General features: G+C 37.2%; 2 protein-coding genes across 2 annotated transcripts; both read left to right on the top strand.

Moving 5' to 3' along the window:
- Positions 1-55,957: 55,957 nt before the first annotated feature.
- Positions 55,958-84,407, top strand: RGS18 (regulator of G protein signaling 18). Its single transcript, XM_081218827.1, has 5 exons — positions 55,958-56,159; positions 56,641-56,742; positions 57,793-57,854; positions 81,841-82,007; positions 83,969-84,407. Exons 1-5 carry the CDS (start codon positions 56,041-56,043, stop codon positions 84,224-84,226), a joined length of 708 nt encoding a protein of 235 aa, XP_081074953.1. The 5' UTR covers positions 55,958-56,040; the 3' UTR covers positions 84,227-84,407.
- Positions 84,408-125,086: 40,679 nt separating this feature from the next.
- Positions 125,087-125,516, top strand: LOC308611997 (ATP synthase subunit g, mitochondrial-like). Its single transcript, XM_081224199.1, has one exon. The coding sequence runs from the start codon at positions 125,155-125,157 to the stop codon at positions 125,464-125,466; it is 312 nt and encodes a 103-aa protein (XP_081080325.1). The 5' UTR covers positions 125,087-125,154; the 3' UTR covers positions 125,467-125,516.
- The last annotated feature ends 18,663 nt before the right edge of the window (positions 125,517-144,179 follow it).

Below are 144,179 nucleotides of genomic sequence, written 5' to 3'. Positions count from 1 at the left end.
CTATGGAAATGGGCAGGAAGACATGGCATAGGGAAAACTAGATGGACTAGGAAATTCTAGTGGTGAACTTGGTGGGGAAATACTCCCTGAATTGAGGCATAGAAAATGAGAATGGAAAGAAGTGAATGGAGAAGATTTTAGGGAGAGCTTGGAACTGATTAGAGAGGGTTTGGTAATGGACTTGATGCTCCAAGTATGGGAGAAGTCTCAGGATATTTCCAATTCTTGCTTGTTTTATAAGGCAAGTGGTTCTATCAAAGATCAATTTCAAAATCGTAGGTTGGATCTTGAAAGAAAGAAGCTCTGTTTGGTTTAGATCTTGTTGCAACTTGAAATGCTTATGAGTTTCTCAAGTGAAGACACCAAATGGGCACTTGGATAAATGCAACTGGAATATGGAAGATGGGTTGGGGCTGGATGTACATCTTTGGGGGTCGTGGCATTATGGATGTTAGTGGCAGAAGGGACATTGGAAATCATTTATTCGAATCACATTATTTTTCAGGGAAACCTCTTCAAATTGAGAGTTAAGTGACTTCTTCAGTTGATAATCTCAAGCAAACTGGGACTGAAGTGTGGATATAATGTATTTATATCCAGAAATGTTAATACTGTGCTGCCCTATACTCTATCTATGTGGAGTAATACTGTTCTAGAAACTAAAAAGCACACATTCAGATGCCAGATATGTGAGTGACAATGTTGATTTTATTTTGTGACGTTTCAAAAGAGTAGCTTCCATTCTTGCTCACAATTTATGTTTAAATTTCCAATGATAAAGGTAATGGACAGAACAGAAAACAGGAAAACTAGTAGAAATGATGAAGGGATAGAATTTGAGTTTGACTAAACCTAATTTGAAAAATAAGTACCTGAACTAGCTAACAATCTTTAAAGGAAGTGATATGTATAAAAAGTGCCTACCAGAGAAACTCGCACAGTAATAAGCTCCCACTCAAGCAATTGTAGTTTTATTAGTTTAAAAAGATAGCCACTGAGGTTATTCCTACAGTGTCCATTAGAATGTGAAAGACTGTTTTGAAACTAATGGCCTAGAAGTGCTAAAGCACTGAGCATTCCAAGGGAGACAAGAGTTACCCAGGTGTGCAGTTATCACCTGAGGATAACTTTCTTGTTCAACAAGTTTCTTCTTGCAAATGAAACAAAATAATATTACCATTGATGAATTCACTATTTCCTCCAAAAGCATGTGTGTAATGTTTGAAATAGCAAGAATTTCCCTGTGTAAGGGAACAAAATTTCCCGCCCCAAAACGTGTCTCTTTAGCAGGAGGATTAATTTAGGCTGATAAGTTTTAAGAAACAAAAGACAGGAAGACGCCCCCTTAACTGCCTAAAAGAATTTAGAAGGAGGCCCTGTTCCTAGAATAGAGCTATCACCAGAGATATCTGCAAGAATGGGGTAGGAATGGTGGGGGGCAGGGCCTAAAGATCAGAGTCCACTCTGTGTCCCCTTGTCTCTGCATGGTCCAGCAAACACTTGTTTACCAAGCGTTTGCTTTTCCATCTCCACGTGAATTGTCTTCCTCCCCTTTCAAATCCCAAACCACTATCTCCAATATCCTCTTTTGTCTTTAGCTGAAGATGGCATTTAACATAAAGGTTTTGGCCATTTTGGTGAGTTACTCAGTTCTCCTGGGTCTCTCCCATGTACATATGTTATTAAACTTTTCTTTGATTTTCTCCTGTTAATCTGTCTCATGTCAATTTAATTTTTAGACCAACCAGAAGAATTTAGAAAGGCAGAGGAAAATTTCTTCCTCCCTGACACCCGCAACTGCTAGAAAACCAGTTCACGGATCAAAACCAGACATATTTTCACTATAACAGCCCAAAGGTAATGTAGAAATTTTGAAGATTAAGAGAAAAGATACATTCTCACTTGCCGATACAACTGAATCTGTCTTCATCTCTAACCTTTAACAAATATAGATGCTGTGACTATTCAAGAAAATCTTGATCCAGTTTATTATGTCAACTGTGAGATGAACAGGAGTGGTTAGTTGAACTTCCTTTTATCGTGATTTCAATAAATATACATTACACTTACAGTGATCAAAACCACAGATATGTGAAAACAACCATGAAGCATGAAAGTGCAGTTAAGCTACTGAAGTCACTCTGTTACACACTCAGATGTCTGTCCAGTGAAGCACTGCCCTGCTGCCAGCTGGGCTAGCCTGGAAGATTTCTATAGTTGTGATATATGGAGGCAAGTCTGTGCTGATAAAAAAAACAAAGAGTAATAGGCCTTAACTCTAGTAATTACCAGTCTGCAACAATTTGAGCATGAAAATATTTTCTTAAGTTCCATGAATCAGGAAGAAATTTGGATTAGATGGCCTCTTAGGGATCACTTCTACTCTAAGAATCCATCACTGAAATTTTTTCAGTCATGTGTAGAAACTCCTCTCTGGCCCTTCAGAAAATCCTCATCTGCAAAATCCTGTTAAAATCTCTTGATCTATTAAGCAGACATATTTTTTCTCTCCAAACCTTATAAATGTGTACTCAACAAATTACAGATTTTCTTTATATTGACTAAGAATAAGGGAACTCTGACTAACGAACTCTCCTTGAGGGAAGTCTTTGGATATTAACTTGCTATGATCATGACTCTTTGATTTCTTCAGCAGCTAACACATTTCACACATATCATCAGTAGTATCACATATTAATCATAGTGCTAAATTACAAACAACAAAGACAAGCCCTGCCTAATTTAAGCCAGAATGAAAAATACTGATTGAATTTTAAGTTGTTTATAGAATTTCTGGGAGAGTTGGGAGGTTAGGGCACAAGAAAGGGATGCTGTGCAGCCAGACCAGAGCCAAAATCATGCCCCAAAAAATCAGTCCTGGGTTGGCATGGCTGCCTGCTGCCATCACCGTGCACAACTGGCACCTGAAGTTGGTGTCACTGACACTGTTGGCACCAACCTCAGGATGCTTCCCCTGTTACTGCTGGCCCTGCCACCCATGGAGATGGACATCGCTGCCTCTCCAGTCATTTCTGGAAGCAATTCTTCGCTCTGTTCATTTGAATCCACTTCAGATTCAAAGTCCCAGGAGATACATCTAATCAGCCACCCTTAGATTATGCGCATGTGCCTCAGGTTCCAAGGTACAGAAAGGCAAATGGGTGGCTTTCCTCCTAGACACAGAAGTTAGAGACTTTCTCAGGAGTACACAGCCAAGAGAATTACAAATAATAAAAGGGTCCAATGAATAGCTTCAGAAATGAATAGAGGAATGAATAAATGAATGAAATGGTCCACTTGCACCAAAAAAATGCACTTCAAATAGACAAAGATTCATACTATAATGCAGAGATGCGAAAAGTCTATCATGAATAGTAAACTTTTTGTTTTTAGTAAGAAGATATCCACAATGAGCAGCACCTTACTATACAATTTAAATAAACCAAGAGCAGCAAGTAGCATGCTGAAGAGAAGGAAAGAGAAAAGAGACAAGGGTTGGAGCATTAAGAAAATTCCATTGGATCCACACCTTGCTCTATTCCATATGCTTTAGAAATTTAGATCAAGTTGAGACCTAAAACTGCAATCAACAGCTAGTTTACTGACAGAGCTAGGTTAGGTGAGGCCACTTAGAGCAGGAGTCAAATGGATCTAATGACAGCCTACAGTCTCTATGTCCAGCCAGAAGAGAAAGAGAAAGAGAAGCAAATGCCCAATGTCAAGAACACTCACCTGATTAAAACACAACTCACTTTACTTCTATAGAAAGGAGTAGGGCAAGAAGTTAAGATTACTTAAGGAAATATAGGATCAAGATAAATTCATAAATAGGATCAATATTAATCTTAAACTTTCACTATCAATCCTAAGGATTAACCATGGTGTAACCATTCCACATATGGGTTGAACTGTGTCCCCACCAAAATTTAAAGTCCTAATCCCCCAATACCTCAGAATGTCGCTAATATTTGAAAACAGGGTCACTGCAGATGTAAACAGGTAAGATGAAGTCATACTGAAATAGGTTAGGCCCCTACTTTAATATGACAAGTGTCCTTATAAAAAGGGTAAACTGGGACACAGAAGCACACAGAGACAGAATGCCATATGGAGAAGAAGGCAGAAATCTAGGTGATTCTTCTACACACCAAGGAAAGCAAAGATTGCCAGCAAACCACCAGGAGCTAGATTCTTTCTCACAGCCCTCAAAAGGAACTGACCCTACCAACACCTTGATCTCAGGCTTGTAGCTTCCAGAACCATGAGATAAATTTCTGCTGTTTAAGCCACTTAGTTTGTGGTACTCTTGTTATGGCAGACCTAGCAAATTCATACAGAGCTCTAGAGAGATCAGCAAAAGTCAGGAGAGTCTGTTTCCTATTCACCAAACACACTGCCAATTATAACCACTGCTGCCTTGAAGCTTCTCTTTAGTCTAAGAGGTCCTTCTTTCTACTGTTCTATTTCTCCCACTTTTCAGGATGAACCTACTTCAACGAAGTATGTATTGTACTTATTGTCTCTACTCTTGTTTCATGACAACCTCAAAATAGAGCAATCTAACTTGTCACTCACCACTTCACTAATATTGCCTCCTTGAAGGTCATGAGTGACTCCTACTTTTATTTAAATTCATTACATGAACTCTTTTTGATTGTTTCCTCTTCCAGGTTTATTGATTTTTAAAAATGACTGGCTATTATGATATATTTTATCATAATTTATCATAATCAATATTTTAAATTGTTAGCTACTATGATATATTCTCCAGCAATTTCATTTATGGATTTGAAGACCCACAGTTATTCTTTTCTTCTCCTTCTGGGAACCTATGTGGAAATGATCTTACAGATACTACCTCTATATTGACTACATCAGAATCTACATCTTCAACTTCGACATCTCTCATGAGTTGCAGATACGTATTTCCAAAGTTTTGGTGAACACCTCCACCTGACTCTTCATACGCATCTCATTTAAGACTAAACTGATCATCTTTACTGCTGTTGACACCTGTTCCTCACAGACTCCTCCTCAGATAATTTTACCAAAACCCACCCCCAAGCCTAGGAGTCTTCCTTCTCATTCCACATCCAGCAAGCCATCAGGACTGACAGACAATTTTTCTTTACAAATAAAATTTCAAATATAACACACTTAAAACTCTTTCATTATCAAACACACAATACTCTTCAGCATATACAGCAATATTTGACACTTTCCTAAATACTCCAAGCTATAGCAAACATATTTTTCAATAGACTGACTTTGAGCAAGCTTTCTTTGTCTACCTCAAGATCAAGTGTGTGTACTTCCGGTATGTTCTCTTAATATCTATACCACTACTGACAATACTGGAATTTTAAACTCTCTGTTCAGCTTTCTATATATTTCCTCAGTTGTGAGCTCCTCAAGAATAAAAAGTCTTAATTCCATGGCTCAACAAACAGGACAGTGATTGTAAGGATGATTGACTACATTTGTTGAATAACTGGAGGCCACTAGAGTGTTTGGAAGCACTTGTTACTTCCAATGATATCAGATCTCTAAAGATAGAGGGGGAGAGAGAGAGAGAGAGAACTTTTACATCAAATGACTGAACTTGAATTACTTCCTCAAAATGTCAGAATTCCCCAAAGAGTAAAATATCACTGACACAGGTAAAAAGTGTACTGCTTTATCCTTGGGGTTTCTTTTAAGATATGAAGCAGCAATAATCTGAACTGCAGCATACCTCCTTTTTAGAAGGAAGCATATCCTAGGTTTCTCTTTCTCTATCTGTGTACGGAAAGAAGGCAAGTTAAGTCCCCAAAAGGAAACCTAGATGTTGCTTATGGTAGAGATATGATGTTGGAAAAAAAGACGAATGGAAATTCACAACTTTCTTTTCCCACCACATTTATTTAACAAATTTGGCTTTTACAAATGATTCTCTTTCAACAAAGGTTTCTACAGCTTAAAAAAAAAAAAAAATTACCAGTATAGACAAATGTACCTTGTTGTCGAAACCAAGTCTCTGGTCAGATGCACAGTGAGGCCAAACAAACCAAAATGACAGAGTTTGGAGCAGAGAAAGAGTTATTGCAAGGGCCAAGCAAGGATAATGGGTGGCTCATGCTCAAAAGACCTGAACTCCCTGATGGTTTTCGGGGAAGAGTTTTCATGGGCAAAATTTGGAGTGAAGGTAGTAGGGTGTGTGATTTTCTTCTGATTGGTTGGTGGAGAGGTAACAGGGTGGTGTTCCAGGAATCTTGTGTTCAGCCTGAAGTTACCATCCTCCACCAGGGTGGGGGCCTTAGTTCTTGTAGAATTCAAAAATATTTTGTAACGTGTATCCCTTGAGGGAGAACCAGGACCCTGTCCCATTGCTACACTACTGTTTCTTGACTGCCTTTCCTTTGTTTCTGCATACCCTCACTCCTCTAACTAGTAACTGTTTGAATCTACCCTTTGGAACTCAAGGAAGGTCTAGCAGGTTGAAACCTTTTTCCTACAAACAAGAAATTGCGGACACAGAAGGGTTTTTGTACCCAGGAGGGTCCCATAGGGTCCTGCTCGATTTCAAAATGATGAATGTAATAAATAGATGATGAAATCCAGAATGCTGGTGAGATGTGTATGACTTTGGAGAGGAAGCTGATACAGCCAGTGTAAAAAATTTAATTCCTCAAAATCTAATATAAAGAAATATTATGTTTTCCTATGAAATGATAAATTGTTATATGAAGTAACAACAAAAGTCACAAAGGGCAAAACATTAGATTATTGATGGTTCTAGTTCTGATTCTGGTTCCTTCTTGAACATATTTAGAAAACACAGGTGTACAAGTGAAACCGAGCAAGACCCTGTGGGCCCCTCCTGGGTACAAATCCTTTCCTGTTCCATTTCTTGCTCCTAGGAAAAAGGCTTCAGCCTCCTAGACCTTCCTGAATACCTTAGGGCAGATTCAAACAATTGCTAATCAGGGAAGTGAATAAATGCAGAAACAAGGGAGGAGCAATCAAGAAACAATACCGTAGCTATGGGTCAGGGATCTGGTTCCTCCTCAAAGGATATACATAACAATATTTTTGAGTTCTTCTGTAGGAACTAAGGCCCCCACCCTGGTGAAGGATGGTAACTTCAGGCTGAACACAAGATTCCTGGAACACCACCCTGTTACCTCACCAACCAATCAGAAGAAAGTCATACACCCTGCAGCCCTCACCCCAAATTTTGCCCATGAAAACTCGTCCCTGAAAACCATCAGGAAGTTTGGGTCTTTTGAGCATGAGCCACCTGTTCTCCTTGCTTGGCCCTGCAATAAACCATTCTCTGCTGCAAACTCTGGCATTTTGGTTTGTTTGTCCTCACTGTGTGTTAGCACTCGAACTTGCATTCAGTGACATAATGCCCACTCTACTTTTAAAAACCCACCTTCCTAAAAACCTCATTGCTCTAGCTGTTCTAAAATAGTAGACCCTTAGACATCCCTGTCTTTTGTATCAAAAATATCAAATGAAATATTAGAGTCTGGAGACACATTTTGTATGCAGGCACTGTTGTGGAGGAAAAAATTTTCCTCTGCCCTTGTAAGTTCTTCTGGCTGGTCTAAGAAGTAAATTGGTATGAGACAGATTAACATGAGAAAATCACACTAAAGTTTAATAACATGTATACATGGGAGAGAACGAGCAAAACTGAGTAACTTACCAAAATGGCTTAAACCCTCACTTTCAAAACCACCTTCAGCTAAAGACAAAAGTGGATGTCCGGGCTAGTGGTTTGGGACTTCAAAGGAGAGAAAGGCAATTCACATGGAGCAAATGTTTAGTAAACAAATGTTTGCTGGGCCTTGTAGAGAGAGACAACCAGTCAAAGTGGACTCTGATCCCTAGGCCCTGCTGAGTTTCCCCCATCATTCTTAGCCCGTATTTCTTGCAGATATCTCTGGTGTTAGCTCTATTCCAGGAACAGACCCTTTATCTAGATTCTTTTAGGCAGCGAAGGGGGAGGTTAAAAAAAAGACTTACTAAGTCTTCTGTTTCATAAAAAATAATCAGCCTAAAATAAACCTCAGACCAAAGAGATATATTTTGAGGTGGCAAATTTTGCTCCCCTACAGCATCAGAGCAATAAAATCAGATGCTGTCAAGGAAAGTTATCAAAAATTAATAAAAATATGAAAGCATCAGTACCTCTAGAAGTGACAGCCACTGGTCATTTCTAAAAAAAAATAAAAGCCGATCCAAAGATGCCAGATTTTATGAAATTATTTTCCAAGAGAAACAATAAAAATATTTTTAGTAGAAAATCTTCAATATTTAAATACCGATCCATTCTTTTATAACACAGTGCAGGCAAAAACAAAACAAGTCTGCAGCTCTACCTGCAGGCAGCCACTTTGCCACCTCTGGTTTACAAAAGTCCTTGCTACTCTCCTTGACAACAAGAGAAACAATTTGTGTTGGGTTTTTTTACATAGGGATTTTAATTCATTAAATGGCTTAGTTTTTCATACTATACTGTTTTGTAATGCTTTGTGGTCCCTCATGCATAGGTCACTTCTCTCCAATTGCTGCTTCCTTGAAGGCAGAGGTAAGCTTATATTTCTTTGTTTTCTTTCTCAGAAATAAATGCACAGTGGGTATTCAGTACCTCCTTGTTGGTGGGATAATACAGTAAGTGTCCTGAGAAGCCCAGTTCAGCTTGGCTCTTCTAAGCCCTTTGAACACATAACACAACTAGCAAAGATGTTTCAGAAAATATCCTTCTGGATACATGACTTAGCCTATCATTTGGCTCTTAAATCAAAAGGAAAAATGGTAAACAAATACTTCTGTAGCTCTACTTCTGTGTTTCATATTAAGAAGTCTGAACTGTGTTAAATGCAGGCTTAATTCAATTTCGTTGATTTACTGAATTGACTGAATTCCTACTAAGTGTCACAGTCTTCTAGGTGCTACAGATGAAGCAGTTAACAAAGCAAAGTTCCTGTCTTTACGTCCAGTACATTTTTACAAGGGGTTTTGCAAATAATATGCTTACCACAAAGTCTGTTTTTACTGGTCTTTATTCTAACCTTGGAAAATATTCAGTGTTAAAGATAAAATCTTTTGATTTATGGTCTCTTCTTAGGTGAACACAAGAAATCCTCTTACAAACTTTTAAGTAATTGTACTCAATAATTAAACGATCAAGAAAGATCCATTCTATTTTGTTTAAATGATTCAAAGGGAATTGAAAGTAATGGTCTATCCAGCAGAGTTGTGTGTAATTATTTTCCATTAATATTTGCAATAGACCAGAACTTAAGCTTGGAAATATACAGTGCTATGGGGGATATTACAGAAGAGTCTAGAAACTAAGTAGCCTTGTATAGTGTTGTACTAAGTAGCACTATATTGCTGTTGTATAAAATAACATATTGCTATTGCCATTAGTGCAGCTGGCCTGCAGATTCAGACCTTCAGGAATAAACCCTGATGGGGTGATCACGGACTGATGTTAACATTTTGCTCTCAGCAACACATACTTGCAAACAAAACAGCATATATTTGCTGTGACCTTGGGGAAACATCAGTTTCCTAAAGATAAACTGACCAACAAATATAAAAGGCACGTAATCCCAAACTAATCAAACATAAAACAACTTAAATAACTGGCATTCAGGAAATGAGCGTAATAAAAAGGAGTGCAGAATCATGTCCTTATCTTGAATTCCTTTTACAAAAGTTGCAAAAGTCAGAAGGATGGCCATTGCTTACACAAGTACTTCAGTATTTTATTCATTTATTTATTTATTTTCCTCAAGCTGTTCCAAGGCTCCAGGCCTCCCAGGAAGCAGAAAGTTCTACTGCCATTCCTTCTGATGCGGCCCTTCCATGTTTATCTCTGGGTGAATGTGGGAGAGAAGGCCTACGTGAGAGCCAGGGCTTCTTGGCAAGCTTGATAAATGAACAGCAATTAGTAGCGTTTCCTGCAAGGCAAGACTCAAGCAGCGGTGGGTGACTTTTTGATCTCTGGTTCAGTCCTTCTTCTTCCCCCTGCAGCTCATCCACTGGCACCATCCTCTTGCCCCTTTAAGTGCCTTCATGCTTTCCAGATCACCAGACAACACCTTTGCAAACATGGCAGCAGTTAGTCAAACTTAATGAAACAACTTATTTTTTCTTAATATTGATAAATTACGTAATGAAGTAGATGTTCTTTAGTTCATATAGAGCAAGACAGTTCTTGAAAAAGAAAGTGCACGGTATAGGAAATAAATTTGTTTAGGATGACTTTGTGCTCTTTAATCTCCAAAATTACAATGAAGAATAATGCATATGCTGAGAAATTTGGTGATTAGTTCTTGTCTCTGGCATTTTGTGTTTAACAAGGTTTAATGGGGGAGACTGCATAACAGAAACCAATAGAATTAGGTCGTTTCTCATTTTGTATTCAGAACAGTCAAAAGACTCTAAAGAAATATTTGGAAAAGCCCTGGAAGGCAGCTATGTCAACTTCCTTAAATTTCCGAGAGAGAGGATCTTTTAGTCTTTCAGTGAAAACTAACTGTGAGAGGCTCATTACTGTAGTACTGCATATTGCAGTCAGCTTTACTCATCAGTTCTAGGCAAAACCTGCCTTTTGCAAATCTGCCCATTGGTTAGAGTTCTGCCTTTTAGAGACACAAGGAGAAGCAGGTTATGTCTACAGATAAACTAAATTAACATATATTCCACATAGGGATTATTTAGTGAAATATGGAGTAAAAAGTGAATGGGAAATTAATACCTGGGGGCCTTAAGTGTGGAAGTACTGTGGGAGACACTTCAGTCATGCATTAAATATTTATTAAGTTACGCACGACGCTGGGCACTGGAAAAGTTCATTAAAATAAACTGTGTGAACAATACAACTTCCAAATGTATATATTTGGCTGAAGTAAATACAATTCTTTCAAAATTCACCCAGTTTTATAAATGGTATATGCCAATTTATATTTCTTTGTATTTTATAATTGTATGTTTGAGGTCAGTAACCCTCAACCTTCTCAAAGCCACACTTCCAGACCTACCTCCAGCGTGCACCATTTGCTCCATGTGACCTGAGCTACTCATCCTTTTTCTAAATATCATTTTGGTTTTATTCAACTATGACTCTGATTCCTTCCTTCTAATAGTTTCTTTTATCCCTTGGAAAGATCTGTTGCAATCCTGCATATGTAACTCCCTGTGAAGCTTTTCTCTGACTGTAGTCAGAGAAGAAATTTCATAGCAAATTTATAAACAAGTGATTTTCTATATTGCATCTTAAGTGTATCCCCAACAAATTCCATTTCTAATTAATGCTATCTTCTTATGGGGAAATATATAAACTGGTTGTGTCTGGGCTATGCCTGGAGAAATGGGAACTTCTCAATCTAAATGTCCTCCTAAAGGAAGCTCTGAGTTCAGTAGACCTACCGCTTGATAAAGGAGATTCATGAAGAAAAGGGTCAGAATATATTTCACAAAAGAGGAGGCTGGAGTGAGAACTGTGAAGGAGAAAGTTCAGAATGATAGTATGTATAAGTCTTATCTCTGGTTATGGTAATAACATAGAAATATATCAAGAAATTTTAGGTCAGGACTCAAGACTGGAAATAGTTATAAAAACACTGGAAACTTTGTAACTTTCACATGTATATCTTTTTTTTTTAACTTTTAAATTTTTTTTTAAAAGAAGCAACTTTTTAGTTAAGCAAGGTATATTTGTCAACAAGTCTGACGTCCTGACATTCAGTTCTCACTCTCCTGCCATCTTTCCATTTCATTCCTACTAATGCCCGTCAAAAATGTTCTATTAATGAAGGACTGATTTAATTTGATCAATGGAAAATTCCACTCTGGTCTTAGCCCTGATGACTGTCTCAGAACCTCCTTCAACTGGTTACTGAGGACACCTTGCTGAATATGAAAGTCTCAGTCAGACAAGCCCACATGGAGAAGTGCAGTGGTGGCCACTGGCCTGGACTGCATCTGAGAAATCCACAACCGGCCACATATGGAGAGGAGAAGACTAGAGGCCCGGAAACATGGATAGCCTATTTAGTAGAAGATTGTTGAAGACCATCTAACTTGATGCCAAAGATCACAGCTTCCCGGTATCATAAGCTGCACCTATCCAATACTGCTGTACAACTACAACAAATGCCTTGTTAGAAAAGGTAAAATAGAAAAAAAAAAAAAAAACTCATCTATTTTGTTTTTAAACACTTAACTAAGATGACAAAAAAAAATAGTGAAAAGGAATAGCTGCAGGGGTTTTGAGGGATTTAGGGGCATATCAAGGAAAGAAAAATATGAGCATGAGAGGCAGTTACCACACACAGTGGTGACTGGGTGGCACTTGGACAGCATTGAATGAGAGGCAAAGTTTCTCACAGCATGAGATGGTCCAGAGGCTTACAGTGAGGGTGCCACCATCCAGAAGGGTATGAAGGCAAGAGAACTCCCAGGAGAGAGGGGGATCAGAGAGGAGGCTTGCAAGTCTAGGTGATGTCACTTAGCAGCATGGCTGGGAGTTTCTGGGTCAGACAGCTCCAAAAGGGCAGCTGCAGTGGCCTGGGGTCTCTATGGCCTGGGGCTATCTTATCTATTGCCAGCAGATGGGGAGTAAGATTCTGCAGGGGGGTCTACAAAGCACACAGGCCCTAACTGGCTAAAAATCTGCTTGTTGGGGCTATTTTTAAATAACTGGATGTATAAACACTTGAGTTTGGCACTAGCAGGCTTCCGAGCTAACGGGTCTCAGCTTGAAGTAAAGAAATAAGCAACATAGGGGCCAATACACAGATGCCATCTTTGGCTTATTTATATAACAATAGGAAAAAGGGAAGATCGCACCTCTTTTCTGGAGACCATTTTAATAGGACACAGACACAGCATGAGACTCAGGACTGTATATTCTAAGACAAGAAGGAAGAACAAAAGGAGTTCAGGGGGATCTGAGAAGCTAGCTGAAGGCTTAGTGGTGGAAAGGCCTTAAAAGTTCCAGTAAAGGTCTGCAGTCTGTAGCTCCCACAAGGAGCCAATGATTCTTCAGTGAAGAGCAAATTCCCTTATGCTTCAAAAGCCCTTCCCCATTTCTTCTTACTTCAATATCACAGGTACAGTTCTTTGACAACAAATATAAATCAATTTCTTATCAGTTGAAAGCTCTGTAATTTCTTTTGTCTTCTTTAAGCATTTCTGCAGATGTTAACCTTTATAACCAGTGCACACTTGATGTGCAAAATTATGTTTAAGCGCTACATTCTACCTAAAACAAGGACTATAATTTTTGTCCCAAATTTAGGTTATAACCTTTAAAAGTATTTATTTAAAGTGTACTGTGTGTCAGTCTGTATCCAGACCTTGGGAGGAAGGCTTGAAATGAAAAGAGCCAGCTCCTGGCCTCACAGAGCTGTGTTAATGGGTCAGCTAGGACTCCAGTATGTAACCAGACTGTTTTTCTACACAGCTTGAGTGGAAGGAATAGCGCAGCTCCAATCCATTCTGGGGCTGTGTTAGTTAAGCCTACAATAAGTTAGTTATTGTAGGAAATCCAGTCATCCAGCAGCAATAATTCCTTCCATTATGCATTTTGGGTGTCTTCTAGGGTTTCATGTCTGTGGAGGGAACACAATCTGGTCCAGGTCACTTCTATATAGGTGAGCTGACTACAAGAAAGAGGAAACTTGAGTGATATTCTGCAAGGAGAGAATCTGGCAAAGTTCCCGGTTCCTATGAAGTCCATATGTGCTAAAGCAGATTCACTCCTTACTTCGTAGGGGAAAGTTATTCACTCCCCAGTGTAACCTTTCTGGGAGGATTCACATTTAATTAGGATCTCTGAATTAAAGATCTTTCATGTTTCTGTTGTTTCATGGGTATAAGGTTGAAGAGATTCAGGTTGTACAATAGGTTATCAGGGCCACTGATGCCAAAGAACTATGTCTTAAGCGTGAGGTGCCTCAGTAAGTGGGAGAGTGCTGTGCCATCTTCCTAGGCACGCAATTGCTGCCTACACCAATGAAGTCTTAGCAAAGTGTTAGGTCTGTGGCACAGGAGTGTATTGGTTTGCTAGGGCTGCCATATAAAAGTACCTCAGACTGGGTGACATAGACAACAGAAATTTATTATTTCACTGTTCTGGAGGATAGAAGTCTAAGATCACGATGTTAGTAGGGTTGGTTTCTTCTGGGGCCTCTCTCCTTGGTTTGTGGATGATCTTTCTTCTCTCTTCTGTCTTTACTTGGTCTTCTCTGTGCATGTCTGTGTCCTAAAATCTTTTTATAAAGAGTCCAGTCACGTTGGATTAGGGCCCACCCATATAACCTCATTTAACCTTATTTTCAGGTGCTGGGGATTAGGAGTTTAGCATATGACTTTAGGGGGGGACACAATTCAGTCCATAACAAGAGTGGTGACTGAACACGTCAAGCTACTGATGCCACATTTGCTTAATGAGAACACTGTGGATAATTTGCCTGAATCAGGCTCAATAAAGACATCTCTTCATCTTGAACACGATCACCTATTTCAGTTTATTATTTATATACAAGCACTATATGAGAGACAAGAAAGCTTCAATAGCACTAAGTCATGGTTAGTAAGGGTGTCTGCTCTTTACAAAACCAATAACCCTATTTTGAGTCAGAATGATCCATTCTTCTAAAATAACTGGCACTCCTTCCCCTGTAGTCAGCGATTCTATCTTCTCTAATGCCAAAGGATACAATTCTCCAAAAAATGATCTCCCATAATCGTAAGGTGATTTTCTGTGGCTGCTTATTCTGTGATAGAGTTACCGACTCTCATTAAAGGAAAGAAAATCACATACTTAATCTCTGCTGGGGCCAACCCCCTGTATGCACACAATTCATATACAGCTGAAGACAGGGGCAGGTACATTCTATGCAAAGAAAGGGAGCTACAAGAGTACCAGCATAGAGAGGAGATGGCTGACAAAGAACAACAGTATTTGGTATGAAAGCAGTTTAGGGAAGGTACGTCTGGTGGCAGGAGGGGAAAGAAGGGGAAGTAAGTTACAAAGGACCTGGAACGTGAAGCTAAAGAATTTCAAGTTTATTCTGAAAGTGTTTCCTCTGTTGCTGTTTTCTTTTTAAAGGAAAATGTGTTTTTCTTCTTTCATAAATGATCCATTACTCAAGAGTATCTGCCTCCTGGGAGTTATGGAACAACAGAAGTCACAGGTACTCACTGTCATCATAACATTCTTAAAGCTTTAAGTTTATGAAAATATTTTATGTAGGTGCTCTCAATATGTGATGGATTACAATGCATATAAAATTATTCAGCAATGTAACATGTACACTAGAGGGATCTGAGTTAAATGATTACATTTTCATAAATAAGAAGACACTGAAAACAGATATGTTACTTAAAATATGACATATAATTCTTAGTTTTAAAGGTCAAGTGAAGACATAATTAATTGAGGAAAATTCTTAAATGCTTTATTAAATTTCTTTTAAATGAAAATGGTCTCAATTCATTTGGAAGATACTATCGTATCACACCACCCGATAAACAATAAACTCAAATTCAGACACTGAATCAAACTATGGAGGTTGATATCTAGGCTTTTAAAATATTTATGACACTACTTTATTCCTCATAAGTGAAATGCTGCTAGTTGAGTCTTTACTTCTGGATTTAACTAGGAGTTCTGTAGAGAAAGCATTCCACAACAGGCCTGAAATGTCCTGGTGCTGCTTTTTTACATCCTCATCCATGGGGTCATCCTCACTTCATTTATTTCAACAGAAAGTTGACATTTGTCTAATATTATTTCTAGGTTATCCCTCCCAGGCTTTTGACCTTTATCCTCCAACCAGAAGTGTCCTTTTCATAGGTCGTCCTGCATAATAAAGAAAATCTCTGTTCAGTAAAACACTCCATTCCTCATAGTTTCTTCATATGGGCAGTGAAACTTGAAAGTTTCCTATTCTGTCAACTTATCAACTTACTTCATCATCTGTCTTCTTTAATTTAATGAAAAAGTATTATACAATAAAAGAGTTGTATATGATATTAAAGAAATTTTTTTTCTGATGCTTGTTAAAATAGTAAGGAAGATTTTATTCACAACTATTGCAATGGGTGTCAGTACTATTAAAATAGAGGAGAGAGATGGGGCTCAATTCCAAATACAAGGATAAGTGGGGATGTATAACCAGTGAACAGGATAAAGAGGATAATGAAAATGGAAAACTATTAAGAGAAGATGTCAAGTGTAGGGGAATTCTTGCTAAACCAACTTAGCAGGATTCTTGCTGAAGGCCAGCCAGAGTGATCAAGGGTGGGAGATGAAAAATCTTATCAGGTATCAAGGGTGATCAGATATCAAAGGTGAAGATGATTCTTACTAAACTGACATAGGATTTTTGCTGAAACTGGGGTAGGCGGGCTGAAGAGAAGGCCCAAAGACAAGGCCTAGTTGAAAAGAGGGCTCAGAGGAGGCTGACTGAAGTTCGGTCAAGGAGAGAGTCTTTGTCAGTAACCTATAGTCAGTCTTCCTTTTTATAGGAAATATAAGTTATCTCACATTAAGCTTTTTTTTTTTTTCCCCTAGTCCATAGGCTAATCAAAGGGATTTGTTAGTTAAATAATCAATGCTTTCTCTGGAAACTACTCTTCAACTGTTGCAAAATAAAGTTAGGAAAAGTAAATGTACGATATCTTATCCAGGATTCTGGTGAAAACTTCCCAACTCAATCTCTGCATATCACCTTGGAGTGTTTGTTTCCCACTTTAAAAAATACATTATTCTTTGCCAAAATGTGTGTAAAAGTTTTTATGACTCAAAATACTATGCTTACGCCCTCCATGTTTTTGAATTTTAATTTTTCTCCCATTTAAACGTTCTTTTTTTAACTCTTTCCAGATTCTCTGACACATACATATATATCTGAACTACTCAGATGTGTCTGAAATTCACTGCTGAACCATTTTTATCTTCAACTAATACTGTATACACAGTGTTAGATCTTTGTGAGGAGAGGCTTTTGGCACTAGGCACTGTAAAGAATTATGTTGACATCCCATCTTTATCTATCTCACTATTTTAAGTTCTTTCCTCATTCCCCTTTCTAAACCTGTGAATAGTACTTTAAGCATAATATATTGCCTTTTTCCCAGCAGTTTATTTTTGGAAATGCCTACTTTTGCATAATTTTAAGAAAAACAATCTTGACTTACATGACCAACAATACATTCTTTCTTCAAAAATCAGAAAAATTATTCTAAACTTCCTTCATATTTTTACTTATTTCCCCAAAGTTCAACAAATCATCTGCCATTTTCTGGCTCTTTGTGATATACCACTGTGCTTAGTGCATCTTGACCTCTGACATTCTTGTCAACCTGCGTAGCGGTACTTTTGTAAGAATTTCCTAAATCAATGTTGAATAATGTCAGAGGCTGCAGTCTGCATGGCCTCCCTCTCATCCTGTAAATGCCACCGTTAACACACTTTGTATCACTGTGCTGGTCATTTCATCTTCTCATACATCACTAAAATCAGCAGGGAAATTTTTTTCCCAAAAGCCCTAAACGTCTTTATTCATAAACAAGACCGTCAGATGAAGATGCATTTTTACTCATTTAAGAGCTTGAGTTAAGCTTCAGTTCTTCTCTACTAATAAATGTGTTTCGTTATTCCTTGTTGCCTGACATTCACCTGCATAATTCCCCCTTCAGCTATTATGACATGACCCTCCTTCACAGACATCATGAAAAGGTTGTCTTCTCTTTCATTTCCATTATTATAGTGACTATGTACTGGACCGATCATCCCAATGAAAACAACAAAAAATATTAAATAAAATTTTAAATTCTTCATATCATATGTGAGATCTAGAAGACCTAAACAGTTACTGGGGCCAAAAACTATATGAAGACAGGAACACATTAAGCAAAGTGCTAATGTCAGCTTTTCACCTGAAGGAAATTCAGTATGTAGGAATCTACCTGCTTGCTAAGTAAGTTCTACAGAGTATCTGCTTAGTTGCTCTTGATCAGGGCTGTCTATTTTGTTGTAATCCTGACACTGTCTGAGGAAAATCACAAGCCTTTCCACTGTCCCTGCTGCTGAAACCTCACATCTGCAGCTTTCTTGTCCCAACACCAGGTTTTTCCATTCCATTAATTGCCTTGGTATCTATGAACAATTCCCAGCTGGCTTCTCCATACCGTCTAACAGAGGTACAGGAATCTGTAAAGTTGGGCCCAGTCACCTTTCTCAACAACTGCTACTCTACTAATCCCATGTCATTTGAACTTGGTACCAGGTCAAACATGAGAATTTTCTGAGAAGCTTGCAGGAAGAAAGAAGGAACAGAGGGAGGGAGGGAGGAAGGAAAGAAGGAAGGAAAAGGGTTAAAAATTGCTCACAATTTTTATACTTCCCCAAATCTATCTGGATCCTTCCAGTCACCCTGTACCTCAGGTTTAGATTTCAAGATGGGAATGAGAGAACTGTGGCTCAAAATTTCTCTTTCTGGTTCTCTCTCTTCTGATGTTGCCCACCTTGTTCCTATCTTCATGCTCTCTCTTAAACATCCCTCAGCCCAACCCTGAGTTTCTTTCTGTCATGAGCTTCTGTGAAACATTCCTTGTTCTCTGATTGGATGTAGCCAACCCTACAAGTCATCATTCCACTCATTTATCAAAAATATATTAAGCATCTACCATCAGCCAGGACTATTTTAGACCCTAAGGACTGAAGGACTGTGAGATAAATGAGATAGACAAAATCCTTGCTCTGATATAGCTTACTTGCTAGAGGGTGAAGACAGATAACATACAATTTTAATATAATATAAATTAAGAAAATATCACAGATTACTAAGTGCTCTGCACATATTTAAACCAGGGTAAAAACATATAGAGTAACGGAGTGTTAAATACATACACAGTAATTATACTGAGGAATCAGGGAAGATTTCTTATAATGGTGACATTAACCGGAGATTTTAATCCTAAGGAGCTAACCATGTAAAGCTAATGAAGAGGAACAATCCAGGCAGAAAACAAGACCAAGATGGCTGAAGTGCAATCAGTAAAGAGGAAAGTTTATTGAAATTTTGCAGCAGTCAGAACATATAAGACTGCTAAGGAAAAGTGCCTGACTTCATTCTAAGTGCAATGGGAAATCACTGGTGGGACTGACATCTTAAAATACCCATCTGGCTAGTGCCTAGAGGAGTGATTCTTTTTTTTTTTTTTTTTTTTTTTGCAGTACGTGGGCCTCTCACTGTTGTGGCCTCTCCTTTGCAGAGCACAGGCTCTGGACACGCAGGCTCAGCAGCCAGGACTCACAGGCCTAGCCGCTCCGCGGCATGTGGGATCTTCCCGGACCGGGGCACGAACCCGTGTCCCCTGCATTGGCAGGCGGACTCTCAACCACTGCGCCACCAGGGAAGCCCTAGAGGAGTGATTCTTTAACATTTTGGTCTCAGTATTCTTTTAAATTGCTGAAAGTTTTAAGGACCTCAAAGAGCTTTTGTTTATGTAGTGTGTATCCATTGATATTTATGGTATTAGAAATTAAAGCTAAGAAATATAATGTTTTTAATTAATTCACTTAAAAACAATAAACTCATTACATGTCAACAAAAATAACAGATTTTTGTTGAAAGTAACTATTTTTCAAAACATAAAAAGAATGAGAATATTGGCATTGCTTTATATTCTTGCAAATCACTTTAATGTCTGTCTGAATAAAAGAGAGCTATATTCTTATATCTGGTTCTGCATTAAATCTATTGCAATATGCTCTTGGGTTGAAGTATCTGAAAAAATTTGGCCTCCCACAAATATATAGATGGAAAAAGGAGGAGAATTGTTAATAATCTTTTAGATAACTCTGGATATTCTTCTATGATACTACACCAAAACTTTACAAGTGATAGTTTCTTAAAAATTAGTTGCAATGTGTAATTTGAAACTATTGGTGATTTTCTTACACTATGTTATTGTAAAATCTCTTGTTGAATCTCACATTTAGGAGGAAGTACTTTACCCCTACGTGATTTGGTAAAACAAACATTATTCATTAGAAAAATATTACTTGCATGAGTTATGCATCTCTTCCTCATGTTAACAAATTTCATTAAACAATTTTTTTAAATCACATTTCTTATTATCACCAGTGACCTCACCAGACAAGTGTTTAAGTTTTGGAAACTTGTCAATCTTACAATAGTGAATCCAGTTTTCCAAACTTCTGAATTTTCTCTCGGTAGCTCAAATTTTATCGTTGGCATTAAACACTGTCAGTTGTTCTCCTTGATGTGACAATGTCGCTTCACTCATTTTAGACAATGTCCGAATATCTTCCTATGTCTGAACAACTTCAGTTTTTCTGTCTGTAAACCTTTCAAGTAAAAAATGGTGTTCCATGAATAAGAAACTGCTAATTCACCCCACAACACAAACAACTGAACAGTGTTTTGCCTTACACAAACATCATACCTTTGTATGCAGCAGAAGTGCTTTGTGTGTACTTCCCATTTGGTCACACAAAATACCGAAAAGACATATGCTTATTAGTTGGAGGTCAATAAATTTAATATTTTTTTCAGTTTATCAAGGACATTCATAAATTAAACTTACTTCTTTTCAACTGTGTGTGGGGGTGACAAATATAATGACTAGTAGTGGTTTTGTGTCACTGCTTCATTTGTACTAAGGCTATTTACCCACCATAACTTTTGCATCATCTATGCAAATGTTCACACAGTCAAAAGGCAACTAACATATTAGTATTACTATAAAAATACTTTTGACCTTAAGGACTCTCTGAGTCTAACAGTCCCGGGGATCCCCTGAAGTCTGTGGACCTGACTTTAAGAACCACTGGTCTAGAGAACAACTGGGGAGGAGGGTGAAAACGGAAGTAGCTGGGAAGTTTTTTGTAGTTTTGGAAGAAAAAAATATGGAGTTTACATTCAACATGCAAGTATTGAAACTATAAAGAAGTAAACAAATTCAGGATATGTTTTGGTGACAGAATCAACAGAACTTACTGTTGGATCTGTTATGAGAATGAAGGAAAGAGAAGAATCAATGATAACTCCAAGATTTTGCCCTCAGCAAACAGAGAACCTCCATTATTAAGATGAAGAAGATGGGCAGGGGCAGATTTGGGGAGAGAAGATGAAAAGCTTAACTATGGGAGTTCCACGGACCCCCTTTCCATATCCTTGAAAACTTGGCTTTTCTTCTCTAGATCTAAAAAGTCTAGTGTCTAATTTAAAACCAGAAACGGAACAAAATTTTTGTCCTAGGCATTTTCTCCTACCTCCTTCATCTTTCCTGTTTACTTAGTTTGTCATGGGGAAATAACCAGATAAATAAAACACCTCCTAACTTCATGATCCCCCCGAAAAAACCTTAATGAAGAAGGGTAACATTAGAGAACAGTCCTCGTATCACCCTGACTTCTGGTATCAATTGCAAGTTTGGGGTTTCCCAAGACCACCCTCACTTCCGAGACCAATTGCAAATTCAGTAGGTCCCAAGACCATGTTTACTTTTGACACCAATTACAAGTTTGGGGGTCCTTAAGACCCCTTACCCCCTCTGATAACCCATTAGACTCACAGAGCTCACTGAAAGCTGTTATGTGTATACTCATAGTTACAGTTTACTACAGTGAAGACATACAGATTAAAATCAACCAAGGGAAGAAACACATGGGACAGAGTCCAGGAAAGTCCAAGCATGGAGTTTCCAGTTGTCCTCTCCCAGGGGAGTCACAGACAGTGCTAACTTTTCCAGCAGTGATGTGTGATGATACACATTGCCAACCAGGGAAGTTCACCCAAGCCATGGTGTTCAGAGTCTCTACTAGGGTTTGGTCATATAGAATTGTCAACTGCTCACATAGCTGACCTCACTTCCTAGGCAACTCTGGAGTTTGAGCTGACAACAGATAACGCAAAGTTCCCACCATAAATCACATCTTTGTACTACGTGGCAAGACTCAAGATCCCCCCCCCCCAAACACTTTTATCAGATAAGACCTCCCCAGGGCTTTGACATAATCTTCCCCAATCCAAGGGCAAAGGCCAGACCTCTCACCGAGCAATGGTAAATTCTTTACTGCACTGACCAAGGATTTTTTTTTTTTTTTTTTTTTTTTTTTTGCAGTATGCGGGCCTCTCACTGCTGTGGCCTCTCCAGTTGCAGAGCACAGGCTCCGGACGTGCAGGCTCAGCGGCCATGGCTCACGGGACCAGCCGCTCCACGGCATGTGGGATCTTCCCGCACCGGGGCACGAACCCGCGTCCCCTGCATCGGCAGGCGGACTCTCAACCACTGCGCCACCAGGGAAGCCCAGACCAGGGCTTTTGTTCTAGGTAGTTTCTTCTATCTCTTTCATCTTTCCGTTTGGCTTAGCCTTAATGCTTAAATGGCCAAATAACTAAAATACTCCTCACCTCTCTAACCTAACCCCCCACACCAAAAAAAAAAAAAAAAAAATTAATGAGAAAGGAAAACACAGTGGGTGGGTATTTCAAAAAAAAATTTTAGATCTATGTAAAGATTTTGCTATAGTAATTGACTAACATATTTTGAGAATTTTCTATGTGCTAGGTACTGCAATTTTAAGTTTCACGATCTTATAAGTAGTATTCACGTCCTAATTTTATAGGTGAGGAAGCTGAGGCTCAAAGATGTTAAACAATTTGACAAGTCATACTGAGAGAGTATGTGGCACAGCCAAGGTACAAATCCAAGTGTGACTCTGGACAGTCTTCCCCTGACTGCTAAGCTGTACACCTCAATAAAAGGGAGGTATGTATCTGTCTTACAAGTATTACTATTATCATCATTTTCAGTCCCTTCTCCTACACACCTGAACTTATTGGGAATGAAATTCATTCATCTAGGTAAAACTTACTTTTTAAAGATTTTTATTTTATCTAATTCTGGGCACTGGACTTTCTTAGCAGTGCCTTCCATATTTTATGGCAAAGTCTTCTACAATTTGCATGGCTATGAGAGCTTCCTTCTCACAAAAATACAGTTATACACCATTACTCCTCCTTTAAGTACAAAACCTAAGGTACTCTTAATTTTTATTCTCCCTGCTTAGTATACTCTACCCACTGCACACTATACTCATTACTATATAATATATCCTCCATAATATACCTCTGGCTATTTCCTACATCACCAACAGTTTCTCTTTCTATGTGTAAAGCATCTTTTAGGTGGTTTTCCCCATTTTCCCTTGTCACAGTTTATATCACTGTATTTCCTTATCCAAATATATCTTTCACTGAAAGACTTTCACTGAAAGCATAAAAATAATCACAGGAGTCTTTGAAGCAATTCTATCACCTTTCCCCTCCTCCACAGTTATTTTCAATGATAATCAACTTTCAGAGACAAAACACCATGAAATACTTTTAATAGTCATGTTCTCCTTCTCCTTTTTATTTATATAATCTCCAAAACAAATCCATCCTTTCAGTAGATCTTAAGTACTAACAGATCTCCTTATTTCCAGTGATTTCAAACACAATACATTGCCACTGGCTCTACACTAAAGGAAATAAAAAGTTGAAAGAACTGTCTGGCAGCATGAGTACTCACAATAAATCTCCCCTCAGAAGGGCTCCAAAATTATGTCTAGGCACCTTCTCTACCTCCTGTTCAACTGCATTCTCTTCCTTGCCCTTTCCCTGCTTTATTTTTTCCTTTATCGTTTCCATTCTGTTATGCCCACCCACATTCTTTTAACCCTCTCTATTATCTCTCCACTTAGAGGTTTCCAAATGTATCTGAGAAGACACGTTCTTGGTGTTTTTATCTGCAGCTGTAGGTATGGTTAGAGTTCAGAATGTGAGTCTCCCCATTTTGGCAGATTTGCTTCTGTTGCTCTCTGTCACTTTACATTTATTTCTTCAACCTGGTTCTGCATCACTTATAAAAGCAGCCATTATTACTCTTTACTGTAAATCCACTTCTTTGAACTAATGTAACATCTAGTTTAACTGGTTCTTATTCCTTTTTTCTTTAAGGAAATTCTACTCACATACCTAGTTAAAAATTTTAATTTTTAACTCAGTAAGTTATTATCCCATTTACAAAGGTTTAAAGAAGAAAAAGAGGGGCTTCCCTGGTGGCGCAGTGGTTGAGAGTCCGCCTGCCGATACAGGGGACACGGGTTCATGCCCCGCTCTGGGAAGATCCCACATGCTGCGGAGCGGCTGGGCCAGTGAGCCATGGCCGCTGAGCCTGCGCGTCCGGAGCCTGTGCTCCGCAATGGGAGAGGCCACAACAGTGAGAGGCCCGCATAACGCAAAAAAAAAAAAAAAAAAAAAAAAGAAGAAAAAGAGGTTAACTTCTCAAGGTCACTAAGCCAGAAAATGACAGACAGTTCTTGCAAATAAAGTCCCTTATTTAGGGAGCCTCACTATTTGTAAGTTGCAATATAATAAATGTTATATTATATTAACTTAATATTATATCAATATTAGTATAAAACTTATTATAATATTATAACAAAGCCAACATACTGTATTAATATATAGTACATTATATTAATATAGTATATACTAACACACTATATTAATATATAATAAATGTTATATGTAGTTTTAAAATATACACTTATTTAAAAATCAAATCACCAAAATACGATTTTTATAAGGATTTAACTGAGGAAAATGCTATCTTTTGCAAGATGCTTTATTTCAACTCAATTATCATGATCTTTCCTTTATATAAAGATTCTAAAAATTATTTTTGCCTTGGAATTTCTTGATGAGACAAACATAGGTTTTCTCTGGTGACAAATAAAATGATGCTATGTTGGTTCTTCATCACAATTATATCATCATAAAAGTGTTGGCACAATTAAGGTTTTTAGTAGAAGTAAACTTACAATGAATATTCATGTGATTTTTGATGAATTACTGAAACATTTCCTAAGAGTAGTAGACTTAATTCACAGGTAAATTCATTCAAAACATGTAATTTTAACTTTCAGCACTTCAACTTACATTGCAGGTAAAGTGGAATATTTAAGCTAATCTTTCTTAACATTATAAATAGAATCACTTACATCAACAAGCAGATTCCATGTTAATTCCAGCACTACCAACTTCCCTTTCATTTAAATGTAATAATATTTAAGAGGTATTTCACTGTAGAACTTTTAACAGGATGATAATTTCTTGTGAAAACAAATTTAAAATTAAATATCAAAATTCCATTCTGAATTTTGAAGGATTCTAAGGGCCAGATCCCCTGACATCCTTCCCTATAAGATGTATTTGAATAAGTAATTGGGGCTTCCTTTTTGTGTCATTCAGGATAGGTAAGGTTAAGCTGTGGTAATAAGTTAACTCCCAAAACTCAGTGACTGAAGCCAAAAATGACACATTTTTTAGCTTCCATTACATGTTTATCGAGCGGCACAATATGGGACTCAGCTCATCATAGTCACTCTAGGTCCCATACCAACAGAGCCACCCTCATCACAACTGGTCTTAGTATCTGGAAATACTGCCTGACCACTGCCCACCTGTCCTCCCCCACCACGTGAATTCAATATTTTTTTCACAATTTTCTGTTTTATTTTCTTTGTTCTTTCTCATTCCCAATCTCTCTCCCTATCTCTAAATTCATAGTCCATCATCTCCAATTAGAATTTGTTGGTTTATTTGTGATCTCTCTTTTTAGAAGTTTCCAATTGCTATTGAGAACAGAAGTACACCATAATTATGTCTAAATCTGGGAGGATACAGAGAGTTCTGAAGTTGCTGCACCATCAATTAAACGCTCAGTCCTAGCTCACTGGCCCATAGCTCACTGGCCATAACTAGTCATTTGACTGCATCCAACAACAGTGACTTAGTAAATATACTACTACTATAAGCCTGGAATGCAGAGAGTCAGAAATATTTAGTGAATGTAATTAATATTAGACAGTCCACTCTCTGATCAGCTACTTTCACTTCCAAGTCCATAGACATCTTCCCCACTCCCAAAAGGAAATAACTCCAAAGTCCCATAAAGTCAAGACCCAAACTTCAAAGTCCATGATCTCTAAGTGATGATCAGTAGGCACTACAGCAGGTCTAGACAGGACCCTTTCTTGATGCATAGATATATCAGAAAATTGTGTGCTCGACCTCCAAAAAATCTGCAGTGGTTGAAAAACAGGACAATCAAAATAAGCATTCGCATTCACAAATGGGAAGAAAGGAAAGTACACATTTGTCATTGGTCCTCAGCAATTCTGAAATCCCATGGGCATTTCAGCTACAAGAAGACCTCATACTGGCTGTGGTAAATGTTATCTCAATTAGGCCCTGATTCCATGCTCAGGAAGTGTTGGTCTTTGACCTCTTTGATCCTTAGCTCTGCCTCCAAAGATATCTTCTCTCTTCTGTTATCCTGTTATCCTATAACCTTAACTCATCAAGAGGTTTTAACAATGGCCAAACCCCTGACTGCATTCTTGCTGCATGGCTGAATTTTAATCAACCCTTATTCAAGAAATTTCCCAAAATTATCTCCTACTGGTCAGGACTGAGAAGAAATTGCTTTTTCCAATTGTACAATTTCTCACATTTCTGGAGTCTCTCTAGGCTCTTCCATTTCTGCTTCTAAGCTGGCCAATTATTTCTGGATCCATCTCTTCATCTATTCATCTTTTCATTTTCCAAACTCAGCCAACAGTAACCAACACACATTACTAACATTCTATTTCCCAAACACTTTCCTTAAAGCTACAAGGTCAGGGGCTTCCCTGGTGGCGCAGTGGTTGAGAGTCCGCCTGCCGATGCAGGGGACACGGGTTCGTGCCCCAGTCCAGGAAGATCCCACATGCCGCGGAGCGGCTGGGCCCATGAGCCATGGCCGCTGAGCCTGCGCGTCCGGAGCCTGTGCTCCGCAACGGGAGAGGCCACAACAGTGAGAGGCCCGCGTACCGCAAAAAAAAAAAAAGCTACAAGGTCAGAAGATAAATTATCCACATTGCAAATGATGACATTTGACAGTTTTATCATGCGTTTCTCCACTACCTAACAAGGATGACTCTCCTTCTAGTCTCTAATAATAGTTTACTCCTAAGAAAACTTCTTAAAGCAATGTAAAATACATTGTTTGGTTATTAATCCATTTGGCTTCTGGTGCCAAATTTGTATCAGTGAAGATAGGCTAGTTTAGGCTATGGAAGAAAAGGGAAGGGAACGGAGGGGAAGGGAAGGGAACTCATAAACCTCAATACTTAAAAAAAAAAAAAAGTTTTAGTTTTTGCTCTCCTTATACATACGTAGTAATTTGGCAACAGACCTCTACACATAATCTTTGTGCCAGGAACTAATTTGCCAGGGAAACCTCTTAAATATTGATGCTTATGTATCATGCCTTATGTATTGGTTTTCTATTCCTTTGTAAAAAAACCACCACAGGGCTTCCCTGGTGGCGCAGTGGTTGAGAGCCCGCCTGCCGATTCAGGGGACACGGGTTCGTGCCCCAGTCCGGGAAGATCCCACATGCCGTGGAATGGCTGGGCCTGTGAGCCGTGGTCGCTGAGCCTGCGCGTCTGGAGCTTGTGCTCCACAACGGAAGAGGCCACAGCAGTGAGAGGCCCGCGTACCGCCAAAAAAAAAAAAAAAAAACCCACCACAAACTCAATGGTGTAAAGCATCACTTACAACAATACACATTTATTATCACTTAGTTATTGTGGGTCAGGGTCTGGGTACAATTTAGCTTGGTCTTTTGCTTGGGGTATCACAAGATGGAAATCTTGGTGTTAGCTGGCCTACATTGCTTACAGAACTCAAGGCACTCTTCCAAAATCACATGGTTGTCTGCAGAATTCAGCTCTTTGTGGATGTATGACAGAGGTCTCCTTTTGCCTGGTGACTGCTAGCCAGGGTCTGATCTCAGGTCCTAGGCACCACTCATAGTCCTTTGCCACATGCCCCTCTTACAGACAACTTGGCAGCTCACTTCAGTAGGTCAGCAGGAGAATTCCTCTTTTAAGGAATCAAATGATTATCAAACCCATGCAGAATAATTTGAGTAATTCAAAACCAACTGATTAGGGACCTTAATTACAGCTGCAAAATCCTTTCAACTTTGACATATAATGTAACCTAATGACAGGAATGATACCTTGTTCACAGATTTTGTCCACTTCAAGGGAGAGAGGGTTATATATGGAAGGTACACTAAGGAGGAATTTTGAGGGCCATCTGAGATTTCTGTCACATATTATAAGAAGAAAAAAAAATTCTCAGTAGAGAATTTTTGAGGGTCTTACCCTGCCACTCAATACCCAGCCCATAGCTGACTTCTGATAACCCACTGACTAGAACTAGACTCATGGCTCTGCTGGACCACAGAAGGCAATGAACTGCAATCCTGCCATATTTCTGAGAATATTAAGTCATCCAATTGTTGGCCCCCACATAGCCTACAGCTAGAAAAATGTGTAGAAATCACTATCCACTACCTTGAAGGAAACAAATTTTTGAGATATCTATAACACAGCTTCAAAACCAGTGATGGGAGAAGGCAACATTTTAGGTTTTTTATTGATCTTACATATTAGTTTGGGTGTAAAGCACAGATCTGGAAAATGGAAGGAAAGGAAACTCAACCTCTCTGAGGTTGAAGAACATCCCTTTGGTCATACAGGGGGTTAGTAACAGAGCTAGCATTTAACCTAGTTTGTCTATGCTCTGTCCACTGCACCAAGCTATCTTTTGTGTATGTGGACTGTGTAGAAACACTGTAATATGAATTGCCAGAGTACTGGAAGTTTGAAGTAAAGATTTTTTTATGCTTCACAGCCTAAATGTCCATCAACAGAGGAATGGATAAAGATGTGGTACATATACACAGTGGAATATTACTCAGCCATAAAAAGGAATGAAACTGTGTCATTTGCAGAGACATGGATGGACCTAGAGACTGTCATACAAAGTAAAGTAAGTCAGAAAGAGAAAAACAAATATCGTACATTAACACATATATGTGGAATCTAGAAAAATGGTATAGGTGGTCTTATTTGCAAAGCAGAAATAGAAACACAGACATAGAGAACAAACATATGGATACCAAGGGGGAAAGGGGGTGGTGCTTGACACAGCAGTGTAAAGCAACTATACTCCAATAAAATTTTTTTTAAAAAAGAAAGAAAGAAAGAAAAAGAAAGTGAAGCCTTGTACACTTTTAGTATGGAATGTAAACTGTTACAACCACTATAGAAAACAGTATGCAGGTTCCCCAAATTTTTTTAAATAGAACTATCATATAATCCAGCACTCCCACTTCTAGATATTTGGGTTTCCCAAGGACATAAAACCATTATCTTGAAAAAACAAACAAACAAAAAAAAAAGATTTTTTATGCTTGATAAGTAATAATCATCTATTTTTCATTGATTCATTTATTTATCAAACAGGTATTGTGCCATTTACTACATTTCAGTCATTAGCTCTGAAGTAGAAAGAAAACTATATTAAGACACAAACCAGTACTTTTTTTTCCTTAGGCCTAAAGATAAATGTGTAGAAGACTCTTCTGAAGGTTCATACTTAACAGTAAAGACAATGAGAAAAGGACTTATCATAACCTCCCAAACACTGTGCTCTCCTTCCTTCTTAGTACAAGAATTCCGTTGTTCTGTACTGCAGCAACACAACTATGTTCTGCCTGTGAGATGTAAGTGGAAGCCCTGGGATCTCTAGTTTAACAGTCAGATATAATTCTGATACATCTCTCTACCACCAATGCCCTTGTCACCATTCTTACAGAATACAGTATCCATGAAGGTGATGTGCCCAATATCCTGGTTTCGCAATTTCTTAGCCTTATCAACCCCAAAGATCTGTGTTTTCTACTTGACCCCACCCTGTCACCCACATCTCTATCTTGATTCATAGCATGAGTTTATTTCTTAAGCTTTTTTTCACTTAGTGTTAAAATGTCACGTTACTTCCTCCCTGTACCTTACTCTCAGCTAATGACCTGCCATGCTCACTGGGCCTTTACACTTGCTGTCCCCTCTGCCTAGGTGCTTTTCTCTAGACATGCGCATGGCTGGTTTCTTCTGGGCTTAAATATCACTTTTTACAAAATGCATTCCCTGCCTATCTGAGATCAAGTGCCCCATCTCCCTGATTAAATTCCTTAACAGTTTTCATTATCTAAAATTATTTACGTGTTTACTTCCCATTTCTCTTCTTCTTTAACTTAAGGAGGGGTTTTTGGTCTGTCATTTTTTCCACTCATATATACCAAGGACAGAGAATGGTGCCTTATAAGTAGAAACTGAATAAATACTTATCAAACAAATACATTATTGTATAGTTTTATGATGTATCTATAGAAAAGAGCCCTGCTGGAAAGTTGTTAAATGAATTAATGAATGAATTAGTAGTGAAATGATTTGGACCAATGAGGTGAGGAAGTGGGAGACACTCCTTTTTGATATATTACAGCAAAATTTTGTAAAAATTTAAGGACAAAACTTTTACTAATGTTAAAGAAAAAATTTTAAGCATTACATGTAAGGTATTTATTAAAGAAGAATGTCTTTATCCACATGAGTTTTTTACTTATTACATAACAATTTCTGTTTGTAGTTTTATCAAATCTGGGAGTGTATTTTACATGGTATACTTTGTTGCATATACAAAATTCATTTTGCACAGACCTGAGAAATACCACAAAGTGACAGAAAATTGATAGGCAATCATCTGCCATATAAAAATAACAGTGAGTTTGGCTTTTTCATCAAATAATGATGGTATGTTGGGGTGGAATACCATGAAATATAGACCACACAGCATACATACAAATCACGATAGGGCTTACTGAGGGCTTTGCAAAGAGATCATCCAGAGCAGCTGACTTGGAGCCACAGAGACTTTTGTGACTGATGGTTAGGACAGATGAACTGGACAAGTTCAGAAGCTGTGGACAAAATAGGAAACAGTGGTTTCGAGCAGAAACTCCAAATCTGAAGGCATGGGGCAAATTCTCCTCATAGCAGGCAGCAATGTTAATTGAACTCATCTACACTGACAATCTACATAGAAGTCCACAAATGAGAAGCAGCAGGGATGTATGTAATGACAGCAACTGATGGGCTAGAGCATGAAAGAATAGGTAACACTGAATAAAAAATGATTGTGTATTTAGATTTTCATAAAAATACTAATATTATGTGCAGCAATATGACCCCTTAGGTAACAAGACCCCCTTCACGAAGTCAGCATACACCAGATCGGAACCTGCCCACAGGACCAGTGACAAGGAACAGGAGTCCGGGCAGGACTGAGTCACAGTTGAGCCAAGAGCCAAGAGGGAGAAATGGCATTATATCCAAAAAGAAAATGAAGTTAAAAAACAATGCGACCGCTTTCTTACAAACTAAATGATGGCTGAAAAGGCCATGCTAGAGCTGGATGATACGATATAATGGCACCCTGATCAGAAAGACTGAGAAAAAAAGACTTGGAAAAGGATCACGGTCCCTACTCTCCAGCAAAAGAGGTGAGGTGTATGAATTCTACTACAATTACATAATAGACTGCAATACAAATATTAAAAATGATATAAAACTATATTTATTGGCCTAAAAAGATGTCTCTGGTACATTGTTAATAGAAAACATTTACAGAAACATATATCGTATACTCTCCTTTTTTAAATGCTAAAGAAAAAAAATGGAGCATATTCCAATATTAAAACTTGGTAACTAGAAGTGGAAAATATATGGGTAATTTATTCACTTTTCATGTCTGAATTTTCTAATTTGCTTTAGATTAAATTTGTTAATTGTGTAATAGAAGTAATCACATACCAAGAACCACTAGTTTGGAATAAATTATTCAAATGATCTAGTCATATGATTTTTGCATATGAAAAATATACACTGAGACACACCAGATAAGAGGGGCAATTCAAGATGAAGAGTAATAACCCTCATTGCAGGCGTCAGGTATACTCTGATAGAAAAGAATATCCATGTGGCCAGCCTGAGCTATAAGAAAGTGAGATACTCATTTTGTAGAGAATCCTAGAAAGATTCTTTTTTGTCATTAGTATAATGACAAAAAAGAAGACATTTTCCTAAAGGCATTCAGCACCTAGTCATTTCTTTCAAGTATTAAAGCTCAAAATAAGTTTGACAGATCATAATGTTTGTTTTAGTTCTTCATACTACCAATTCTGAGAGAGTTTACTTACTGTGAGGTATGTTTCATGGATGTCCTCAAAATCCAAAAAAAGATATTAAAATCCTGTTTTTATCTACTTAACCTTTACCTGTAGGCAGAAATAGTATATCCACCATTTTTTTTTCAATATGACTATCTATAGGGTATCTGGAATCTAGACTATTACCAGGAAAGAGCATGGTGACAATTAGATGAAATTTCACAGCCGGAACTGGTTCCCTGGGTGTGTGGCTTGTGTAGTCACACAGGGTCCAGTGCTGAGAAGGTCTTCACACTTGGTTTAATGGTCTGATGTTGCCATCTTGAAATTCTTAATAATTTTTTAACACAAAGGACTTAATTTTATTTTGCACTGGGCTCCACTAATTTCATAGTTGATCCTGCTTACAGTATGTTATAGCTTGGGATCTTTATTGTTCTGGGATGAGTTGGAAAAAGTCACACCACCAACCCCAAAAGACTAATTCATTTGACGTCAAATATACACGTTACAAATAGAGCAAAATGACTATTTGGGTACTGAGTAAAGTGAGTATTAGTTTGAAAGAGACTGGGAAGTTTAGTTTGAAAAAGGAAAGTTTGGTTGTCTGGGAAAGTAAATGCTATTGCTTAAGATTTGTATACAGCCAAGTATCAAAGATGTGTGCACATTTATGATTAACTTTGTTTTGAATTAGCTTTGTTTTGATTAACTTTGCTTTAATTAATTCCTGCTATAAAAAAACTCTTTTACATAAGATTTAAATAACAAATCAGGAAATAAAGTAGAATTTCTTGAATTGGATGGGTTATTTGAGCATGATTTTTTCTATGTCAGGATTTGTGACCATCAGAAGATGGCAATTAGAAGCAGCCCTTGGATCTTGTGGGTAAGAAGCAACTGAACAATTTTACACTTATTCATTACATATAGGATTTGCCCAAGTATCATTCTTGCTTTCTTCAGTATTTTTCACAAAATCTTTGTAAAGGCAGGACACAACCTGACAGTGGTAGTCTTTAAGGAGTGCTGCCTTTTTTTTTTTTTTTTTAATGTGAGCAGAAGGTGAAAGGGAAGAGATTTTTGTTTTCCTAAAACAGCACAGCTTGGTGAATATGATACCTTCTCACAAATCCATAAAGAACTGAAAGTTTATGCAATTTTAAAATACCTCAGGAAATGCTCATGAATATCTTTTAATTCCAAGTCATTTAACTTGCATTTAAACATGCTAGTCTAGCAAAATCATACTGGTAATTTCATTGGTACAAATAAAACAGGTCTGAATGGACTGGGATTTGGGGAAAAGGAAGAAAATTAAAATTACTGCCTTTAGGAAAATAACACTTTTATAACATAAGAAAATTTTAATAACTTTATCTACCAAAAAATTTCTTTCTAAGAGTTTGAATTCAAGCAATTAGTTAAGCTGGAGAGACTGGTGTGGGAATTCTCACTCCTTTAGTGAAGAGCCCACATAGGGTGCGTTACATAACCTCTCTCAGCCCACTGCTCATCTGCAAACTGGAGCTGACGATAGTGTTTTTCTTTCAAATTTATTTGAAGATTAAATGTGAAAATATATGCAAAATGACTCGCATATCGTTGATGCACAACAGATGCAACATCTCCTTGATCTCTATCTTTTTAAATAAAATAATATACACATATGCCACATGTACAAATCTTTGCCTATCAGTTTTTTTATCTGTCTTTTCAACTGATGTAAAAGAGAACCCAGTGTATGTCTCTCCCTCTCTCAACTTTCCACTTTCTTCAGGATACCCTAAGTCTCTTAACTCCTCTCACCTTCCCCCAGGATCTGACTTGTTCTGTCTCTCAGCCGCAGGCCTAGGTCAGTTAGGTTCCATCAGGTACTGGAAGGGTGCAAAGAGCTTTAAAAATTCCAGGTGGGAGAGGAAGGAACAAAGATGATCTCTTCCCTGTGCAACCTTAAAATGTAACAACTACAAGGTAAACACATCTCAACTCATCCAAGATGGTCTACCGTTTAGTGTTAACTTTGGTATGTGAATATGCTAACAAGAGTCCCTGTTTTCCTTTTCCAACCATCCCAGATGCTCCCTTCTGCTCTCCCAGATGGATTGGGCCATGGCTAGAAGGTAACATGGTGGCACCCTGCTCTGAGAAAAAGATAATCCTGGGTGTCAGGAATTATAGAAAAAAAAGTATATGGATAAAGGTGTATATATAGAGTATATTTCATATAATCAATTAGAAGATAGGTGAGATACATCTTGAACATTTAATGGATAAAAGGACTTTTCTGAATGGTTTGGATGGTTTTACTGCAGGAAGATGAACAGAACAAAGCAAGCTCTATAAATATTGATCGAGTGAAAGTAGACACAGAATACACACAAGTGAAATCTTCATAGGCTCCCAACTTCCCACTGAAAGTACAAATTACTTCTACTAGAATGTCAGACTAAAACCAGTAAGGCCTCTTGCAAAAGTAAGTAAGAAAGCCTGAACGAGTCAGAGAAAATGGAGTGGAATAGAATCATTGGTTGTGCAGTAGTTTTCCTCTTTGAATCTAAGTGTAAACACTAAGGAATATATTACAGAAAATTTCTGCTCCATATCAAGTTTTAACTTGTTCAACAATGACTAAGTATAGACAAGCAGTTGTATTGTTTAAAAAAACAATACTTGAACAATTACTCGAACAATTTAAGGTAGGTAAGATGCTTTTGTTTGTCATCAGGGTAGCACTGTTCAGATGATAAATTACATGCCTCGGAAACACTACAGCTTAGTGAGATTCCTTTTTTTAAAATGTCACATAACACACTGCCATTGCAATCTGTACTTGTATCTGTGTGCTGTTTGTGTAACAAAGGCCTTTACATTATTTTATATGTGTAAAGAAACTATACTTGAACTTTGCCTATGTGGTTAATTGCCCTGAGATTCCTGAAAAAGGAATCTTTATAAGGAAGCTCCTTTTCCTTCCCGTAAAAACTACATCCGAGACCATGCTAAGCTACCTGGGTCCTGACCTTTTGGCAGTTCTCCATTCTACACCTTAGCAACATGGGGTGTCTCTACGTTGGCAGACTCAGATAGCAGCTTCTTCCTCCACATTATAGGAATTTAGAAAATGTATGTCTTTCCTGCACAAAGTCTAATATTTAGTTGGCTCTCAAGAATTAATCAGTGAAAATAATATCTACCTGGAATTTTTTAAAACTATGAGAAGTAGTCAAAAAGTGAAGTATCTTCCAAAGTAATAATAGTGTGTATCTCTCTGTAGATATACACCTTAACAAGTACTCCAAAAGCATACGTGTACACACACTGCACATGCACATTTAAGTGTATTAACATTTTTTCTAGGAAGTCAACAGCAGCTATTTTAGATATTAAACATAATATAATCAAATAGATAACCATTCTGATATAGCTAAACATATTGTAGCAAACATGTTCAGCCTCGGTCTAATTGATTTATGTATGAATTCCCCATGGAAATTATCTCCACCCTACAAAATTATTCAATGTGGTTAATGTGCACGTTAAAAAATGCTGATGGGAAATACAGAGAAAGTGATCTCTGTCAAAGGATTTGCATTTAAGATCACAAAGCATTATCAGAACTTTCATGAAATAGTCACAATATAATGTTGTTAAAGGGACTGTCAACAGAAGTTCAGAATACTGAATTAAAGTAACTTGGTCGTACTCTACAAATTATTCCTGTGTTTAAAAATCATTTTCAAAGCAATTATTCATTAATTCTACAAAATTGTTAGCATAAATCAATATTAAATTCTGTAACTGATGCTATACTATCTAGAAATAAGGAATTTATATTCTCTCACTCATTTCTCTGGAGTGTGCCCACTGAGTGGAGACAAATAGTAATACACCTAGAATGAATATTATGGAACTGTCTGATCCTAATACTTAAACCTAAAATAGCATATGGTTATGATCCAGTAAGCCCACTTCTGGGTATATAGCCAAAGAAAACAAAATCAGTATCTTGAAGAAATAGCTGCACTCCTATGTTCACTGCAGCGTTACTCACAACAGCAAAGATATGGAAACAACAGCAGTGTCTGTCAATGGATGAATGGAGAAAGAAGACGCAGCGTATATATACAATGGAATATTGTTCAACCACGAGAAAGAAGGAAATCCTGCTGTTTGCAACAACATGGATGGACCCTCAAGGCACTACGCTAAGTGAGATAAGTTACACAGAGAAAGACAAATACTGTATGATATCACTTATATGTGGAATCTAAAAAAGCTAAACTCATAGAAGCAGAGTAGAATGGTGGTTAGCAAGGGCTAGGGGGTTGGGGAAATGGAGAGATGTTGGTCAAATGGTACAAACATTCAGTTATAAGACGAATAAGTTGTGGGTATCTAACGTACAGCAGGGTGATTATAGTTAACAATACTGTATTATACACTTGAAAGTTGCCAAGACAGTAGATCTTAAACGTTCTTACCATGGAAAAGAAATGGTAATTTTATGAGGTGATGGAAATGTTAGTTAATGCAACAGTGGTATTCATTTCACTGAATATAAGTGTGTTACATCAATACGTTGTACATCTTACACTTACACAATGTTATATGTCAATTTTATTTCAATAAAGCTGGAAAAACATAAATAAAATAGCATATGGTCATAATAAAATTTAAAAGGTAAATTGCTTGCATTCATCAGTTATTATGCATAACATTCCTTAATATGGTGATGCATCTTTACATTCTTATCAGTATGTGACATCATTATAGAGACTGATAAAATTCTGTAAATATGTAAAAATATGTACATTTTACTCTAAACTTGTACTATAAAAAATACTGTGATTTACTTAGTCTTTCACCAATTTAAAACATGTTCAAAAGTAAGTTTAGTTTGAATTAAATTATACTACAGAATCTAACTGATTTTTCTTTTGCTAAATCCCAGATCTCCATGTGTGGGCCAAGACCCATTTTTAAACCATGTTCAACAAACTAGCTAAATTTATGTTATTTTCCAGTTAAGGATAATGTTTACAGTATAAGAGAATGATCCAAAATGCAAACTGAAATATTTCACATTCTACGAAAACCATTTTAAAGGACTTAATAATAAAAGATAAATTGCCAGCATTACATGGTCTGTGAGATGCTGAATGATTTTTCCTCTCCCTATTTCTCCAGCCTTATCTCAAGTCTCCAGTCAGCCCCTGCCTCATTCTTCTTACCAGGGGCCACAGAATCAGGTCTTCGGAGGCCTGACAGCTCACCTGAATCTGTGCCCTCAGTCGCTCCCTCCTCCCTAACTTCTAAGTCTCCCTCTGAACGCACCTGCAGCTGTAGAAGACAGTTTTTGGTATGTTGATAGCATTCTACTCTAAACATTGCATCTCTCTCCTTCACTGCATGAGAGCTAATTCTAGCCCCACAAGAGCTTGCTGACTAAAGGCAGGAGCAACTGAAGATCAGGGGAGTGACTGCTTCAAGGTGAAACCTTCAACCAATGGTATGTGTGCAGGGGTGAAAGTGGGTGAATAAACAGCCCAGTCTCTCCATCTTCCCCTGGAACAATACAGAAATGTGTTCTACGTGTTTTCTCAAAGGATCACCAGTAGGACTGAGGCCCAGTTGCCCAAAATTGAAACCCACTTATTAACACACATCTCATTTGCATTTCTTTCTTTCTGTTTCTTTTTCAGCACTTTTTCATTTGTGCTTCCTGGGATCATTTCTCAAGTAAAATACTTGTTCCCAAGTCCTTGTTCCCAGGTCTGCTTAACGTAAAAGGAGTGGTAAGCACTGTGCTGATCTGCAGAATCTATGACCAACGTAAAAACATTTGATTCCTTTTGAATAAACCAAAGCAAGGGGAGAGGGACATCCAGAGGCGTAGGCCCCTGTGATTTAAGCTTTCTGATACTGAATTACTAGAAGCTCCCTGCATATTCATTTTCTTTCACCATTCTGTGTCTGCTTTCATGCTATTTTCTAAACGAAATGCCCTTCCCCAGCTTCTTCACTTGCACAATTTCTTATCTTCAAGAAGCAGCTCAGATATTCTGTTTGAAAAACCCAGAGTCAAGCTTCTGCCATAGCAATCGACATGTATTTCACATATAAACCGGAACACATTACATGGAGATGATCTGTGTAAGACTCATAAGCTCTTTGAGAACAGGGCCCACAACTTACTTCCCTTCGAGACTCCAGCACAGGGCCTGGTATGTATAAGCACTTATAATAATAAATGAGTAAATACCTTTTTTTCAAAAAACACTTAGAAGATGTCAGGAAATGTTTTAAGTGTTTTACCTGTATTAACCCATTTAATTCTCAAGACAACCTCTTGAGGTATGTACTATTATTCCCACCATTTATAAAATGAGCAAACTGAAGCAGAGTGAGGCAAACTGACTGACCTGCAGGTGACACAGCTAGCAATGAGTGAGCCCAGAAGAGATTTAGACTATAATCTATGTTCTTTACAGCTACCCATCATTGCTTCTTTTGAATTAAATATCAAACAGTAACATCTAACCAATAGAAAACACGATTTGTTATCATTTTGTTACAGACCTTGATATCTAATCTACGCTAACCCATGTTCTTGTCTATACCTAGTTTTCGAAGGAAGAGCTTAAAAGTCTCTCTCCAACAATATCATTTACAAAAGCAACAGTAAAAAAAAATATTTCCATCACAGCATTCCCAAATATCATATGATTTCTAACTTACCAATGTAGATTTCCTTATGTACCAGAAATTTACTTTAAAAATTTATTTAACACCCCATGGAAAATAATATGCTCAGCCTAGGTAGTACCAGTTTTAGAAATTAATACTCTTTTGAGAAGAGTCAAAGATTATTTATAAAAAGTGAATGATAAATGATCAATTCTTAATACATTCTTTAGCTATGTAAATAAACCCAAAATACACTGTCTAGGGTCCTACTTACACAGGCTGTTAATGGCAGTAGACTTGGTAAATTTCAGAGAACCAGCCTCAAGTGACTCTGCAAGTCACATTTCACACTGTGTTCGTCCTGTTTCCTGTCAACAGTGGCTATAATGGGCACATAAACTAAAATTTATGCCCTTTTGAATCTGTAAATGTTCTGTGTCCTTAGCCTTTAGCAATGGAAATATGCCAGTAATTTGCTCTTATATAATCCCTCTTCTCCATCAGATTTGAGGAAATTTTAACTAGCATGGAATTATAAATTTTTAATGTCATTTCTGCATTGTTAGGCTCCTGATAATCTTAAATCCAGATCAAGAATTATTTTAGAGTAAATTCATACCCCAGTCATCTGAACAGAAAAGACTGCAGTAAACATCCAATATATATTCCATTAAAAACAACTTTAAATGCATCACCTAAGTAAACTTGGAGAACTATTTAAAAATTTAGGAGTCCTTGGCCAAAACTTAACTGAGAGATAAAACTTCTAAAGACATTATCTAATAAAATGAATGGGACAAGATGAAGAGATTTATTTTGTTAGCCAAACCATATAATTTAACACTGACCTTTCATTTTACTAACCTAAATTTTCCACAATCTCATTTAAGCCATTATTTTGGGTACGTGACTTATTCTCCACATTACTCTAATAATTCTCAATAAGTAAACAGGGAATTTTTTTAAATGTAATGATTGTTTAAAATTTTAAACTTCTCTTTTTTTTTCTAATAAATATTCTAGTAAATAGTATTTATGTATCTCATCAAATGTTTTCTTTTCATTTTTCTAAAAGTTACTTTCCAATTATGTTTCCATAAAACACAGACAACTACTCAATGAAACAATGTACTTCACGTTTTAGGTAGACAGCTTAATATTACTATAAATGCCTACAAAATATTCTTCACTTGTATGAAAGTGGGTTTATCATATACAGGCATCTTATTTCTTAAAGTCTTAAATCAGAAGTAAAATTTGAATATGCATTTGGCTCAAGAGTTATTAGAATCTGTTCTGAGAGACTGTGGGTTAAATTATCAAGTGGTATTTAATGAGCATACCAATTCTGTAAATTAAGTGACTTTAAATTACATGTTTTATACTAGACAACTACTAGAGACAGGGATAAAAAATCTATTTATTTGCACATTTCTGTTTCAGAATTTTCAACATGTTTCCTTGTAGACTCTAGGTTCTTTTTTTTTTTAAGTTGTTTGTTCAAAAATGAGGTAACTGCATTTTGCAGTGCTCTGAAATATTTGAAAAAAAATTGTGTTCTTGATGGAGATTAAGAAGATAGATTTGAGAGGTTTTTTGACTTTTAGGAAATAGTTTGCAATCTGGGTTTACCATAGATTTCTGAAGTTCAGAGTTACTACAAGGGGCCTGTGAACTGATTATCTATGTGTACAAAGCCTTATATATAAAATAAATATGTACAATATCATACACTTATATGTGCCATTGTCAGAAACATATCTGTGTGTCATAAAGAAAAATGTGCATACTTATTTTAAACATTAGTAGAGTCACAGTAATTTTTGTTATATTTCTCAATCCACAGATGCTGAAAGTATCACAACTAGCTTGTGTCAGATTCTATTGATATCATAAAAAAAATTTTGTGTTGAAAATACTTGGCAAACACCGTTTGGAAGGCTTGTTACTAAAGGGAAAATTATTTATATTTTCAATTCAGAGTATTTACCATTCATTTTAACTGTGACTTAGAAAATAATATGTCGTTATATTGAAAGAACCACTTTTTTTTTTTTTTTTTTTTTTACAAGAAGTGAGGAGGTGAAGGACATGAATGGATTGTAGAGGCCAAAAAATCCGCTTCTTTCCACATTTACATTTTTATTAATGATCTGAACTCTAAAATTTAGGCATCAGAGAGACCTAGAAGAAAACTATTTGAACAACAAATATATGTGAACTCAAATCACATTTACCTTCAAAATTACGTATTATCATTGAACCAAACTCTCAACTATCAGGGTGATTTAATTTTCCCCTCATCCTGTTTTCTGGACTTTAGTTGCTATGAATGTATATGTGGTAGGCAGAACAATGGCCTTTCAAAGATATCCAGGCCCTGTTCTCCAGAACTTGTGGGTATACTATGTTACATAGCAAAGAGGAATTAAGATAACAGAAGGAATTAAAATTACTAGTCAACTGACCTTAAAATAGGGAGAGTAATATGGATTATCCAGGTGGGACCAATGTAATCACAAGGGTCCTCAAACACGAAAGGGAGGCAGAAAAGTCAGTGTTAAAGTGATACCATGGGAGAAAAACTCAACCAGACATTGCAGGTTTTGGAGGGGGACCATGAGCAGCTTCTAGAAGCTGAAAAAAGCAAGAAAATGTACTTATCCCTAGAGCTTCCAGAAAGGAAGCTGCTGACACTAATTTTAACCAGTGAGACACATCCTGGACTTCTGACCTCCAGAACTGTAAGAGAATAAATTTGTATTGATTTAAGCCACTAAGTTTGTGGTAATTTGGTACAGCAGCAATAGGAAACTGAGTTTGCTAAGGTGAATGCACTTGATGACTATGTAAATTTTCATGAACACCGAAAGAATTCAAGTGAAGTAACGATGAATTAGGTTAGCCCTTTCCCAACATAACTGCTGTAGTAAAACGACTTTTCCTGTGGAGCTAAACATGATATAATGCGAAGAGATTCCTGCTTTTCCTCAGGAGAGAACATTTGCTCCAGCAGGAATGAGGCAGAAATCTGGACAGGCGCATCAGACCGATGGTGGTAAGCAAAGCACTGGGCCAAGAGGGTTCAGTCCAGGCCATTTCAGGACCACCTGGTCTCTAACTTGCTCATCGCAGCACTGATTCTGCAGAGGTGGGCAGAGCAACTAATGACACCACATGACTCATGAGCAAGTGTGAGTAACCCATAGGAGATTTGGGGACTCTGTGGGAGAAGAAATCCCTGGGGGATGGTGTAATGTTAGAAAGGAAATGAAGAATTTATTCTGGGAAAGGCAGTAGAAGCTCTAAGCAAATATAATTTGGCTATTAAAAAGACCCAGTCACAGATATAGAAAACAAACTTATGGTTACTGGGGGATAAGGGGAGGAGGGGTAAATTGGGAGACTGGGATTGACATGTACGCACTACTACATATAAAATAGATAACTAATAAGGACCTACTGTATAGCACAGGGAACTCTACTCAATACTCTGTAATGGCCTACATGGGAAAAGAATCTAAAAGAGTGGATATATGTATATGTATAACTGATTCACTTTGCTGTACACCTGAAACTAACACAACATTGTACATCAACTATACTACAATAAAAAATTTTAAAATAATTTTTAAACAAATCCACACACTCAAGGTTAGACAAAAAAATATACACACTCAAGGGCTAGTCATTTGATCTACATTTGAATTTGTCTCTCTTAATGGATTAATCAAGGAGGACAAAACCACAAAAGAAACCCCTGTTGTGAAAAAAAGAGCCAGCTCAGAGGGAGGTTAGCTGGTCACTCTGAAAGAGAACCTCTCAGGGTGACAGGGAAACTTTAGCCTCAGGTCTGATACCCATTTTGCCAGAAGCCCAAGTCTGACAGTACAGTCCCAGTAGGTCGGACCCTAGAGGAGGGACTTTTACAATCAAACTTAAAAGAGACTGATAATAAAACAGGAATACAGTTTATGTGCTCAAAACCAGGGCACTTCCTCCCTGTGTCTTCCATCAAGAGCACCTCATTCTCAGTGTCAAGGCAACCGAGGTGCTTAAGAGCCCGAGTTTGCGAGATGGGCAAAGAAAAAGAGCAAAGGCTTTAGAAGGCCTGAAAGAATATTTTATCCGGTCAGTGAAAAAGCCTGATGAACCATCCTTGTTCAAAAACCTAACTTTCCAGTGAGCTGAACACTAATGTCACTTGAAATACTATTTCTCTCAGTTTCTTGGACTTGGACAAAGCTGTAAGAAAAATGTCAAATGCTGGTATTTAAATCATGTTTATGAACTTCACGTGAACCATATTTAAACACGTTACGAAAAAGTGACTGAAAATACAAGATACATAATTTATGTATTATATGTATTATTTCTAGTTTTATTTCTATCCTAAGGTTAAAACCTGGTCACCTAGAATTTAAGGGTCCCCTTCCTTTATTAGGAATTCAATAAGCAGTATCTTAAACTGGATTTCTGAAGACAGTCTCTCTCACTTTCTCTGTCGACCCCTAGATACAGAGGTATTTTGTTTATATTAGTTTCCTTCACAATTTTTCCATCAACACTAGATCCTAGACATACCTCATTTTAGCATCTGTATTCCAGTATTTAACAAAATAAACCAAACCAACCACCTTTTTTGACCGATGCTCAGGGAATATGGGTATGAATGCTACTGGATTCAAAGAGCAGAGTACAACTATGACCAAAGAAGGTTTTCACTGAGACTGTTTCTCAGAGGTCATTTCTTTCACACAGTTGCGAGCAATGATGAGATCCTCATCGCAGAAGTAAACGCGGGTCAGAGGTAATCACTGCTAAACATCAGCTTGGTCAGTTAAGACCACAAAAGAAATGTAAACACATTACCCAAATAGTGGCTGCCATTACCTTTCAAAAGAGAGTGGTGTGTGTGGTGAGTCTGGCCTCCAGCCGCTGGGCCCGACGCTGACGCCCCTGCTTGCACTCCCGCCTCAGAGAGCCTGCTGACCCCACGTCGACCCCGACGCCGCCTACGTTGACCCCACGTCGACCCCGACGCCGCCTACGTTGATGCCGCCGCCTACGTTGATGCCGCCGCCTACGTTGACCCCACGTCGACCCCGACGCCGACTCGCCTCCCGCAGCACCGTTGCCCAGGCGCCGTGTCTCAGAGTAAGCCGCTCGCACTGCAGGAGGAGAGGTTGCATGGCTCTTGGGTGGAATTACACTTGGGCAATAATGGGAACGCCAGCGTTGTTCCACACTCTGTTTCTGTTTATAATGGCGACGTGGAAGAAATACTGCTGGGTGTGCAGCATGAGTCTGGATGGAGTAGCCAGCAGTAGCCATTTCATAATATGAAAACATGCTTTTTTTGTTTACCCATGTCTTCACTTGAAAAACCTTGCTGACAACCTGTTCATTACCAAAGCAGGCTATGCCAATATGATACAATGTGGTCTCTACCCGCCAAGAGCTTTTATTCTGTAGAGGAGAAAGGCACATGCAACTTCTCACACAAGGAGACAATGGGATATTCTAACTGAAGTTTTTCCAGTGTCCTTGTTTTGATGTCCTCACTTGGCTTTGGGCTTCACTAAGTATCCCTGCTCATAGAGTCTGTATTTTAGTTCTTTCAGCTATAATCCACTTTTATTGTACCTGAGCTCTGTCGATGTGGTGGTAAGGTAGGGGGGAAGAAGAACATTCTATGATCTTCTGATTAAATCTCAATCATTTGATGTGCCTGTGTCTCGGAGGTATGACCTTCGTAAGTGTTAATCCAGCCTTTTTACCTTTAGCCTCCTATGCCTTTCTCTGGCTGCAACATTCCCAAATCGATTTCTTTGAAGCCCTGATTCTAGATGCCTGTTTTTCCACCCCTTAAGTGAGACAGGAAGGCTGAAGTGAGTTCTCTTCCTTCATCTGGATAAAGTTTAAGAATTGGGCGAAGTCCTTTCTACCGGAAAGTAGACCTCTGATATGGAAAAGGCTCTGAACATGTTTCTAAATGGTTACTCTTCCCTTCCCCCTGCCGGAGCCAAGAGGGGATCTTTCTTGGACTTTCACCATAGACACGTGATGGGGTTCCTGGAAGGAAAGCCCATAAAAATGTGGGGTCTCTCTAAGGTTGTGGTTCCCAGCAGTTTTTCACCCTCACACTAGTCTCCACTCAACCTCCAAGAATTCACCAAAATTACCACTTAAGTGTTACTACCAGTTTATGGTTCCAACAGCTTCTATTGCTGTATCTCTCTGGGTGCATTTATCTCTCTAGATGTTGGGTTGCTGGTTTACCCTGTAACCTAGTTCTCCGATGGGTCCAAGATGTCATTGTCCAGTTTTTTCTTATCGTAAAGATGGGAGTTATGACTTCCAAGCTCTTTACATGTTTGGTCTGAAACTAGAAGCCACAATTCATTTTTGATGTATAATATTGAATACATGCATTACCACTGTGATACAATTTCTAACATTCCTATTTAGGGATGATCTGCAAGAAAAATATCCTAGATCCTTATTTCCACCCTTTGAAAATGTAACAAAGTGACAAAAATTTGTAAAACACATCTAGGGCAAAACTTAAATATATAGAGAGACTTTAACTTTTAATTTAAAAATTAGACACAATATTAATAAAATCCTCTAAATATACAAATAATGCCCCATGCCCCCCAACACAGTACCAGACAAATTAATTTAAACAATAACATAGAAAAAAAGAATAAACAAGAGGAACCAAGAAAACCGTGTAAAAAGGGAAGAAGACTAAGTCTATAAAATAGTTAACATACTGTAAAAATATAATAAAATGCACAGTTTAAAAAAATATGATTACTGCACTTTTCGATAGGCCAATTAGGACAAAATCCAAAGTTTAGAGATAGACTTAAATCTTAGAGAAATTTAATATACTAGAAGATTAGCATCTCAAATCAGTGGGGAAAAGATGGCATTTTTAAAGCAGTTATGTTGGGACAGATGTTTAACCATTACAAAAAAGATAAATGTACATTCTCACCTTGCTACTTAAAGATGATAAATTCCAAATGCCCCAAAGATTTAAATATTAAAAATGAAACTATGCCAGTGTTAACAGGAACCATGAGTAAATTTCATTAAAACCTGAGAGAGGGGCTTCCCTGGTGGCAGTGGTTGAGAGTCCGCCTGCCGATGCAGGGGACACAGGTTCATGCCCCGGTCCGGGAAGATCCCACATGCCGCGGAGCGGCTGGGCCTGTGAGCCATGGCAGCTGAGCCTGCACGTCCGGAGCCTGTGCTCCGCAGCGGGAGAGGCCTCAGCAGTGAGAGGCCCGCGTACCGCAAAAAAACAAACAAACAAAAATCAACAATGAAAGAGAACAAATAAGTATACACAAAATATCATAGGTGCTAGGGGAACAACTCATTACTATAAAACAACTTAGAGTAATAATAGAGGGAAAATTAAGTATTGGTCAGGTGACTTCAAATGACTTGTATTTCGGAATAACCAAAAAGTCCTGATCAATAAGGAAATGTTATTCTTTACAGAAAAATTACATGGAAATTAAGTGGAAGGAATTACAGAATTAGAAAACATCATTTTGTACTGCTGCTTAAATGACAGGTTTGGGCAATGATAATGAATATATACTACAGACATTTGGTGAATAATGGATAAGGAACTGAATATTTACATGGTATCAATGTATCCCAAGCTCATCACTGGGGAAAAAACACAATGATACAATGTAGGAGTCATTTTGTTACCACCTGAACCCACTGAACTATCTTAGGATACAGCCAGTAGACACAAATCCATATGTGACCCATTTATTTCAACTAGTAAATAACATGAAAAATTGGGGGGGGGGGCAGAACATAATATTGTTTTATACTATAAGTGGTTTAAGAGGCATAACTAACAATTGCAACGTGTGGACATATTTTTGGATGCTTATTAGAACAAACTATACAAAGACATTTTTGAGCAACAAAAGAAATTTGAATATGGACTGGGTTTAGTAAAGATATCAAGGTATTTTTTAGGTATGATAATGGCATTGTGGTTATCTAGGAACTATTCTTTATAAAGACATGCTGAAATATTTAAAAGGGAAATATTAATGCCTGGGATTTGATTTAAAATGTTTAATCAAATTTCAAAAATAAGGACAAAAAGGATAAAGAAAGTGTGGCAAAACAGTGTTAATTTTAAAACTGAGTGTTAAAGGTATGGGGACTTATTATGATATTCTATCTACCTTCAAACTACAGTGAAAATAGTATGATATTTTCCAAAGTTTTTTAAAAAGTTTTTTGGGGGGGACAAAATCCATCCCAGTAATTTAAAATTTTCTTTTTGTTGATACCTAACAATTTTTTTGCTTCTCATAGTGATATTTGAGAAATTAAGTGCATTTTATCTCTTAAAAAGCCTGCAATGAGGAACTAATTTGAATGACAAAAGCCAGAACAATTGAACAGCGAAATAAATACTATGGTACTAGATTGTAACTCAAAATATAAATACACCCAAGTCCATACTGATAAATTACTGGATAAATAGAAGGAAAGAGATAACTCTTCCTTACAAAAGAATTAAAAAGAATTTATATATATACTTCCTCCTCCTCCTCAATTGTGGGCTGAACTTAGTGAGTTGCTTCCCAAGAATAGCACAGGAAAAGGTTAGAAAAAGAACTTTTCAGTGGAGAAAGCTGGCAAACTCTACCTTAGCCAGGAGATCAGGTCAGCACCACCAATGGTAAGTCATGGTGATAGTGCGTTCCCACTGATGTGATGTGATTCACTTCTTTGGTACCTTCTCCCAAATCCATAACCTCAGTCAAGTCATGATAAAAACATCAGACAAACCCAAACTGAGAGACATTTTACAAAATACCTGATCAGTTCTCAAAACTGCCAAGGTCATGAAAAACAGGGAAAGACCGAGACACTGTCATGGACAGAGGCAACAAATGAGATACGATTAGGAAATGCCACGTAGAATTCATGACTGGGTCCTGGGACAGAAAAATGGCATTAGTAGAAAGAATAGAAATCCAAATAAAGTCTAGTTTAGTTCACAGTGATGGACTAATGCTGACTTCTTAGTTTTGACAAATGCACAAGGATTATGTAAGATGTTAGCAATGGTGACAGCTAGGAAAAGAGTATGTGACAACTCCTGTATTATCTTTGTAACATTTCTATAAATCTATAATCCTTCCAAAATAAAAACTTATTAAAATAAATTTCTGATCAAATTAAAAAACTTAACAATATATTATTTGAGTCCTAGCAAAAATAGCAATTAGGCATTAGAAAAGAGGCCTTTACAGGACTGCAGGTGGGGAAGGACACCATTGAACTGCATAATACTAGAGAAAGTGGGAGAATTGTCCTGGGACTAAAGCCTGGAAGAGAGGCAGGCTAATGGGAGCTTTTATCCACTTGCAGATTAAAGCCTCTGTGGGAGAGGAAAAGGAACCTTGTAGGAGTCAAGTCATAACTAAAGAGAGGGACACTATACATAGAACATAAGCAGAGCATTTTCCCAGCTCAAAGGTTTTAGCCACTCACAGATGAGCTTGGGGAAGGCCTGGGAGTTATAAAAACCAGATTCCAGTTTCAGCTCTGCCAGTGATATGCTGACAGTGAACAAGTCATGTAATTTTTCTCATTCTTGATTCTTTCAACTATGGGTTGAAATTCATCCACAGCTTTGAGTCTATGAATTTAGAAAGGCAAGTTTTTTAATCCCTTTGGATATTTGAATGAAGCTTTATATTTGACAATGACATAAAAATTAAAATATATTGCAATACGAGAGGGATATAAAAATAGTTTTGGTCAGCATATAAAGCTCTAAATTCTCATTTTGGCAAGTCCTTGGTTATGGCAGGAGGTAATTTATCGTACAATTACAATGTATGTAGGTTTGACCATAGAGAGTCATGCCTTTAATTCCTGAAGTATTCATCATACTTGCTATAATATTACCCGCAAGTATCATTCAGAAGCAGAGGAACCAGTTGGACTGCACCGTGAATGTGCAGTCAGCAAGGTCCAGATGTTGAGAAAAACTACAGCCCAGTTTTTCAATAGATGAATTGTAAGGAAAGAAGAGGATTGATGAGGGACTTATTAAAAGAGACTTAAAAGGCATATTAAGTTTAAAAAGGGAATGGATAAATATAAAAGCATGAATATCTGGGTTATAAAACTAAAAATGAAGTGATCATTATGAACTTCAGGATAATGGTTACTCATGGGGAGACAGAGAATTTGTAATTGTGGTGGGACACATGGATGGGGCTTCTAGGTGACAGGCAAAGTACTATTTTTTGACCTGAGTAGTAGTTCCAAGGGTGTTAGCATTTTAATAATTCTTTACAGTATACATTTGTTTTGTGTAGTTTTCACACTTTATTTTATTACAATATGTAATAGATTCTTCATGTGTTGCTGGCAGAATGCTGTGTGCTCCATTTACAAAAATGAATAAGAAACTTTTCCTATAATCAAAGGCTAGAATCAAGTAGAAAAAAAAAGGTGACAAAATGAGCAACAGAAGCTTGCAATTCTTATTATGAAATTACATGTTAGATAGAGTGAAGTCCAATGGATGGGGTGTAGTTTTGCCTAGTTAAGTTATAAGTGTTTTTGAAGGAGAGATAATGCAACGCTTAAGCTTAATATTTAAAGGTTAATCACTGTTTTCAAATGGACAAGAGGATGGAGCCATCTAGAAAGAAGGGGCTGATTATTTTACTAAAACATATTTTTTAACAGGTAAAATCATGACTCATACAAATGTAAAATAAATATGTATCTAAGATTTTATTGAACTCACTAGTTAATGAAGGAATTAGTAAGATGTTGTAGGTGGTTCACAAAAGAATTCAAGATGCACACACATATTGGTTATCGGGAATGCTAAAATGACTTTACAAATAGATAAAAATTCATCAATATCCATAGGGCAGTAATCAAATGCACCTCCACTGGGCTAATCTGTGTTTATGTGAACCAGAAGCATGGGCATTACTATCGGTGTTCAACAATTTATAGAACTGTCAAATACCTCAAAGACAACGAGAAGGGAAGATAACTCCAAAGGGTGAACTAGACAGAAGGGATGGGGTGAGAAAAGAGGCTGAAAAGGTGGACAGGGGCCATATCATGAAGCTGAGTGAAGCCTTTTAGTTTGTATGGCACTAGGGAATAAGCAGAGACAATTCTGAGTGGCCCTGGGGGTCGTTTTCTCTTCTTCTCCTGTAGCTTAGGAATAATTTAGTATAGCAGTTGTGAGTTAGATCAGTGGAGAAGTAGTCAACTCTGGCATTTCCTTAACTACGACTCTCCCATTGATACACAGATGCTATCTGTCCTCCTTTCCTTATAAATATTTTGAGTGACTGAGAGGAAGCTTTACTCTTGGCGCCCTTCTGTGAAATGTCCAGTGCAGCTATGCCCATGGCAGGCATGCTTTTACGTGGAAGAAGGCAAGTGTGGAAGGTTTTGTGTGCTTTGTTGCTTCTCTGCCTGTCAGTTTCCTCAATACACCAAATGTAATATTTTCACTGTGGAAATGTTAGGAATGTCAGTATCTTTTCCCCCTTTTGCATTAGAGGTAGTCAATGAATATGTTTTCCGTTTAATTTTGTTTTACTGTTACAAGTAGCAGTAGTAATATTTTGATTTTCAAATTAACATAATCAGAATTTTGGAAGAACTAGTGTGAGCCAGTATTCACACTGTGTTGCTGTGTTAAAAAATAACCAAATTAGAAACTAACACACCATTGTAAAGCAATTATACTCCAATAAAGATGAAAAAAAAATGAAAAGAAAAATAACCAAATTGCTCGGATTGAAACCAGTTTGGGAAGAATTATGGAAAGAGAGACTTGAAGAGTTTTCTGGAATGTAAGTTCTTTGAGAGTTCCCTTACCTCATGCTGGTTATACAGTTTACTCTCAAAATGGCTGGTAAAATAGTACTGATTTTGACTACTTGATTGGTCATAGAACATGGGTGTTTCCTAGATAATATCAAATGCTCAGACTTTCAGGTAGAACTAATTAAGCAATTGGCCCTTTATTTGAAAAGACTTATTTGGCGTTACAGAGTTATATTGTTCATTCAATGCACAGTTGAATGAAACAGACCATTCTATCCCATCTTATTTCAATCTCCTTCGTTCCCCTACAATTTAGCAGCTGCAGCATTGGGCTGTAGTTCCCCCCAAAGCCGGGATCTCACTGCTTGCACCTTCACGGTGCAGTTAAACATGTTCCTCTATCCTCTGTCATTCCTGCAGATTGGCAACTGGGTCCAGAGACTGGATATCAGATTTGATCTCTTTGGAAAACTGTAAGAATATGATATGGCTATAGGAAGCACATAATGTCTGCTTGTCTCTTTTTGTGATCTTAGCCACCGTTGAAGTTTAACACCTGTATCTAATTATTTGTTGTTGGTTTAAAAAGCTGAGATTTTAATGATATTATTTCACTTTTATTTGTTTGTCAGAATATATCTTATTAAAGCAATACTTTCTCTCATTCACTCTTTGGTTTCCCATGGTAGAGTTAATAAGAAATATAGGATAACTGCTTAATTGTTCCCTTTGTTAACCAGTTTTCATTTTAATGTGTTAATTTCTATAATCCTCTGCAGGTAGGTAATTCTTTTAAAATATTGCTATGCACCCATAGATGAAAATAAGTTTGATATATTCAATCCACTCTCATTATTAAAGGTGCTGAAAGTCTGATCGTCCCGTTGTGGTTAGTGGAAGACTAGTAACTTGGCCCTTGAATAATTTGAATTGACTCCATTAGTCTTTGATAGCTTCCCTTCTAACCGATATGGCAAGATTTGCTAGGCTCAGCTCGTGCATTTCCTGTCTCAGACCTCAGCAACCTCTCCACTAAACCTAGGTCGCTTTTAGTGAGAAGTGACACTTCAAGACCACAATATGAGTCTCATCACTAAAGCATTAGTCATTGTATCTAGGTCTTAATAGTGGAAAGAGGTAGGGAATATTTATAAGTAGGAAAAATACACAGCCTAGCTCCATCCAACATAAAAGACTAGAAACAATAACCAACCCAGTAACAACTTCCCTAATTTATCCTGATACAGTCAAACTTCAAGACTAAGGAGGTTTAAATTAAACGCTTCCTTATTGCATCTATATGTCCCTTATTCCACCCTAAAAATTCTGCTTCTCAAGGACACAGGAGATGACAAATAAGAATATCCACTAATTATTCATTTTGAAAATTATTCTCAGAATACTAATACTACCACCAATGTAATTATTGAAATTAAAGCTAGGAAAGCTTTCTTGAATCCTGGCTCATTCTAAAAGTATTAGAAAACTAATTTCATGTGAAAATAAACAACAGAAATGTATCAAACTCAAATTCCATGCAAAGTTATCATAAGAAAAGAAGAGAACAAGGAACATAATCATATAAATGCACACATTCACAAAAGATAAGTATGAAACTGAGCCTCATTTTAGTAGGTCTTAATTTCTCCTAATGCCAAGGAAAAGACGACAAAGATTCCAACTATCAACTTTCTGTACTGAAGTTATAAAACAATAATATTAGGCTAGAAAATAAATGAGAGTGTAACGATTGGAATGGGTTGTTGAAACTAATAATATTTATAAAGTATCTGTTTCTTGAGAAACTTAATAAAACTAATTGAAAAGCTATAAGTAATTCCATGAGCAATAATAGCAGTAATGGAATTCATTAAGGTAACAGGATATATGTGTGTGTGTGTGTGTGTGTGTGTGTGTGGTAAAAGACGGCCATGATCATGATGGTTTAACCGATATAACACATATAAGAAATATATAATACAACTGTTTTCAGACACTGAAAATAGGCAACATAGACATGTGATACTTAACAGAAGAGACAGATGAAGTGAGCTGTACAACTTCAACTGCCTTCTTTGAAGACTTCAGTGCAGGGAAGAAATGTAAGGCTCATTTAGAGACTGAGAAGTTTACAGGCGTACTCCTTAAACAGAGCAAAAAGTACTATTTTAGGTTGAGGAAATAGTGATCTGCATTCAGTGAGAGCAAGAGGGCTGAAATTTGCAAGACAAAGTACTAGAAAGAGCTCAAGAAATTTGTACGAGGGTACCTTTGAGTCTGGCTGAACGCCAAGCAGCTCTCATGCAGGATAAAACTCCACAAGCATTGACAGAGGATACCTACCGTAAGATACAAATTAATCTTTAGAGCTTACACAGGGCTACGGGACTTCAAGTACTTAACATCCAGCATAGCAAAGCTTTAATGAACACTCTGAGAATTCATTAGAAATTTAAGAATCTTTGTATCTTAGTAATTAAGGCTATTCTAGGCTCACCATAACAAAGTTTAAATAAAAGTCTTTATGGACAAACCTGATACTCAGATAACTGCCTGACCAACACCAACTCTATCGTCATTAAATGAAGACTAATAAAGTCCTGATATTTAACATCACAAAATTCAAAATGTTTAGCATCAATAAATAATTATTAGACATCTGAAAGAGTAGGAAAACGTGCTATTGGCTGGAGAAAAATTGGTATAAAAGCAGACCCAGAACCACAGTGAGGAATTTTCAAAAAAGGACTTCAATACAGGTATTTTAAATATGTTCCAAGTACTTCAAAGAAAAAGAACATAATAAAGAAAAAATGCAAACTATAAAAAGATGGAATTTCTGGAACTGAAATTTTTAAAATTACAGACTAAACCTAAAACAGATTAGGCATAGAGGAAGAAAAGATCAGTGAAATTTTCTATCAAGACATAGCAATGAAAAATATCTGAGGAACAGAGAGAAAAGAGGCTGAAAAAATTGGATAGTTCCTAAGTGACCAGGGGGACAATGTCAAGGGGTCAAACATACCTGTAATTGCAGTTTCTGAAAATGGAAGAAAGAGAAAAACAAATAGAATCAACCCCTAAAAGTTTCCAAGTTTGATGAAAACTATAAAACCACACATCCAAGAAACTAAACAAATCCCAAGTAGAATGAATATCTTTCATATCATAATCAAATTTTTAAAAATCAGAGACAAAAAAAAATCTGAAAAGTAGCGACAGAAAAAAAGACACATTAGAGCATAAGAACTATGATACAAATTAGCACTGACTTTCTCATCAGGAATAATGGACGCCAGAAGACAAAAATGCAACATCTTAAAAGCATTGGAAAAAAATAACAAAAAAACGCAACTGTAAACCTAGAATACTATCCTATGAGAATACTCTTCAAGCTAAAGGATAATTATGCCCCAAAGAATGATTATCAGCTCAAGTCATCATGCAGCATCCACCCTGTTTTTCTTCTACTTCCACCTGTCTGCACGCACACAGAGTAAGCCCACACATCTTCCAATTCTCTTTCAGACCTTTGGACAGGTCTTTAATGTAATTTACTTGTGTCCATGTTTTCACAGTCTCTCTCTCCATAGTTCTATCAGCCTGTGAAGAGCACATCTTACACACAATTTCAGCAAATCTTATGAAAAATAGTAAATTCCTGTCTCATACTCCTCTGAATATAGTAATTCAAACATAGTCTTAGGGACTAGAAGATGTCCTTGCTCATCTGCCCTTGCCCTCATTCACCTTTACAAAACTAAGCCTCATATATATATGGTGAGTGCTAATAAATACTAGAGACTAAAGGACTTTGTGGTGGAAGCGTAATCTGCATTATCAACATCCATTTCCAGCTAGACTTGCCATAAAATGCCCTCCTGTACAATATTTTTAACAGTCAATTTTCAGCCAAGGTGAACTTAAAAATATGTTCAAAGTAAAACTTATAGAATCAGGGGCATATATATAAATATATACTAAATATTCTTTAATTTCATTTCTGCAAATGTTTTGAGCTCCTAGCTGGTATCCCTAAGAGGGATCCCTGTGAATCTTTAAGAATAACTATTTTCTTAAAATCAATAATTCAAAAAGATTGAAAATAAATTTTCTTTTTGATTTGTTAACTTTTTTTTTTAATATATACAATTTTAGAGGAATTAAAGCATTCACTACTGGAGATCAAAGACTTAGAAAGACTAAAGCACATGCTACTGGTGATCAAAGGCTCTGATAATTCCAGATCTTCTTTTCTACTGACCTCTGGGAATTTGTAAGAATAAATCACTTAATATCTATCATCCCTGCCTTTTTTTTTTTAATGTGAATTATGGTCTAGATCAGCATTTCTTAGATATTTGGGTTTCATGAAAAAAAGAAAGTGGAAGCCGAATCAACTTTGAGTTGCCATTTCTTTTTTAGTAAGAACAAAATAAACAATCCTACAAACTACCGTCTCTAGTTACAATATTTCATTAAAAACATTTTAACATTAAAAAAGACAAAAGGGCAAATTCAGAATAAGTGCTTCATATTAAAAATAGATACAGTTTAAGGAAAAAATTACATATGATCTTTTATTCCCATTTTCATCATGGACTGGTAAAAATTTTATAGATGTCTAAAGTCATTCCATGGACCCATGCTTAAAAATCGTTGAATTAAATGCTTCTTACTGTCCCCTTCAACTGTGAAACTCTATGATCTATCTTCTTATTTTGATACAATATGTTAAGCAAACGTGATTAACATTACATAGCATTATGTCAGTTAAATGTAATTTACCTTATTCAATGTATTTAAATAAGTAAAAATACTTAATTTTAAGAACAAGGGAAAATATGATTGGTGTAGCACTTTGCCACACACATTTTAACGCGTACTACACACGTTAAAGACCCTTTTAAAAAGTTCCTGTGGGAAATGACATTGTCATTTGGGTCTAGCATTATTCTGGTTGCACAAACTAGAAAGAGAAGTTGCCCTGTGGTAATACTAGTCTTTATCTCAGAGACCAAGAGTCATTTTGCAAATTTGTAGTATCATTTCCCTAAACAACTCCGGACTGAATTGTACTTTAGTTCCTCAGTTCTATATTTTTGCAGAGGCAGAAACACAAGCTCTTGATTTTTTTTTTTAAAGTGTTGCTGACGGGTTGAGATAACTTTTTACTCCATCATGTATAACCATGGAATAGCATTAACAAGTGAAAGATGTAATAAATTAGACATCTCTACATTTTAGAGAGAGAAGATGGAAACATCATTGATTTTCTTTTCTCAATTAAATATGTGTGAACCAAAAGAAAAAACCTTTTTCAAGTTAACATATGGTTCAGGAAAAGAAGAAACAAGCAAAGAAGCCAAAATCAGGTAAAAATCGTAATTTTTTAAGTCAGCCTTATACTTTTAAAAACATGATTGACATTGAATATTTGTTAGCACTTGCTTTTAAAATATCTGGTTGAAAATATATTGATTGTAATATTACAACTGAAAAAAATCTATTTATTAGGAGTAAATAACTGTTAAATCTGAAAGTTTTTTTTTTTAAGTGCAACAGTTTTAACCACACAGGAGAACTTGTAATAATATTTATTGAAATATAATCTCAAATACTTTAAAGTCACTGAGGGGAAAAAAAACAAGCATATTTCACATATGCTATCCTAATTCCTCCATAAACAGCATTTAAATGAAATTCTTAAGATAACCACTGAGTGTGTCCAGAGTGAGGGAGGTGGGTGAGAAGGGATGTCCAGGTGATTACCAATCCCAAATCTGTTTGACAGTCAGAAGGAGAGATTTCAATTATCATCCAAGTTGTCCTGAAGCTAATGCCTTTTCATTACAGAGCTAAGGAAAAAAGAAATAGGCTAAGTCTTCTTGTGCAGAAACCTGAGTTTCACGAAGATACTCTTTCCAGCAGATCTGGGCAATTGGCCAAAGAAACAAGGTGAATAACTTGTAATTATTTGGGGGGACATTTTGCTGATTGTATCATTAAAAATTTAAGAAAGAGGAAATTAGGGATTACCATTTTATTGGATTTTACTGGATTACACAGTAATATAAGGAAGGGTTAGCGATCTCATTTCAAAAAAACTAGGAATATTCCATAAAATTAAACCATTTTCATAGCTTGAATTAAGTAATCTCATAAAAATTTAGAGATGCTTTTTAAAAATTATATGCCTGTCAACTTTAAATGATATATTTTACTCCTTCATCACTTTGTATTTTAAACTGATGAAATACTCATTAATTTAAGAGTTTGCACAATGTCATTGAGAAGTGCTATTCATCTCTTTCTTCAGTAGTTTGGAAAAAATGCCCTAGGTACAGTATCAAGTAAAGCACAAAAAGGGATGTTTTGTAACTTTTAGCCATTTCTTTAGTTCAAACAGGAAATGGAATAACCTTATACACTAGGATAATATAAATTTTTCCAAATATGAAATATGACCAATAAAAGGTCCAAGACAAATATATTCAATTCTCAATTATCAACGTTTCTAAAATATTTGTTGTATTAAAAATGTTTCCTATTTCTTACCCCTTTAAAACTTCATTAGTCAAACTTCCTGTATCTGTTAAAAAAAAATTGTTGCATATTTTGGTAAGAGTTTCAAGGAAACTGCAGTTTTAAAAAAGTTTGACTGAAAGACACTGTTAGATTAGGTTCTTCTATTTGCCAAATTAAGAAAGATAATTGACCTGATTTCTTTGTTTTTAACCTAACACATGATTATTTTTCTCTAGAAAATAAAATAATTCATGAGAAAATAATGTTATTTTAACACATGGTTTTATAGGCAAAAACCAAAAGAAAGTTGACCAATGTTTTTGAACTTTCCAATATAAATACAATTTCCATTGTATAATAATCAAAGGAGAAATCCTGTGAAATATGACTGAAAAGAGCAGTATGATAGCACATGTTAGAGCAGATTCGTAAGTAGAGTTTCTGCACACTCCATTATAAAACATTTTGTTTCTTGAACAGAATCTCTCCTGAAGAAGCAGTGATATGGGGTGAATCATTTGACAAACTGCTTTCCCATAAAGGTTAGTGCTACTTTTCCTAAATACTTTATTCTTTAATGGAAAAGTATACAAAATATGTATGTAACTATACAAAACAGGCTGTCATAAAAATTTAGTCTGATTGATAATTTACAGCAATATGAGTTTTTGATCCGCAGAAATAACTAAATAATAGAATAGTCAACTAATAAGAATATTTTAAAAATACTCTTATTTTATTAAAAATTACTTATGGTGGATGAAATATTTCTTGGTGCTGGATGAACAGTTTCACATTTTCAGTGTTTTTAGTTTGTGAATGAGACACTTGGTTTTATTAAATCCCAGATTATCTGTGTTATTTTTACTGTTAAGTGATCAAAAATCTAAAGTAGTTCTTTTCATGGACATTTAGGAAACCTTCATGAAAATATATATTGTTTTAATTTTATAAATGCTTCACTCTTCGCATCAGTCATCAGAATTTTGCAGAGTAGCTGAGAATCAGGTGGGCATTTAAGGTGGAGCTTTGTAGATGAGATGGAAAGTGAGGACAAATACTGAGTTTGTCCAAGCACGGGTCAGAGAACAGGCTGCCTGGATTGCTAATCCTTAGAGTCAATTGCATAAGGAAACAGCTGAGTAAGCATTATTTTCTGGCCTTTATTCAGTCCACAATTTCTTCCAGGGAGCAAAACTGACTGACTGAACTGAGTAGGCAATGAGGCTAAGCAACCACAGGGTTCATTGCTTTCCACGTTAAACCAGGCAGAGTCTGTTTAAGAAGCAACACTTTATCACTACCAAATAGCCACACACTTCCTCTAGCCCACAGCTTTTATTTGTATCTCCAAGTTCTTCTATTCCTTACCGCATTTCTTTGAGTTAGCCAAGGCTAACTGCTGTTTACAGCATTGCCAGTGGTCTTCTCATCCTAAGGTGTCTACTGGAAGCAGGAGCTCCTGTTGCTGGGAGTGCAGTACTTGCAATTCAGCCTCAAGTACTGTGCACTCTTTGATGAAACCAACTTTTCTAATCTGTCTTCATGTCCTGTAATTTTCTCCTAATTGTCCATCCACCTATAAGTTTTTCGTGACCAGTTCATGTTCCCCTGGATTTACCGACAGAGAATCCTATTTCTGCAGACTGTCCCTGAAGACCTTCCCTCTTCCAATGAAAACAGATTCTGCCTCTGAATTGTAATACTGACTCAGAGAAAGAAAAGCATAGGTAGAGAAATCAAGGCTTAAATTTAGGCAAGGATGTAGTGAAAATGGAGGGTAGTGGTAAGAAAGGAAGTTCATGCTGAAAAAAATTTAATGTGTTACTCCACCCTCATTTCACCTTAATGCTCTATCACTCCCTATTTTGGAGAAAAATAATGTGAACAGCTTTCTTCAACTTTTCTTCATTCCCAATATCCACCCATTTCTTGACTTTTGTTAAAATTCTTCCCAAATATATGTAAAACTTATCTCCCATTCTCATTATCTCCTCTATCACTGTCTTGGTTCAGGTATTTATCTAATTACAACCTGTGTAAAACTTTCCTCCCAAATTCATGCCCCCCAAACTTATTTCTTCTTTTAATCTCCTATTATTTCCACCATTTGGGCACAACTCAGTCCTTGAGCCTCTTCACTAGTCAGAGCAAGGAAAAAAAGAAGTGGAATTCATTTTTTTTTCCAGTTTGAATGTTTCTTATAAGGAAGCATGTCTTTTCATCTGTGGATCTCCAAACCCAGCACATCACCTGGTAAATAGTAAGTGTTCAAATAATATAACCAAATTTGTTGCTAGGCAAAACTTAGTCCTGCATCCCCTTCGAGATTTGAGTTCTGGTTCTCTTCTGCCTCACAATCACTTTCCTAATCACTTTCATATTCAGCTTCCTCAACTGTAAATGGAGGTCACAATGTCTTTAGCTCCAATAGAAATAAATTTCTGTCAGAATTAAATGAGATGATGAATAAGAAGCCAATAACTGTTTTGTTTCTTTTTTTTTTAACATCTTTATTGGACTATAATTGCCTTACAATGGTGTGTTAGTTTCTGCTTTGTAACAAAGTGAATCAGTTATACATATACATATGTTCCCATATCTCTTCCCTCTTGCGTCTCCCTCCCTCCCTCCCTATCTCACACCTCTAGGTGTTCACAAAGCACCGAGCTGATCTCCCCGTGCTATGTGGCCGCTTCCCACTAGCTATCTATTTTACATTTGGTAGTGTATATATGTCCATGTCACTCTCTCACTTCATCCCAGCTTACCCTTCCCCCTCCCCATGTCCTCAAGTCCATGCTCTACATCTGAGTCTTTATGCCTGTCCTGCCCCTAGGTTCTTCAGAACCATTATTATTATTATTATTATTTTTAGATTCCATACATATGTGTTAGCATACGGTACTTATTTTTCTCTTCCTGACTTACTTCACTCTGTATGACAGACTCTAGGTCCATCCACCTCACTACAAATAACTCAATTTCATTTCCTTTTATGGCTGAGTAATATTCCATTGCATATATGTGCCACATCTTCTTTATCCATTCATCTGTCGATGGACACTTAGGTTGCAAGGAGCCAATAACTGTTTGACACTACACAAATGTAAATGGTTTCTGCTATCATGAAAAATAATTATCAACAATCAATTTAATAATCTTTTTCTGTTTTGCAAACTGCTCCCAGCTGTATAAACATCACTTACAGGGTTAAATTTCAATGAAAAGAAATATATAAGCTGGACTTCTTTAACTTAATAAATTGGTATATAATAATTTCATCATACTCTCACGACCCTTTAGAGAGAATAAAGATTCTCTCTAGGCAATTAGTCCTACAGAAAATCCTCCCCTGGCATTCTATAATCATGTTGCTTTACAAGTAGTCAAAACCAAATGGAGGGCTTCCCTGGTGGTGCAGTGGTTGAGAGTCCACCTGCCGATGCAGGGGACGCGGGTTCGTGCCCCGGTCTGGGAAGACCCCACATGCCGCAGAGGGGCTGGGCCCGTGAGCCATGGCCACTGAGCCGGCGTGTCTGGAGCCTGTGCTCCACAACGGGAGAGGCCACAACAGTGAGAGGCCCGCGTACCAAAAAAAAAAAAAAAACAAAAGAAAAAACCAAAAGAAAACAAAAGAAAAAATCTACTCCTCTCTGTTCTCTACTGGTGGAAATATTAAAGTTCTGTAAAATAGCAGCAGTTTGAACCTAGAGGAGGTAGCATGAATAACAGAAATCAGCACTGACCCACTTAGACATTATTATCATCGCTCATGATCAAAGTGCTAATTAAATTATATTGGATTCACAAAAAATTATGTTAATGGTATTCTTTTAATTAATCCCCAAAATTCAGTTATTCTAAATTGCAAATCTTATTGTAATATTAAATTATAAAGCTTAAAATAATCACCTAAGAAAGTCTCATGGTTGCAATGGTCCAATTCAGCTCATTTCTATTGACTTGACTGTAGGCCAAAAAGAACAAAAAAGGAAAGTTCCTATACTCATGCACACACAAACACACACACACTTCAAGACCTTGCTCTATCAGATTTTATAGAATTTCCCTTTAGTTAAATGTGTAAGTTTCTCAAATTCTGTATGCCATATCTATATAAAGGAAATGGAAAATGTATTAAATTTATTCAAATGGGAAGTGAAGTGATAAGTCAAACAAAATACATCAGAAATTTGAGTATTTATTTGACAAAAAAATGCCTGATACTAAAACCACTGCAGAATAATTATTAGCATCTTTAGGAAAGGAGCAGAGTAGATGGTTCTTATGCTAGATTTTAGGGGATTAATCAAAAATTCACTAGCTGGACAAGGAGAGGAAGAGATCATCCAAGCAGAAAGCCAACATAGGCATGGGGCATTAAACAGTGCAATTTATTTAGCGAACTAGAGAGAAAGTAATTCTTTATTGAGAAACATAATTTCAAAAAGCGTGGCTTAGGGTAACAGGTAATAGATGAAACTTAAGCAGAAAGAACAGTGTTTTTGCTGTGTTCCACAGAAACCAGAGAATCCATGGAGTGTTTTGATAATTCCACTGTTATATTCAAATTTCATTCCTAAAATGTAGCTTAACTCTTTTAAAATTAAAAAAAGCACAGAAGGTAAAATCCAAGGAAATATAACCAAAGTAGGGACTTTAGTTAATAATAATGTATCAGTATTTGTTTATTAATTATAACATATGTAGAGGCTTCCCTGGTGGTGCAGTGGTTAAGAATCTGCCTGCCAATGCAGGGGACACGGGTTCGAGCCCTGGCCCAGGAAGATCCCACATGCCGCGGAGCAACTAAGCCCGCGTGCCACAGCTACTGAGCCTGCACTCTAGAGTCTGCGAGCCACAACTACTGAGCCCACATGCCACAACTACTGAAGCCCACACGCCTAGAGCCTGTGCTCCGCAACAAAAGAAGCCACTGCAATGAGAAGCCCACGCACCACAATGAAGAGTAGCCCCCGCTCGCTGCAACTAGAGAAAGTCCGCGTGAAGCAACGAAGACTCAATGCAGCCAAAAATAAACAAATTAATAAATAAATTTATATATAAAAAATTATAACATATGTACCATATCAATGTAAGATGTTAATAATAGCAGGGATGTGGAGGTGTGGGGTGTGTGGAAGCTCTGTCCTGTCTTCATAACTCTTCTGTAAATCTAATCTATTCTAAAAGTAAATGTAATTTTTAAAAATGAACTCAAATATGTTATACAGTAAATTTAATACACTGCAGTCCATCAATAATTTAACCTCCGTTCTTCATCTGTTTCTCTGCAGATATTAGGGTAATTTTTTCCTGCCTCCCCTGTTTATTGACAAATTTGCCTGAAACTGCAAAATGAATCATAAAAATCTATGATTTAAAATCATATATAACAATAATTTCTAAATGTTGTTTAAGAAAAAAAGAATAAACCAAAAACCAGTATCAGACTGTCATTCATAATCAACAATTTCAAATTTAGTTATCAGTCTTCTTACCAATTGACTTTATGAAAATAAATGTTACCAATATGAACTTAGCAAATCAATTAATTCCAATAAAATTACATATATATGTATATTACACTCACATATTTGTGAGTGTTTGTATGCATATATTTATATGGTTCTGTGTAAGACAGCTTTTAAAGTAAAACAATGCTGCTGATAATACATACTTTGAAAACAATTGGCTAAATAGTTTAAAAAATACCTGTAGAACTTGCAATGTTTCATGTAGGCTTTAGAAAATCATTACATGAAATTATATCAATGTGTGCAAGATTTCAACAGGCAGAGGAAAAGGTTATTCCTGAGTAGAGAAAAAGGCAGGAAAATGGCTAGAGAAATAAGCGATTTGGGCTTACTGGGCTTATAACCTAGGAAAGCAAGCAGGTCCCGTCCACTGAGGTAAAGAGTAGTGAAAAATCACATTGGAAAACCAAGTTGGGGACAAACTCAAGAAGAGTTTGTTAGAAAGCTAACTCTGATGGATAGAAAGGTAGAATTCTATGCATATAATAGGACTACCTACAAGGTTGTTACAAATATCAAAGTTAACCTCAACGTAAGGGCTATTTTGGAAAGAAAACGGAAGAACTTGGTGACTGACTGAATGTGTACTTATGTTGTAAAGTGAGATGGTGAAGAAATAGGAGATGAAGAAAAAGGAGCCAAAGATCTCTAGATTTTGTTCCATATTAATAGGAAGGTAAGAGTGCCTTTTATAGATCAGAAATAGAGGTGGAAAAAACAAGATTTGGAGAAGATAACAGGTGAGACTTTGAACTTTTTTAGTTGGTGGTAAACTTTATCAGCAGTTTTTCAGGGTTTTATAGGTACACACCTAGAATATGGAAGCATGATTGATTATAGAAAGATTTTCTAACCATCTCACATACTTGATAAGTAAAGATTTGAAAGACAAGATTATTTCCTATGAAGGGAGTCTCTGTCAATAAAAAAAAAACTTCCAACTACTACCTGTTTATTTTCCTGTACATCCTTTTTGCCAGTCATTGCAAATAATTCCAATATTTTTAGTCTTTTTATTAACAACTATTCGCCTGGACTTTTTGCACCTTAAATTGTGATTATATATACTAAGCTTAATTTTGAGATTAATTCATGATAAGGTAGGATAAAAGGAATATGTAAGTCATTTCACCCCCTTGATTTAAAAACATGAACTGACGATACTGTGGGAAGTACATATTACTGACTTTGAGGAAAGGCTGCAAGGAAGTGCATACTTCTCTTTAGGGGAAGGACATTAGCACTTCTCCTTACACTTTCCACCTTGTGGCTTTTTAAGTTGCCCTTTCCAATTTTCAGTTACCAGTTTTCTGCAAGATAAGGGATTCCAGGGTTCTGCAAATTTAACTTTCTGAATCAAGCTGATCCATAACAAACATGCAATTACTTTATCTATCTAAAAAATAAAAGTAAGTAAAACCCAATCTAGATTCTAGATGGGCCACACAAACCAATCATTATTCCACATTCTGTGGCAGGTCCAAAGTCAAATATCAAAGGAGAAGCAAGGCAACCTAGTACTTAAGATACCACACTGTATTTGGGTATCCAACTTCTGAGTTCCTTGACTTTTTGTTTCATTTGGTTTCTTGGCATCAGAAAAATACTCCAACAGATGTCAGAGTTTCAATTTAGAAACGTGCAATTACAAGCATTTCATATTTGTATGACACATTGAGCCAGCTTCTTCCAGTGTGAATTCTAATCCCGGGTTCTATCAAGCGCTTTTGGCAGGTGTCTTCACCACTGCTTCCTTCTAAAGGACTGTTTAGTAAGTTACTGCCTCTGTATGAGAAATGGTTCCATTGTGACCTGACTTCATGCAGCTGCCCCAAGTGAGTAAGAGAAACAGGAAGTAACTAGTGTGCTGGGATAATCCGGCATGATATTACGTATTATTTTTTTTAAGTCATTTACTTAAACTTTTAAATAGATGAACTACCTTCTCGTTCATCATTAATTTGTTTTTTGAATCAGTATTTATTCTCCCCTATTATATTCATATTATGGCAACAAGATCCATTCACTTTAACTCACCAGGAGCACTTTTAACACACAGCGCTTTTCCTTACGTTAATGCTGTGACTTCATTTTGAACGTCTGTATCAAACTCAAGACTAAGCACGGTAACAAAGGGCTTTTGCATGATACTCCAAAGCCCAATGGCTGGTACAGAGCTGACACTCACTCATGCTTTGTGAATTAGTGAAGGACTATTTAAGTAGCATTCATGTTATTTTCTGGAAGGCTCTATAGTCATCTTAAGTAAGCTGATTTTTCTTTGCTGCTCCAAACAGAATCAGTCACCCCTGCAATTCTCATTCCTTAGTCCTTGGTCTATACATGCCTGTCTTGCCTATTAATCTCCATATTTCTCAACAGTAAAGACTTTGCTGTTTCATGGCAGTTGAAAGACAAACGTTCTATAATTATAAACAAAATAAACCTGGATTCAAACCCCTGTGCTATCTTTCCCAGCGGTAAGGTTCAGGGCAACTCAACTCTGAACCTCAGCTTCTTCATCTGTATAAATGGGTAGAACAGGACTTAACTCCTTAGGGCTGATGTGAAAATTAAATGGAACTGCCCCAATAAAAGGCATATAGCAGTGTGCCAAGGCCTTAGCAAAGACTCAAAACTTCTAACTATTGTAATTAATATCATTGCATTTTCAGTTTATAATACAGTCCCCAGGTTCATACTAGGTGTTTCACAAATAATTAAAAGATAGACGAAGAAAGTTATTTTTAATAAGTAACAATTTCAGTTGTCTGGCATATGGATGATCCCTTCTAGGTGTCAATACAAAAAGTTTCTTATAATTGAGATTTATTAATAGGAAAAATGATGACCATATCCTGCTAAAATTGTCACAGTAAATTTATCAACTTGCTTTAGGAATAATTTGGTATTTAAAAACTGATCAGGGCTTCCCTGGTGGCGCAGTGGTTGGGAGTCTGCCTGCCGATGCAGGGGGCGTGGGTTCGTGCCCCGGTCCGGGAGGATCCCACGTGCCGCGGAGCGGCTGGGCCCGTGAGCCATGGCCGCTGGGCCTGCGCGTCCGGAGCCTGTGCTCCGCAGCGGGAGAGGCCACAACGGTGAGAGGCCCGCATAACGCAAAAAAAAAAAAAAAAAAAAAAACTGATCAATTGGGCTTATATATGACATATAGATAGAATAAAATGAAATCCAAAAAGCATTTCCCTTCACTGGGGTCAAAGTAACTTTATTCATAAGCCCAATAAAACATATTCTTAACTTCCTCTTTCCAATCTAGGTCTGACCTGGAGCAGACTGTTCTGTTGTAAGATAGCAGGCATTTTATTTGCTAACTTTGCTTTAATTTCCATTTAAACAGTAACAGAGGAGCAAGTAAGAACAAGGCAAATGTCTCTCATTGTGGGAGGGGAAGAGGCAGGACCCACATCATGAACACACAGGGCAATACCACCCAATGACAGGCTTTTCAATATCAAAGTGCACATTTCCATACGACCACGTTTGCTTTTTTAATTAGGATTACATGAAGATGTTCTCACAATCATTTTGCTGTCTTGCTTCCAATTGTTTCCTAATATCTAGTCAAGGAATCCTCCTCAGAAATCTACTTTATAGCAGCTACGGAGCAAATAAGAAATTTCAGAATTCTATTAAAAAATACAAAGGATCTATCAGTTGTGAAGATAATTATGAGAGATAAATTAAGAGAATATACATATATTTAGGATTCAATCCAGCAAAAAGTGGATGTTAATTGGAGGAAAAAAGGGCAAACATTTTAGAAATTTTAAAGAGGAAGGAAGTATGGGTGCTAAGCAGCGGTTTTTGATTACACTAAAAATTCATCAAGGGGGAATTCTCAATATATTTTTTTTAAGTTCTGGGCAGAGGCTGGGGCATGACTACGTAACTACCTAAAGTTTGGCTTAAGCCAATTGGTCTACAGATGGTTGTTTTTGTTGGGGTTTTTCTTTCACACACCTAAACATTGCCCACATTTCAAATTCTACTTCAATTTTGATTTAGGGGTTGAAAGGCATGTTTTGCCTTAGTCTCCTTGTTTCCTTCTGGGATCATTACAGACGAAGAAGAAGGGAAAAAAAAAGACAAAAAGTAAAACCAGAGATTATGCAACAAAACGATCTTTCTAGTCGCATAAATGGAAAAGGAAGAAGTTTTCAAGCTGTTGCCAATCAGTAGCCAAATGATGCTTATTCAGCCTATTTTCTAAAGTCATCAGCCTGGGGCTCCAGCTTTACCTGAAGTCTGAAAGGTTGCTGCTGCGACGTAGTTTTCAAAAATTAAAGGAATGTAATCTTCGACAATAGTAATGACTCCAACTGCTTTTTTACAAGTTCAGGTACTGAGCTACAGAGGATAAAAGAGTTGTGGAAAGGAAAGTCAAACAGGCCACACTAAGGAACAGTAATCCCTAAGAGTGCTGGTGGGTTAACAAGTCAGGGTAAAACCCACTTGTCTGACTCCCTGTTTTTCACTTTGATAGCTATTTTGGCTTAAAAATAATAAAAACAGAGATAGATCATTAACTTTACTCTGAGAATATATACATTTTTAGGTATTTGGGGAAAATTTCTATCTATCAAAATGCTTCAAAGAATCATGATCCATTTATATTTTTCTGCTACATTCTGAGCAAAGCACACTACACAGCGTGAGAAATAAATCTTGAATATCAAACACTAACTGTGCTAGAGAAATAAGAACAAGAGTGGTTCAATATCACTCACATTGATCATTCTTCCTTCTCCTCAGAGACTAGAATTTGTTGACTTAAGCAGGAAGCGCTTAGAACTAAGGCTTCCTTAAGACAGCTGTGTTTGACTAGGAATTATCTTACCAGCATCTAATCACTGTGGACAAGTTCTGGGTTGCATGTCAGTCCTATGATGCCTTCTCAAATTCTTGTTGAGACTGACCTTTGCTTGTCTTCCTAGTTTCTTCGCTAAGGTTTAACCACTAACATCTGGTGCTCAGGATCAATTTACCAAGGAAAAGAAATGGCAGACTCTCCCCTCACCCCAATGAAAACACCAACGGAAGGAGCAGGGGAGTGGAAGAGGCCCACAGGGCTCCTCTATCGTGGTAGTGTTTGGAGAGATCCCATACCTAACACTTAGGGAATGTCTGTAGGTTATGCCATTTCTGGCTGTTGTTTTCTTACATTAAGTTCCTGGATCTCTAATATAATCAAACAGTTGCTTTCAGCATTAAAAACAAAAATGAAAACACAATGCTTCATGACAAACAGGACAACAGAACTTCAGGACAAGTTCTGGATATGACAAACAGGACAACAGAACTTCAGGACAAGTTCTAGATATAGGAGAAATAAATGGTGGTATGTAACACATGATTGGAGAACTATAGTAGTTTCCTGTGACTGTGTAACAAACTATGATAACTTTAGGGACTTACAACACAAATATATTATCTTACAGTTCTGTCGGTCAGAAGTGTAGCATGGATCTCACTGGAAAAAAAATCAAGGTGTCAGCAGGCTGTTGTCCTCTGTGGAAGGTCTTGGGGAGAATCCCTTCCCTACCCATTTGGTTTCCTGGCAGAAGTCAGCTCTTTGCACTTTTGGACCAAGGTCTCCATTCTCTTGCTGGCTCTAAACTAAGGCCACTCTCACCCTCTGGAAGCCACCACACTCTTTGGCTCTTGACCATCTTCTTCCATCTTGAAGGGAAGCAACAGTGCTTCTCACATTGCCTTCCCCGGACCCACTTCTCTGCCTTCCTCCTCCACTTTTAAGCACTCATGTGATGAGACTGGGTCCACCTGGACAATCCAGGATAATTTGCCCCTCTCAAGGTTCTTAACCTTAATCACATCAGCAAAGCTTTTGCTCCATGTCAGGTAATGTAGTCACAGGTTCTAAGGATTAGGGCATGGACATCTTCGGAGGACTGTTACTCTACCTGTGACAGAAAGTGCTGCCTTCTTGAGAACGATATACTTCTACAATTTGTTTGTTTGAAAAGTGAGATCTGGGACAATTGAATTTATATGAACCTCAGTTTTCTCAGCTACGAAAATGAATATAGGACATATTCCAGACATATGTTGTAGTATTAAATGTAGTAATGTGTATGAACAGCACTTAGCCCTCAAAACCTTTAAACATGTTAAAAATGCAAACCCTCTTAGTTATCACCATAATTCTACCATATTCATTCTCTTTGCTTCATTCTATATGGAACTTATTATATTACAAATAATCATGGACCATGAGGAATAGTTCTAGAGAACAGTGAATAGAAGAAATGAATATAAGTGAAAATAAGTTCAGTAGCCAAAGAAAGCTATCATTTACTTCACAATTTTTTGCCTTAATGCTAGAACGTATGCTTCTCCCTCTTTAAATTCCTGAATTTAAGTCTCTAATATTTTGTTCAGAATCTTTACATCTGTGATCATTGGTCTATAATTTTCTTTTCCTTTTCCTTTCTTAATCATTATTTCTGGGGGTGCTGTTGGTGTTACATTTGTCAGGTTTTGGTATTAGAGTTATCCTAGCCTCTTAAAATGAGAAGGAAGTTATTCATCCCTCCACTGTTTTCTGTAAGTTGTATAATTTTAGAATACTTTTTTCTTAAACGTTTGATGAAATTCACCAAATCTGGGCCCAAGGGTTTTTTTTGGGGGGGTGGTATTTTTATTATAAAAATCTATTAAGTTAATAGTTTCAGATTTTTCACTTTAGTGTCAGTTTGGGTAGGCTTTCTATAAACAATTTTCCCATTTTATTTAAATTATATTTATTGGCATAAAATCATTCATAATATTTACTATCTTTGTAATATGTCTAAGATCTGTGGAAATATCACTGATTTGCTTCCTGCTACTATGAAACAGCCTCACTAGGAGTTCTATTTTATTAATGTTTTCGAAGAACCAACTTTTGGCTTTGTAAATTTTCTCTATGGTTTGTTTTCTTTTACATGGACTTCTTTTATAATTTTTTTTCCTTCAACTTACTGTGGCTTTAATTTTATCTTGTTTTTAAAGCTTCTTAAAATACAAACTTGGATTTTATTTTTTACTAGTATAGCATTTCATGGGGTAAATTTCCCTCTAAATGCGGTTTAAACTGCATCCTACAAAATTTGATGTGCTGTATTTTTATTATAATTCAATTGTAAATATTTTCTAATTTCTCCTTTGATTCCTTCTTTGATCAATAAATTATTTATATGTGTTGTTTTATTTCCAAATATTTGGGGGCCTTTAAAGCTATGTTACTAGTTGATTTTTTTTAACACCTTTATTGGAGTATAATTGCTTTACAATGGTGTGTTAGTTTCTGCTTTAGAACAAAGTGAATCAGCTATGCATATACATATATCCCTATATCTCCTCCCTCTTGCATCTCCCTCCCACCCACCCTATCCCACCCCTCTAGATGGTCACAAAGCACGGAGCTGACCTCCCTGTGCTATGCAGCTGCTTCCGACTAGCTATTTTACATTTGGTAGTATATATAAGTCCATGCCATTCTCTCACTTTGTCCCAGCTTACCCTTCCACCTCCCCGTGTCCTCAAGTCCATTCTCTATGTCTGTGTCTTTATTCATGTCCTGCCCCTAGGTTCTTCAGAACCTTTTTTTTTAGATTCCATATATTTGTATTAGCATACGGTATTTGTTTTTCTGACTTACTTCACTCTGTAAGACAGACTCTAGGTCCATCCACCTCACTACAAATAACTCAATTTCGTTTCCTTATATGGCTGAGTAATAGTCCACTGTATATATGTGCCACATCTTCTTTATCCATTAATCTGTCGATGGACTCAGGTTACTTCCATATCCTGGCTCTTGTAAACAGAGCTGCAATGAACATTGTGGTACCTGTCTCTTTTTGAATTATGTTTTTCTCAGGGTATATCCCCAGAAGTGGGATTGCTGGGTCATATGTTAGCTCTATTTTTAGTTTTTTAAGGAACCCCCATATTGTTCTCCATAGTGGCTTTATCAATTTACATTCCCACCAACAATGCAAGAGGGTTCCCTTTTCTCCACACCCTCTCCAGCATTTATTGTTTGTAGATTTTTTGATGATGGCCATTCTGACTGGTGTGAGGTGATACCTCATTGTAGTTTTGATTTGCATTACTCTAATGATTAGTGATGTTGAGCATTCTTTCATGTGTTTCTTATCTACCTGTATATCTTCTTTGGAGAAATGTCTATTTAGGTCTTTTGTCCATTATTAGATTGGGTTGTTTGTTTTTTGATATTCAGCTGAATGAGCTGCTTGTATATTTTGGAGATTAATCCTTTGTCAGTTGCTTCATTTGCAAATATTTTCTCCCATTCTGAGGGTTGTCTTTTCATCTTGTTTATGGCTTCCTTTGCTGTGAGAACCTTTTAAGTTTCATTAGGTCCCATTTGTTTATTTTTGTTTTTATTTCCATTGGGCAAAAAGGATCTTGCTGTGATTTATGTCACAGAGTGTTCTGCCTATGTTTTCCTCTAAGAATTTTATAGTGTCTGGCCTTACATTTAGGTCTTTAAGCCATTTTGAGTTTATTTTTGTGTATGGTGTTAGGAAGTGTTCTAATTTCATTCTTTTACATGTAGGTGTCCAGTTTTCCCAGCATCACTTATTGAAGAGGCTTTCTTTTCTCCATTGTATACTCTTGCCTCCTTTATCAAAGATAAGGTGACCATATGTGCGTGGGTTTGTCTCTGGGCTTTCTATCCTGTTCCATTGATCTATATTTCTATTTTTGTGCCAGTACCATACTGTCTCGATGACTGTAGCTTTGTAGTATCATCTGAAGTCCGGGAGCCTGATTCCTCCAGCTCCATTTTTCTTTCTCAAGATTACTTTGGCTATTCAGGGTCTTTTGTGTTTCCATAGAAACTGTGCAATTTTTTGTTCTAGTTCTGTGAAAAATGCCATTGGTAGTTTGATAGGGATTGCATTGAATCTGTATATTGCTTTGGGTAGTATAGTTCATATCTTGGGGCACAAATCAAGCCTTGGTAAATTTAAGAAAATTGAAATCATATCAAGTATGTTTTCTGACCACAATGCTATGAGACTAGATATCAATTACAGGAAAAAATCTGTAAAAAAATACAAATACATGGAGGCTAAACAATACACTACTTAATAACCATGAGATCACTGAAGAAATCAAGGAGGAAATCAAAACCTGTGGGATGCAGCAAAAGCAGTTCTAAGAGGGAAGTTTATAGCAGTACAATCTTACCTCAAGAAACAAGAAACATCTCAAATAACCAACCTAACCTTACACCTAAAGCAATCAGACAAAGAAAAACAAAAAAACCCCCAATGTTAGGAGAAGGAAAGATATCATAAAGATCAGATCAGAAATACATGAAAAAGAAATGAAGGAAACAATAACAAAGATCAATAAAACTAAAAGCTGGTTCTTTGAGAAGATAAACAAAATTGATAAACCATTAGCCAGACAAATCAAGAAAAAAAGGGACAAGACTCAAATCAATAGAATTAGAAATGAAAAAGGAGAAGTAACAACTGACACTGCAGAAATACAAAGGATCATGAGAGATTATTACAAGCAACTATATGATAATAAAATGGACAACCTGGAAAAAATGGAAAAATTCTTAGAAAACACAACCTTCTAAGACTAACGAGGAAGAAATAGAAAATATAAACTGACCAGTCACAAACACTGAAATTGAGGCTGTGATTAAAAATCTTCCAACAAACAAAAGCCCAGGACCACATGGCTTCACAGGCAAATTGTATCAAACACTTAGAGAAAAGCTAACACCTATCCTTCTCAAACTCTTCCAAGATACAGCAGAGGGAGGAACACTCCCAAACTCATTCTATGAGGCCACCATCACCCTGATACCAAAACCAGACAAATATGTCACAAAGAAAGAAAACTACAGGCCAATATCACTGATGGACATAGATGTAAAAATCCTCAACAAAATACTAGCAAACAGAATCCAACAGCACATTAAAAGGATCATACACCATGATTAAGTGGGGTTTATCCCAGGAATGCAAGGATTCTTCAATATACGCAAATCAGTGTGAGGCACCATATTAACAAATTGAAGGATAAAAACCATATGATCATCGCAATAGATGCAGAGAAAGCTTTTGAAAAAATTCAACACTGATTTATGATAAAAACCCTCCAGAAAATAGGCAGAGAGGGAATTTATCTCAACATAATAAAGGCCATATATGACAAACTCACAGCCAGCATCGTTCTCAATGGTGAAAAAGTGAAACCACTTCCTCTAAGATCAGGAACAAGACAAGGTTGTCCACTCTCACCACTCTTATTTAACATAGTTTTGGAAGTTTTAGCCACAGCAATCAGAGAAGAAAAGGAAATAAAAGGAATCCAAATTGGAAAAGAAGAAGTAAAGCTGTCACTGTTTGCAGAGGACGTGATACTATACATAGAGAATCCTAAAGATGCAACCAGAAAACTACGAGAGCTAATCAATGAATTTGGTAAAGTAGCAGGATACAAAATTAATGCACAGAAATCTCTGGCATTCCTGTACACTAATGATGAAAAATCTGAAAATGAAATCAAGAAAACACTCCCATTTACCACTGCAACAAAAAGAATAAAATATCTAGGAATAAACCTACCTAAGGAGACAAAAGACCTGTATGCAGAAAACTATAAGACACTAATGAAAGAAATTAAAGATGATACAAATAGATGGACAGATATACCATGCTCCTGGATTGGAAGAATCAATATTGTGAAAATGACTCTACTACCCAAAGCAATCTACGGATTCAATGCAATTCCTATCAAACTACCACTGGCATTTTTCACTGAACTAGAACAAAAAATTTCAAAATTTGTTTGGAAAAACAAAAGACCCCGAATAGCCAAAGCAATCTTGAGAACGAAAAATGGAGCTGGAGGAATCAGGCTCCCTGACTTCAGACTATACTACAAAGCTACAGTAATCAAGACAGGATGGTACTGGCACAAAAACAGAAATATAGATCAATGGAACAGGATGGAAAGCCCAGAGATAAACCCACGCACATATGGTCAACTTATCTCTGATAAAGGAGGCAGGAATGGACAGTGGAGAAAGGACAGCCTCTTCAATAAGTGGTGCTGGGAAAACTGGACAGGGACATGTAAAAGTATGAGATTAGGTCATTCCCTAACACCATACACAAAAATAAGCTCAAAATGGATTAAAGACTTAAATGTAAGGCCAGAAACTATCAAACTCTTGGAGGAAAACATAGGCAGAACACTCTATGACATAAATCACAGCAAGATCCTTTTGGACCCACCTCCTAGAGAAATGGAAATAAAAACAAAGATAAACAAATGGGACCTAATGAAACTTCAAAGCTTTTGCACAGCAAAGGAAACCATAAACAAGACCAAAAGACAACCCTCAGAATGGGAGAAAATATTTGCAAATGAAGCAACTGACAAAGCATTAATCTCCAAAATTTATAAACAGCTCATGTAGCTCAATAGCAAAAAACCAAACAACCCAATCCAAAAATGGGCAGAAGACTTAAATAGGCATTTCTCCAAAGAAGATATACAGACTGCCAACAAACACATGAAAGAATGCTCCACATCATTAATCATTAGAGAAATGCAAATCAAAACTACAATGAGATATCATCTCACACCAGTCAGAATGGCCATCATCAAGAAATCTGGAAACAATAAATGCTGGAGAGGGTGTGGAGAAAAGGGAACACTCTTGCACTGCTGGTGGGAACGTGAATTGGTACAGCCACTATGGAGGACAGTATGGAGGTTCCTTAAAAAACTAAAAATAGAACTACCATATGACCCAGCAATCCCACTACTAGGCATATACCCTGAGAAAACCATAATTCAAAAAGAGACATGTACCAAAATGTTCATTGCAGCTCTATTCACAATAGCCCGGAGCTGGAAACAACCTAAGTGTCCATCATCGGATGAATGGATAAAGAAGATGTGGCACATATATACAGTGGAATATTACTCAGCCATAAAAAGAAACGAAACTGAGCTATTTGTAATGAGGTGGATAGACCTAGAGTCTGTCATACAGAGTGAAGTAAGTCAGAAAGAGAAAGACAAATACCGTATGCTAACACATATATACGGAATTAAAAAAAAAATGTCATGAAGAACCTAGGGGTAAAACGGGAATAAAGACACAGACCTACTTGAGAATGGACTTGTGGATATGGGGAGTGGGAAGGGTAAGCTGTGACAAAGCAAAAGAGAGGCATGGACATATATACACTACCAAACGTAAGGTAGATAGATAGTGGGAAGCAGCCGCAGAGCACAGGGAGATCAGCTCGGTGCTTTGTGACCCCCTGGAGGGGTGGGATGGGGAGGGTGGGAGGGAGGGAGATGCATGAGGGAAGGGATGTGGGAACAGATGTATATGTATGACTGATTCACTTTGTTATAAAGCAGAAACTAATAAAAAAAAAAAGGAATCCAAATTGGAAAAGAAGAAGTAAAGCTGTCACTGTTTGCAGATGACATGATACTATACATAGAGAATCCTAAAGACACTACCAGAAAACTAGTAGAGCTAAGCAATTAATTTGGTAAAGTAGCAGGATACAAAATTAATGCACAGAAATCTCTTGCATTCCTATACACTAATGATGAAAAATCTGAAAGACAAATTAAGGAATCACTCCCATTTACCATTGCAACAAAAAGAAAAAATATCTAGGAATAAACCTACCTAAGGAGACGAAAGACCTGTATGCAGAAAAGTATAAGATACTGATAAAAGAAATTAAAGATACAAACAGATGGAGACCATGTTCTTGGATTGGGAGAATCAACATTGTGAAAATGACTAGCTGATTTTTGATTAAAACCCTTATGGGCAAAGGACATACTGTGTAAGACTTCAATCTTTTGACATTTATTTTTATTCATTTTACATCCTAGCATGTGGTCCATCTTGGATAATATTGCTTGTGCACTTGAAAAGATGTATTTGGTAGAATGTCATATAATTTTCAATTAGGTCGGTTTAGTTGAGAATATTCAAGTTTTACATATTCTGATTGACATTCTATTTGTTCTATAAATGTATGAGTGAACAGAATTAAAATCTGGAAGTATAACTGTGAAATTTTCCCCCTCATTTCCTGCTATCCTTTTTTTTTTAATTAAAAAAAAATTTTGGCTGTGTTATGTCTTCATTGCTGCGTGCAGGATTTCTCTAGTTGTGGTGAGTGGGGGCTACTCTTTGTTGCAGTGTGCGGGCTTCTCATTGTGGTGGCTTCTCCTGTTGCCAAGCATAGGCTCTAGGCACACGGGCTTCAGTAAATGTGGCACACGGTGGGCTCAGTATTTGTGGCTTGTGGGCTCTAGAGCGCAGGTTCAGTAGTTGTGGCACATGGGTTTAGTTGCTCTGTGGCATTTGGGATCTTCCCAGACCAGAGCTCAAACCCATGTCCCCTGCATTGGCAGGCAGATTCTTAACTACTGTGCCACCAGGGAAGTCCTCTACTATCCTAAATTAAATAATTTCTATCTTCCCGTCTTCTAGTCTACTCATCTTTTCTTAGGCAGTTGTTAATCTGCTGTCATGCTGATCCAATGAATTTTTTTTGCTTCAGGTATTTTCCATTTTAGTTCTAGAATTTCCATTTGATTGTTTTCTATAGTTTCAACTTCTGTTCTGACTTTTTGCATCTAGTCACTCCTTATGTCTTTTTTAACCTTTTCATTCTTCAACATATAAATAATAGCTTTTATAACATCCTGTGTGCTATTTCCAACATTTCAGATATCTTGTGGTCTGTTTCTATTGACCGCTTTTGTTGTTGATAATGGGTCACATTAGACATTTCTTGCATGCCTAATAAATTTTTATTGTATGTGTGCAAGGAGGAAGATATAGGAGTCTAGATTATGCTGTCTTCCTTTAAACAGCGTTAGATTATTTTTCTGGCAGTCAGTTAAATCACGGGTGGATCCTTTTGATTCTTTCTGATCAGTTTGATATTTAAAACCAATCTCTTTCCAATTTATCTTAGTTTGAGGACAAAGACCTTGCCTGTATTATTTATACCAAAAATATAGCCTTTCTTGGGTATCTCCACTATAGCTGGGCCAGAAAGCCAAAGTCTCCCAGACCCATGCAAACTCCCTGATCTCCATTTACCCCTTAGCACCACCACAGCTATACTCTTCTGGGCTTCACAGAGTTTGCCCTGCCCGTGTACAGCCTGACCCTCAGCCAAGGATCTACAGGCAACCTGCATGTAGACTTCCAGGCACCCTCTGCATGTTTCTTTCTCCTTTTTTTTTTTCCCTCTGTACCCTGACCCACAAATTCCAAACATATCATGGTCCCCAAACTCATCTCTGCCTCCTCAACAAGATTTTTTCGCTAGAACTTTTGTATTTTTAATGAAAATTTGTACTTTTTCTCATGTGTTCAATTATTACTTATTTCTTTCAGTAAGTAAATATTGAGTGATTTCTTCATGCTGGGGATTTTTGTGGCAAATTAGACAAGGGCCTTCATCTCATGAATCTCACAATATAGCATGAGAAACAAAAATAAGGAAGCAACTGCAGCACAATAGTTTAAATGTTCCCCAGTGTAGGAAGTCATATATGAAGGATACCCAACTTATTCTTGAGAGATCAGTGAAATCTTTCCAGATAAAGTGATCTCTAATTTAAACTTCAATGGGTGATACAGATTAGCCTGATGAAATTAGATTGATAACATTGGAGGAGGAAGAGAAAATGTTTCTAATAGAAGCTAAAGAGATGTGGGAGCATGGCACATGAATGGAACTCTAAGTTATTTCACTGTGCTTGGAGCTTAGAGTGTGAGAAAGAGAGTGGAAAGAGATTAAGGGCATTGTTGGAAAATTTTCAACAGTGAAGAAACATAATTAAATTTGTACTCTAGAAAGATATTACTGACTAGAATGTGAATAATAAACTTGGAAAGTGGGGGTGGGGGTAGTTTAGCAGGGGAAGGAAGCAAGGGAAGCCTGGAATCAGAGTCACCATTTAGAAGGTTTTTATAATAATCTATGTAAAATATGATCCTGGTCTGAATAAGGGTAATTCCAGATTGAATAAAAATAAAAAGACAGATGCATAATACATAAAGGAGATAAAGTTGAGAAGATTTGATTATCAATTGAGTTGAGAAGAAAATTGGGGATCCCTAAGGATGCCAGGGTTGTGGGTTAAGTTGTTGAGTGGATGGTGTCATTGCGTGGGAAACATTCTGGGAAGCTTTTGGGAGAAGATATTGAATTCAGCTGTGATGTGATTATTTTGTTGGGAAATTCAATGGAGATATTTATGAAATGTTGGGTGATATGAGCTTGGAGCTCAGGAAAGAGATCTGAGCCAGAGATCATTTCTGAAAATCATCAGCATATTCATTGTGTTAAAGTGTTGAAGTGATTGCCCTGGAATTGGAATTAAAGGGAAGAAGGAAGAAGGATAAACTGAGAAGTATTTAGAAAAGCAGTAGTCAGAGATATAAGAAGAAACTCAAGAGTGTATGTGCCATAGAAAAGAATTACAGACATATCTCATCTTCGCCTGCTGTCATAGAGAGATGAAGTAATATATGGATTGGAAAAAATTTTTTTCCATGGAATATAACAGTAAGTCATTTTGGTAAAAATTATTTAAGTCAAGCGTTGAGTAGAAACCACATTTTAGTGTATGGGGAGGTAAATGAGTGGAGGGCATTAAGAGACCAACTGCAGAAAGCTTACTCAAAAGACTTTGTAAGGAGAAAGATATAGATCAGTAGCTGGAGGAACATCTGAGGTGAAGAGAAAAATTTTCTTCTAATGACTTCTTGTAATGAGATTAAAATCTTTTAATTAGATCAAAATTTAACTCAGAGAAACTTTATTGTTTTGCAAGATTGTTTGTAATGCCCTATTTTGCCTGTAGGTGCCAGCAGTATGCATAAAGTACAGAGGGAAGTAAGGGGGAAGAGCGTTTCAGAAAAAATGTTAGAAGACGAGGATACAGGAGGATAGAGAAAGAAAAGGGAGGTAGAAGAGGCGAGAAAAGGAGAAGAATGTAAAGAACAGAACCCCAGTGAACATCACATTTAACCAGGGAACAGAAGACGTTAAGCCAGGCTTAAAGTAATTGGATGGTATAAATTAGGAGGTATGGTGTCCTAGAATCCTAGGAAGAAGAATATTTCAAAAAGGAGGGGATCATTATTATCAAATGCAGCCAGGTGAGAAATCCAGACAGGACTCATGAAATTTCCTCATGTAATAACTCACCTGTGATAGCAGAAAGAGAAATGGGTCATAACTATGAGTAGACAACAAATCTAAAGAAAGATGGCTAAAAATCGTTTGTATCCAACTCAAATGTGAATTTCTCTGAGATTGATTATTTATTTATCTATCTATCTATCTATTTATTTATTTATTTATTTATTGGCGGTGCTGTGCATCATGTGAGATCTTAGTTCCCCGACCAGGGGTCGAACATGTGCCCCCTGCATTAGGAGCACAGAGTCTTAACCACTGGACCACCAGGGAAGTTCCTGAGAAAATTTATCTAAAAAAATCTAGAAGGAACATTTTTACCTTTTCTCAATGCTTCTATAATGCTCTCTTCTCTATTTCAAATACCATATGACTGAACAGCTTCACTTCTCTTATCTCACAGAAATGAAAACTTACGTCTACACACACAAAAAAGTCTATACTTATATGTTTATAGCATCCTTATTGATAATAGCCCCCCAAAACCTTCAACGGGAATGGTTAAACAAATCCATACCATGGAATACAACAAGGCAATGAAAAGGAACAAGTTACTGATACACTGATGAATCTCCAATGAATCATGGTAGATGAAAAAATCCACCCCAAACAATATATACTACATGATTCCACTTATATCATATTCTTGAATTGACCAAATTACAGCAATGGAGAACAGACTATTTGTTCCTAACATTTAAGGAGGGGTTGGGTGTGGGAAAAATGTGAGTATAGCAGTAAAAAGTCAACATGAGATATCCTTGTAATCATGGAAATATTCTGTATCTTAACTATATCAATATCATTATCCTATTTGTGATATTTTTACTACAGTTTTACAAGATGTTATATTGGTGGAAACTGGATAAAGGGTACATGGGCTCTGTCTCTGTTATTTCCTACAACTACTTTCTCAAAGAAGTTTAATTATTTTAAAATACCGGGGCTTCCCTGGTGGCACAGTGGTTAAGAATCTGCCTGCCAATGCAGAGGACATGGGTTTGAGCCCTGGTCCGGGAAGATCCCACATGCCGCGGAGCAACTAAGTCCATGCGCTACAACTACTGAGCCTGGGCTCTAGAGCCCTCGAGCCACAACTACTGCAGCCCGCGTGCCTAGAGCCGGTGCTGCACAACAATAGAAGCCACCACAATGAGAAGCCTGCGCACCGCAACAAACAGTAGCCCCCACTCGCGCAACTAGAGGAAACCCAAGCGTGGCAACAAAGACCCAACGCAACCAAAAATAAATGAAAAAAAAAAAACCTATTAGCCAAAAAAGTAGAATATCATAAATAGTTGAAAGAACCCTAGTATTAAAGTCAGATTGTCTTAGTGTTGAATCCTGAGTCTGCCACAGTTTTAGCTATGAAACTTCACCTAACTGAGCCTAAAAAAAATGATAGTCATCAACATCATCATAACCATCACCACCACCCCCCATCAAAACCCAGATAGAGTACTTGCTATATATGCCAGTTTCTGTTTTAAGCATCCTGCACATTTTGGCACATTTAATTCTCTAAACAGCTCTATCAGGTCGGTTTTATCATTATCTTAATTTTAAGTATTGAGAAACTGAGACACAGAAAGGAAAAGTAATTCACTCAGGACCACAAAGTAACTAGCTGAACAAGAACTTGAACCCTGGCAGTCTTCCATAAGACTTGATACCTGCCCCTAACATTCATGGGGCTCAGGAAAAAAGTAAAAATGGAGGCCCCATACTATATTTCTAAATGCTTAAGAGTTCTAGATCAGGCTAACACACTGTTAAAAATAGACATTTTTGGCTTCACTGGTGGCGCAGTGGTTGAGAGTCCGCCTGCCGATGCAGGGGGACACGGGTTCGTGCCCCGGTCCGGGAAGATCCCACATGCCACAGAGCAGCTGGGCCCGTGAGCCATGGCTGCTGAGCCTGCGCCTCTGGAGCCTGTGCTAAGCAACGGGAGAGGCCACAACAGTGAGAGGCCCATGTACCGCAAAAAAAAAAAAAAAAGACATTTTATCCTTCTATTGTGACACTTGGTAGATTATGTTTGAATATAAAATTCTCAGACTGTTCCCAGTTCTACCCTATAAGCATAGCCCACCTCCCTTCACTTGCCACCCATGGTTTGGTTCCACACTGTGAGAAGCCTCTTTGCACATTTGGGTGGACACTCCAGTGTGCAAATTCAAGTCCTGTCCACATTCAAGCCTTGGATTGTGCATTCCACTGAGATAGGTGCCTTTGGTGGATGTATTTGGGGAAGAGGACTGTGCCAATCCTGGAAACACAAAGCCTTTTACAGGGGATTTCAGGGTCCTGAGTCCAAGAAGCATGGTCTAGAGGTCTAGAGAGATGATCTCCAGCTGGAAGGGCTCTTTGGCTCTGTAGAATAACCCTACCACACTCACCCCAGGGAAAGGCACAGCTGAGAGAGACCCAAAGTGAGATCCAGATTTAAGGTCCCTGCTACTCAGGTCTAAGTATGATACCAGCCTCATTTCAACAGAAAGGTACATACCTTTCATAGTTGTGAAGATTTCAGCTAATTGTTAACTTGGTTCCTCATGAGCAAGATGTGCGCTACTGCCCTGAATTAGAGGGAAGACGCTTCTTCCGCTAACATTCACGGTTGTGCTTTAATATCAAGTAGCATATTTTCTCAGCATCAATATTTCTTAGTTAAAATCTATCACTTCTTTCCTTGGTAGATGGACTGGAGACTTTTACCAGATTTCTTAAAACTGAATTCAGTGAGGAAAACATTGAATTTTGGATAGCCTGTGAAGATTTCAAGAAAAGCAAAGACCCTCAACAAATAATTCATAAAGCAAAAGCAATATATGAGAAATTTATACAGAATGATGCTCCACAAGAGGTAAAGATGATTGTAAAAATTTACATCTGTTTGAAAACTTTTTGAGAGAATATGTCTTCATCAAATCGGTACTGCCATACATTCTAACAGAAAGGTCAGAATTTTGTTGAAACAAAAACGGTGGTTATTTACAAGCATGCCTCATGTTATTGCCCTTCACTTTATTGCATGTCACATGTATTTTGTTTTTTACAAATTGAAGGTTTGTGACAGCCCTGCCTTGAACAAGTCTATCGGTGCCATTTTTCCAACAGCATTGGCTCACTTCATTTCTCTATGTAACATTTAGGTAGTTCTCACAATATTTCTTACTTTTTCCATTATTATTATCCTTGCTATGGTGATCTGTGACCAGTGATCTTTGATGTTTCTACTGTGACTCACTGAAGGCTCAGATGATGGTTAGCCTTTTTTCACAATGAAGTATTTTTTAATTAAGGAATGTACGTTGTTTTTTTAGTCATAAAGCTATCACACACTTAATGGATTATCATGTAAACGTAACATTTTTATGCACTGGGAAGCCAAAAAATTTGAGTGACTCGCTTTATTGTGACATACCCTTTACTGAGGTGGTCTGGAAGGGAACCCGCAATATCTCCGAGGTCTGCCTGTATATAGATTTCTATTTACAAACAGAATGCATTATAAGATATTGCTATGGAAGGAAAGGTATAACTGAAGTTACTCCTCAGGGTATTTTATTCTAGACTAAGAGTGAATACAATTAATTGCAACATTTAGATTCATTCATTTATCATATTAATCACCTTAGCACAAGTAACTGCTTGTAGAAACTAAAGATTTTTATACGTGATGAAGGTAAGAGAAATCAAGAAGTTTATATTATGTACTATTTTAATGTTAGCTCATCTACCTGTACAAAGTTTCATTTGCCCTGTAATTATTATCCCTACACATTAAGATAGACTAAAAGAAAATTTCATAATAGAAAGATGAGGAAAACCTAATTTGGCAATGGTTCAAGTGAAAAAACAATTGTGATTTTTTTTTTTTTTACTGCAAGCTCAGTATGAGGTAACTGTATGAAACAATTGCTAAAATGGCTATTAAACCAGCAAATATTACCTCACTATCCTTGAATATGAATTAGAGTTTCTGTATTTTTAGTACGAGCTCAATAAATAGTCTTTTCACTGAAGTGTAGAACTGATAATCTGCCACTGTTAAGAGTTCTGTTTGACTATAAATTGTTGTTGTCCACGAGGTAGCATTGTTTATGTAGATATTGTCGCACATGAAATGACAATTATTTTCCTTGTTTCAGTATGTCTCAATCTGTTTTGTGTTTCAATGTATTATCCTGTCTTCCCCTTACACACAAGTAAACAAAGGCAGCGTGGTGTTACCCACAAAGGAAAAGGAAGAAACCTACCTGAAAACTGAAAACTTAGCACCATCAAAACCGAATATATCATCAATGTTTTGATAAAAAGGATTTTATATCTTTATATATATATACACACACACACGTATTACGCATATAGGCATTTTCAGCACACGTTTGCTTGTAGGAAAACATCATAATATAATGAAAAGAGCACTGGGATATAGCAAAAGCCTCACATTGAAATCCCAAATATACCCCAAACACACTGCTTGCCCTCACTCAAAATAACTGAATTTCTACAAAGTTTAGTTTCCACTTTGAAAATGAGTTGAATCTAATGGTCCCTAGGACACCTAACATTACATTGTTCCATGATCCTTCACTGGCAGAGACTGATAAGGACCGGGTGCACAGGGAGAGAAGAGCCAGGTAAAATGCCAGCCCAGAGTGAATCACTGGATCCCTAGACCCACAACAGGAAAAGCACCAAGCATCCAAGTGCCCTATGCCCCCTCCAACGTGGAGTTAGTCCTTTACTTCTGTTTCTCAAAGGTGTTTACTTAAGTAGATTGATGATAATTACACTTTTATTATTGTTATTATTATCCAGGTTAACCTTGATTTTCACACCAAAGAAATAATCACCAGGAGCATCACCCAACCCACCCTCCACAGTTTTGATACTGCACAAAGCAGAGTGTATCAGCTCATGGAACAAGACAGTTACACACGTTTTCTGAAATCTGACATCTATTTAGACTTGATAGAAGGAAGACCTCAGAGACCAACAAATCTTAGAAGACGATCACGTTCATTTACCTACAATGAATTCCAGGATGTAAAGTCAGATGTTGCCATTTGGTTATAAAGAAAATTAATTTTGCTCATTTTGCTGGCAAGCTTGTATATCTGCTTCTAAGATGTAGCGTGTTTATGTTAACAAATTGGTAAGTCTTTTCGAATAAAGTGCGTCATTTGAAATGATTTAAAAAATGCAAACCAAAATTTTTATTCTAACAATATATACTCTGCCAAGATATTCTGTAAAAGCTTCCATCTGACTTCATTTCATTCATAGTCAGAAAAACGTATTGCTTAATTAAAAGGCAGAAAAGAAGTAATAATGATGTTGTATAAGATTGTAAAGGTTAAACTTTTGAAAAATTTCAACAGTTTGGCCAAATATCTAGTTTGGACTTTTTTTTCTAGATGTAAACTATATGATGCTCAGATAGACATGCATTCGGACAACATTTTCTATAATGATGAAGCTCTTCTCTGGCTCAGTTATAGAGAGTATAGAATCCTGGCTCAAGAAGAACAATATATCACTTCTAGTTATAAGCCAGCGACAGGAACTTCTGGGAGGACACATTCATCTCTACAGAACTTCCAGGTCACACAGAACCTAGGTTGATAATCGAGAATGGGATCCACCTTTGTGCTCATTCCTAAGTGAGCATGGACTTACTCCGTTATACGGAACCACTTCTGCTGGTCAAAGAAACATGACCAGATGCTGCAACAGCTCCAGGCTGGGACTGAGTGGAGCATCTTCTCATCTGTGAGAAAAACTTGCCACTAAAATAGTGGGCAGTCAGTCATCTGAATGATGACCAGAGGAGGTTTATCCCCAGAGTCATGAACCTTTATTTTTGGAATGAGAGGAAATAAAGAGGCAAGGAGTCCAAGGCCCTGGAAACTCAGGCACATGCCACACTGGCTCATATTCAGATAGTGTTCCTCCATGGATCATGTTCTTATTCCAAATCTCACTGAATCATTTAATACTATATTATTCAAATATGATGATGCTAATAAGTATGTGTGTCTCTACCTATAGGGAAATATTTACTTTTAGATGTGTGTTGCATGATGTGTAAATGTCTGTATTTAAAATGTCATACATTTGGCTTTGGCAAATGTTATTTTAGTTGAACTGTAAAGTATAAAACTGTAGATCACCTATAGTAATAAATATTTTTTAATTTCTTCATTCATACAGTTAATGTTTATCTGACCACTAAATGCTCTCACCGATTATTGATTATCCTTCCTGTCATCAAATTACACAAAGACATATTTTCTTATTTTAGAATGATATTGGAGTAGAACATATTAATCGAGTTATTTTGTCACTGATCTTAATGCTAAATCAATTCCCAATATTGTTGTGAATATGAAAACAAGGCATTATGCATTTCAAAGATCAACTAAGAAAATTATTTTTCTTTTTTCTTTGGCTGATTGGTATTTTCTTTTTTTGTGGTAGTCTCTTTTCAAAGAGTTTGATAGCTTTATACACAGAGTTAAGACTTTATACAAGCTGTCTGATCTCATCAGAAAAAAATCATGGACTGATTTTAACAGCATTTTTCTAGGACCACAGATAGCTAGTATGTAGCTTTTTCATTTGTAATACTCTTCAGAAGCATCCAATATCTTGTTTAAATTATGAAGTATTCCATGAGACTCTGCAAAAACATACCAGGACTTTTTGATGAAGTTAAACCTTGACTTCAAGGAGTTTGTGTCTGTAGGGGGGATAAGTAGTCAAATACAGAAAACAAAATAAACAATTGTAGAAGTGAAAGAAGTCAAGTAAAAACGTGCAGACAGTACTGAACACTGGCTGAAGGAATTGCAGAAATATACAATGAAAGCCTGAGAGTCTTAATGTCTGGGCTCCTTATCAGATGCCCGATTCTCAGAAATTCATTTAATTTCTAAGCATCCTTCTTCCACACATTCTTTTCAAGATAAGGACTCATGATTTCTAATTTTCCAATTTTCTTTATGGTCCTCACATTTATGGATTCTATTGATTTATTGACCTGATATTCTCCAAAGCACCTCTTGGTTGATGCCCAAACAAGAAAAAGAGGCAAATAATTATGGTTGGTGAAGGAAATTTTCAGACTAAAAGTTAATATGGGATATTGGTCTAAGAATAGGGAACAATTTTATAAAAAAATTAGAAGTACATGAAAGGAAAAAAAAAGTCACAGGAAATATAGCTTACATTTTTTTGGCCAGTCACGTGTATAAATACAGAATGTCTTTAAAAAGAGATTTGGGTTGAATTAAATCATCTGAGGTGTCATAAAGCCCACAGACAAAAGTCAATACCCAGACTGTCATATTTTGTACATAACAGAAGCTCAATAAATGACCTTGGAATTAAATGGAAGCAATAGGAGGCCCTATGAGGAAAGTAGTACATATTTCAGCAAAAGGTAAAGGCTTTCCAATGTGGCATATTTTTATTTAAATCCTGGCTCTGCCACTTATCAAAAGCAATATGTTGGGAAAGTTACTTAAATATTCTGAACTTCACTTTTTCATTTGTAATATCGGAATAAAACTTTTACAGTGTTCTTTTTTTTTTTTTTTTTTTGTGGTACGCGGGCCTCTCACTGTTGTGGCCTCTCCTGTTGCGGAGCACAGGCTCCGGACACGCAGGCTCAGCGGCCATGGCTCACGGGCCCAGCCGCTCCGTGGCATGTGGGACCTTCCCGGACCAGGGCACGAACCTGTGTCCCCTGCATCGGCAGGCAGACTCTCAACCACTGCGCCACCAGGGAAGCCCTACAGTGTTCTTAAGATGATTAAATTTTAAAGTATTTGTGAAGTGCCAAGTATAGATTAATTTACTTTAGTGCATGGACAGGATTATGAGAAGTATTCCCTGTATTTAAGTACCACATTTTATTTATTTATTTTTAAAATACTTTTCTGATTTTTTTGGTGTTGTTATAAATTTATTTATTTTTGGCTGCGTTGGGTCTTTGTTGCTGCGCGTGGGCTTTCTCTAATTGCAGCAAGCGGGGGCTACTCTTCATTGCGGTGTGCGGGCTTCTCGTTGTGGTGGCTTCTCTTGTTGCGGAGCACGGGCTTTAGGCGCGTGGGCTTCAGTAGTTGTGACACACAGGCTCAGTAGTTGTGGCAAACGGGCTTAGTTGCTCCACGGCATGTGAGATCTTCCCGGACCAGGGCTTGATCCCGTGTCCCCTGCACTGGCAGGCAGATTCTTAACCACTGCACCACCAGGGAAGTCCCTTAAGTACCATATTTTAATTATAATATAAAATTTCTAGTAATGTCTAGGTTACAAATCAAACAAATATCCTTTGAGAAAAATGAGATTTCCAGAATAACATATGCAGGCAGCTATTGCTCTCATGAAATCTTTTATAATTTTGCACTGCAAACAAAAGTAAATAATGACTTTTAGCTAAATGAAAAATACTGGAACATTAAAAGCTTAAATTGTTTTAAAGACAAAGCTGAAAAAGCTTAACGTTTTGGTTATGTGCAGTGTAGTACTTCTTTAAGAGAAAAAAAGGGGACAAAGAATATTGAAGATACACAAACCCTGAAATGCTCACAGACTTAACTATATAACATTAACTAAATTTAAACACATTAAATTTACTTTCACTGTGTCATATTAACTGGCCTTATATTTGATTGCCTTGCTCTTTAATTATCATGTCTTAAAATGAAAACAAAACCGAAAACCCTTGATAATTTGACAAATTTCTTCATCTACATCACCTAAAGTTTTTTCAACAATGAAAATAAAAGGTAAGATAACACATCCAAACCCATTTTCTGTAACATGTTGGTTGAATGAACAAATATTTATTGAACACAGTGTATTTGATTGGTACTGTTAGCTGTTGGACATTCAGATATGAATCAAACAGGAGTGAAAGGCAGGGAGAAAGAAAGAAACTTTCTTCCTGGACGTTCTCTGATAAAGTTTGCATTCTACAATATGCAGCTGAAAGCCACGCTTAAACAAGAAAATCCTTCAAATTTATCCCAAATTGCAAATCCATCTGTGACTGATGATGCAGGTATCATTTATCTTTTGAAGCTAGGAGTTGAGTAGCTAATCTCATTTAAGAGAAAAACAGTAGACCCACTAACTTGCACAAACATTGCTTATCTTATAAAACGAAGGCAAAACTAACCAAAAGCATACACACACATATAAACACATTATATTTAAGGTTTTTTTGGCTGTTAAGTTCATTTCATTGTTTTTGCCTTATAAGTCAACAAATTGTAGAAAGGGCCTCCAAAGAGTAAAAAAAGGTCCTTCAAATGGTTAAATATAAAAAAAAAAACCCACATAACTGTAAGCTACATTTTAAAAAGTAATATCACTTGAGAAACAGTAGAGAGAAATTAACAGCAGAAGTGGTAAAATATTGCATTTAATAAAATTAAAAGACAGGGCTTCCCTGGTGGCGCAGTGGCTGAGAGTCTGCCTGCCGTTGCAGGGGACACGAGTTCATGCCCTGGTCTGGGAAGATCCCACATGCCGCGGAGCAGCTAGGCCCGTGAGCCATGGCCGCTGAGCCTGCGCGTCCGGAGCCTGTGCTCCGCAACGGGAGAGGCCACAACAGTGAGAGGCCCGCGTACCACAAAAACAAAAACAAAAACAAAAAAAAAACAAAAATTAAAAGACAGTATCAACTGTGATTTTAAAGAACATAATCATTCTACAGAAAATCACATTTATTTGGAACTTAGCCTTCTAATTAAGTGTTCTATAGTAGAAATGCAACTTTTAGAATTAATAACCAAGGGAAATTCTTTATCATAGATTTCATAAAAACAATGGCATTATCTTTAGATAGTCTGTTTACTGTCTCATCTCTGATATATTTACCTACTGGGAGGAAATAACTAATAATTGTGGGGAAGATGATGATTAAAACTGTTAAATTTGGAGCTACTAAAAATATCAAAATTGTGCGTCATAGACTCTATTTACTAGAGCAAAGAACTGAATAAAAACATTTGAAAAGATTGCCATCAGTATGTGAAATCTCCAAATTATTTTCTGAACATTAAACCCTTGTGACCCGCAGAGAAATTGGAATATTTAAACATGAACTCAAATGAGGGCTTATCCGTATTAATGATACCAGTGATACATGTATTTAATAACCCATAGTTTGGAATACCTCATGCCTAATTTATCCTTATTTAATCATACAGAGCCGCTGCAGTTCAATAAACATTTGCTACAGCTTCACCTCGGTTCAAGTAACTGTACTGCATGGTAGGAAGGCAAAGATGAATAACACAGTATAAAGTTTATCACTGAGGATATTACACCCCATGGTGTTCCTGTGTAGGCAAACACATAAATCAGTCATTTCAAGATAACATGCAAAACATTCACATATATCTTGCTTCACCTATCTCTAAAAAATGGCAAGACAGTTTCACAATGATGTAGTAAAATACCAGAGTTATACCTTTGTGTCTTCACAATATGTCTGAGTATATTTTATGGTATAAGGTTAGGTACTGAATTGCTCTTTCCAATGAAATACTTTAAAATGCTTTACTTTACTTTAAAATGCCAATCTCTGGAAACCTGAACTGATCTCATGGAACAGATAAATGGGCATCATTCACATCATAATGTGATTCATTACAGGCTTCCTTTAAGTAGGAGCTCCCAGAAATGTATTTAGGCATTATTCACAGAAAATTATTTCACATAGAGTCTTTGGAAGTAAATTTTGGGTAGAAAACTGAAAAGCAGAGTGTTAAAAGACACAGATAAATGAATATCACCCCAAAACCAGATACATGATACTTCAAACTATGAAGTAAATTCATTGAAAAATCATGGTTCAATCCATAAAATTTTATTTATCTATATTATTCATAAGCATATCTATTATGAAATGTAATATACACATTCTCTAAAAAATCATAGCATCATGAAGGAAACAGTAACTTTGCAACTTGATCCATTAATTTATTTTTGCTAGCCAATTTCAGGTATATTTTCTTCTATTCTGTTTTTTGTTTGTTTTTTTCCTCTAGGTGGCTATTTTGCCAAGAATTTGTAAAGTAAGATTTCAGGGTGAGATAGATAGATAGATAGATAGATGATATGTGTATACATATATAGATATATACACATATAGTTTGATTTCTAAAAGAAACTTTTAAAGATATTTTAAAAGATAAATAATAATTAGAATTATTCTTCAGTCTACTGGGTTAAGTGTATTTTCTCTGTCACTCAATTTCACTATTTTTCCCTCACTGAAGGAAGTCCTTAGGCAAATGTTTGGGGTAATATAGTATGACAATATTTACACTTTGCACAGGTTTTTGATTAGAAAATTAAGGTTATAAACATCAAATTAAAAGTATTAGAGAAAAATCAATAAAATAGTAATTTGAGGTCTTTAAAAAAGTGTGTGAAAAGAAGAATTTTTAATCCCTGAATATTGCAAATACTGATTGTTTATTCCAGCAACTGTATCTGCCTAAAAAAAGAAAAGATACCATTTAACCTGCATTAAGACAAAGACACGATGAATGTAATAATGGCTCCTAAAAGGCAGTATTTTATTACAAGTAAAACACTGTGGGATGCTCTTGAGTAAGAAAAAATTAGCAAGATTTGAAATTTTCTATTCAAGCATGACATTGTTCTGAAAAGGGGAATCCAGTTCATTACTGGGAACCTGCTTTAGATAGCAGATTTCTTACATTTTACTTCATCACTGAACACTAGTGCTGAAAGATTTAGAGATCATGTTCCATCAATCTTTCACATTTTAAAAGTCAGAATAATGAAGTCATCTCTAGAATAATTTAGAGCAATAATAAAGAATTTGAGTGAAAAATGACTCAGATATCAACCATTATTGTTTATTTATTCATCTCATCAATAATAATTCCTTAATGCCTCCTAAGTATCAGGATTCTCTTCAGATAAAACACAAACTGTCGAAAAGTTATCTTGTTTGTTTTACTGGAAATTAAACCTTAATCAGAGCTCAACATGAAACTAGATTCTTTCCTTCAAATTTATTTTTGCTGATATTATAAATATGTGTGTTAGTGAATATATATATACACAGCCATAATTGTTCAAAGAAATGCAAACTATATTAAATTCAATTGTTTTTTATTTAATTTTACTTGTAAAATGCTAAAGATATTACAATTTAATTGAATGGTAATTTTCAAAGCAATGAAAGTTCAAAGAATTTTATTTTATGGAAGAAATGAAGTAAATTAATTATGTTTATTGGCATAGTATCTGAATTTGTTAGTCATAATTCTTATCAGTATTTAAATTCTAGTCATTTCTTAACTTCCTGATTTTTGGAAGTACTGAGATACTTAATAATATTTTTCATATTAAAATTGCATATTTAATTTAATAACTACTCAATTGTAAAATATTAAGTTTATATACTTCTGTCTTTGGCTTTAATACTTAGGATATGTGTCATATAGTAAATGAGTTGATCTCTTAGATTCACTTTTAAATAGAACTACCTTAATTTTTAGATATTTGGTTGAGTAATTTTTATAAAACCTAATTAGAGCTACTGGTTTATTCTTGTGTTTTATTTTAAAATGTCCATTGTTTCTTTTTACTACTTTATATATGCCACGCAGGTTTACTTCCGAGATTCCAATACATCTATAGAATAAATGCTGGAATGACTACTACTGGTTAAAATTAATAGTATACAAAGTAAAAATTTAAATTATAAACTTTGATCACAGAGATTAATTTTTCTCTTCCATGTCATAAGACTGAGTCTTTAGCAAAGATATAAAATGAGTTGTTTGCTCAAGTCTCTTCAAAGGATGCTTCAGACCAGACTTCACATTAACAAGAAAAAAAATTAAAGTCTCAAGATACCAAATGTAAAATCACAATCATACATTTGAAAGTTTTTGATGAATATATCCTTTTAAAACCTCTAATCATGTTACATAAAGTAAAGGAACGTTTAACATCATAGAAAAACAATGAATCACACAGAAGGAAAAGTAGGCTTAGACAGAAATGGGAAAGAAGGAGGTTCTGGGAGAACCAGATAGTTAAGCTCCATGAAAACATTCTCAAATAGGAAAGACTTCTGTGCATGTATTAATATGTTATATGTAAATGAATCATAGACTTTATTAAACAATCATCGAATCTACTTATATTTTTTGTTTTACAAACCCTGAGGTCAACAGCTTCACAATCTTACTACTTTATATGTTATGATTCTTTCTTCTACTTTTTTAAAATAAAAATTTCTAAAAAAAAAAAAAATGGGACTCATGGGGTTTTATAGATTGGCTATTTTATCTCCTAGACTTCATCTTCCTAAACTAAATAATTGGTTATTGAGATTATTCTGAAATCTATAAGCTCTCTTTATAGGTCTGTTTCCTTTAAACCTGGCTTAAAAACAAAACTATTCCTGGGTACGAAAATAAAGCACCAATACTTCTATTTTTGATTCCATGCATGACATTACATTCAAAAGCACTTTAAATTGAAAATTGAATCAGGATGTTTAGATAAAGGAAGTAAAGTCCATGTGATATGATTTCAGAGTTTGAAAATAAGATGCAATGTGAATTTAAAATAAATGGTGCATGGGAAACCCAAAGTTTTTCCTCCTTCTTCTTTAGTATACAAGACATTAGTGCCACCAGGCATCATAAGGTTATATTTGTGAATTTTAGGAGGCAACTGAGACTTTGTGTACAGAAAATACACAACTTGCAGTTTTATTTTCCTCAGAAATCATCAGAGATTAAAAAACTAATCCAAAAGCACTCTTAGATAAAACTGAAAATCGTTTATTATTCGTAACTACTACATGCAAAAGCACGTTTTTCATTTCTAGGTATTTAAGGTCTTTTTGTTTCTTAATATGTGAATATATTTTAGAAGTACAAATTGAGGATTTTCAGATATTTACAGACTCAAAATGTCTTTGTCTTTATATGTGTTTCACCGATTTCAAGCAGCCTGAGAAAAATGTCAAATATGCCAATATATGGTATGAAAAGCACACTCAAATTCTGAGAATATTCAGAGCTAATTGTTGCCAGCACTTTTTTCTTTTCTACTATATTCCAATATTTTAAGAGTTGTTGTTTCATTTTCATCCTGAGACAAAATGTTTTAATTTTTTGCCAATTGTCTCAATTTTTATTTCATTATATAATAAGATAGATGACTTGGCATGCTAAAAGTATCTCAAACTTCAACAACATAGAGGAAGAAATACTTTCTGAAAATGATTTTCCTAAGAAGATTCATTTTACAATTTAATTTCCTTCAATGAGGTAAAGGTCAGTATGAGGCTATAAGAAAGTTAATTTGCATGAGGTATGCATAAGGAATATGAAAATAATACAACATGAAATATTCCTAATTCAAGCTTTTAAAACCAACCTCAGGGCTAAAAGAGTAATTATCAGAGAAAATAGCTCAACAATTACAACCAACTTTTTTTGATGATGTCAACTAACACACTCTCATCCTGAGAGACTTTTAAAGAGACAATCCTGTAGAGTAACAAATTCTTAGAATTAGCAGTCCTCCTTCATATGTTCATTGGCTTTAGAATATGTTTATCAGTGCTAAGTTTGTCAACTCTTAATACAATTCTCTGTGCCATTCTACTAGTCAAGTAGTTCTAAGCCAGTTTTATCTTTACGCTGATTACCTCTTTGCATCTCACCAAACTTACACTAGCATTTTTTTAACCATGGCAACCAACACGTGTTTATTCATTGGCTATGCTCCATGTTTATCTATTTGAACAGGATTCTTATTCAAATTGTACTCTTATTCACAATAGTGTGGCAGACATCTGTTGATCTGTTGTTTACCTAAAAATCAAATTATTTTAATAAAAGTGTCATAGAATTATGATCTCTCTCAGGGTCAATCAACTGATCCCTACCCTCTTCCCTTTAAATCAAAATAACTAATAACTCTTTACATTTCTTGATAAGGAAGTCTGCTTTTCTTGAACCCTATTGAGCATGTAGGAGAGTTTTTTGAAATTTTATGATGGATCCTGCAAAATATTAATTCAGAGACATGATCCTGTTTCTCTGCTGAGCTGAGTTGCTATAATGCCTTAAAAGAGCAAGTTGCATGGCATATCCTGGTCCCAGATTTCTTCCTGGAGCATTTGGGTGTGAAACCTCTTACAATCTCTCTATGTCTCCTGAAGCTTCCTCTCTTTCACAGCCACCCTGACCTGAGACAGCAATCCCAACATGGAGTCCAGATTCTTGGTAGTTTGTTGTGGAGATTTTACCCAGTGGTAGTTTGCTTCTGTTTTAGTTTGTATGGTCATTTTAAGATTTTGTCTTTTTTTCTTTCCTGGGTTTTCTTAGTCAATATACTGAGAAGTCGGACAGCACTACTGCAAGCACTGCTAAACAGAAGCTACTGTGAATGAGAAGTTCTTTCCTAATTTGATTTTATACCTCTCTAGCATGGGTACTCTTCCAAAGAGGTTCTAACAGAAAACGGTAACAATGCTAGTTAAGTAAATGTATGTATTCACGTCCTTTTGGTTTTTCTATACTATTTTCTTCTCTAATTATCCTAAATAATAATCAAATTACTAACTACATTTTTCTTTTGGCTGTGCTATGCGGCTTGTGGGGATCTTAGTTCCCCAACCAGGGATCAAACCTGGGCCCCCTGCAGTGGAAGCACGAAGTTCTAACCACTGGATCGCCAGGGAAGTCCCACTAACTACATTTACTGAGGGTATAATATGTGTTAAGCATAGTAGTCTATCCTTGCCACTTACCAGTGTTTTGACTCTGACAAACAACCGCTTCGTGACTGTTTTCCAACTATATACGAGGCGATAATAATGTCCCTCCCTTACAGTTTCTGGAGGACTAAATGAGCTAGTGCATCAAAAGAATTTAGACAAATGTTTGATACACAATAAGCACTCAATACATGTTAGCTGTTGTTCCATGAAACAGGTCGATTTCCAAATAGCTGAACTATAGGTAGAAAAGAACCGTCCATCCTCTTTCCTTACTCCCATTCCTAAAAGCAGATAACAGTGAAGAAAGAGTAATATTTAAATGACTGTCTTCCTTGATTTTGCCTCCGTGTGTGTGGTGTGTGTATGTGTATGTGTGTGTGCCCTTATTTATTGTGGAAGCCAGAATTCTAAGATGGCCCCCAAGACTCTTGCCCCTGGTGTACACGTCTTATAAAATCATGAACCCTTGAATGTGGGTGTAACCTGTGCATATGATGGGTACTCACTCCCTTGGTTGGGTTATTATACAGCAAACTATGATGGAATAGTCACTCCAGTAGTTACACAACCAGGCCAATACCTTGATTTCAGCCATGAGACCCTGAGCAGAGAACTCAGGTGAACCCTACCCAGAATCCAGACCCACTGATAAGTTTGTGGTAGTTTGTTACACAACAATGAAAACACGAATAAATGTCTTTAAACCTCTAAACCCCTTTATGTGCACACCTTTCATGATATTTATATAGTCATCAGCTGATACTAATCCAGCTATCAAATATTTATTGAACAACTATTATATATCATGAACATATAAGAAGTGTTGGGGATACATAAACTGATAAATTAGACATGATCGACTACTTATTTTTAAAATGTTATGCCCCAAATTGACGAAATACATCAGATGATTGCACACCAGTGCAAAGTTCAATGGGACATTGATCTGACTGTACACTTTGCTGCAGACAAAGGAAGCAATAGATTTTTGGGGGCTATTTATTCAATGTTAGGTCATTTATTCCCAAAGAGAAAATTCTTTTTTGCAATGACATTTTTAGAGAGGAGATCTGTTTCATTTTTCACAGAGTTACTGTGAAACACTACAAAGATTTTTAAAAAGCATTTTAAGCCTCTTGAAGGAAGCATACTTTGCAAATGCTAAAGAAGGTTACTATTAATAAAAGACAGTTTAATGATCTTATCTATAGAATCACCCTTATCCAAATATATTGCCATAGTGTCCTATTTATTTAAGAACAGACTTAATTTTTAGTTACTTCATCAGATCAAGTATCTTCCGCCATGTTTTAAAATCCGTTAGGCAATGATTAATGCTAGAAATGAATATTAAAGGGCATTTTTATAAGTATCTTTTAAACGATAATTTCAACAGGCATCAGACGCACAGTTGATTATGGTTTCATAATTTCAAGTACTATAGTAAATTAAAATACAATCTTATATGTGACCCTCATTTTAATATTTACATTTAGAATTCCCAAGACAGATGTCAGTGTAAAGTGCTGTCTAACCTAATCACTTTACTATTGTTTTACCAAAAATTCCTATAAGCCTCCAGACAAGACAGATATATTGAAATTCCAATTGCCAATTGCCTGCTGCCATGCTTAATGACTCCAGGATGCAAAACCTTTAGGTCAGGTCGCAATTAGAGACAGAACAAAACCACCACAAATAAAGAATAGACACACACCTTTTCAGGGTGGAACCCAACTCTGATTTGATTTGAAAAAGAATACTGGGAAAACACTTGCTTTTCATATCACACATATACACACCCATCTTTAGCGTGAAGCAGAAAAGTAAAATGTCAATTAGAAGCTACTATTGGTGCTATGGAATGAACCTAAACCAGAAAACAGTGGACATTTCTAGAAACATCTACTGTAATTGTCCTTTGGAGATTAACACATAGTAAAAACTGTTTTATAAGCAGCTTCATGATACTATCTGAACTTCTGAACAACTACTTAATGTACACTAAAATTATTAACTTTTAAAATAATTCTATGATCTCTGAAAACAAATATAAAAAACAAACAAACAAACATGAATTTAGTAAGCAAATATCTTTCAGGTAAAGGCCTATGTTTTTTCTGACCTTTTTGAACATTTTCTTTCTTTACCCTGTGACCAAAATTTGGTCTCATCCAGTATGAGACACACATTCTAGGAGGATGAGTAAGGGGTTAAGAGATGGTGGAAGAGTAAAGGAATTCTTCTAAGGTTAGTTCTGCAAAATCCAGGAGCCTGTAGAAAAGAATCATATGTCGGAAAAAAGTGTTTATGAAACTCTGCTTATAGTAATTCTAGTAGTAATATCCTAGCCACCATCACTCTAGCTGTTTACTTGCCTCTTTTTCCATGAAATCTGAGTTCCTGAAGGATATGAACACAGTTTGTCAAAATGGAAAAACATAACTAGTGTTGGGAGTTGCTCACACCTATGTTTTGTCCTAGCCTTTCACCTTCTATCTGTGTAATCTTATTTGTCAAAAATGAGCACTGGCTAAGTCAGCTTCCTTTTTCTGTCTTAATAAGCAGGCGATGGCTGGTCTGGAGGCTGAATAGAACATCTGTAGGCTAGGCTCCTTTTTTTTTGTTATTTTTTTTTGCGGTACGCGAGCCTCTCACTGTTGTGGCCTCTCCCATTGCAGAGCACAGGCTCCAGACGTGCAGGCTCAGCAGCCATGGCTCACAGGCCCAGCAGCTCCACGGCACGTGGGATCTTCCCGGACCGAGACACAAATCCGTGTCCCCTGCATCGGCAGGCGGACCCTCAACCACTGCGCCACCAGGGAAGCCCTAGGCTCCTTTTATCTTTTTGCTTGATGTTCTTCTCGTATGCCTTTGTCCCCATGGTTGCAACGTACTGCCTCCACCCTAGGCCTGATGTCTACTTGCCCAACCGAAAGAAGAGGAGGACAAAGGGAAGAGTGCAAAGGGCTCCGTCCCAAAGAAGTACCACCTCCTTTCTGGAAGGACATCCTCCCCAAGGACTAATCACATCAGCTGCGTTCCCTGGCCACAGGTAGTGTGGGGATACTGCAATTTCAATTTTATAATTTTAAAATGAATGACATTTAAATGATATAATATACATGAAAAGCCTGTCATACTGCCTGACTCACACCGACACTAAGTGAATATCAATTGCATGAATGAATACATAGAATATATTTATTTAGAAATTAAAAAAATATTATTTACTGAAGTATCAAGTATTTTTTGTTTTGTCTTTTTTTAAATTTACTTTTGGCTGCGTTGGGTCTTCGTTGCTTCACGTGGGCTTCCTCTAGTTGTGGAGAGCAGGGGCTACCCTTCGTTGCGGTGCACGGGTTTCTCATTGCGGTGGCTTCTCTTGTTGTGGAGCACAGGCTCTAGGCACGCGGGCTTCAGTGGTTGTGGCACGCAGGCTCAGTAGTTGTGGCTCGCGGGCTCTAGAGCACAAGCTCAGTAGTTGTGGCACACGGGCTTAGTTGCTCTGCGGCATGTGGGATCTTCCCAGACCAGGGCTTGAACCGGTGTTCCCTGCATTGGCAGGTGGATTCTTAACCACTGCGCCACCAGGGAAGCCCTGAAGTATCAAGTTTTTTTCACACGGTGAAGGTGGGGATGTCAGGATAGGGTGTGTTGGTTTGTATTTCAGTACTTCATTCATAAGCTGAGTGTTTAGACCTAAAAAGAGCTTTTCCCAGTTGTACAGTTCATTGGGTAGCTTGTTTAACACAAAATATGCATACTTCTATTTAACCTAAAACATACATGAACTATGTCAGCAGAATGACGTATATGTTGTACTGAGTGATTAGTAACTCAGTTAAAATGAACCACATCCAGATTGGGGTGGTTGGTGTCTCAGGATGTCTATATTGAGATGCTTGTACATTTGTTTATGAGAACATCTCATTTTTATAATATCTTTATATATGGTATATACTTATGTGTTTATATGTAAATATTTAACTGTTTAAGTAGCAGTGTCTATTTGTTTTTAATTTAAAATGTGGATTCCACCCATCTCAGTTTATTCTTTTATTGTCTTTTGAGAATCATGAGTCAGGATAAATTAATACATTTACCTAGACCAGATGAATTCTAACAGATCAGTTAAGGATAGCTAGACTAGAGCAGACAAGGGAACTCTTGACAGAATAATAATGCAAACTTTTATTTCTATACAAATTAATTCACTTAATGAAGATAGTCTGAAATTTTTTGGTAACAATTATGACTGCTCTAATTACCTATCCAGGTTATTGTTCCTACCCCAGAGTTTAGATGTATCAGGTGAGTTACCAAGTCTGCATTAAATCATTCATTTTTTTCTTAATTCTTAAAAAACATTTTTTTTAAGTTTATTTATTTTTCTGCTTTGCTACGCGTGGGCTTTCCCTAGTTGCAGTGAGTGGGAGCTACTCTTCATTGTGGTGCACAGGCCTCTCCTTTCAGTGGCTTCTCTTGTTGCGGAGCACAGGCTCCAGGTGTGCAGACTTCAGTAGTTGTGGCTTGTGGGCTCTAGAGCGCAGGCTCAGTAGTTGTGGTGCATGGGCTTAGCTGCTCCACGGCATGTGGGATCTTCCCAGACCAGGGCTCAAACTGGCATCCCCTGAATTGGCAGGTGGATTCACAACTACTGTGCCACCAGGGAAGTCCCAAATCATTCTTGTAGTAGATCCAGTGCTGACTTTGGTACATCATTTCTCTCAACTGGTTTTTCTGCTTTGCACTTTAGTTCTTTAGTGACAAGTATGGCTTTGAGCTTGTAAGTATTATGGCACTTGAATTACCTTCCTGGAGTACACAAGAGTGCAGAGTGGTTATAAGCATAGAAACTGGAGCACAGTGAAGCTGACTTAAAACCTCTGCTCCAAAACATACTGTCCTGTGGACTTGCCCAAGTTGCGAACTGCTGTTTACTCATAAATCTTCTCATTTGTAAAATGAAAATAGGTATTCCTACTTCATTTATTTTTTAGATTTTAAAAATTCAAGCATGGTTGATTTACAATACTACATTAGTTTCAGATATACAACATAGTGATTTAGTATTTTTATACATTATACTCCATTTAAAGTTATTATAAAATATTGGCTATACTCCCTGTGCTGTACAATATGTCCTTGTATCTTATTCATTTTATACCTAGTAGTTGTACCTCTTAATCCCTTACCCCTATATTGCTCCTCCTCCCATCCCTCTCCCTACCGAAAACCACTAGTTTGTTCTCTATATTTGTGAGTCTGTTTCTGTTTTGTTAGATACATTCTTGGTGTCAATTTTTAGATTGAACATATAGGTGATAACATAGAGTATTTGTCTTTCTCTGTCTGACTTATTTCACTAGGCATAAAACCATCCCATTCCATCCATGTTGCTGCAAATGGCAAAATTTTATTCTTTTTTACGGCTAATATTCCATTGTGTGTATGTGTTTGTGTGTGTGTATACACACACACACAGACACACACACACACACCACATCTTCTTTATCCATTCATCTGTTGATGGGACACTTAGGTTGCTTCCATACCTTGGCAATTGTAAATAATGCTGTTATGAACATTGGGGTGCATGTATCTTTTTGAATTACTGTTTTTGTTTTCTTCTAATATACACCCAGGAGTGGAGTTGCTGGGTCATATAATAGTTCTATTTTTTAGTTTTTTGAGGAATATTCTTAATTGATTTAATTGCTTGGGAAACTAAATGAAATAAGACATTTACCCAATTAATACAATATTTGCTTAAAATCCACTATGCTCAAGGTTCATAGTACTTACTTAGAACAGGGAGGCTCTTTTATTTTATTGCCAAGAAAATTTTTTGTCTGGCATACTCAACACCTCTTGGTTTTTGTCTTTCTGTGTACTGGCAGAATTCTTTTCCAGCCACATCTCAACACTACTCTTTGCTAAATACTCCCTGACTCTGAACTGAAAATTGTGCAGTCCTCTTCGAGCCTCCCAATCTCTTTTCTTTTGTAGAAATATTAGAGATTTGTCAAGGTAAATAAAGTGATCTCCCCCCTTTTCACATTTCAAGTCTTGAATGTTGGAAATGCTCTAAATTCTAAAAACACATAGATCACATTCTGATGCAATTATCCTCTGCACAAATTTATGTTTATATTACATTCTGTTATCCTCCCTACATAAGAGTCTCATTGAAGATTCTAACTATGGTTTATTTACCTTTGTATCCAACATAGGGTCTTATACATAGTAGAAATTGAAAAAAGTTTCAATGAATAAATGAATGTCTGAACTGAAAAGCAGAAATTGACTTTTTCAAGTCAATTTTACACTAAAAATTATTTTAAACATCCACTCCTGTTTTAACTACTTTAAGGGGATAGTGGTTGAAACGGGATTAGGAGTCAGATTCAAACAAAGAGGTGCCAGTGCTTATGACACTGACACCTCTTCAAGGGACTTATATGTCTGGGAGACAGAAAGGACAAAAGATGGTCGGGTCAAAAAGGCTCCGTGTGAAAGACCCAGTGGCAATTTATTTTAACAACCACACACACACACACACACACAGTGTATATAAGTTTGAGATTTTTATAAGAATAAATTTTATACTTTATATTCACACTTTGGCAGCCGGGGAAGAGCAAGATGGCGCAGCACACAGTGGCTGCCCTGATTCAGCTTCACTACAAACACACCGATACTGTTCTGTCACTGTCCCCATATACAGGGCAACACACTTGCAGTTTAGAAAGCTAATGGAAATCTACTTCCTGTTGCACTGCAGCAGAAAATTGTAGCACTTTCTTATATGAAGAAAGATAAGTTAAGAGGAAGTTTTTCCTAGAATTTTACTTTTCAGAAATTCATCTATTCTGTCTCTGTAGTTTCCAAAGTTTTACTTGTGCAAACATTGACTCATCCCACCATGGAATTTTTATATGGTTGCCAAAGGTAACGGGAAGTGCATTAAATCACTTAAGTCCTGCCAAAGGGAAAAATAATAACCACGAAGAGAGTTAATTCTGAAAAGTAATTTCTTAGCAAATAATCTAATTACCTTTTACAACAGCAAAGGAAGGAACTCACTGTTTTCTTTCATTTCAAATATGCTAATAGGTACAAACTGCTGAAAAATAAAGATTTAATACTCTTTCATTTGAAGAAGGTTTATTTTTAATCTAAGAGGAAGTGAGTTTAGCCATAAAATATGATATGAATAACTAAACAAAGAATGCATAAAACATAGGCCCTGTGCACTTAGGAGGTTATTGTCATAACAAAATTCACGAAACATGCTCAAGGTATTGCATATATTACAAAGGCTGGACCGTATCTGCCTTCAGGATTTGAGGTGGCAATCTTTGTTTTGTTTCTGTCTTCTTTCATCTATGGACTATTTTGTATCATTCTCTATTCTTACTGTTTACTATGTTCATTGAGAACAATTATATTCTATTTCTGCCATAAAAGTTTCAATATTTCCAAACCAAGGTAAAAGTGGAAAACCATTATAAATTAAAACTACTGAGAGGATAATAGGATGCATAACAGAGGAGAGTCAAGGAAAACTGATGAAGATAGGCTACTACCTTCAGTTTTTAGATAATCATCATGGATATAAGGCTTTGTGACAGCAACAAAAAATAAAGGTGCAAGTTATTAGTGGGCGGATGCAGATCATCGTTAAGTCTCCTGCCTTCCTTATTCTAGGTTCGCAGTATCTGCCCTTGGAATCTCTGTTTATTATGGTAATCACAAGTAATCCTTGACACAGTAACGTGAAAATCCCCTATAAGATGCTTGTACAAAGAGATATTTTAAAATCTATCTTGAACAGCCTCTGGATATTACAGTACACAGTCAACAGCAACATTGCTTGAATACTGGAGGTATAAGAAATTTCCTTTCAAGTCTGTTTCAAAAGCAAGGTGGCATTGAGACACATCTTGTATAATGAGCAGAATATATGAGAGAGATTGAAAGGGGAATTTCAGACATGTAAGGAAAAGACAGCCAAAGTCTAGATGTATGAAAGTGCTTCTCCTCTTCTGAAAATGGCTAGCTAGTACTTTGGATGATAATGGCACATGAAGCAGGCGATGGAGATGTGAATTTGTGAGGGGACCTTTGAAGACAATGTGGCTGGAAAGGGACTTAGGGACAGATTGTAAATGGATTCAATGGTTTCATCTATGAAGCCAATGTGCTGTGGAAACACCAGAACAACATTCACCTGGTAAAGGAATGAATCACCAATGACATTCCAAGCACAAAGATCCAGCAAGTCCTCAGTAGGGACCAGAGCATTCGCTACTTGGTACCAGATCTTGTCCAAGAATATACTGTGAGGGGCCCGGAGGAAGATGGCGGAAGAGTAAGACGCGGAGATCACCTTCCTCCCCACAGATACATCAGAAATTCATCTACACGTGGAACAACTCCTACAGAACACCTACTGAACGCTGACAGAAGACCTCAGACCCCCCAAAAGGCAAGAAACTCCCCACATACCTGGATAGGGCAAAAGAAAAAAAGAATAAACAGAGACAATAGGATAGGGACGGGACCTGCACCAGTGGGAGGGAGCCGTGAAGGAGGGAAGGTTTCTACACACTACAAGCCCCTTCGCGGGCGGAGACTGCAGGTGGCGGAGGGGGAAAGCTTCGGAGTAGCGGAGGAGAGCACAGCAACAGGGGTGCGGAGGGCAAAGCGGAGAGATTCGGGCACAGAGGATCGGTGCCCTCAGGCACACACCAGCCCGAGAGGCTTGTCTGCTCGGCCGCCGGGGCGGGCGGGGCTGGGAGCTGAGGCTCGGGTATCGGCTTTCAGTCGGAGCGCAGGGAGAGGACTGGGGCTGGCGGCAGGAAGAGAGCCTGAAGGGGTTAGTGCACCACGGCTAGCCCGGAGGGAGTCCGGGGAAAGGGTCTGGAGCTGCCGAAGAGGCAAGAGACTTTTTTCCCTTTTGTTTCCTGGTGCGCGAGGAGAGGGCATTAAGAGGGCTGCTTGGGGAAGCGCCGGAGACAGGCGCGAGCCGCGGGTAAGGCGCGGACCTCGGAGACGGGCGTGGGACGCTGGGGCTGCCGCCGCCGCCGCCGGGTCTGTGTGCGAGCGCGGGTCACTGTCCGCCCCGCCTTCCGGGGGGCCTGTGCACCCCGCCACTGCCGGGGTCCCGAGACCCGGGGACGGCTTTCCCGGGAAAGCGCACGGAGCGCCACGGGCTGCTGCAACGTCACGCCGGCCTCTGCCGCCGCAGGCCCGCCCCACTCTGCGCGCCCCTCCCTCCCCTCTGCCTGAGTGAGCCAGAGCCCCCGAATCAGCGGCTCCTTTAAACCCGTCCTGTCTGAGCGAAGAACGGACGCCCTCCGGCGACCTACGCGCAGAGGCGGGGCCAGGTCCAAGGCTGAGACCCGGGAGCTGTGAGAGCAGAGAAGAGACAGGGAAATCTCTCTGTGCAGCCTCGGAGGCAGCGGGTTAAAGCTCCACGGTCCATTTGATGTGCCCTGCGTCTGTGGAGTGCATGAATGGACAGCGAATCATCCCAAATTGAGGAAGTGGACTTTGAGGACAAGATTTAAGATTTCCCCCCTTTTCCTCTTTTTACAATGAATTATCCCAAATTAAGGAGGTGGACTTAGAGAGCAAGATTTCAGACTTCTCGCCCTTTTCCTCTTTTTACAACAAATTATCCCAAATTGAGGAGGTGGACTTGGAGAGCAAGATTTTTGATTTTTCCCCCTGCTCTCTTTTTGTGAATGTGTATGTGTAATCTTCTGTGTAAGATTCTCTCTGTATAGCTTTGCTTCCACCATATGTCCCAGGGTTCTATCGGTCCGTTTTTTTTTCAATAATTACTTTTTAATTTTAATAACGCTACTATATTTCATACTTTATTCTATTTTACTTTACCTGCTCTTTCTTTTTTTCCTACCTTCCCTTCCTCCCTCCCTCCGCTCCTCCTTTCCTTCTTTCTTTTTCTTTCCTCCCTCCCTCCCTCCCACCCTTCTTCTTTCCACTTTCTTTTTCTTTCCTTCCTCCCTCCCTCCCTCCTGTCTTTCTTTCTTTCTTTCCTCCCTCCCTCCCTCCCTCCCTTCTTCCATTCACTCTTCCTTTTGCTTTCATTCCTCCCTCCCTCCCTCCTTTCTTTCCTTCTTTCTTTCCATCCTTCCTCCCTCCCTCCCTCCTTTCTTTCGTCCTTCCTTCCTTTCTTCCCTTCTTCCTTTCTTTCCCTCTCTCTTTCTTTCTTCTACTAATTCTTTCTTTCTACTTTTTCTCCCTGTTATTCTGAGCCGGGTGGATGAAAGGCTCTTGGTGCTGCAGCCAGGACTCAGTGCTGTGCCTCTGAAGTGGGAGAGCCAACTTCAGGACACGGGTCCACAAGAGACCTCCCAGCTCCACATAATATCAAGCAACGAAAATCTCCCAGAGATCTCCATCCCAACACCAGCACCCAGCTTCAGTCAACGACCAGCAAGCTACAGTGCTGGTCACCCTATGCCAAGCAACTAGCAAGGCAGGAACACAACCCCACCCATTGGCAGAGAGGCTACCTAAAAACATAATAAGGCCATAGGCACCCCAAAACACACCACCAGACGTGGACCTGTCCAGCAGAAAGACAAGATCGAGCCTCAACCACCAGAACACAGGCATTAGTCCCCCCCACCAGGAAGCCTACACAACCTACTGAAACAACCTTAGTCACTGGGGACAGACACCAAAAACAACGGGAACTACGAATCTGCAGCCTGCAAAAAGGAGACCCCAAACACAGTAACATAAGCAAAATGAGAAGACAGAAAAACACACAGCAGGTGAAGGAGCAAGATAAAAACCTACCAGACCTAACAAATGAAGAGGTAATAGGCAGTCTACCTGAAAAAGAATTCAGAATAATGATAGTAAAGCTGATCCAAGATTCTATTTCCAAGATCCATAGTCTTGGAAATAGAATAGACAAAATGCAAGAAACAGTTACAAGGACCTAGAAGAACTAAAGATGAATCAAGCATCAATTAAAAACACAATAAATGAAATGAAAAATACTCTAGATGGGATCAATACCAGAATAACTGAGGCAGAAGAACGGATAAGTGAGGTGGAAGATAAAATAGTGGAAATAAGTGATGCAGAGCAAAATAAAGAAAAAAGAATGAAAAGAACAGAGGACAGTCTCAGAGACCTCTGGGACAACATTAAACGCACCAACATTCGAATTATAGGGGTTCCAGAAGAAGAAGAGAAAAAGAAAGGGACTGAGAAAATATTTGAAGAGATTATAGTTGAAAACTTCCCCAATATGGGAAAGGAAATAGTTAATCAAGTCCAGGAGGCACAGAGAGTTCCATACAGAATAAATCCAAGGAGAAATAGACCAAGACACATATTAATCAAACTGTCAAAAATTAAACACAAAGAAATCAGATTAAAAGCAGCAAGGGAAAAACAACAAATAACACACAAGGGAATCCCCATCAGGTTAACAGCTGATCTCTCAGCAGAAACTCTACAAGCCAGAAGGGAGTGGCAGGACATAATGAAAGTGATGAAGGAGAGAAACCTGCAACCAAGATTACTCTACCCAGCAAGGATCTCATTCAGATTTGATGGAGAAATTAAAACCTTTACAGACAAGCATAAAGCTGAGAGAGTTCAGCACCACCAAACCAGCTTTACAACAAATGCTAAAGGAACTTCTCTAGGCAAGAAACACAACAGAACGAATATACCTACAATAACGAACCCAAAGCAATTAAGGAAATGGGAATAGGAACATACATATCAATAATTACCTTAAATGTAAATGGACTAAATGCTCCCACCAAAAGACACAGAGTGGCTGAATGGATACAAAAACAAGACCCATACATATGCTGTCTACAAGAGACCCACTTCAGACCTAGAGACACATACAGATTGAAAGTAAGGGGATGGAAAAAGATATTCCATGCAAATGGAAATCAAAAGAAAGCTGGAGTAGCAATTCTTATATCAGACAAAATAGACTTTAAAATAAAGACTATTAGAAGAGACAAAGAAGGACACTACATAATGATAAAGGGATCGATCCAAGAAGAAGATATAACAATTGTAAATATTTATGCACCCAACATAGGAGCACCTCAATACATAAGGCAAATACTAACAACCATAAAAGGGGAAATCGACAGTAATACAATCATAGTAGGGGACTTTAACACCCCACTTTCACCAATGGACAGATCATCCAAAATGAAAATAAATAAGGAAACACAAGCTTTAAATGATACATTAAACAAGATGGACTTAGTTGATATTTATAGGATATTCCATCCAAAAACAATAGAATACACATTTTTCTCAAGCGCTCATGGAACATTCTCCAGGATAGATCATATCTTGGGTCACAAATCAAGCCTTGGTAAATTTAAGAAAATTGAAATTGTATCAAGTATCTTTTCCGACCACAATGCTATGAGACTAGACATCAATTAAAGGAAAAGATCTGTAAAAAATACAAACACATGGAGGCTAAACAATACACTACTCAATAACGAAGTGATCACTGAAGAAATCAAAGAGGAAATTAAAAAATACCTAGAAACAAATGACAATGGAGACACGACGACCCAAAACCTATGGGACGCAGCAAAAGCAGTTCTAAGGGGGAAGTTTATAGCAATACAATCCCACCTTAAGAAACAGGAAACATTTCGAGTAAACAACCTGACCCTGCACCTAAAGCAATTAGAGAAAGAAGAACAAAAAACCCCCAAAGTTAGCAGAAGGAAAGAAATCATAAAGATCAGATCAGAAATAAATGAAAAAGAAATGAAGGAAACGATAGCAAAGATCAACCAAACTAAAAGCTGGTTCTTTGAGAAGATAAACAAAATTGACAAACCATTAGCCAGACTCATCAAGAAAAGAAGGGAGAAGACTCAAATCAATAGAATTAGAAATGAAAAAGGAGAAGTAACAACTGACACTGCAGAAAAACAAAAGATCATGAGAGATTACTATAAGCAACTCTATGCCAATAAAATGGACAACCTGGAAGAAATGGACAAATTCTTAGAAATGCACAACCTGCCAAGACTGAATCAGGAAGAAATAGAAAATATGAATAGACCAATCACAAGCACTGAAATTGAAACTGTGATTAAAAATCTTCCATCAAACAAAAGCCCAGGACCAGATGGCTTCACAGGCGAATTCTATCAAACATTTAGAGAAGAGCTAACACCCATCCTTCTCAAACTCTTCCAAACAACATCAGAGGAAGGAACACTCCCAAACTCATTCTATGAGGCCACCATCACCTTGATACCAAAACCAGGCAAGGATGTCACAAAGAAAGAAAACTACAGGCCAATATCACTGATGAACATAGATGCAAAAATCCTCAACAAAATACTAGCAAACAGAATCCAACAGCACATTAAAAGGATCATACACCATGATCAAGTGGGGTTTATTCCAGGAATGCAAGGATTCTTCAATATATGCAAATCAATCAATGTGATACACCATATTAACAAGTTGAAGGAGAAAAACCATATGATCATCTCAGTAGATGCAGAGAAATCTTTCGACAAAATTCAACACCCATTTATGATAAAAACCCTGCAGAAAGTAGGCATAGAGGGAACTTTCCTCAACATAATAACGGCCATATATGACAAACCCACAGCCAACATTGTCCTCAATGGTGAAAAACTGAAACCATTTCCACTAAGATCAGGAACAAGACAAGGCTGCCCACTCTCACCACTCTTATTCAACATAGTTTTGGAAGTTTTAGCCACAGCAATCAGAGAAGAAAAGGAAATAAAAGGAATCCAAATTGGAAAAGAAGAAGTAAAGCTGTCACTGTTTGCAGATGACATGATACTATACATAGAGAATCCCAAAGATGCTACCGAAAAACTACGAGAGCTAATCAATGAATTTGGTAAAGTAGCAGGATACAAAATTAATGTACAGAAATCTCTGGCATTCCTGTACACTAATGATGAAAAATCTGAAAATGAAATCAAGAAAACACTCCCATTTACCATTGCAACAAAAAGAATAAAATATCTAGGAATAAACCTACCTAAGGAGACAAAAGACCTGTATGCAGAAAATTATAAGACACTGATGAAAGAAATTAAAGATGATACAAATAGCTGGAGAGATATACCATGCTCCTGGATTGGAAGAATCAATATTGTGAAAATGACTCTACTACCCAAAGCAATCTACGGATTCAATGCAATCCCTATCAAACTACCACTGGCATTTTTCACAGAACTAGAACAAAAAATTTCAAAATTTGTTTGGAAAAACGAAAGACCCCGAATAGCCAAAGCAATCTTGAGAACGAAAAATGGAGCTGGAGGAATCAGGCTCCCTGACTTCAGACTATACTACAAAGCTACAGTAATTAAGACAGTGTGGTACTGGCATAAAACCAGAAAGATAGATCAGTGGATCAGGATAGAAAGCCCAGAGATAAACCCACGCACATATGGCCAACTTATCTTTGATAAAGGAGGCAGGAATGTACAGTGGAGAAAGGACAGCCTCTTCAATAAGTGGTGCTGGGAAAACTGGACAGGGACATGTAAAAGTTTGAGATTAGATCATTCCCTAACACCATACACAAAAATAAGCTCAAAATGGATTAAAGACTTAAATGTAAGGCCAGAAACTATCAAACTCTTAGAGGAAAACATAGGTAGAACACTCTATGACATAAATCACAACAAGATCCTTTTGGACCCACCTCCTAGAGAAATGGAAATAAAAACAAAGATAAACAAATGGGACCTAATGAAACTTCAAAGCTTTTGCACAGCAAAGGAAACCATAAACAAGACCAAAAGACAACCCTCAGAATGGGAGAAAATATTTGCAAATGAAGCAACTGACAAAGCATTAATCTGCAAAATTTATAAACAGCTCATGCAGCTCAATATCAAAAAAACAAACAACCCAATCCAAAAATGGGCAGAAGACTTAAATAGGCATTTCTCCAAAGAAGATATACAGACTGCCAACAAACACATGAAAGAATGCTCCACATCATTAATCATTAGAGAAATGCAAATCAAAACTACAATGAGATATCATCTCACACCAGTCAGAATGGCCATCATCAAGAAATCTGGAAACAATAAATGCTGGAGAGGGTGTGGAGAAAAGGGAACACTCTTGCACTGCTGGTGGGAATGTGAATTGGTACAGCCACTATGGAGAACAGTATGGAGGTTCCTTAAAAAACTAAAAATAGAACTACCATATGACCCAGCAATCCCACTACTAGACATATACCCTGAGAAAACCATAATTCAAAAAGAGACATGTACCAAAATGTTCATTGCAGCTCTATTCACAATAGCTCAGAGCTGGAAACAACCTAAGTGTCCATCATCGGATGAATGGATAAAGAAGATGTGGCACACATATATAATGGAATATTACTCAGCCATAAAAAGAAATGAAACTGAGCTATTTGTAATGAGGTGGATAGACCTAGAATCTGTCATACAGAGTGAAGTAAGCCAGAAAGAGAAGGACAAATACCGTATGCTAACACATATATATGGAATTAAAAAAAAAATGTCATGAAGAACCTAGGGGTAAAACGGGAATAAAGACACAGACCTACTTGAGAATGGACTTGAGGATATGGGGAGGCGGAAGGGTGGCCTGTGACAAAGCGAAAGAGAGGCATGGACATATATACACTACCAAACGTAAGGTAGATAGATAGTGGGAAGCAGCCGCAGAGCACAGGGAGATCAGCTCGGTGCTTTGTGACCGCCTGGAGGGGTGGGATGGGGAGGGTGGGAGGGAGGGAGATGCATGAGGGAAGGGATGTGGGAACAGATGTATATGTATGACTGATTCACTTTGTTATAAAGCAGAAACTAATAAAAAAAAGAATATATTGAGGGGCTTCCATGGTGGCGCAGTGGTTGAGAGTCCGCCTGCCGATGCAGAGGACACGGGTTCGTGCCCCGGTCTGGTAAGATCCCACATGCCGCGGAGCGGCTGGGCTCGTGATCCATGGCCGCTGGGCCTGCGTGTCCGGAGCCTGTGCTCTGCAAAGGGAGAGGCCACATCGGTGAGAGGCCTGCATACCGCAAGAAAAAAAAAAAAGAATATATTGAAAAGCATACTTTGTATAGCTCGGAGAGTGAAGAGAGGAATGTTGGGGTTATCCTGGCTCCTTTGCAGAAAAATACTGTAGAAGCTAACGCATAAGAAATTCTACAGCATGATATTTTGGACTTCCCTTTAGGGAGTTTTCAACAATCTGGGTGTTAGTAACTGGGGGTAGGAATTGTGATTCTCTTTAATAAACTAAAGCTTAAAAGTTTGGTTAAAAAAAGTTTTTTTGAAAATAGATTTTAGAGTCAGATTTTCATATCGTCAATCATTTAACAAATACTTGGGGCTTCTATTAGGTATTAGGTATGTTCAAGATGCTCAGATTAATGGCAAGAAAAAGTCATAGTGCTTCAAAGAGGCTAGAGTGTGACTGGCATGACAGATGATCAGACTATTAATTATAATAAGTTTTGATAAATATATGGTGCCATGTCAATCAGCAATATAAAGACACCTAATGTTTGAGGGTTTCAGGGACAAATTCCTGAGGAAGTAACATTAAACTTAGAATGAAAGGGTGCATCACTGCCCTCTGGAAAAGAGAGAAGGAGACTAGCGTAAGGAGAGAAGGAGACTAGCGTAAAAGGAGATGTGTTCCAGGAAAACATAAAAAGAAACTATTGCAAAGATAAAAAATAATCAGTACTGACGAGGATATGGAGAAACGGGAATACTTCTACACTACTGGTGGAAATGTAAAATGGTGCAGCGGCTTTGGAAAAGCACCTGGCAGTTTTTTAAAAGGTGAAATAGAGTTACCATATGACTCAGTAGTTCCACTGAAAATTATCCATTCAAGAGACCTGAAAATATATGTCCACACAAAAACATATGCACAAATGTTCATAGGAGCACTACTACTAATAGTGAAAAAGTAGAAACAATCCAGAAGTCCATCAAATGATAAATAGATAAATAAAAGTGCTGTAATATCCATACAATGGATTATTATTTGGCAACAAAAAGAAATGAAGTACTTATTCATGCTACAACACAGATGAGTATTGAAACTATTATGTTAGGTAAAAGAACACAGACACAAATCATAAGTGTAAGATCCCATTATGACATGTCCACAGGAGGCAAATCTAAGTTGACAGAAGTAGATTATTGGTTGCCTAGGGTTGCAGGAGGGTAGGGTGGAGAGGAGAGGACCAGATTGAGGTAGGGAATGGCTGCTAATGGCTATGGGGTTTCTTTTAAGAGTGATGAAAGTGTTCTTAAACTGATTATGTTGATGATTGCACAATTCGGTGAATACACTAAAAGCCATTGAATTGTACAATTTAAATGGGTGAATTGTATGATATGTGAATTATATCTCAATAAAGTACTGAAACTATTGCAAAGCCTAGGGTGCAAGAAAAAGCGTTAGTCCTCCAAGAAACAGAAAAACCCTGTAGAGTTAAAACTAGACTATATGGAGAAGAATCTAAGTGATTATACTAGAGATGTAAACAAGGGTCAGATATTTCTAGACTTACAAAACATGTTAAGAACTTTGGGTTTTACTTTAACACTCAAAGAAAACAATTAAGTTTTATGAACTAGGAGAATGACACAATCATCTTTTTTTTTTTTTCTAGAGAGGTCATTAAGGCCGGCATTAAAGAAAATAAATTAGAGAAAAATAAGACAAGAGGTAAAGAGATCAACAAAATGCTGTAGCAGTAATCCAGCGAAAATGATGGTGTATTGGCAGTGGAGACAGAAAGAAATGGATGCGTTGGAGAATAATTTAGAATCAGATACAGTGAAACTTGGTGATTCCTTAGCAGGCACAGTGAGAAACACAAAACAGATACAGACTGTGCTTTGGGAGTTGTTGTGGCTAGTTGGATAGATATTAATATGATAAATTGAGAAGATTAAGGTTTTGTGAGGCGAGGTAAAAGAAGCTACAACATTGCACATACTAACTTTCAAACACTCATTAACTAGGCAAGTGTATAGGTGGAGTGAGAAATGTATGCTCTGTATGGATCCAGAGCATATTGATTCAAAGTGCATTAAACTTATAAAATACTTATAAAAACTCATGTCTTTACAATTTCACTTTTCACAAGAACAAATGTATTAAAGTGTTCTTTTACAGTTCTCAATAGCATCTTGTATTATTCTTTACAGATAAATCATAGAATCAGTAAAACTTTTTCTTCTGGTTTGAAAGCATATTGTAAATGAAAATTTTTAAATTCTTTTTTTTGGGTATACAATATGCCGTAAATCACATCACAAGTTAACATCAACATGTACAAATAAGGCAGAAGTAAATATTCAATATTTGATACCCATATGCATTTTTAATAACATTCGTTTTCCTATAAATCTAACATATGTCTGTCAAGCTTTTTAGTCACCTAAAATAATATGAAAACCTTGTTTATTTCCACTTACTCAAGTAAAATATTGAGTGTAAAATTTTAGTGAGGCATAATGATAAAATCCTGTCTCATTAAGATCTTGGCCAATTTTATAAATAACAAAATAATAGTGGAAAATTTTTCCACGTTTAGATTTAAATCAGTAAGTTGTACTTGATCTCAGAGCCAGTGCATTTGAATATTGAAGTATGGATTCTACTCTCCTGATGGTTATGGATAATCACTAAGTAATATGGTATTTTAGAAAAGAGTCTTTGAATAAAAATAAAATTTTAAGAATGAGATTTTTTTGAGATGATTGACATTCAAATAAAACTATACAAAAGAGTATATTTTAAAAACGATTAATTATATTAGATGATAGTGATTTGCTAAAATTAAGACAATATAAATTTTTTTTTTTTTTTTTTTTTTGCAGTACGCGGGCCTCTCACTGTCGTGGCGCACAAGCTCTGGACGTGCCGGCCCAGGGGCCAGGCCATGGCTCACGGGCCCAGCCACTCCGTGGCGTGTGGGATTTTCCCGGACTGGGGCACGAACCCGTGTCCCCTTCATTGGCAGGCAGACGCTCAACCACTGCGCCACCAGGGAAGCCCTAGACAATATAAATTTAAGTGCCAAAAGATGCAAACTATTATATATAGAATGGGTAAACAACAAGGTCCCATTGTATAGCATAGGGAACTATATTCAATATCCTGTGATAAACCATAATGGAAAAGAATATGAAATATTCTATATATTTAATATATATAAATATTCTATATATTTAATATAGAATATTAAATATTCTATATATTTATATTCTATTAAATATTATATATAATATATATAAATATTCTATATATTTAATATATATAAATATATATAAATATTCTATATATAATATATATATGTATAACTGAATCACTTGGCTGTACAGGAGAAATTAATACAACATTGTAAATCAACTAGACTTCAATAAAATAAATTTTTAAAAAATAACTGTCTTTTAATGTTTTCTAAGGCTTTTTTCTTTTAAAATTTCATAAGCTTATTTACATTTATTTAATCTTGTATTTAATTCTGTGGAGATGTTGCTTGCTCATCTGCCCGATTTTAATGTTGTAAAACAGAAATCTAAGGTCAATCTTATTTTGATTTTTTTTCTTTTTACTTCTAGAGTTTTTTGTTTGTTTGTTTGTTTATTCTTAGGGAGAAAAATAGGTCCATTATGCAATAATGGTGGACTAGGTAATTCAGAAAACCTCTGAGAACATTTAGAAAATATATAAATAGTATAGAAATCATCTGCCTGAAGTCATGGAAAAGGCTACAAGGCAGTAAAATATTATGTGACTAAGATCCATGAAAAAAAGAAATCCTAGAGAGAGAAATTTGACATTTTGGGGTCTCTTCCTGTTTGAACTTCAAGCCTGGCTTTGCTCAAATACTAAGTAGCATTTGTCATACCTTTAGGAGCTATAGGGACAGAAATGGAATGTAGGACACTAATGGAGGAGATGCTTGATAAACCAATCTCACAGTTTGCACTCTGAAGGCATATACCCAGTAGTAAGGGGTAAGGGTGAGCTAGAAATAAAGTGAACCCTAGCTTCTAGATGCCTCAATCCCAGAAACTGAATTAAGAACATCTGAAATTACCAGCTCTTTAGCCTCAGATTAGAGGAAAAATAAACCCTCCCTAGGAGCAGAAAACAGTATTTAACTCTCAAATTATCTTGACAATTTTTGATATAAACTTTCTATAACTCAATTAAAAATAACTAGACACTTGAAAAGTTATGATAATAATAGGATCGATAGCAGAAAAAAAGTCAATAGAAATAAACCAACAAATGACACAGAAAATTAAGATACTGGACACAAACTTTACTAATTATATTCAACATCCTCCAAAAGATAAAAAACTGTATTGGCAGAAAATTGAAAATTACAGATATCAAATGGAAATTCTAGGACTGAAAAAAAATGGAAGAAAGTGAACATTCATGGGTAGATTTAACAGCAGATTAAACAGAGATGAAGACTAAATTATTAACCTGAAAGTTGAATCAGAAGAAAATACCTGGATTGAAAGTTGAAGAGATAAAAATAATGGAAATTTCTTTTAAAAAGTTGAGAGTAAAGAATACAGTAACATGTTCTAATGCTTATTTTAATTGAAATACCAAAAGCAGGGGAGAGAGAAAGCAGGAGATACAAAATATTTGAAGCAATAACAACTGAGAATTTTCCAAAGCTAAGGAAAAGTTGATAGTTCTGTACACCTCAAGCAAGAATCATTTAAAAAGTCAATCTAATTGTGTCATATAGTAGAACAGTTGAAAATCAAAGACAAAGAAAAAAAAGTCTAAAAAAAATTGACGTTGAAAAGAAACCCCACATTTCCTTCAGTAAAGCATCAGACTGGCAGCTAACTACTAAACAGAAATAAGGGAAACCAGAAGTTAAAGAGGAGCAATATTCTCAAAGTCTTAACGTTAAATAACTGTATATAGAAAGCTATCCTCAGGAAAAAGATCCATCAAGAATAAAAATGAGATACAAACATATTTGGGCAAACAAAAACTGAGACAAACCAACAGTAGCAAATCAAATGTAATACAAAAACTAATAAATATTCTTTAGAGAGATGAAGAATGATCTCAAATATACCTTTCACAAAAAGTAAATCAAAATGGATCACAGAATTAAACATAAAATGCAAAAATATTAAAGCTTAAAAGATAACACAGGGAAAAACTAGACGATATTAAGATTGGCTATGACTTTCAGATAGAACCCCAGAGGCATAATCCATGAAAGAAATAATTAAGTTGGACTTCATTAAAATTTAGAATTTCTGCTCTGTAAGGCACTATCAAAAGAATGAGAAGAAAAGGCACTGACTGAGAGGAAATGTTTGCAAAAGACATGTCTGATAAAAGATTGTTACCCACAAATGGACCTTGAGAGCTTGTTTGGAGGTTCTAGCAGGGGAGCGCAGCTACTCGTATACCCTTGACCGAAGAACGGTCCTCCTCTATCGGGGAAGGTCGTCCTCTTCGACCGAGCGCTCAGCTTCGGGAGGGACGCACATGGAGCGGTGAGAGAGGAAGGGGACACCCACCTAGCCAGCCAGATCAGCCGAATCAACCCTGGCGATCAATGGGGTGACAGATGTCGCAGCCAGATCGCCCTCACATCCTAATCCTAGGTCTTCATAGATACAAAAGGGCTATCACATTCCCTGATTCTGTTAAAGGAAGAGACCAGAATTCAGTATCTGAAATGAAAGCTTATTATTCAAGAAAGCAATGGAGAACTGCCTTTTTAGGCAGACTCTCCTTGAGGAATGTTGATCTTATATGAGATTTTAGGAAGCACAGAATTCAGAGATTGTTGGGCTTTTCGAGGTGGGACCACTTGGGCATTAGTGGAGTGTGGCTGTTCCTGATTTTCTGATGGTCAGGGGCAGGTTGCCACTCATTTGGACTGCTTTCAGAACTATGGCCAGTGAGGAGTATTGTCTTTGATTAATTTAATGGATTAAAATTGATTTTGGTGGATACTTGTTACAATGGCTGCAGAACAATCAGTCTTTCTGAAGAGTGTGGGAACCCAAAATTTTCATTTTATACCTATAAACCAATGCCCAAAGAGGACAGAGGCTCTTCTGGAAACTCTCTCATGAGATCATAGAATCATCTTTCCCAGAGGTCCCTACCTAGCCTATCTTTACATCTCTTTGGCAAAGTCAGATTGCATGCTTATACTTGAATAAATCTCTGTAGACTTGGTAATACTATATGCTAATTAGCTAAGAACTGTCTGGTTCAGAAAAACTCAACAAGGGAAAGGGAGTGGTATCACTTAATTGTCTTAGATAAATCTTGTCCGTCCCCTGCAACTGGGGTGAATCCCACCAACTACAGTATGGAGATAGTGGTCCACAGCTATCTCTAGCTATTGAGGGATGATGGTATTGTTCACCACATTCCTCTGGAAGCACTCCTTGAAGCATCTTTTGTCATTTTTACAGGACATTTATACTGTCCTGGCAGCCCCTCTCAACTTTTCTTGCAAATAGCTACCTACCTTTCTGACCAACAGGAGAAAGTAACAGGTAACATTCCCCAAATGTATTGGAATATGTACTCTGAGAGAGAGTGAAGCAAAGCTCAATTCCTCAAGAGTATTCATCATCAGGGCTGTCTACGGTTAGTCCTGAAGCACTAAATGCTAATTTTTTATACTTACAAAAGTAATGCATGAACACTAATATGATCTAATTTGAGGGAGAATTAAGTAGGGATTCTCATGGAAGATCACACTTGTGGTAAGTCTTTTTGGATGAGGAAGTCTTAGCCAAGTGGCTATGGGTGTTCTAACTCTTCCATGTAACCTTGTAGGTGGAGATTGACAGTCTTGCATGTGACACTTCAGAGAAAAGCTAAAATCGTGAGACTTCTTTCAGGTGAATGCTCAGATTTATTCCTTTTGCCACTATCTTTATTCATGAAATCCCTTGTATAATGGTCTGGATGGGCACAGATGTCTCTAGAACACTAAAGGAAAAAGAAGGAAGCAAGAAAGAGGAAATGAGTGCCATAAATAGAGACTGAAATGTGCCCCAAACTGGTTTCATGTTCTTCACATTTTTCCAGTGGCAACAAGTGATGGTTGCTGCGATTTGCTGCCTACACGCGTCTTCAGAAATGGAGGACTTACTACTCCCCAGCCATGGGAACACTGCCAAAGATGACCTTCAACTGTCAGCTATCCTTGTGTATCCTAAGTAAGAAAACTGAGTTGCCTAAGGTCACACCTCTTTCCAAAGGCAGCCTGTAGTCAGTAACTGATCAGGTGGAGGGGTAAAGCCCAGCCCCCTTGTCCAGGGTGGGAGGATTCTGAAGACCCATCTCAGTGGCAGAGCTCCCCATGTGGTCAATGTAGTCCTCTGTTGATCTGCACTGCAGCTCAACTTCCCTTTCTGCTCAATCTGACTACTTTCCTCTTCCTTCCACAGATGTTCATCATAAACATTCCCTAAGTAAAATACCATATGCTAATCTTCACCTCATAATCTGATTCCCAGGGAACCCAACATACAACAGTTGTTACCAGGACTAGGAGTAGTCCATAAAAACAAACACTGAGATGGGAACTGGGAGATGGATTGCTTTCTATCCATTAGGCAGTGAGGATGAAGCCCGGAACTTCAGTGTCAGAGTAACCGAGCTCCAAAGAAGGTAAAACTCCCAAACATATCAGGTCTGCCACACCAAGGTCAGAACCCTGGTTGGGAAAGATTAGGACCTTGAAACTTGGACAGGAATCTCTGATTTAGCCTCCTATCCCCAATGTTTTACCAATAATTCCCAGATCCTTCTGAGCCATTTGAACACAAAGAATGAGTCCACTCCTCCAAGTTAAGAGCTAGAATTCCCATTTCTCATGAACATTCTGCAGAAAAGAAGTGCCTCCCTCATGAACAACTTCTTCGACTCATAGCTATTAGGCCAATAACTGGTCAAAAGGCCCAAAGACAAACACGTTCGTGAAACAGAATAAATGGATTATACCATGAAGGAACTTCAAAGGACCTAGAAAATGTGTATTGGCAGAATCTGAGAGAGTAGTACGTTCTGAGGTCATGGACTGAGAGGAATGGGTAAAATACAAATTTGGATAAAAGGATATTTATCAGTATAGGAGCACTTTCCTGGATATGAGTTAACACCTGGGCAAGGAACCTGGGAAATGGTGAAAAAAAATTGCTAGGATGGCTACTAGAAACGGAATAAGTGATGGCTCAGCTTAAGTGAAGTAGAAAGGCCACAATTTCCATAACAGATTGTGGAAGAAGTTTAAGACTCAGAGAAGTGAGCATGTAAAAGCGGATACACTATATAAGAATCAAAACTCACCAGAAGAAAATGTTCCACAGAGAAACCAATAGGGAAATACTTAGCAAAGCAATTAGGAAGGTGCTGGTGGCAGGTGCACCAGTATCACTAACACATTCCCTGGAGGTTCTCTGCAGGTCAGGGAAGATGGCAAGAGATACTGTTATGGGACTGGGCTCACTTAAAGAGTGGGAATGATAAGATGCCAAAGTTATAAGTACCAGTTGGCTGCACCTAAGTGTCAGAAGCCACCTTGGTGCAATTAATGTGATGAGCAGAAAAGTCAGTGTGGCAGCCAAGGAGCCTTTGCCCTCAGAGAGTTGCATCCTTAAGGAGCAAAACAGATGGAAATCCAACAAGGATACTGCTCAAAGTGAACACTCAAGACAAACTGATGAATCTAGGAGGCTGAGAGCAGTTTCCCCAGTAGAGAGTCAAGAATTTTCACCCATTTTCTAAGCCTGAGACAGTTTTTGAACCCAGAATTTATTTATTGAATGAAAGGCCAAGTTCTCAGGAGAAAGACCCCTGCCCTACCACAGCAAGTGCACATCACAAGATGATGATTACTCCAATCCTTCTGTAAACGGACTTACGACCATTTACTTGGGGTATACATTGAGATAGAGAGAGACACAAACATTAGGACTGTTTGTTGTGGCCTCTGAGTTGATTTTGATACCCAGGGACCAGAAGTGTCATTATGATGGCCAAAATTTGAATGTGAGTATATGGAGACCAGGATATGGAGTCCTGACTCGGTTTTGGCTCATAAAGGATCCTCTGGATTTTACCTGGGGCCATTCCCCTAGTCTCTAAGGACTAGGGAACATATAATTGAAATTTGTACACCCAGTAGTTGACACACCACCACAATATGTCATGGACTTGAGGGTCTCAGAGTAGGAAAACCAAGTGGAAGCCTGTGACACCGCCCCATACCCAGCCAAGATAAAACATCAAAAATAAAATTACATCCTGTGGGGAGTGGTAAAAATACTGCTACCCTTAGACCTGAAAGATGCAGGAGTGATGGTCCCCATCATATCTTCCTTTATTTCACTAGTCCGGCCTCTACCAAATCAGATAGATCCGGAGGAAAGCAGTACTCTTACTTGCAAATTCAACTACATAGTGACCTTAATTTAAGCCTGAGTGCCAGATACAGTATCTTTGCTAGAACAAAGTGTCATGTGCTGAAACCCTAACCCCCAATATGACTGTGTTTGGAGACAGGGCCTATAAGGAGGTAATTCAGGTGAAATCATAAGGGTAGGGCCTTCATCTGATAAGATTAGTGTCCTTCTAAGCAGAGACAGCAGAAGGCTAATTCTCTCATTCTCTCTTTGTGTGCAAACAAAGGAGTGATTATGTGAGCACACAGCAAGGCCTCATAGTGAAAACTACCTTGCTGGTACCTTGATCTTGGACTGCCAGCCTCCATAACTGTGAGGCAATACATTTCTGTTATTTAAACAACCCAGCCTGTGGTATTATGTTATGACAGCCCAAGTGTCATATATCCACAAACTAGGTAATATGAAAAGCTCTAAGACATGTATAAAACCCATAACAAGGAAGAGCTCTGCAGCAGATCCAGACTATGGTACAAGTCAATCTGTGGCTTGTACCTATCAGACCCTATTGTTTTAGAGGTATCAGTGTTGGGGAAAATGCTGGGTAGGGTTTGTGCAAAACCAATCACAGAAGCATAATGTAGATCCCTAGTGTCCAGGAGCAATTCTCCAACTAAAATGGAGAACCACATGCCTTTTGAAAATCAGTTCCTATATACAGATAGAGTATCTGAACATGGAATCTCTAGCAATCATGAAGTCAGAAGAGCCAATCATGAGGTGAGTTCTATGAGACTCACCAAGTCAAAAATTTGGGAAGGCCCAGCAGTAACCCACCATAACACAATGGAAGTATTACATCTGGGATTGAGCATGAACAAAACCAAGGGCACAAGCAAACTTCAAGAGCAGTTATCCCAGCCTCTGTCTCACCTCCCACTGGTGCCCTGCCCCTGACTCAGCTTGTATCTATGGCCACACTGAGGGAATCCCTCACAACCAGGGAGGAAAATGTTGGAGTTTGGTTACCTATGGGTCGGCTTGGTATGTGGGTGAAAGCCAAAAATGGATTGCTACTGGACGACAAGCCAACTCAGAGTTGGCTATAAAAGACAATGGTAAGGAGATATTTGTGTGAAGAGAAGTATAAACAGATAAAAATATGCACAGATTTTTAGGCAGTGATAAAAGGCTTGCCTTTGGTCCAGGGCTACAGTAAGAATGTGGCAAGATGAGGGACAAGGAGTTCTGAGGGAGAGGCATGTGAATGGACAGCGGGGGAAACACCCTGTAAAGAGCTTACCTTGCATGTTGATGCTCACCAGAGGGCATGCCCAGGGAAGAGGCACGCAACAACCCAGGTGGACAAAATCCCTTGGGCGGTTGATGTCAGCCGGCCTCTAGTGTTAGCCACCCGGTCGCTGGCATAATGTGTGCATGAACCAAGTAGCCATGGTGACAGAGATGGGAGCTGCTAGACATGAGCTCAATGGCATGGGTGCCCACTTACCGAGGCTGATCTAGCTTCTGCTGCTCTAGAGGTACACACTGATAACAAACGGGCCCCCCAATATGCACCATCTTTTGAGAAGACTAGTTGGCCATTTGTTGGCAAATTGACTACACTGGACCTCTTTCAATGAAGGGTTAGCTATTTATTTTAACAGAAATAAATACATAGTCCAGGTATGGGTTTATCTTTCCTGCCCACAGCTTCACCCAAAACCACTATTTGAGGGCTTAGAGAGTGCTTGATTCATTGACAGTTTCCCTCCTAATATTGCATCAGACCCAAAAGGGCTTGTCTTATAGCAAAGGACGTGTGAGAGTGGGTCTATGAGCATGGGATCCACTGCTCATGTCACAAACCACAGCACCCAGAAGCTATCAGCCTGATAAAGCACTGGAACAGCCCATTAAAGGTAGAGCTGAAGCACTTTACCTCTAATGACTATCAACATGAGAAGAAAAGGCATGGATCCCTCACCCTAACTTGAGATAATTTTGAATCCCAGTTCCATGGTCCCTGTGGAGGTCAGTGGAGGTCTTTATTAGGATGACTTCACAGCTGAACCTCTGCTTTCTTTTCTCCATTACACAGGGTGGATCCCAAAAGCACTCCTTAGCAAACATCCTGCATGCTAATCTCCATCTCAAAATTTGTTGCCCAGGGAATCCAACCTATAACCAGGTACACAGTCAATTAAAATGGTTTTGCAAGCTACAATTGCTATTGTGTCATCAAAGGTTTATGCCATACCCAATTTTATCTCTGGAAAGTCAAAGAAAGATTTAAGTTTTGCATGGAATTGGATTTCAGTGACACGAGGAACCACTATTTAAGTGCTTATTATCTGTGAAATTAAGTTTTAAAATAGTCTGAGAATTTTAAACTTCAAACAACATTACAATTAATATTGCACAGAATGCTTTTTCCTTTCTTTTTAGTCACCATGGGAGCAAATACGTTAATAAATATATTTTGACTTGCAAAAGGTTGCATTACTAATAATTTGAATGACTGCAACTAAGATCCTAAAAAGGACCCTTTTCCTTGAAAGTTAGACAAAGAAAGAACAAATATTAATCCAACATTGCTTTTCTCTCATGAAGTCTTCCTCACTTTTCTCAGCATCTGGCAGTAAAAATGCAAAACTCATAGATTTACTACTGAAAGTATTTTGAGAAGTCTTTGGAAATACTGTGTCTTTTTAGAGACTCAGACTCAAGGTAAACATTTAAAGCACAATTAGTCAATCCATGTCTGAATTAAATAACGTTTCTTAAATGTAACTGATAATACATTCAATATACTAACCGCGAAATAGGAAAGCTTCTGCAGGCACTGATTTTGTTAGTGAAGTTAACTTTTACACTTACCTCTCAAAGATGTCTGCATGCCAAATTCAGAAATTCTATTTGCATAGTCCACTGAAGATTAACTAGCCTGTCACAGATCTGAAAAGCAGAAGAGAGAACAGATCATTAATATCATTAGCATAATATATTGTTTATGAAAACCCCAAAGAAGGGAAATATTAAAAAAACTGGAAAGCTCAGCACAGAAATTAGAAAGAAGTATTTGTGTTTGAATAGAAGACAATTTGTTATAGTTTGCTAGTCAAAACAACAAAGGGAAACAACCAAGGTAATTCAGAGAGCCAGTAGACGTTATCTGGGGAGAACCAGAATACTAAAAGAAATGAGTCTTTTTTTTTTTTTTTTTTTACATCTTTATTGGAAGAAATGAGTCTTGATAGTCACATTACTGCTGCTCTTCCTAAACGGCACTGTATTCTCATATATTTTATACACTTGTTGGAGAAGACTTTGAAACGTTAATTTGTGCCGTAGTAAAATTATATTATGAAAGTGCTTTAAATGCTAAAGCTTAGCATGATTAAGCAATACTGAAACTATTACGATGCTATAGAAAATGAGTGAACTTATCCTCAATAAAAGGAACCAAGAGCTTCAATTATCTGCCCACAGACTATAACTTGAGTTTGTGTATGCAGGCTTATAAAAAGGATTTAAAAAGAAAATAAGTCCCATAAATTTGTTTAGGAAATTTCAGCAGTATTCATGACCACTTAACCTCCATTTAAGTTTCCCAGGACTTATAGTAAGTCATGTATGATCTCAGTCATCCACTCAAAAAAAAAAAAAAAAGACCTATCCTTCACATCTTTATTTATGCTCTGTTTTACAGATTTCAGACTCTTAAGGAGAAATGAACTAAATTCACCATTTGGTTGTTCAAATGGTGAATTCTTCGTATCACCCAAGTAATGTGTTCCTGAATCCTTTTCACATCTCCAACAAATCTTATCTGACCGTCAAAACCCAGTTCTATCCCTCTTGCAAGAAGTGTTCTAACGTGTCCTTAACAAAAATTTCTTTTTGAAATTTTTATTACATTGATATCTGTAACATACATATTAGCTTTTAATGGTAACCTATTTATCATCAGCTGACTCTCCCATTTGTGTCTAATCTGTCTCCTTGTAAATCATGTAAGTAATTTTAAGACAAATGTCATGCCTTCTATTTTTGCACCCTTTTTTGCGTACTGGGCACAGAGTAAGAGACCAAAAATATGTGTTGATATATTGGACAATGATTCTTCTTTCATTTACATAAAGTTTAAGACATCTTGAAACTAAATAACAAGCTCAGAATCTTTACACTTAAGCACTAATTTGTGATCTCTTTTCAATGACCCTCATTATTATCAGGAATTCCAAGGTTAAACTCAGAGATTATTTTATTTATTTATTTATTTATTTATTTATTTTTGGCTGTGTTGGGTCTTCATTGCTGCATGTGGGCTTTCTCTAGCTGGGGCTACTCAACTGGGGCAAGCTGGGGCTACTCTTCGTTGAGGTGCGTGGGCTTCTCATTGAGGTGGCTTCTCTTGTTGCGGAGCACAGGCTCTAGGTGCGTGGGCTTCCATAGCTGTGACACGTGGGCTCAGTAGTTTTGGTGCATGGGCTTAGTTGCTCCGCGGCATGTGGGATCTTCCCCGACCAGGGTTCGAACCCGTGTCCCCTGCCAGGTGGATTCTTAACCACTGCGCCACCAGGGAAGTCTCTCAGATTATTTTTTAAAAATACTGCAAAATTGCTTGTGGGCATATCTAACATTAAGAAAGGAGAGGTGTCATTCAGTCGGCCAGTCGGCGTGACGGGCTTTCCATCCTAGAACCATGGCCCAGTTTGTCCGTAACCTCACGGAGAAGGCCCCGGCACTGGTCAGCGCTGCTGTGACATACTCAAAGCCTCGATTGGCCACATTTTGGCACTATGCCAAGGTTGAGCTGGTTCCTCCAACCCCTGCTGAGATGCCTACAGCTATTCAGAGCTTGAAAAAAATTATCAATAGTGCTCAAACTGGTAGCTTCAAACAGCTTACAGTTAAGGAAGCTCTACTGAATGGTTTGGTGGCCACTGAGGTGTGGATGTGGTTTTATGTTGGCAAGATCATAGGCAAGCGTGGCATCATTGGCTATAATGTTTGAAGACCAATCTTTGCTTTGTTATTTGGGTGTTCTTGGACCATGTGTGAGCAGATTGCTATTTGAATAAAATAAGACAATGTGTCAAAATCAAAAAAAAAAATACTGCTCAACTGGAGCAGCTTGAGAAGAAAGTTTGCTCAGGGGCCTGTTGAAACATGCAGACTCCACCTATGTTACCTTCTTCTCAGCGGATCACGTTAGGTTCAGTGGGGTGCTTTGCATAGTGGCAAATTTGTTAAGAGGGAACTATATTTCTCATAACTTACAAAAGTAAATGGTACAATATTTTGGAATGGAAGGAAGGCAGATGCCATGACTGTTTGAAGGTTATCATGGTTAGATCCATGACACGACATGACAAACAGCCGCAGGGCTGCTCCCCACGTTCCAGCTGGTCCTCACTCCCTCTGCTCTGTATACAGCGCTGACTGTGGACTGCCAGCCCTGTGGTACAAGAGCAGCATGGCCCCATTACTAAATGCTGGGTCGTGTAACAGTAGTCACCATAGCTTCCCACAGACTGTCCCCAGTCGGCAACACCAACACTGGGTTTCTCAGATTGACTAGTCAATGGCAACTCTGATCATCCAGTTCTCATGTTCTGAACTTCACTATCTGAATTCTTTCCACAACTATGGAAGCTTTAATGTCTCTACTATATCCCTGCAACAGATTATATTTTCTAAAGATGACCACAACGATCATTCCCATTCTACATGATCTCACAAGGTGGCTCTTGATTCACACATGCCTCACATCAAGTGCTGGGATTTATTCTTCACCCTCATGTCTTGAATCTGGGAAGACACTTGAGACAACTTCAAGCAATAGAGTGTGGAGGTGATGGTGCTATATTATTTCAGAGGCAGATCATCATACTGAGAGGTACTTTCTTTTTTTTTAATTGGAATATAGTTGCTTTACAATTTATACTAGTTTCTGCTGTACAGCAAAGTGAATCAGCCATACATATACATATATCCCCTCTTTTCTGGATTTTCTTCCCATCTAGGTTACCACAGAGCACTGAGTAGAGTTCCCTGTGCTATATAGTAGGTTCTCACTAGTTATCTATTTTATACATAGTAGTGTATATATGTCAATCACAATCTCCCAGTTCATCCTACCTCCTCTTTCCCGGCCTTGGTGTCCATACATTTGTCTGAGCAGTACTTTCACCTTGCTTTCTCAGGAAGCTCATTCTTGGAACACACCCATGAGCCCAGGAGCCTCACAGAGGCCCATCTAACTCATCAGCTGTTAAAGAACTTATGATGTCTCTTCAACATGCTATCGTCTTTTTCAAACTCTAAAATATTTCTTTATGCAACTAGAGATTATAATATTCAGTGAAATAAGTCAGGAAGAGAAAGACAAATATCATATGATATCACTTATATGTGGAACCTAAAATATGACACAAATGAACCTATCTATGAAACAGAAACAGAATCACAGCCATAGAGAACAGACTGGTGGTTGCCAAGGGGGAGGGGGTTGGAGGAGGGATGGAGTGGGAGGTTGGGCTTAGCAGATGTAAACTTTTATATGTAGAATGGATAAACAACAAAGTCCTACTGTATAGCACAGAGAACTATATTCAATATCCTATGATAAACCATAATGGAAAACAATATAAAAAAGAATGCATATATATATGTATGTATAACTGAATCATTTTGTTGGACAGCAGTAATTAATACATTGTAAAAGAACTATATTTCAATAAAAATATTTCTTTATAATCAAGTGAATTTTATCATCACAAAGCATTTATCAAGTACATCTAACTTAAAGTTACCTTATAAATATTTCACTGTCAGCACAATTCCTATACCACTAGAACAAAGAATTCTGCTTTGCATGCCTCAAAGAGCATTCATTCATTTCATATATGAAGCAGCTTCAACCCACAGATGATCATTCTGAGTAGCTGTGAAAAAAATAAAAAGTGCAAAGTTCTCAGGTTTATGTGATAAATACTCGACATATCTTTTGTTCTCAGGATTCATAACACAATCTAGTGGGTTATTTAATGGGAAAAATTATGTATAGAAATAAAAATAAACTTTAAAATAATAATCTTAATATTATAATTGCAATATGTAGAAACTCTTCATTTGAAAGAGTAAATCATCCTTATAAATATTTGCTAGACTAGAAGACATTAAATAGATGCTTGTGTATTTTTTTAAGCAGTGCTTTTCAATCTCATATTCTTTGAATCTTTTTTTTTCACAGTTACTATGCAATGATTCATTAATTCCTATAACCACCATAGAACCTGCTTTGGCGTTTTGTGTTTCAGAATTCTTAATGCATTACTAAAGAATTTTCTGCCCTGAGATGTATTTGATCTTGGGTTGATCTAACAAAAGTCAAATTTCACGATGAGGCAGATACTTTATAGTCAAATGTATTAGTAGTAGTCGGGTTTCTTCAGAGAAACTGAACCAATAGCATATTGAGGGAAGAGAGAGAGGGAGAGAAAATATTAATTTTAAGAAACTGGCTCATGTGATTGTGGGGCTGGCATGTCCAAAACCCACAGGGAAGGCCAGCAGACTGGAAATTCCTGCAGGAGTCTGTGTTGTAGTCTCAAGCCCAAAGGCAACATGGAGGCAGAATTCTTTCCCCTTCAGGGGACCTCAGTCTTTTCTCTTAAAGCTTTCCATAGATGGTGTGAAGCCCTCCCACTTTATGGAAGGTAATCTGCTTTACTCAAAGTCTATGATTTAGATGTCAATCACATTTAACAAATGTCTTCACAGCAACACCTAGACTGGTGTTTGACCAAACAACTGTGCACCATAGCCTAGCCAAGTTGACATAAAATCAACCTTCACACCAGTTAAAACTGAGTCTCTAAATTTTTATTTTATCTTATTTTAGAATGAATTTAGCTATGTAAAAATAAGAGAAGCACATTACACAAGTACAGAAAAGTCAAAATTAATAAAGAAAAATATAAGAAAATGTGCATTACTTGAATGGGTTCAATTAAATTTGCAATTGTAATACAAACTATGAATTTTTAAACTTATGTTTACCATATAAAATTGAAGTAAAGCTAAGGGATTGTTTTATAGCAAAATACTTTTTATCTAACATTATTCCAAAATATTACTTCTTTAAACTTCCTTTGTGGAAAAAAATATGAATTGCATGAAAAATTTGAAATCATATTTTTTAATCTGCATTTCAATTTTAGCCAGAATTGAGTAACTCCTTGCTATTAAAGAAACTCCCATAGGGCTGCATCACATATTAGTTCCTTTTCCTGGAGAACTCTTTTTTTTTTTTAATAAATTTATTTATTTATTTTTGGCTGCGTTGGGTCTTCGTTCCTGTGCGAGGGCTTTCTCTAGCTGCGGCGAGCGGGGGCCACTCTTCATCGCGGTGCGCGGGCCTCTCACTATCACGGTCTCTCCCGCTGCGGAGCACAGGCTCCGGACGCGCAGGCTCAGTAGCCGTGGCGCACGGGCTTAGTTGCTCCGCGGCATGTGGGATCCTCCCAGACCAGGGCTCGAACCCGTGTCCCCTGCATTGGCAGGCAGACTCCAAACCACTGCGCCACCAGGGAAGCCCCTGGAGAACTCTTGACTAGGTATCTACTTGCCTGACTCTTTTTCAATCTCCAGTTTTTTTTTTTTTTTTTTTTTTTTTGCGGTATGCGGGCCTCTCACTGCTGCGGCCTCTCCCGTTGTGGAGCACAGGCTCCGGACGTGCAGGCTCAGCGGCCATGGCTCACGGGCCCAGCCACTCCGCGACACGTGGGATCCTCCCGGACCGGGGCACGAACCCGTGTCCCCTGCATCAGCAGGCGGACTCTCAACCACTGCGCCACCAGGGAAGCCCTCTCCAGTTTTTTTTAATTTTACTTACTTTTTATTGAAGTATAGTTGATTTATAATGTAGTGCCAATCTCTGCTGTACAGCGAAGTGACTCAGTTATACACATATAGACATTCTTTTTTTTTAATCTTCTTTTCCATTATGGTTTATCACAGGATATTGAATATATTTCCCTGTGCTATGCAGTAGGACCTTGTTGTTTATCCATCCTCTATATAATAGTTTACATCTGCTAATCCCAGACTCCCAGTCCTTCCCTCCCCCTTGGCAACCACAAGTCCATTCTCTATGTCTGTGAGTCTGTTTCTGTTTTGTAGATAGGTTCATTTGTGTCATGTTTTAGATTCCACATATAAGTGATATCATAAGGTATTTGTGTTTCTCTTTCTGATTTCCGTTAGTATGAGAATCTCTAGTTGCACCCATGTTGCTGCAAATGGCATTATTTTATTCTTTTTTATGGCTGAGTAGTATTCCATTATATATATGTATCATATCTTCTTTATCCATTCATCTGCCGATGGACATTTAGGTTGTTTCCATGTTTTGGCTACTGTAAATAGTGCTGCTATGAACATAAGGGTGCATGTATCTTTCTTCAATCTCCAGTTTTAATTACAATTCTCACAGAGGTTTTAAGAGATCAATAATTATAATGTATCCCCTAATACTATTTATAATTTAAAAAAATTACTGCTTTATATATTCTTGACATACTCTTTCAATACATTTAAATCTATCTGAAATAATCATATTTACTTGTTTAATTTTATATTGTTGCCTCAAACCCCTGGAAAGTAATGAGACACCTAATAATACAAATATAACAAATAAGTAAATGAGTGATCAAATGAATGAATAAATAATGCTATGTTATATGGAAATAATGTTCCATGGACTGCACGTTGATGGATGCTGTCTTCAAAAGGTGTATTAATTAGGCTTACCTTACCTTATAATATATAATTGTTTGAACACAATAAAAGTTTATTTTTTGTTCACATTAATTATTAAACAAATGAGCCTGATCAGTTCTTATCCAAGTGTTGATTCAGATATTAGAATCCCTCTACCTTATGGTTCTGCTAGTCTCAACACATGCCTTCCAAAATTATCAAGCTTGTCTGTATCAAGCCAGTGGAAGAGGAAGGAAGAAGTAGCGGAAGCTAGACCTTTACCTTTACGTTGATCCAGAGTCAACAAACTTCACTTTAAGAACAATTCATAGGTTAAGATTTAGACACAAGGGAGGAGGATGCAGCCCCTTTCCTGCCACAATTTTGTACTGTGGAATACCCATGATTATCTTAAGTTCTGAAAATCTCTCTGCTATTATATTTTTTGAGTCATGACTTTCTTTTTTTAGTTATATCTTTTTAAATTTTCTCTGTCAGGTTTACAAATGAAGTTGGTATGTAGCGTCCTAACCTTACTGTATCATCGTGTTTGAGGAGCACCCTCAGAGGCATTTATAGACAACATCTGGCAAGACCTCAAAAACATGATTTATTGTGTTAACCTCATTACTTTCTTTATACTATTTTTATTCATTTTATTTCTCATTTGTTCTGGTTTCTTCAAATGATGGAATAAAGTTCCATGCAGAACACATAAAGGAAACATAAAAATATTTTAAAACATATATAAAATATGCAATGACATTTTTTAAAGATAAACAGCTTTGAAAGGTAAATTTATTTTAAAAATTCATTTTTAAATATAAATGACTAAGAAAAGAGTTCGTTCTTGAGCATTTTTAATTTCTCTTTCTTTTTGATTCTGTGTGATTCTCACTGGTGAGTCTTGGTCTTCAGGCACCAAGACACTCTGGTGTGAGGAGTTTCCTGTTGGCCCAGTGGTTAGGATTCTGGGCTTTCACTGCTGTGGCCCAGGTTCGATTACTGGTCGGGCAACTGAGATTCTGCAAGCTGTGTGGTGTGGCCAAAAAAAAAAAGACACTCTGGTGTGACATAACTACATCCTTATTCTAGTCCCTTATTTCTTATTTCTAGTTAGGAAATTGTCCAATGCTCATTTTTAATTGTATGATTACATTTGCAGGATTAAAGAGGCAACCTAAATGTCCACCGACAGATGAATGGATAAAGAAGATGTGGTACATATATACAATGGAATTATTACTCAGCCACTAAAAAGAATGAAATAATGCCATTTGCAGCTACATGGATGGACCTGGATATGATCATACTAAGTGAAGTAAGTCAGACAGAGAAAGACAAATATCATATGATATCAGTTATCTGTGGAATCTAAAAAAAATGATACAAATGATCCTATTTACAAAACAGAAATAGACTCAGAGACTTAAAGAAGGAATTTATGGTTACCAAGGGGGAAGGAGAGGGAGCAGGGATAGATTGGGAGTTTGTGATTGACATGTACACACTAGTATATTTAAAATGGATAACCAACAAGGACCTACTGTATAACACAGGGAACTTTGCTCAATATTCTGTAATAACCTAAATGGGAAAAGAATTTGAAAAAGAATAGATACTTGTATATGTATAACTCAATCACTTTGCTGTACACCTGAATATAACACTACATTGTTAATCAACTATACTCCAATATAAAATAAAAATTTAGGGCTTCCCTGGTGGCACAGTGGTTGAGAGTATGCCTGCCGATGCAGGGGATGCAGGTTCATGCCCCGGTCCGGGAGGATCCCGCATGCCGTGGAGCTGCTGGGCCCGTGAGCCATGGCCGCTGAGCCTGCGCGTCTGGAGCCCATGCTCCGCAATGGGAGAGGCCACAACAGTGAGAGCCCCGCGTACCACAAAACAAATAAAATAAAATAAAATAAAAACTTTTAAAAAGATGTTTTACTGCCTTCAAACACCATCTAAAAATGTTTTTAGTTGCTTATACGTTTTCAATATGGCATGTTGGGTCAATAAACAAGTAACAACTTTTGCTTTTCTCAATTTTCTCACCTCTAAAGGGGAATAAAATTAGCATTCTACCTCACAGGGTTCGTTTAATGATAAACTCGTAGTCTATGTAGAGCAATTAGCAGAGTGGTTAGTACTTTGTACAGTATACCATTTTACCATTTAAAATGACACACAATGTTTGATGGGCCTTTTTAATTGTGAAAATATTAGAGTCCACTTTTGTGGGTGGTGTTCTAATCCATTTACTAAGTAAATGGATTACTTTGATTTCATAACCACCTATAGAAGAGATTACTTTGATTTCATAACCACCTGTAGCAGCTTACTTTCATATTATTTTTTCCTGCACCCTAACTTAATGAACAATACACACAGTGATTAGGAATGTTACTTAGTTTCACTTAAAGTAGAAAAATGACCAAAATGACATTATTCCACAATGGTATGGAAGCTGCTAGGCCTTTGTGTTTCTTGTGATTATAAAGAGGTTAAAGGGCAATTATTTTCTCCTTCAAATCTATATCCTACCTTTCTCTAGAAAGCTCTGTTTTCTTGAAATTTAGATTCAAAAATTCTTTACAAGTCTACCTAGAGCTGGCCGAAATGCAAAGTTTGAAGGCACAGTACTAAGACTGCCCTCATTTCTGACAGGTTTGGGGGTTTCCCAAAACCATGCTCATGTTCAATAATTCACTAGAAGGATTTACAGAACTCACTCAAAGGCATTATATGCACAACTCTGGTTTATCACAGGGAAAGGATACAAATAGGAATCAGCCACAGGGAGAGATGCATAGTGCAGAATCTGAGAGCATTCCAGATCTGAAGCTTCGGCTGTTCTCAGGCAGCAATACCCTCCCAGACTCGTGGCAATACGCCATGAGTACTGCAGACCAATAGTGTTCACCTGAGTCTTGATATCCATAGTTTTTATTGGAGATTGATCATGGAGACATGATTGATTAATGGACTGATTGCCCACATAACTGAACTCAAGTCTCTGGGTCCACTGATACTGCAGGACCCAAAGCTCCCATCCAAAATCACATGTTGGTCTTTCTGGTGTGGCCAGCCCCTACTCTGTGTTTACTGGATGTGGTCAGTCCTCACCCAAACAAAGGCACGTGGCTCATGTATGACATAGGTCACATCTTAGAAGTCAAAGTGCAGACCTCTCTTTGGACAAGGCCAAATTCTCTACTACAGAGTGTCATCAGTAAGAGATGGCTGATTGCCTGTGTATAGGTCAACTTCTTCCCCTAAAAGAACTCTGTGTTTTACATTTAAAATGCCCAAGAGAGAAGACTGATTGCTTGGTTTGTCACTATCATGTAGGTTGTGTGGAAATTTCACCTAAACCACTTCACCAAAAACTTCTAATTTACAATAAACAATAACTCTATGATTTTATTAAAGTAGTTATGGCATATAGATAGACTATGTATTCATTTATTTGCCTGAAGTTAATAAAAGAAAATATTGATATATAAAGCAGGCAAAAGAGGAAACAGTCATTTAGAGTTTGGCCATCAATTTTACTCCAATATCTATACCTTAACTTTTTGGTTCAAATCATGGTTTGTCCATATTTAATGATTTTCAGTGAATGGGAAAATACAGCTTTCATCAGTAATCCACTTTCATGTCTAACTTCTCTTTGAACCAGAAAGAGTTTTCTTATGCTTGATCCAAATTACTCTTGCTCAAATTCAAATGAATTTTCTGTATTCTGTTTTTAGCAGTCAGATCAAGCAATATATTGGAGAATGAAGGTAACACAAAGCATTACTACTAACCATTTCTCAAATATGTCAAACACACTTTAAATTCTAATTATTTCCCCTCAGATTTTAGTCATTCCTCTCACCATGGGGTCATAGCAAATCTAACAAGAGATACAGAATGCAGGAAACTCTCAAAATTATTTAAAAAATATGCTCCTTAGAAAAACTACATAAAAATAAGTTACTTAGACTGTATTTTTTAAGTTGCTCATTGCATATAACAGAAAAAATGTCTCCATACCTCACAACAGGGCATGAAACCAACCATAGGGTTATATCTTTTGCATCCTCAGTTTCTAGATTTTAGAAATGTTATGATTATGTTGCTAAGCAATGTGCAAATCAATGGCTCCTTGGGATTGTATATCCTTTGGAAGAAGCTATATTTAACAGTTTGTTTATAATGTATTTTCCTAGATGCAAAATATCTGTAGCATGGCTAGAACACCTGCCTTTAGGGTCATCTAACTAAACTCACTAGAAACACATCTTAGGGATGTTTATTTTCTAACTACATTATGTGATACATAATGTCAGCATGTTTGTGTGTACATATATATGTTATCATACTATTTTTATTTATACATTTATACTAGAGGTAAAGTTTCTGAATTGTCTAGATGTCAAATTCCAAGTGATGTACAGGAAGAATGGCTGATACTTGTTACCTAACATAGGAATTCTACTTAACCATTGCTGTAATAGCCATAGAAGCTTTCCAGCAACTCTTTGCTAAAGCCTTTCTTCTGCACAGTTAGGGCAACTTATCAATCATGGCAGTCCAATCTAGGTGGATAAACCTCTCAACATGTCCTAAAATTTCAGAGGTGCTCAAGAATCAAAATAACTCTTGTTAAATCCCAGAACTGAACCTTCTAGAAATTCATAATTGATGATCACTAGTATATTTTATTTGCTTATTCTTTTATGCATTCATGAATACAAAAAAAGATCAGTGAATGCTAAGTACATGCTAGAGTAATCTAAAGACAGATCCCATGTAACATGATTCTTCAAGACACTTATATTAGACTTGTGTGGATTTATAAGCTAATAAGGGCAAAAGGCACCATGATTGCTTTGATAAAAATAAGATTGAGGTATTAGAATATGAAAGGAATCCTAAAATTTAAGAGGAAGAGGTGGCAAATGAGAGAAGGGCACAGAAGGATAAAAATCTACTGAACATAGAGAGGTATAAAGTGCTTTGTGTAAACACAAAAATTACAGTGTGGCTGGAGGATAATTTAAGAAAGAAAAAATCAAGTAGAGGAAAGGCCTTAATGCCATGCCAAATGGCAATGAGAGAAAGTCACAAACTTTGAGCTGGTTATTGAAAATATCAGTATTGAATTCAGAACAATTACATTAGTAATAACGTTAAGTGATGAACTGGAGACAGAGGTGGTCAGGAAAGGCAAACTGGTGAGCAATTTGGAGATATGAAGTAACACTAATAAATAAATTTTAAAAACTGGACTAAGTAGCCCTGTGTTTGGAAGGGAGAGAATAAAGAAGATGTATATTAAGAATGTGTAAATAAGAGAATTTGATACTCAGAAATTATGACCAAGATATAATATTTCTGAATAGTTCTGAATGTTACTTCCTGGACCCCTGTTTTGGATGATAAACTACAAGCCAAAGTTAGGTATGTCACTTCTGTACTGGAGCATTTATTTAATTATCAACACAAAAACCTCTAGTCTGTCTTTTCTTCTGGCTCATGAATAGCAATGCCTAAGTTACAGGCTGCTCCAAAAGCCAGTATTCCTGAGAAGCTAATGATTGGAGCACCTTGCAGACCTGCCATGGATCTGTAGCATGGGTAAGAAATAAACTTTTGTAGTTTTAAGCCACCGATGTTTTCAAGTTGTTTATTACCCCAGCATAATATAGCCTGCTCTGACTGATTCAAAAGCCATTGGTGCAAAGAAAGACAAATAGACCAATAGACCAAAATGGAGAGCTCACAGACAGATATATATGCAGACACCCTGTCAATAGGGTACTCCACAAATCAACAAGAAAAGGAAGGATTGTTTGGTGTGGGAAAATGGACTGACTATATGGATGCATATAAAACTGGATCCCCCTACCTAAGACCATACAAAAATGGGAAATCTAGGCAGACTAAAGACCTCAATGTCCAATACATGTTCAGCAAAAGAAATGTTGGAAAATTACTATGACCGAGAAAAAAAAGAACTTCTTAAATAATACTTTCAGAGCATAACCCAAGAAGCAAAAAATTACCAATAAATTTGATAATCAACCAAAAACAACAAAAAAAACCTTTGCAATCCTGAAGCAAAAATAAACAAAGGACATGTCAGACCCTTTCCAGCAGAGAAAACCAAACAAGCTGATAAATAGAAGATGAGGTACTTGAAATCATAGTTATCAGAGAAATGCACATAAAAGCACTAATAACTCATCACTTTCGTTCCATTGGAAAGCTGTGTGATGCCAAGTGCTGGGCATGGACGAGCCCTCACTCTTTGCTGGGGAAAGGCACACTGCTGAGAGCATGCTGGAGAGCAGTCTTCAGTTACTTAGTTAAATAAAATATACACAATCTGCTCCTGATCACGCATCCGGGGAAATTTTCACAAGATATTAATAGTTTAGAGGACAATGTAAACAGATATTCTTTGAAGGATCTTTCACAGAGATGGGACAATAAATGTGTAAACGTGGTGGATGTGCCCCATGGAGTATTGTGAGGCAGCTGGAAGCAACTTATTAGAGAGAAACCTATGAACACGAATAATCTTAGAAATGTATTACTTTTACTTTCTTAAATTTGTTTTTATAATTTTTTTTTAACTGAATTTTTTTTGTTTTTTGGCCATGCTGCACGGCATGTGGGATCTTAGTTCCCCCCCCAGGGATCAAACCCGTGCCCTAATCACTAGACCACCAGGGAATTTTCCTGATTACTTTAAAAAAGATAACTACATTATGCCATATAGTCCTATTTACGCATATTCAATGTCTGTGGACCAAGTAGTCATTTGAAAAAGAACACAACATAATAGACACAATAATAATAATAAATGCAGTATTAATAAGCACACAGACATGGTTGCCTGTGTTGAGTGGGGAGTGTACAATGGGTGTCAGGTATAAGGATAAAATGAATAAGCAAGTAAACAGAAAGGACGAAGAAAAGAAGATAGTTGTATGCTTCAAATGTTGACTATGTACAAACTGTACCCTATAAGAAACAATAAGAAATGCCCTTTATTGGAATTAACATTCTGAGACTAGTTTTAATGATCTATATAAATCATCTAAGAGAAATAAAAATATGTTCTGATAATACATGACTGTGTTGCAGTTGTTATGGGCAAATCAGTTTGATTCAAGCCTTATCAGAATAATTTGCACACATGGATCCCAAATTGCTTCCAGGATTTAGTATGTACTTTCACAAGCATTTCAAACTCATCTGTGCATTGTAAAGTTGTTTTTTTCATATTTAAAACTAATACTTTGCTATGTCTAATCTGAGATTTTATTTAATTCCTCCTTTTCCCACTTATATCTTCTTATTCTGTCCATCTCTCAAAGCTTTGGGTCACCCGTTCTAACAGAAGATACATACGCTTGGTATTCAGAATGACAGATATTTGCAATAAAAATGTAACAAATATGAAAAATATCATGAGCTATGATTTTGCAATCTTATTATGTTGTTGTAAAGTGTACAGACAGATGTTAACACCTATAACATTTACTAATCATTCCATAAACAAAGACAGGAAGAAATGTCTTAAGTGGAGAGGGTGTGGGAAAAAAAGGGAAGCTTCCTACACTGTTGGTGGTAATGGAAATTGGTGCAGTCACTATGGTGAACAGTATGGAGATTCCTTAAAAAACTAAAAATAGAACTACCATATGACCCAGCAATTCCATTCCTGGACAGACAAATACCCAGAGAAAAACATAATTCGAAAAGACACATGCACCCCAGTGTTCACTGCAGCACTATTTACAATAGCCAGGACATGGAAGCAACCTAAATGTCCATCAACAGAGGAATGGATAAAGAAGATATGGTACATATATACAATGGAATACTACTCAGCCACAAAAAAGAACAAAATAATGCCATTTGTAGCAACACAGATAGACCTAGAAATTGTCATACTGAGTGAAGTAAGTCAGACAAAGAAAGACAAATGTCATACGATATCACTTATATGTGGAATCTAAAAGAAATGGTACAAATGAAGTTATTTCCAAAACAGAAGTAGAGTCACAGATGTAGAAAACAGACTTCCAGTTACCAGGGGATAACAGGGGGGAGGGATAAACTGGGAGATTGGGATTGACATATACACACTACTATATATAAAATAGATATATAGCACAGGGAACTCTACTCAGTACTCTGTAATGGTCTATATGGGAAAAGAATCTAAAAAAAAAAGAGTGGACATATATATATATATATATATATATATATATATATATATATATATGTATAACTGATTCACTTCTCTGTACACCTGAAACTAACACAACATTATAAATCAACTATACTCCAATAAAAATTAAAAAAAAGAAAGAAATGTCTTAAGGATACAGCTTGCAGATTGCCTGCATAAAAGGGGATTTGTGTGTGGTAGTGTGTGTGTGTGTGTGTGTCAATCTGTCTGTTAATGATCCATTACTCTAAGGAATAGAGCATTAGATTAAGTCTGACATGTTGAACCAACTGCATTCAGAAAAATGTGAATTGACTGAACATTAAGAAAACAAAGGGAATCCATGTGGGATGGATTCAAGTTTCACATGATCAACACCTGTGAGACCAGTGGACTTGAGGAAAAATAGCCCATTCTGGAAAGAAAGTATGACCTTTTCTTGTGCAGGAGTTCTAAAAAAATGAATGTAAGCTGCAGTGATTCAAAATTGCCATTTAGATAAAAGTTCATGGAGCGATTGTATGTCACAGGACATTGCTAGTCAATTTGTGTGGTAGAAGAAAAATTGAAGAACACAGTCAAGAGAAACCAAAGTTTAACATGAAACAGGATACATTTTATATCAAAATTAAAATACAATATTCATCAGGAGGAATAAGAGAAAAGAGTGATTAGCAATACAGAATGAACGTTTTGAACTTGGGAAACAGAAGAGCACTTCACTGGGGTCACAGATAGTTTTAATTGTTCTGAAGACAGAAAACAGATTCTATACTTAACACACCACAGATAATGTAGAAATCTGACTTGAAATACAAACTCTGCAATTATCATTTCACATCCTGAATTGCTTGTTGCAATATTCAGTGACACGTTAGTCATCCGCTTCCTTCTAGATTGTCACTTATTTCTTTCTTATAAGCAATACTACTGACAAAACATCATACTCATTCATTTCTTCCTATAAAAGCACTTCCTTACTGTCTGTTTTGTTCAACATTAAATTTAAATATACAGATTTTAACTCACTGTCAGAATTCTGGAATTAAAACCTCACATACCCAATATATTCCTGTTTGATGTCAGGTCCTTCTTTGTCTTCATTTCAATTAATACTTTCCTCATCCTATGTCTAAATAATAACCCCTAGTTATTTGTATGTTGTATCATTAAACATCTTTTCTATATTCATCTTTTCTGAAAAGGAACTGATCTGTAACATCAATAATAGTAAACATTAAAATAACTAAATTAGGGCTTCCCTGGTGGCGCAGTGGTTGAGAGTCTGCCTGCCAATTCAGGGGACACGGGTTCGAGCCCTGGTCTGGGAAGATCCCACATGCCGCGGAGCAACTAGGCCCGTGAGCCACAACTACTGAGCCTGTGCGTCTGGAGCTTGTGCTCTGCAGCAAGAGAGGCCACGATAGTGAGAGGCCCGCGCACCGCGATGAGGAGTGGCCCCCACTCGCCGCAACTGGGGAAAGCCCTCACACAGAAACGAAGACCCAACACAGCAAAAATGGATAAATAAATAAATAAATTTTAAAAAATAAAATAAAATAACTAAATTAGACCCTTGAGCATAAAAGTGTTTTCTACTTAATTAAGAAAAACCTTGGCTCAGAATATTCTGAATACACTCACACCATCAGCAGTTTTCCATTTTTTCTTGCAGAGAATATTAATAATAGAATTATTAAAAATTAGAGGACTTCTGTAGTTCTTTACAAAAATAATACATAGTTATATTATGTCAATTACATACATATTTATATTATGTAAGAGATATATATATATTTTTTTCTTTAATTACCCTAATCTGAAGTGGAAGCATGAAGATTTTGCTCACTGTTGTTTGTATTACAACAATCCTAACTACAGTAGCAAACTTTGAAAAGAGAAACAACTTTTGCATAAATATAATTCATTTCTGCATGTGTATTTCTTAAAGATAATCACTGAACACAGCTGTGAAGATGACAATTTAGGAAAAAACACTGACCCAATGTCAAGATAAGACCAAAGCAGGAAGTAGAACATTCAGCAATAAGCAAGGGTGACATCATTATTTGGCAAGTAGTTCCTACTTACAGAGAAATGTTTTCCTCTTTCAAATGAAAGCAGATGCTTCTGCTGTAGAATTAAACAGATTTCTGAGTCTTTAATCTCACCTAATTTTTAGTACTGACATGCATATTCACCTTAAATGTCTTGTAAAATATCTAGCATTTTTGAGCTTTATATCTACCAGGAGCACAAATTAAAAATGAATGAAATACAATAAATTCGTTCCTGAGAAACAACACACCTAAATCTGACAAAAACCTATACTGCACAATGCATACATTAAAAAAACATAAAGTGATGCAATTAAAAATAACTGAAGATTGACTTCCTTCTCATCAACACAGAGATAATGAGAAGAAAAATCTCAGATTTGAAGTCTTAGAAGGCAGATAGTGGGATCGTTCTTAAAAGAAGATGCCTAGAATTTAATGTAAGTTCCCAGGAAATATTTTCATCAAGAAATTAATTTTCTGAAAGTTCTACCTCTTGCTTCAAGGCTGTTTTAAAAGTATGTTTGTGACCTAATTTCAAAGAAAGTGACAAAATGCAAGTCAAGGAGAGAAATTACCATAAAGCCTGTTCTGTGTTTAAGTGTCATACAGATGGTGAGTTAACCAAGCTGCTGCATTTTGATAACATAGGAGGAAACGCATAATTATATTGTACCATAAATGGATTGTCCCCTTTACTGCTTTACACCTCAAAATGTGGCCTTTTGTTTTTGAATCCTTATGTAGAGATAAAGTTTTCTTTTATATAAAATCTGTCATTTAAAGCTTAGTGGTTAGGAGAGTTTCTGTAGTCAGACTTCTTGGGCTTAGAAACCTACTCAGCAGCTTGCTAGACTGACCTTGAAAAAGTACCTTCTGTGTCTCAGTTTCTTTACCTGTAAAAGGGGCTAATAACAGCATTTACCTTATGGAAGTACTTAAAGAATGACATGAAATAAGGCATCTGGTGAAAGGTTAATAAATGTAAGCTATTGTTAAAGTTATTTAATCTAGATTGGGAAAAGACATGCAAAGATCTCATTATAATAATAGGAAGAACAGAAATAAGTGGCATGACAAATTCACTAGCAATATGTTATGGTGCATTTAATTCTTCCTGGAGAAGTGGTCTTCAGGACAGCCAAATGGATGAAGGGTGGATTTCCCTGGTGGCACAGTGGTTAAGAATCCGCCTGCCCATGCAGGGGACATGGGTTCAAGCCCTGGTCTGGGAAGATCCCACATGCAGCGGAGCAACCAACCCTGTGTGCCACAACTACTGAAGCCTGCACGCCCAGAGCCCAAGCCACTGCAGTGAGAAGCCCGCGCACTGCAACGAAGAGTAGCCCCCGCTCGCTGCAGCTGGGGAAAGCCTGCACACAGCAATGAAGACCCAACGCAGCCAAAACTAAATAAATTAAAAAAAAAAAAAGGATGAGGGGCCACTTCATTTGAGTATTGAAGAATAAGTTTCCAAAAGGTAGGTAAAAGTCAAGAGGCTTAGAGAACGGTATAAAAAGGTATGCAGTTACAAAAGTGCATGACACCCCCAGAAAACATCATATAGTCTTGTATAATTGATAAGTTAACAATCCACATATTTACTTAACTGATGGATTCATTTTCTTTGAAATGGTGGTACTAAAACAAACGAAGAAGTGATTGAAAATCTTTATGCTTCACTTTCCTTGGCTCAATGTTCCTTTTTTTCTCTATTAAAAACCCACCATCGGTGAGAAATTAACAACCTCTTTGTGTCAAGCAGACAATCAAAATTCTGGCCAAATCACAGAGACTGCTAGTTAAGAGTTCCTAAAACACCAGGTTTCTTTCTGGAGGACGCACTGACTTCACCTGAACTTCAGCACCCACTGGGGAGTCTGACTGAAGCACTCTCCTGGCAGAACTGGCCTTCATCAACCTGGATAATGATTCCAGGGCTGCTATTTGCAGCATTCTGGGCTGACTCTGACCTGCTTCTTTGCTCTTCGAGATCTGTGTCAGTAAGCGCGCATTTATCTGTCAGAGTGCAGACAGGGAACACAAAGCAAAGAGCTTGTGAATTAAGGAAAGGCAAGTGGAGCTTCCTTGTGAAAACCTCCCGCCAACTTGATCTGCTACGTCCCTTGGGATGGGTCGCTCTTACATACACAGCCATCTGCACGATTTGACTTTAGGGGTCTAGGGTACTCTCTACCCCCATAACCATCCTACTTCTTCTCCTGCTCGACTCTTCCTCAGGGCAGACTCTTAAAAACAATCTTGGTGCTGAGATGGATTTGGGAGCAGTACCTTCCATACACCTGTTGTACTGGCAGAGGTCTGGGTGGCTCTCTGCAACATCACTTAGGCTCTTCCTTCTGTTTTGCTTTTGGGCCCTCAATCCTGGGGAGGGCCCTCTATCAGCAACCATATTTTTGTAATAGGGCTTGGAGGCAGCCCGGTAATATCACTGTTTGCATATGAAATACGATTCTGGTTACCTCTGTTCTCAGATCACACCCACATGGACGTTCTCTGCCACGATCACTCCCTCATATTATTCACAATTTCTGACTTTCTTTCTCTTCTACAGCTCAACACAAGTTTCCATCCAGATTTATGCTAACAAGGTCTGTGTTTTGGAATAGGAGTATCATTTTCTGTTCTCTATTGTTTCCTCTATCGTAGAATTTATCACTGTATATTACAGTTATTTACCTACAGTTTTTCTTCACTACTCTGTGAACTCTGGGAAGTGAGGGACCTTCTTTCACTTACCTTATAAAGATAACCCCAAACTGAGAAAATATCTGGCAAGAAATACGTGTTCAATAAATGTTTCTTGAATTAATGAATGAGTTACCTGTTTTCTCCAAAATAATTTGTGTATTACTTAAAACTCTAATATTAAGATTCATTTATTTGTAAATAAACATTATCATATTATAATCTTTTTAAAATTATGAATGATTTTTTTTGAAAATGGCTCAAGAAGTCTTTAATATGTAGCTATAAATTCCTTGATCGTAACTTTTTTTCTAAGTAACTAGGACTGAAAGATGGAGAATGAATGAGAAAAACTAGTTGGAATCTTGAGGACAAACATTTTCAGTACTTCCCGATGTCTCCAAAACAAAATGCCCTTGGATCTAAGGCAAAGGAGGCTTCAAGATGCCCATGCCAACCAACAATGGTTGCTACTTATATTGGAAAACCACTGGAAGTTTCTAGCTGCTTAGTGTCTGAGACAGATGGTATGGGTTTTAATACAAATGTTTACATTCACTTAAGCGTTTTACACAGTGGAGGTTAAGTGACTATTAAAATGGGAAGGTTCCGGGGCTTCCCTGGTGGCGCAGTGAGAGTCTGCCTGCCGATGCAGGGGACACGGGTTTGTGCCCCGGTCCGGGAAGATCTCACATGCCGTGGAGCGGCTGGGCCCGTGAGCCACGGCCGCTGAACCTGCGCGTCCGGAGCCTGTGCTCCACAATGGGAGAGGCCACAGCAGTGAGAGGCCTGTGTACCTCAAAAAAAAAGAAAGAAAGAAAAAGGCAGGTGGGGGGGTTATGAAGAACATTAAGAGACATGCTATTCAGAACAGGCAGGAAATGAGAGCTTTACAAAAAGGAACAAGTGATCCACAGTAACCCCAACTGCTGGAAATTTGGGTAACGTAAGGAC

The sequence above is a fragment of the Mesoplodon bidens genome (assembly GCF_964165515.1).
Source record: "Mesoplodon bidens genome assembly, chromosome: 2".
NCBI classification, from domain to species: Eukaryota; Metazoa; Chordata; class Mammalia; order Artiodactyla; family Ziphiidae; genus Mesoplodon; species Mesoplodon bidens.
Note: the sequence above shows the minus strand (reverse complement) of the source record. Positions and strands in the feature narration are given on the sequence as shown.

Coding starts and splice junctions, on each gene's coding strand:
- RGS18 (XM_081218827.1), top strand. CDS start 56,041: ATGGAAACATCATTGATTTTCTTTTCTCAATTAAATATGTGTGAACCA. Junction 57,855..81,840: donor CAAACTGCTTTCCCATAAAG/GTTAGTGCTACT, acceptor TTTCCTTGGTAG/ATGGACTGGAGACTTTTACC. Junction 82,008..83,968: donor AGAATGATGCTCCACAAGAG/GTAAAGATGATT, acceptor ATTATTATCCAG/GTTAACCTTGATTTTCACAC.
- LOC308611997 (XM_081224199.1), top strand. CDS start 125,155: ATGGCCCAGTTTGTCCGTAACCTCACGGAGAAGGCCCCGGCACTGGTC.